At 34.7% G+C, this 144179-nt stretch overlaps 10 protein-coding genes across 12 annotated transcripts; 4 read left to right on the forward strand and 6 right to left on the reverse strand.

Moving 5' to 3' along the window:
* Positions 1–18172: 18172 nt before the first annotated feature.
* Positions 18173–19332, forward strand: LOC145629348 (uncharacterized). The gene has a single exon (XM_081681924.1). It carries the CDS (start codon positions 18217–18219, stop codon positions 19255–19257), a length of 1041 nt encoding a protein of 346 aa, XP_081538050.1. The 5' UTR covers positions 18173–18216; the 3' UTR covers positions 19258–19332.
* On the reverse strand, positions 19314–22515 carry LOC145629347 (putative galacturonosyltransferase 12). The gene is made up of 6 exons (XM_081681922.1): positions 22054–22515; positions 21589–21641; positions 21316–21474; positions 20617–21207; positions 19930–20232; positions 19314–19836 (listed from the first exon to the last, which is right to left on the reverse strand). The coding sequence occupies exons 1-6, from the start codon at positions 22262–22264 to the stop codon at positions 19552–19554; spliced, it is 1602 nt and encodes a 533-aa protein (XP_081538048.1). The 5' UTR covers positions 22265–22515; the 3' UTR covers positions 19314–19551.
* A 1579-nt stretch (positions 22516–24094) lies between these two features.
* On the reverse strand, positions 24095–32775 carry LOC145629349 (autophagy-related protein 18f-like). The gene is made up of 8 exons (XM_081681925.1): positions 31820–32775; positions 27519–27968; positions 27001–27441; positions 26482–26706; positions 25599–26390; positions 25353–25516; positions 24677–25023; positions 24095–24373 (listed from the first exon to the last, which is right to left on the reverse strand). Exons 1-7 carry the CDS (start codon positions 32027–32029, stop codon positions 24741–24743), a joined length of 2565 nt encoding a protein of 854 aa, XP_081538051.1. The 5' UTR covers positions 32030–32775; the 3' UTR covers positions 24095–24373; positions 24677–24740.
* Positions 32776–42158: 9383 nt separating this feature from the next.
* LOC145629350 (uncharacterized) lies at positions 42159–61668 on the forward strand. Of its 2 annotated transcripts, XM_081681926.1 has the most exons (20): positions 42159–42470; positions 42678–42766; positions 43015–43124; positions 43242–43296; positions 45296–45384; positions 45528–45594; positions 45676–45738; positions 48510–48671; positions 48762–48855; positions 48935–49014; positions 49091–49166; positions 49363–49406; positions 51457–51524; positions 53062–53147; positions 54255–54412; positions 54508–55846; positions 56028–56314; positions 57738–57947; positions 58058–58214; positions 61108–61668. In XM_081681926.1, the coding sequence occupies exons 1-20, from the start codon at positions 42359–42361 to the stop codon at positions 61401–61403; spliced, it is 3642 nt and encodes a 1213-aa protein (XP_081538052.1). In that variant the 5' UTR covers positions 42159–42358; the 3' UTR covers positions 61404–61668. The 2 variants fall into 2 exon arrangements, with proteins under 2 accessions (XP_081538052.1, XP_081538053.1); XM_081681927.1 differs by lacking the exons at positions 42159–42470; positions 42678–42766; positions 43015–43124; ... (2 more) ...; positions 45528–45594; positions 45676–45738 and adding an exon at positions 47633–48328.
* Positions 61669–64862: 3194 nt separating this feature from the next.
* Positions 64863–66055, forward strand: LOC145628166 (putative F-box protein At3g23950). Its single transcript, XM_081680476.1, has 2 exons — positions 64863–65218; positions 65359–66055. The coding sequence occupies exons 1-2, from the start codon at positions 64863–64865 to the stop codon at positions 66053–66055; spliced, it is 1053 nt and encodes a 350-aa protein (XP_081536602.1).
* A 12760-nt stretch (positions 66056–78815) lies between these two features.
* Positions 78816–82403, reverse strand: LOC145627295 (uncharacterized). The gene is made up of 6 exons (XM_081679689.1): positions 81856–82403; positions 81059–81607; positions 80470–80981; positions 79804–80316; positions 79454–79510; positions 78816–79031 (listed from the first exon to the last, which is right to left on the reverse strand). Exons 1-6 carry the CDS (start codon positions 81986–81988, stop codon positions 78978–78980), a joined length of 1818 nt encoding a protein of 605 aa, XP_081535815.1. The 5' UTR covers positions 81989–82403; the 3' UTR covers positions 78816–78977.
* LOC145628167 (uncharacterized) lies at positions 81996–84124 on the reverse strand. Its single transcript, XM_081680477.1, has 3 exons — positions 83485–84124; positions 82093–82416; positions 81996–82018 (listed from the first exon to the last, which is right to left on the reverse strand). Exons 1-3 carry the CDS (start codon positions 84122–84124, stop codon positions 81996–81998), a joined length of 987 nt encoding a protein of 328 aa, XP_081536603.1.
* Positions 84125–87530: 3406 nt separating this feature from the next.
* On the reverse strand, positions 87531–96726 carry LOC145627296 (polycomb group protein FIE1-like). Its single transcript, XM_081679690.1, has 14 exons — positions 96423–96726; positions 95503–95568; positions 95302–95424; positions 94744–94824; positions 94582–94674; positions 94374–94449; positions 92647–92726; positions 92410–92481; positions 91647–91706; positions 91371–91467; positions 89888–89951; positions 89730–89789; positions 89520–89634; positions 87531–87928 (listed from the first exon to the last, which is right to left on the reverse strand). Exons 1-13 carry the CDS (start codon positions 96597–96599, stop codon positions 89574–89576), a joined length of 1110 nt encoding a protein of 369 aa, XP_081535816.1. The 5' UTR covers positions 96600–96726; the 3' UTR covers positions 87531–87928; positions 89520–89573.
* A 2238-nt stretch (positions 96727–98964) lies between these two features.
* LOC145629352 (protein CHLORORESPIRATORY REDUCTION 41, chloroplastic-like) lies at positions 98965–99835 on the forward strand. The gene has a single exon (XM_081681929.1). It carries the CDS (start codon positions 99051–99053, stop codon positions 99738–99740), a length of 690 nt encoding a protein of 229 aa, XP_081538055.1. The 5' UTR covers positions 98965–99050; the 3' UTR covers positions 99741–99835.
* A 271-nt stretch (positions 99836–100106) lies between these two features.
* Positions 100107–116127, reverse strand: LOC145629351 (pentatricopeptide repeat-containing protein At4g21880, mitochondrial-like). 2 transcript variants are annotated; one of them, XR_014111653.1, is made up of 17 exons: positions 115795–116127; positions 114903–114950; positions 113002–113637; positions 112269–112448; positions 110086–110150; positions 106891–106998; positions 106609–106722; positions 106053–106148; positions 105856–105954; positions 104253–104372; positions 103296–103400; positions 102153–102317; positions 101929–102056; positions 101764–101842; positions 101400–101617; positions 100650–100881; positions 100107–100546 (listed from the first exon to the last, which is right to left on the reverse strand). XR_014111653.1 is itself a non-coding variant. In XM_081681928.1 (16 exons), exons 1-16 carry the CDS (start codon positions 116030–116032, stop codon positions 100713–100715), a joined length of 2568 nt encoding a protein of 855 aa, XP_081538054.1. In that variant the 5' UTR covers positions 116033–116127; the 3' UTR covers positions 100107–100712. The 2 variants fall into 2 exon arrangements, 1 of the variants encoding a protein (XP_081538054.1); XM_081681928.1 differs by having other exon boundaries at positions 100107–100881.
* Positions 116128–144179: the final 28052 nt, after the last annotated feature.

Below are 144179 nucleotides of genomic sequence, written 5' to 3' on the forward strand. Positions count from 1 at the left end.
TTAGGTCTAAACTTTCCCCTTGGATCTAAAACATTTTTCCTTAGTGCCTTTAATACCAAATCTCCTATTTTGATATTTCTTGTTTTGACCTTCTTATTAAAATGTCTAGCCATACGAGTTTGATAACACTGGGTGTGATGTAGAGCTTCTAGTCGTTTTTCGTCGAGTAGGATCAATTCTTCATATCGTGCCCTAGTCCATTCGACTTCATCGAGTTTACTTTCTAGCGCAATACGTAGAGATGGTATTTCTAGTTCAACAGGTTGTACGGCATCCATTCCATATACCAAAGAAAATGGTGTATTTCCTGTTGACGTACGGATTGACGTGCGATAACCCCACAATGCAAAGTGAAGCTTGTCAGGCCAATCCTTGTAATTTTCTGTCATTTTCTCGATGATAGTCTTTAAATTTTTATTAGCTGCCTCGACTGCTCCGTTTGCTTGAGGTCTATAAGGGGACAATTGATGATGTTGGATACCATATTTATGTAGCAATTCTTCACATTCGGCTTGAAAGTGAGTTCCATTGTCACTTATCATTTCATGTGGGACTCCATATCGACAAATGATATTTCTCTCGATAAAAAGTGCTACATGTTTTGCGGTGAGTTTAGCATATGATTGCGCTTCGACCCACTTCGTAAAGTAATCAATCGCTACGAGAATAAATTCATGGCCTCCTGTCCCTGGAGGAGCGATCTTTCCAATTATGTCAATTCCCCATGTAGAGAATGGCCATGGTGATGTGTAGGTGTAGAGCAAAGATGGTGGAACGTGTTGTAAATTGGCATAAATTTGACACTTAGGGCATCTTTTTACATATTGATGGAAATCCCTATTCATGATAGTCCAATAATACCCTTCTCGCATTATTTTCTGGACTAACATTTTGCCATTCATATGAGTTCCACAGATTCCTTCGTGGACTATTCTCATTATTCTTTGTGCATCTACCTTCCCCACGCATAGGAGAGCTCGACCTTTAGGTACCCTTTTATGTAGCTCGTTATCTATGAGTACATATTGAGAAACCAAAAGTCTCAAGGCTCGTTTTGCTCTTTTGTCAGCATGAGGAGGGTATTCTCCATTGGTGACATAGTTGAGAATGTCTGTGTACCATGGTTCTTCTTCTCGTTCTTCATCTTCGTCTTGGATTGGGTTGTCGTCTTCTATAGCCTGTATATATGCTGGTTTGTGCCTTTTTTCGATAGTTAGAGGCATTTGTTCGATATCCGTGGGAATCCTAACCATTGAGGCTAGTCTTGCCAAGGCATCACCGAATTGGTTTTCTTCTCTTGGTAGATATGTGTATTCTACCTTCTCTAACTGATCGGTAAGAGTTTCCAGATAAGTTTGGTAAGGAGCTAGGCTTTCGCTCCTAACTTTCCACCTTTTAGATATTTGATTGATGATTAGAGAGGAATCTCCGAATATCCTTAACTTCTTTACTCCCAATGCCAGGGCTGTTTCAAGGCCTACCACACATGCTTCATATTCAGCAGCATTGTTGGTAACGTCAAAATCAAGCTTTATTGAGATTGGGACGTGTTCTTCTTTAGGTGATACTAGTAGCACTCCGACACCACATCCCTTTTGGTTTGAGGCTCCGTCAAAGTACAAGGTCCAAGTATCATCTTCAGTGACCATCAAATCTTCATCTGGAAATTCACTGTCCTGTATTGGTGTCGAGTCTTCTATTATAAAGTCTGCCAGAAAGTCTGACACCACGGATCCTTTAATAGCTTTTTGTGGCATAAACCGTACATCGAACTGGGCTAAGTTGACTATCCATCTTGAAATACGTCCATTGAGCGTTGATTTCTCGAACAAGTATTTGAGTGGATCCGATCGAGATACCACGAAAACGGTATGCACCAACATGTAATGTCTCAACTTAGTTGTGGCCCACACCAAAGCGAGGCACAATTTCTCGAGTGGTGTATAGCGTGTTTCGTATTCGAGCATTTTCTTACTTAAGTAATAGATTGCATTCTCTTTGTTTTCTACCTCTTGTGCTAGCATGGCTCCCATTGTCTCTTTGGTAACCGTCAAATATAACCTGAGAGGTATTCCGGGAAGTGCTGGCGCTAATACGGGAGGATTTGCGAGGTAGGCTTTGATCCAGTCAAAGGATTTTTGACACTCGTCATCCCATATTACTGGTATATTCTTCTTGAGCTTTTTGAAGATTGGTTCACATATCGTTGTTAATTTTGATATGAACCTACTTATGTATTGTAACCAGCCAATGAATCATCGAATCTGTTTCTCGGTCTTGGGCGGTGGCATTGTCATGATCGCTTTAATCTTGGTTGGATCCATCTCTATTCCTCTAGAGCTTATGACGTATCCCAAGAGCTTGCCTGAGGTTACTCCAAAAACGCATTTTGAGGGATTTAACCTCATATTATATTTTCTTAGTCTTTCGAAAAATTTCCTTAAGGCTACTTGATGGCCTGAACGGTCTTTTGATTTTACAATCATGTCGTCTACATATACCTCGACTTCTTTGTGCATCATGTCATGGAGCAAGGCAGTTGCTGCACGTTGGTAAGTAGCACCTGCGTTTTTCAACCCAAATGGCATTACCGTGTAACAGTAAGTGCCCCATGGTGTGATAAAAGTTGTTTTCTCCATGTCTTCTTCCGCCATGAGAATCTGATTGTACCCTGCGTATCCATCCATGAATGAGAGGAGCGCGTGATTTGCTGTGTTGTCTACCAGAATATTGATGTGTGGCAAAGGGAAGTCGTCCTTTGGACTTGCCTTATTTAGATCTCGATAGTCGACACACATCCTTACCCTTCCATCTTTCTTTGGTACTGGGACGACGTTAGCGACCCATTCGGGGTATTTGGATACCTTGATGAAACCTGCAGTTATTTGTTTTTGAACTTCTTCTTTTATTTTAAGTGCTACGTCGGGTTTCATTCGACGTAGCTTTTGTTTTACAGGTTTCATTCCGGGAATTAATGGTATAGTGTGTTGAGCTATTTCTCTGTTAATGCCTGGCATATCTTCATATGAACAAGCAAATACATCGATAAATTCTTTAAGCAAGTTAATTAAATCGGTTATTTCTTGTTTATTTAATGTTAGTCCGATTTTAACTTCTCTTTTATGAGTTGAATCATTTGAGATGTCAACTGTTTCAGTCTCTTCAATTACTGGTGTTTTCTTTTCAAGTGTTTCCATTGCTTTAATAAATTCTTTATCTTTTTCATCGTTAGCTAAGCAATGTTCGTCATCTTGGGTTAGGGAAGAACACGAGAAGTAAGGAGAAAGAGCGATATTATTATACTCTGAGATCATTACATCAAAGAGTGATATGTCCTCAGGGACTGGATCACTAACTATCCTAGGAGAAGAAACAGGAAGGGAAGGCGTTATAACTAAAGACTTAGAAGATTCTAAAGGGAAAGACTCTGACTCAGACTCTGACTCTGACCCTGACGATTCTTCAAACATTGGCCCTTGTCCTGTCGTGATTGATATCTTCCTCCCACTTGGAGTAATCACCTTAATAGTTTTGCGCCACCCTTCCAGTAATCCTTCAGCTGGAGTAATTAGCTTCGAGGGATCGAAGTTTTCACTTTGTAGGACCGTTTGAATGAGTGAGGAGTTGTCTTCCTCATAAACTGGCTCATTCTTTTCTCGCCCAAACAGTAATCCCATGACGTTAAAGTCAAAGCATGGAGGTGTTTTCTCCTTATGGACGGGAATTGGGATTTCATCAGTGAAATAGCAATCCAAGAAAATCTCGAATCCTGGTTGTCGTATGCCATTTACAACAAATGGTTCAGGAAATTCATAGCATGGATAGTCCTCTCCTTCCTTTATAAACTGACCATTAAGCGTAAGAGGGTACTGATCCATGGGAATTGCTTTCTTTTGAATGCGAGCGTCCCTACGTGCTTTTAATTTGTCCTGGGCTCGCTTGAGATCTTTCCGAGTCGGTTCGAAACCAAGTCCGAAAGTATCTAGTTTAGGGAGGCCAGGTGACTCTATTGATTTTGCTATCCCCTTTTTCTTTCCTAAGGTCATCCCAGGGAAGTGTCCTTGTTTTTTCAGCATAGTGTTGATAATCATGTTGGAATGGGGGTCGTGGCAAAGAGATGTCCTTTCATCCTCTTGGATTAAGGAGACTTCTTCGTTAAAGCCCCATAGGTCTTCATCATCTTCGTCGTGCTCCACGTTGATGATTGGATTCTCTATTGACTTGATCCTCATTGGTGAAGCATCAATGGTGATGGGAATTCCTCCAACTATAGCTTTCACTTGTTGGTGGAGAGATGAAGGGACGGCCTTTAGATCATGGAGCCAAGGGCGTCCTAACAACAGATTGAATGAGGCTTTGATGTCTACCACTTGAAAAGTAGTAGCATGTTCTATTACTCCTGCCGTCACATTTAGGGTTATTTTGCCAAGAGCTTGACGTCGAGTATTATCGTAAGCTCTTATTCCTTGTGTAGACGGAGTTAAATCCTCATTCTTTATGCCGAGCATCCTCGCAGTCCTAAGTGGACAGACGTTAATAGCCGATCCATTGTCTACAAGTGTCATGGGAACATTCATTCTCTTGCAGACTACTGTGAGGTTTAACGCTTTGTAGTGCTTGTCACCTTCCGGGGGTAAATCTTTATCAGAGAAGGTGATTAGATTAATTGGACTAGGGAGATCACTCGTGAGGAAGTTAACTAGTCCCTCAGGAGTGGTGTCAGAATCGATCCCAATTTTATCCAAAGCATTCATCACAGCCAACCTATGTTCTCGAGATGTTGCTAGAAGCTTCCATACATTCATCTCAACTTTTGTCTTCTTGAATTGTTTAACAATGTCATTGTCCTCGATGATAGGTATGGGAACTTGTTGTACGGTAGGCATGGGTTGCGTTAAACAGGAGGTTGTATTCTCCCGGATCTTGTGAGGACGTCTATTGATGTATCTTCTTCAGCCCAAATGTCGTCTGTGGTGTATGATATGGAAGGTGAAGGTTCTAATATGTCTTTTAGATAGACATCTTCTTCATCACTGTCCCATACTCCATTAACATTTATATCCTCTTCTTGTTGAACTTGGACTAATTCCTTTCTATCAATCATTTTCTGCACCAAATCCTTGAATTTGAAGCAGTTTTCTATGGTGTGTCCTCCTGACTGATGGTATTGACAGTAATATCTATCTGTTCTTTTTAATGATTCAAATGGTCTCGGTTCGAGAGGTTTGACCTTGCCACTCTCGGAGAGCATTTTAAACATTTGTGCATACGGGATCCCAATTGGAGTATAAATTTTATTGCTCTTCTTGGGTCTTTCGGTGACTTGTAAGGGAAAGTATTTTGCCTCATAAGTCGTTTTTACTGGTGTGAATTCTCTCTTAGGTTCTTGATCATATTCCTTGCGAAGTTCATTCAGAATTTTGAGAGTTTCATGTAACAGTTGTGATGTCTCCCTCAGATATAGTGTGAGTATTCGTATCTCTACCTCATTTGCTAGTTCTGGAGGATTATCCTCGATATCGAAAAATATCTCTTCTTCTTCTTCTTCGGTCATTTTGACAGGCTTAATGAGAGATGAGGGGTCGACTTCGCTTTCTTCATCGGAGATAACCAATGTGTGAGCTAGAGGTGCATTATCAATACTCGGTTTCTTACTAGCAGGAGGCAACGACAGCTTATTACTGTCAATCAGGTCTTGGATAGCTTCCTTAAGTTTCCAACAGCTTTCAGTAGAATGGCCCCTACCTTGATGATACTTGCAATGTGCATTAGGGTTCCAATTAGGCGACCTTTTCTCGACTGGTGGATCTCCAAATGGTCCAATGGGAGTTATAAGACCTTTTGCATTTAGCCGATCAAATGCGGTGTCATAACTCATGCCAATAGGAGTGAAGTTTCTCTTAAACAGTTTCTTTTGTCCTTGGTTGTTCATGGCAAGGACTTCTCCTAGATTAAAGGTGCTAACATTATTTGAGTGGGCGGTTTTGGAAGAAGAAGGATTGTCGTTCTTCTTTCCTTTCCAGCCACTGTTGGAGTTATTGTTGGCAGCTTTAGATTTAGCTAAGTCATCTTCAATATTAATCCCAATATCATAAACAGCCTTAAAGGTATGAAGGTTATTTTGATATTTAAGATGTTTTGAATATTTTTCTTGGAGATTTTTAATAAACAATCTCACGGACTCTTTTTCATTTGGTACCTCAATCATTTTAGTTGAGGTTTCTCTCCATTTGTTAAAGAAAGATGTGAAGCCTTCATTCTCCTTCTGCTTGAGAATTTCAAGTTCTCTATGGTCAGTTTCGACTTGAACGTTGCACTTGTACCTATCAACGAAAGTGTTTGCTATGGATTCCCAGGTAGAGGTCTTTTCTTTTTCAAGAGAAAAGAACCATTGTTGGCAAACGGTCTCGAGAGATAGCGAGAACAGCGAAGGGAAAATTTTCTTATCGATACCCTTGATACTTATTATTGTTTCAAATGCTCTTAGATGGAAGTAGGGGTTGTCGATTGCCCTAAACTTTGGGATGTCGTTGCATTGGCACTGAACTTCTGCGAAAGAAGATCCTTATCCAGCGAGACCCCTTGGGATGTGAGTTCTTGAAACTTGTAGTCGCTGGACAACTTGCTTAGGCTTTCTTGCATGAGGTCCATTTGTTGTTGCTTCGCGGGATCCTCGATCTTAAGTGCGAGAAGCTTTAGTGTCTCAGTTACAGTGGCCAATTGGTTCTTGAGATCGTTAACTTCTTCCTGAGTTGCCATTATAACTCTTGCTTTCCTCTTGCGGGCTATAGGTTTGTCGAAAAGTTGGACTTGTACGAAGAGGTTATCTTTGATTAATCGTCCTTCCTTTCTTGACCACGCGCTGTAGATTAAGCCAGTTTGCGTTTTAATTACTTGACTCGAATCAGTTTGACTATATGGCTTTTGTTTAAATAAAAGAAAAAAGTATGCATATTTTTAGGGAGGAATAATGTACATGTGTTTAGGGAACTTAAGTACTATTATTTATTGGAGGATTAATATCCGACTTACCCCCCTAAAAAAAATGACGAAAAATAACGCGCGCACACAAGACTCCCTTAATCATGGTCAAGACATGTGTAATAGTGTGTGTATTGAGTGTAAGTGACATGTTTGGACTCTTGTGTAAGACCATGGGACTTAGTGCCTAAACTCGAATATTGATTCAATTAAGCAGAATTAACCGAATTAAACAGGAAACTAAATAATTAGACATTAGGTGATGACTCGACAAATAATCCGAACTGTCGGCCAAGCGACAGGACTGGCCTCACAATATGGTGGTTGGCGCCAGACTTTTTAGTAAATGTCTGGCGCTACACACCATACAGTGGCGCTACAGCCCAAATTTTGGCACCAACATTGGAGCCTCGGTCTGGGACTGTTTTCGATATTATTAGTCAACTTGGATATGCCTAAAGTCGTACTAGGTCAATTCCGATTAAAAGAAGAAAAAACGTTATGGACTCGAATTAATTAATTAATTAATTAATTAGGCAAAGTTCTTTAAGTCACTAATTATAATCTCAACACAAATCAACAAACGGTTAGGAGGAGCATGGAAAATATATGTACAACAAATAATGCACAATTAGTCAAGTAGGCACAATATGATGCAATGAGTTCGCAACCTAACCATGGCTCTAGTTCTCTAAAGTTCGGGATATGGTTTAGTCAAATAGGGTCCATGGTTAATTGTTCAGATGCACCGCGTAGAAGCCTAACCGTGAAGGGTTAACGCGTGTGGATAGAACACCGCGAGTTTTTAGAAAAAACTCACTTCCATGGTTTGGTGAATTCAACATCTCAGATGTACCCTTTGTTGCCAGGAGCGTTCAATCGGGTAGATAGAGCATGAATTCCCAGAGGGTTATGTCCATATGTAGAACACATATGGGTTTCAGAAAAATGAGAAAAAATTCAATCAGGAAGTAGGATTGAGCAAACAATACGAAAAACCGGTCGAAATTAGAACGCATATTTCTGGCTCGGTATTGGGGGAAATTGGCGCCAGCAAACAGAGACTGGCGCCAACTTTTAACTGTAGCGCCTGGCGCCAATACTGGCGTCTGGCGCTACGGCTAAAAGTATGGCGCCAAGCTCTGGCCCCTGACGCTACTTCCCACATGCCTCAGCAGCTTTCTGTGCTCAATAAAATCATCCAGTTTCGCGCGGTGTTATTTCAGTCCTAGTTGTGAAAGACATTTCTCAAATTTCCTACGTGTAAAATCCTTATGTTTTTTACTCATTACGGATGGTCTTTCCAATGAGAACCTTTTTATGCATATGCCACAATGTTAATCAAAATTACGCACATGAAATACTTAGAACTTTTCGAGTCTCATCCACTCATTCTAAATCATTGCCGAAACAAATTCAGGAATTAAAATAGAAATCCTCCCCAGTGGAGTCGCCAAAAACTGTAGGGAATAGTTTCAAGCCTTAAAAATCCCACTAGCTTGAACCCCACTGTAATCATACACTAAAGTACGGTGGCGTCCAAAAGGGAAGAAGATAGAGCAAAAGAGTCGCCAACAAGTTTTTAAGGAACTTGTAAACCGTTCACGAGGTGAAGGTTACACCCCTTAACGATCCAAGAGATCGTCAACTCCATAAGGTCATGAACCAAATAAGGGTTCGGGGATGATGGTACAAATCCAACTTAAAAGAGATTGAACCTGCCCTAATAATAGGCCTCTACTTTATTCTGCTCGTATTCATGTGCGCTTTCTGATTAACATACAATCAATAGGATTAACCCTAAACCTGTTTAATCTATGTTGGTTGAATTTAATGCACAAATAAACTATTATTGGCGATCACTTGAATTATAATCACAATTAACCTAACAAGATTATTAATTATCTTATTAAACGTGATTGCAAGTACCAATTCCCTTTAACCTGCAATAAAAGGTGATCAAGCAATAACAATATACAACAATATGCATATCAAGCAACATAATAAATAATCATCATCAATCATAATCATAAATATAATAATCATAATCATGTTAAAGCATAGCAAGATCCTAGGCATGATACTAACAAGATTAATAACAAACCCTAGCATGTCACTAAGCATTAAAAATCAAATCTTTAACCCTAACATGATACTAACATGAATTAATATTAGGAAGAGAATAGGAAGCATCGTAACAATCATATTTAATATTAAAAATACCCTAGACATGATACTAGGAATCATAACAACAATATAAACATGATTTCTACATCATAATATCAATAAATCAATTAAAGCACTTACTTGGATGCCTCGTACCTCTTTCTAATAACAAAATACACACGTTAGTAACTTCAAGGAAAATAATAATCAAAACAATTAAATTAAATAATTTAAATAGAGATTTGGGACCAAACCCTCAGAAATTAAAACCTTTCACGTCTAGGGCGAAGGCAACTTCGAATATGGCTAGGTGTTTCTAGATCTAATGAATGCGGAATTTTGTATGAAAAAGCAAGAAAGAAAGAAAGAATGCTAAAAGATTAATGCTATTGAGAATTGATGAAAGAAAGATGATGAATAAAGAGAATTAGGTGAATGAGATGAATGATGATAAAGAATAAGGAGAATTAGTGAATGTTGATGATTGTTGATTGTAGATTGTAGATTGATTCGTCCGTGAATCAAAACGGAATTTTTGATACGATATTTATAAAGAAAATCGGCCAAAAAAGATAATTTATCAAAACAGAGTCTGAAGATCACAGAACCAAATTGGCGCCAGCCCTGGCTCATTGGCGCCAGGACCAGTGGCTAGCGCCAGACGCCAATGGCTGGCGTCTGGCGCCAATCCTGGTTCCAGGCGCCAAGGCCTGGGGTTGGACGCCAAACCGGCTTTTAACGCGTTTTCGAAAATCTGATAATTTTATCGTGCTGGAAGATAAAATAATATAATTTCAGTCGAAAATGCTATTTGATCTAATTAAAACTCTAAAGAATCCTAATTGAATTAAGAATGATAAAACCTTCTAGAATGTTCTAGAAGACCAAAACCATTCCTAATTACATTAGGAATGATAAATCATATTAGGCCCTCCCCTAGATCATTGGGCCGTACTTAAAACTCAAACCGGGCCCAGTCTAGTAAATTGGCCATAACTTCCTCAATATTCATTGGAATTGGGCTTATAATATATCGTTGGAAAGGTCTTTGCAAGCCCCATCCAACTACACCACTATTGGACCCATATCATGGACCAACCAAACTGGATCGGTTGTTTTCCCTAAAATAAAGTTTTCAAAAACAGAGAGAAGAGAAAAGAAAAGAAAATAAACTTTCCGCAACACTAGACTTTTCCACACTTTCGTTTCATTCGATTATGATTCGACGTGAAAGGTACTCATCACTGGGTTTGGTTTTGGGGAGACACAAATGGGTGTCTACACCTAGTTACACACATAGCGGTCAAACACCTTAGCTTTGTCCCTAACGATGACGGTAAGGTAGCCGACCCAACTATTATGGACCTACCCTATTTAGGTGGCCTTAATTGGGTTAATGTCATGGGAGGGGAGACTTGGTGGGTGATTCAACGGGAATCGGGTAGGAGGGATAATGCTTTCACTTTACCCAACCCCACCTTGACCAAATTTGAGAAGGGGAAGCCTTCTTACACTTTCGAGATTCACGGTCAAGGTGAGGTTCAACCATCTCACCCTTCACCTTAACCCCACCAATCTCCCATAGACCACTGACCTCATCACCATTCACCACACTATCCACCACCTCCACCCTTTACATATGATATTCCCACTTCCTCAACCAACTACAACATTGACCCTAACGCCCCTTATGACTTCTCGGCTTTTAGGAGCCAATTAGATAGGATTGAGAGGGGGCAAGGGAGAGTTGAGGGTATGGTTAAGGACTTGGACGCTAGAGTAGGGTCTCTAGATAGAAGGGTGGGGTATGTGGAGAGGAACCTAGGGAGGGGTTTATACCCCATGTATGATGATTACGCCCGTCGGGGGGCTATTCCCCCCGATTCACTTGTCCCCGATTGGTTCCAATATCCGCAAGGTGGATATACGAACCCAAGTGCCTACGGTACCTATGTCGACTACTCATCGGTCCATGGTTATGGGACCGATGTACCTTTTGGTGGGCTTGGTGGGAATGTGGACCCTAACTACTTTGCAGGTGGTTCGGGTTATGGAGGTGGTGGCTCTAGCCATGGAGGAGCCGGTTCTAGCCATGGAGGGGGCTATTCGAGGATGGATGAGGATGAGGAGTAGACTACACTCCCAAGTCAATGAGGTAATTCTCTTCCTTTTCTCTTTTTATTTGCTTTCTAGTATAGTTTTTACTGTTTTCCTTGTGTAGTTTTTATTGCTTTCTTATATATGAAAAATACAAAAAAATTGAAAAATAAAAAAATTCAAAAATACATTCCAATGAATTGTAAATCATGCTTCCCTGTGCCCCATACTTGAGAAAATTTGTTTTGATTCTTGGTTATTGATAATGAGCATTGTGGATTTGTTGGTCATGATTTGAATTTTAATTGCTTGGATTCCTAAACATGAGTCAATTTTTCCAACTATTTGTGAATATAGTGTTTGACTAGTTGATTTGGTTAAGAAATGTGTGATAGTTCCATAATTCCTGGTATGTCAATGAATTTGAGTATTGATTTGCAACTATGAGTAGTGTTTCATGACTTATTATTATGCACATGAGGAGGACGAAGGCGTTCATTCTTTTAGGTAGCCTTCAGAGTATTTAGATACATTTGTTCCCTTCTTGTTACCCATGTTGTTGCTTGTGCCCTTTTATTGTTTATTTAGCCACATTAAAAGTCTATATGAGCCCCATTGGTTACTAGTCCCAAGCTTGGCTTGGGGGAGCTATTAGTTGGTGAGGTGAGGGAGTTGTGGTGTGCACATTATTTGCACAATGTGGGAATAAAAGAAGAGTGATTGTTCTTTGATTTTTTATTGGAAAATATTGATATTGTGTTTCAAAATTGAATTTTCCAATATGAGTTAAAAAGAAAAAAAAGAGCAAAAGAAAAAAATTTAATGCTCAAATGTTCTATTTGAAGGTTGTTCAAAAAAAAAAAAAAAAAAAAAAAAAAAAAAAAAAAAAAAAAAATTCAAGTTGAAAAAAGAAAAAAAAAAGAATGAGTTCAAAGTTTGTTTTTCACTCAAAGTTCTACATTATCATATTTTTATGAGTGATATTGTAAGTGTTGGGATTGTTTATGATGATTAGAGTTGTATTTGGTGATTTTTGTTAGAGTTGGTTGTGTTGGAGATGTATGATCATCATTTATTTTGATCATGGGTTTATTAGGATTTAGCTCCCTTAATGCATAGCTTTTCTCTCACATAATCCCAAATTTATCCTACCCTTTACCCTAGCCTTACATTACAAGCTTTAAAGACCTTCCGACCTTGTGCATAGAAGTTATGTAAATGTGAAAGTGTTGTTTATCAATGCAAGTTATGACTTGGCATATTTCGAGTCGACTAGTAGGATGAGCGTTCATTGTTTTTATACACACGAGAGTGTGAGTTGGGAAGGCATTGTTCACATTAAAGGGGTTGGTTGGAGAGCGATCGAGTACATCTTTTACTCGCCACATAAATGAGAGTTGAGTGTGTGAGCACTAGTCTTGAATTCTATATGCTCTTGTGGTCTGCTCTACTTGACAATTGTTGGGGAGGAAGGGTGATAAGATGAATAAGATTGATTGATGTTGAAGCGTGTTCATTAGATTTGTCTTGTATCGCTGGTACTTGATTTGATTATTGGGGTGAAGTATGTTTTATATGTTCATTGATGAGCTCTTTGCTTAGGGACAAGCAAAGGTTTGGCTTGGGGGAGTTTGATGTATCCATTTTATATAGTAATTTACCCCCGTCCCTTGGTCATAATTAGTAGTGTTTTTGGCTCTTTCGAGCCACTTTATTACTAATTTGTGTTTTCTAGTGTTTTCGTAGTCTTTGTTGAGTTTTGTAGGAAATTGCGCCTTTGGAGCATTTTCTCGGGTTTTTCATGGAGCGACTACGGGAATTAGAAGTGCACGACCATCTTTGAAGCCCAAGACCGGTTAGAGTCATCGAACCGGTGATTAAGGGCTCGGTAATTGGGATCCCGAGGTATTTGGACCGAGTATTCAAGACCCGAAGAGGAAATCCGGATTGGGCCGAGAAATCAAGCCCAATCGAAGTCCGAGCCTCAAAGTGAAGCAAGGGCCCGATCGGGCAACCTCTAGCACGATCGGGCGCGGCGCTGCTGGTGTTGTGCGTGGCTCATAGCGCGCCCGATCGTGCGAGCGTCTAGCACGATCGGGCGATGCTGCGGAGGAGGAACGCGAAGAAAAAGGCGGGCCCGATCGGGCGCGCGTTTTTATAGGACCTGTTTATTTTAGTCTTAATTTTTGTTTTAGAAAACGTTTAAGTAGGATTTTTGTACGGAATTTTGATTATCTTCTTTCTTAGACTTTCTCTCTTTACTTAGGATTTTTCTCTCTCTTAACTCTTCTCTCAACTCTTGTTCTTAATTATTTCCATTAATACAGATTAGTTTGGTAACGATTTCTCTTCTCTTAATCTTAGTTATTTATTTTACTCCTTTCATCATGACTTATTTTATTGCTTTGATTAGTTTAGTTTTTAATATGTGTGAGTAGTTTTATTTCTAGGGTTGATGGGGATCCATAAATAATATGAAGGGGTAATTTATTGTTGTTAATTATCAATGCTAGATTAATTTCCTATTGATTGATTTAATGCTCTGTGACTAGATTAGGCCTATCTTTTATGCATGAGTTTGACAACATTGATTCGAGATTCGACAGATGAGAATTAATGTTTAGGTCTAGTTTCAACAAGCAGATTAATTTATAAATGGTTAAGTCGAGATTCGAGATATGAGATTTAATACCGGTAAATTAATTGTGTGATTGTAATACGTAGCGAAAGCCCTTTACAATCTGGTTAATTGATGCATTGATGGTTGACTATTATTGATTATTGGTATTGCATGATAACTTCTTGTTGAATTGTTTTAACGTTTTACAATTGCGGCTTGTAAAAGTATAGCAATATTGAATTGATGAATCGAGCAGATGTTGATTTGATATTAAAGGCTATTTTCAATAAGAACTTAGATCTAGTAAATTGCGAGAGCCTGTTAGATCTATGTTGATTAATAAATTGATAGAGCCTGTTAATCATGTTATTTATGCAATGTCAATGATTGATTACTATGTTTTACCCTGGAGTATTATTTATTGGTGAACCTATGCCCTAGAGCCTTTTATATATTGTTTTTTTCCTATTCTCAATCTTAGTAGTCGAGTTTTACATTCAAATATAAATATTGGTTACTTCATAATCTAGATTATAATAGTTAATTAGGAATAGAAAGACTTGTTTCCCTGTGGAGATCGACCCTACTTCTCTATCTACATTAGTTAGAGGACTTAGGAATTACTTTTGATTAGGGGATACGACTTTACCCTGTCAACAACACACAAGTTCAAAACTTTTATATATATATATATATATATATATAACCAAATTAGATACAAATTGTTAGATTTGTTACTATATACTTTGTATGTCACACTGTGTAGGGTATTAGGGTTACGAGTTATGAGTTATGACCTCTCATCTAATGAAAAAAATAAGTACGAGAAAGTTAGTTATGTAAAATATTTAGATATTCGATATCACATCGCTTATATTTATATAATAGTGTACTTTTTGTAATTTTATTTGTAAATATACTAACTTGATAATTTTGTATTACACTTAACTTAAAACTAATGATCTAAAAGTATTTTTACTAGCTAATTAAAACTTATATTTACTGCTTTTCTAGTTCTTATTAAAATATATTATAAATGGATCCCATTTTAAAGAACTTTTTAAAACGAATTTTATGATGGAAATAGTAATAAGTTATAAGATATTTATTAAAAGTTATAATTAATTTTGTATATATGAAATATTAGAAGTATATCGATAATAAAACACTATACAACATTTTTATCACAAAAAATATATCCAAAATTCGCCTACTTAACATCCTACGTGTCACAATAATACCTATTTGTTGCTTACATGGCTCAACACTTGGCGAAAACTGAAATGTCAATTGTCGATGTCTCGCATCTCGTGGCCTGGCTGCGAGACCGGATTTATATATTAGTGATATAGGGTCTGTTCAGCAAAACTAGCTGTAGTTATTGGCTATTAGCTTTTGAGTAGTTATGAGTTGTAGAGATAGCTGTGAGCTGTCAAGTAGTAGTTGTTAGAGGTCTGTTGTTAAGGTAGCGATTCATACTATGAGTGTTCTGTAAATGTAGGGATTGAAACTATAAAATACAATCATTATTATTATTATTATTATTATTATTATTATTATTATTATTATTATTATTATTATTATTATTATTATTATTATTGTGACGTGTTATGTATCAAATGTTTGATAATCTAATATATATATCATATAACTAATATATAAAGCTAAAATTTTAGCCAGGCGACGAGATAGCGACACTTGACGTTCAAACTTTTCGCCAAGTGTCGCGCCACGTAGGATAGAGTTATATAGAATTCAATTTGTAGGATAAAAAAGTTAATTTAGAATTCTATTTTCAATCAAATTTGGATAGAATTTTAGGATAAAATTGTTAATTTAGAGTTTTATTTTCGATAAAGTACCAATATTTCATGTACAAATTAAATTATAATTTTATTAAAAAAAAATTATAACACTCATAAATTATCATATAAATTTATTTTTTGTATCATAGTATTTTTTGGAGCGAAGGAATTAACTCAAAATGCACCACATCCATTATTTATAATATATTCTAATCAATTAAAACAATATACTTTACAATCTAATATAATTTTATTACTGTGTGTAGACCTGTCAATCAGGTCGGGTCACGAGTCATTTCGGACATGGTCATTATTTCAGGTTACGGGTCAAAAAATGTTTTTCACTAATGTTATTATTATTAGTCATTACATGCCTATTATATAGTTTAAATCATAAAAAAAAAAAAAAAAACACATCAATTCCTAACTAATTTTGTATCAATGATATGTTTTAAAATTTGACATATAGATTAAAAATTATCTTAAAATTCAATAAACAACCCGGGCATCGCACGGGCACAAAACTAGTATATATATAAAGGGGAGTTTTTTCCCGAGTTTTTAGAGAGCCACGTAGGATTCAATTTTTTCAGCACGCCACGTAAGATAATAAATTTTAGTGGTAGCCAATTAAATACGAGATTATTAATTTCTTTTAAAATTAAATAATTTAAATGACATGTAAGCAAAATTGGCGAATGAAATATTCCAATTTAAATTAATTAAATATAAAATATTATCTTTTGATATCAGGAATTTTATCTAAATATATAACAAATTTTAGCACATAAATATATATATATAAAAAAATTATTTTAAAAAATTCAAACAACCGTGCATCGCACAGGTTTTAGAGATCCACGTAGGATTTAATTTTCTCAGCGCGCCATGTAGGATAATAAATTTTAGTGGTAGCCAATTAAATGCGAAATTATTAAGTTCTTTTAGAATTAAATAACTTAAATGACACGTAAGCAAAATTGTCGAATATTAATGAGATTTCCCAGTTTAAATTAATCAAATATAAAATATTATCTTTTGATATCAGTAATTTTATCTAAATATATAACAAAATTTGGCACATAAATATATATATATATAAAAATATTTTAAAAAATTCAAACAAACCGTGCATAAAATGAAAGGAAAAAAAAATAAGATAGAAAAAAATACTCCTCATAAAATGCTAATATTACACAGTATTAAAAAAAATAAGATAGAAAAAAATACTCCTCAAACAAACGGGCTTCATCTAGTTTTAAATATTACACAGTATAATATTTATTGCTAATAAATAACCAGTTTAAAAAATAAGATAGAAAAAAATACTCCTCATAAAATGAAAGGAAAAAAAAATATGAATAGAAAATTTTGATATTATGGTTGACTGAAACAAATAACACTAAGTCAAAAAGATAAAAACATAAAAAAAAATTAAAAAAAATGAAGAAGAAGAAGAGTTCATTATAAAAATAAAAAATAAAAAAACAAAAAAGGTTGAACGCTACTTTACAATTTCATAAGCTATCTTTTCTAGCTTTCAACAACAGCTACTTAAAAGTTACCTCTACCTCTAGCAGCTACTTAAAACACTAGTTCACCAAACACTAATATTATTTTAAGGTAGTGTTTTGACTAGGTCTAAAAGCTAACAGCTACGTTAAAAGCTAATGCCGAACAGACCCATAATATGTTAACTAACTTAATTTAAATTGTAAGGATGATACCTATAACTTATATACACATGTGTAAGACTTTGCGTGCGCACATACATGTAATCTTGTAATTGCAACAATTTGACCATCAATACCTATATTTTTATACTAGTAAAATCTATATATTTTAATTGAAAAATACAAGTTTAAAATCAATCAAATAGTAATAGAGGGAGTAGTCGAGTGTTTCATTTTTATTTACTACTTTGCTACTTTTTTTTGAGGGGTACTACTTTGCTACTTCATTATAATTAATATTATCTTTATATGAAGTATTGATGTTATTATTGAATATGAGAATTACCCAATATGAGCTGTAAAAATAATTTTTGTATACAAGTATGACATACCAAACACATGGACTTCTCATAATTAAGTGACGAGATGTTGTAACAACTATTTTCATATATGAAAAAAAAATGTTTAATTTTAGGGACTTTTTTTAAAAAAAAAAACGGAGAACATTATTATTAAAATTCCTACTACCTCCGGTCCAAATTACTCGCAACTTTAGAATATTTTATATCTCACAAATAATACCCCAAAGTTGCGAGTAATTTAGACCGGAGGTAGTATAAAAAATTTTAAACTACCAAGGGAATGAGCTTATTTTTCTCCTTAAAAAATGTACCATGGGCTAGAACTTTTCTTATAGTCCAAATTCAATAATGTATTAATAGGCACAAATTGTTATTAAAAAAAGGCCCAGAAAATCAAGGATAAAATGTGAGGCTAAGATTATCACTCCACCTTATCCTCTATATATATTTGCTGCACTTTCATATGATCATATTCATAATAACAAACCCTTGAATATCATAAATAATCTCCAATGGCTACCAATCTGCTCAAACTCCCTATTCAGACAACAAAGTTTACAGGCTCTCCTCTTCCATTTTCGCAATCGAAAATCGAATCTCATTCTCTTCCTTCCTTTTCAAACCGCCCTAATCATCTTTCCTTACAAACATTTTTGCCTAGGAAACCTCTTAACACACCAAAACACCAAAATTTGTCCATTCAATGTTCAATCTCTGATACTTCTTTCCCTTCACCTCCAATTACCAAAGAAGAAGCTATTCTTCAAGCCAAAAGTAGCCTTTCGACCGCCTTACAAAAGCCTCTTAACAGTCCCAAACTCACTGGCAAAATCAAAAAAGAAAAACAACCAAGATTCAGGGTGGAAATACCTTTGATTGATGACTCCCCTGAGTCACTCACCCAGCTCGCTTTCGACGTTTTTAAGGACCTTCCAATCAAGAAAAAAAGCTCACCGGTTCGAGTTTTGCTTGTTTGGCCTAATCCCACTTCAATGGCTAGTGGAATAACAGTTTTTCAAGGCCTTCCATTTGGTTTTTTTGAGCATATTGAAATTAGTTCTGCTATGACAGTTAATAACAGAATTTTGAATTCTGCTGATGTGGCAGTATTTTTGGCGCCAAATTCTTCACAGTTGGCAGTTATGAAGTTAGTTAGTGATAGTTTGTACCCAAGCCCTTTGGTGTTGTTTAACCCGAAATGGGCATTCGAGGAAGAGGAAAGCTTTGGTGATTTGAGCGCCTTTGTAGCTTCGTTTGATGTGCTTTATGCATTCCTAGGATTGGAAGTTAGAGGGCTTTTGAGTAAGAGAAAAGGAGTGGTTTTCAAGTGTGTTAGAGACGGCGTTGTGAGTGGGGAGAAATGGAATGTGTTGGTGGAAGAAGAAGGTGATGCAAGTCAATTGAAGGTGGTTTCAAGATTCAAATCCCGGCCTTCGATTACTGAAGTAGAGTATGTTTTGTACAATCTGATGGCAGTGAATTCACCCATCACTAAGACAGCTAAATACTTGAAGGATTTAGTTTCCAATGTAACAGGAAAAAAGACTAGTTGATTAGGCTAGATGTGTCTGATTATGATTGCAATTTCTACCATTTTTTTCTGAATAAATGCATCAAAATTATTAGTATATTATGAACTGAAAGAATATAAGATAAGAGAATACACAAAAAAGAAAACTCCTAATCTAAGGAGGCTTCTGTTAAAGTACATGATTATAGCTTCTTTCTTGTTCTGCCTCCACATTTTGCATTTTGCTCTATAAGGCCCCTTGAATTGGCGAAAATTCTGTGCGCGCCCCTAGCTCATGTACAAGAATATTCACCTCATTCTCCTCTGAAAGAAACTCTCATGAATCTCTGATATGACAGCCTTTGATAAATTTATCAGAAAAGTCGATATATTTAGCCCATAATGGCCTAAGCTGTGGAAAAGCTATATCAAGCCAGGGCTTTGCCCTCCCATTAAAATGAATAACACCAGCATTTTCAGCATCTGCCAGACTTGTATTTTCTTGATATCCAAGACCCAACATATGCCAGAAGGGATCGATTATTTGAACGTGACCATGGAATGCTATTAGTCCCGGTGGTAATGTTCCTAGCTGCCATAAACTTAGGTCTGATTTCAAGTTCTGTTTTCAAAAATAGTCATATTAGTAGATAATATTAGCAGATTATGTAGTAATACTGATGTTATTAACAAATCATATTTCTGAAATATATACCAGTTGGAGCCAGTGATAGTAGGTTTGAGTAATGTCAGACTTCCTCCAAGCCTCTAAATCAAAAATGTTCATGCCATAAGCCCAAGCACATTCCTCTGGATGAAAATTATTCGCTATCAAAGGATGAGAGAAGTTCAAGTAATTCTTTAGTTTCTTTGACATTACAAATCTATCATCCCCACTGCAAGTTTGTACTGCTCCATTGACCTTTCCATCCATATCAATGTCCCATAAGGGTGACAAATCAGTTTGTATCACGATATCATCATCGAGGAAGACAACCTTATTCAGGCTTGGAAACAACTGAAACCATGAAACAAAGAACAATTAACATAAATTTGGATGGTAAAATGAAGAAAGAAATGAATATTATCAATAGTTTAGGATCATATAAAGAAAGAAATGAAAAAGAGCATGTGGGCAGGATTTAGAGAGGTCTAAAATTCAGTCTTTCTCTTAATCAGTCTTACCAATAGAGATACTGTCTCTAACAGACCTACAGAAGAACATTTTTTTTTTTTTTTTTTACCTTATACAATAATCCGACTATCATATAATTATGCACCAATGGCTAATTTTTCAACTCTTTTATCAGGGAACAGTTTCTCTGGTAAGGATTATATTCCACATATCATCTGTAGTTTAGTATCATATAAAGCCGATTTCTATTAAACAAATTGACTATACCTCTGGGAGATGAATTCTGATGTGATTCATGATGGAGTTATATTTGGGACTCATAGCCTGAAGCTTAGCAGCAATAACATTAGGCCTTTCAGAATCACTAGCCACAATTGCTTGGGATCCGCCTCTAAATTGTGATCTAGCCATTTGATCCTTTTCCATGGCCTCCAAAACAGGCACTTTTCCTTTACTAATCCACTCAAACTGGTGCAATGCCTTGACCTCAATGACAGCAGGTGTCAGAGGATGTAAGGAAAACCAAGCCTGCATAGGTGCAAAGGTCTTTTTATCGGTGATGATGTGCAAAACAACCCTCTCAGGGTGGAGAGAATTACGAACAAGAGAGTTGGCCACAACTGATGCTGCTAAAACATTGTCAGAGGCCAGAACAAAGTGGAAGAACGAGTTGTCAACGAGGTAAGGGACTTGCTCAGGATTTGGAAGCTGCATACGAGCAGCTGAATTCATGCTGTGCTCATTGGCTAGCCTTAATGTCAGGCAGTAGAGTTGTTTTGGTATGCTACTAGATGCTACATGCCGGTATAGGTATTCTTGAATCTTAGCTGTTCGCGTCCTTTGTTCAAGATAATTCACCTGTAAAAGGAAATGCAGGCTTATTTATACTGTTTCCCCTGATAAATCAGAATGTTTTTGAAGGGAAATTATGCGCGTTTATTTGACTAGACATATGCTATGATCTACCATTGTTTTTAACTTCAGTGCAAACGTTCTGGCATCCGGTCTGCTCTCTCTTACTTCAGCCATAAAGTCTTCCAGTGACTGAGGAATATCAGGTCCCGGATTTTTTTCATTTATAAGACTACTTGGTTCTTCAAATACTTCATATAAGACTTCTGGGACCTGTAATAAGTATAAGATAAATATAATCGTTTAATGTTCAAAAGTTTAGGAAGAACTTCACCTACTGATTAGGATACAGTCATACAGAATTTCGAAAAAAGTCAAGGAATTTACACTTGAAGGAGAAGTTCCTAGAATTTTTGGTGCCAATCTTTTTCCCAAGCAACCTGAATCATTGAAACATGTTTAGTATTTGATCATACACCGTTTTTAAGACTAAAAATAGCTGAAAGAAGAGTGACTAAAATCTTCATCTAATAGCCTACAAGTACTCTGATATAAATTCATGTTTGTTCAGCTTGTTTTTTAGGACTTAAAGTGCATAAATGTATAAAACTTAGGTAGTTAGGTGCAAAGCAACCAAAATAATTGGTCTATACATGTTTCGAGCAATGGTAAAACGCTCATGTTTCGAGCAATGGTAAAACGCTCCCATTTGATATATGTTTCGAGCAATGTTTCCTTTGTAAGTATGCAAAGCAACATACACTCAACAAATTCTAAACTAAAGATATACACAAATGAATAAGACTTCTCTTAATAAAATACAATTTCAAGAAGGAAGAAAAGATGAATTACCTATAGAAGAACATTTTCTTTGGCCATCAATTGTTTCTACCGCGGTCATCACAAACACAAAACGCAACAAGAATGTAAAAAACAAGAGCGAGTACAACACCATCCTATACGAAAACCGCCTTGAACCAGCTTTTATTTTGATGAATTCTCTGACTCCTTTGCCCGGAAATACAGTTACATGCCTTAAACTCGGCGAAATATGAAGCTGCATTGTAATTGTAGTATTACCTTAACCAAAATGATACAAGATAGTTTATCCCAAAAATAGTTTAAACCAAGCTAATAAAAGCTTAACAAGCTAAACGCGCCGAAAAGACTTAATTTGATGTTTTCTACTTGCTAATAGTCATGTAGGAATGACTCAAAAATGGGAGTATGTAATGTAATGCAATGGAATGTAAAAACATAGGAATTGTGTAAAGGAAAGTTCATGGGGTTGTAGTTCAAAGTTCCTATCAATCACCTAACTTTGCTTAGCAAATAGGCATCTTATATAATTGTGCTTATAACATATAGTATAATATTTGAATATTTGACCATAGTTTATGAAGTTGACATAAGAGTTGTTTGAAAGATTAAGACATTGGACTTACATAAAATTATGTCACACATTTTTTTGGGTCTTAATATTATTATTATAAGGTGAAAAAAATGGTAAAACTAAAACAAGAAGCAGATGAGAAGGAGCTGTTTGGTTATTTGCTTTTCTTAAACTCTACATTTTCTTCAGAATATATGCTATGGGTTTATGTGGAAGCATGCTATTAAAGGATTCTTTTATATTTTCATCGTAAATTCGACTTCTTTGACAGAAACAGAGTTTCTACAAGGAAAATGACACTTAATTCTATGTGCTATTTTATTTTAATTACAATTTTGAGGAAAATATTATCTAAAATATGATGCAGTATTCCATGTATTAAAATATATGGTATTTTATTGTTAGGAAATTATAATTTTTTCTTAGCCTTTAAAAAGAAATGCTATGAATTGTTTGGTATTTTAATTATGCATATTTGGAAAAAAGTACATTTATTTTATTGAATTGATAGGAGAAAAAGTTACTTATTAATTAATATGTTTTCATGATTCAAAACTAGAAAAATACAAGTAATAATATTCTTGTTTGCTGCTTGTAATGTAACGTCATTATACATTGGTGACAGAGAATAAAATATGCCTACTCAAGAGTACAAGAGAATCATCTTCCATTTCTATTTCTAATACGGATCTTTCTATAGTTATGTTATAGTCTTAAACAAAGTTATGTTATGCACTATAATATACGGAATAGTAGTCATAGTATAATCTGTATATGCATCTGGAACTCTGGAAGTAGTTGCATCCTGCACAACTAATCCTTTTCCCAGAAGCAACTAAGACCGAGGCGCGTGTATATACTTCATACTTTCATAAAGAATATACTTCATTACTGCTAGAGATATGAGATATAACCAATATTTTTATTTATTTTTTTGAAAGCATGAGATATAACCAATATCGGAAAATAAATTGATTATATCTCATATCTCTAATAATTACTCCGTCCTTTAATGTGATTAAGAACATCCAAGAACCTACTTGTGTTTGCTCTGGGCTACATTACTCTGAACCTGTTCAAATACATACAAATTGAAACGACACCCAAAATTATCTACTGAATGACTAGACAGAAAAGCTTTTCAGTTTCTAAATATCAGCAAGAAGGAAAAAAAAAATAAAATAACACTTTTTTAAAATGTACTGTAGTAATATAGCAGAATATTTACAGTATTTTGTTTTTGAAAAAACTGCGTTCAACCAACACCACATGTTTCTAAAAAAAGTAACAGAGATTCGGTTGGAAATCCAAAAAGACCAAACATATCAATTCATCATATCAAGCAACAATAGAAGCATACAAAAATAAAGAAATGTTCCATCACAAACCAACCACAATAAGAGACTTCTCAATTTCATTATGGTGAGTTACTTTGCAACAAATTCTAATTTTTCTAACCATGGAAAATGACTGCTCTGATAAATCGGAGAAATATAAATAAAGAATATGACTGCTCCGAGAATCAGATCAGAATAAATAAATATAATGACGAAAATTGGAGACAGTGTTAAGTAGCTATTATGTACACAGTATAGATTATTGACAAGAACGACTATTATGTACAAATCCAATGTGAAGGAAACCGCCCAACACCACAATATTAACAAAGTTCCAGGCCCTGGAATAATCACAATGTCATGTCTTAGTCCTCTACAGATATCACGGTAAATATAAACACGAACTTATCACACACCTTGAGAATAAAAGAATAGCCGCATCCTGTAGAAGATTAAGGAAACTGGTTTAGTGTCGTCCAATATAAAACATAGCTGAAATACAGGAAAAGAAAAATAGAGACAATAATATTGCTAATTTCCTTTTACCCTCTCCCCACTCCCTAAAAAAAGAAAAAATCCTTTCACTGCTTCCAAACCATCATTGCACGGCCTTTAGCCCTTCACATCTCATAAGCTATTTATGTCATTTTGATTTCGACACTGGATGTTTCTATTCAGTAATTGTCAAAACTTGGAAAAATATGCAATCTCTTCACAAAAGTGTAACAACCACTAATATCCTTACCTCAATCAAACTCTCAAATCTTTGCCTTCAAACTGATTCTCCATTTTCAAGGCTTCGCTGTAATTTATTTACAAGCTTGGGATGAGTCATCCATTTTCAAGTGCTCTCTATCTCTATTATTTACAGACTGAAGCTCAGATGACTTTCGTTTAGGGCTGTCATTAGTATTTACATAGCCCATTGCTGCATCTGCAGGCTTCAATATACCATACTTGTTTTCTCCAACACCGCGATGGTTTTCAACACCATTTTCAGTCAACCCCAAAGCATAAGGCCTAACCCCATTTAGAATATTCCCATTTTGAGGCAGCTGCCCTGCTTCAATCTTGCTATCTGCAGCAGAAACTCTGAACAAAGAAGCGCTAATTAGAACATGTGAGAAAGATTATACCTAAAAGACACAAAGCAAGAAAATAAAAAATTATTATAACACGTGAGCAACATGAACATCAGATGCTTTCTCTCTTATATCATCAGGACATCAGGTATGGTAGTTCATTGGAATCTTAGTCTATACATTAGATTAATTCCCCCACCAGTCCATTAACAGACAGCATCACAGAATTGTAACATAGAAACTTGCAAAAATAGACATGCTAACGCAAAGTCAATAATACAATTAGCAACATTAAATTCCTGCCTTCCAATAGAGAAAATACAGAGACAGGGAGATTACCTTGCCAGTTGAGTTTTGGGATTATCCAGATAATCAAAAACAGGAATCAAATTCTTGGACCTAGATTCGATCGTGCGTAGAGGAATGTTTTCAATCTCCATTTCCCCTCCAGCATTTTCATTGTCTATCTTAATGGCATCATCCATCATTGATTGAAAGTAAATCTGTAACAATTAGATGAAATGCGTAAGACATCTCATCTGTACAAAATTCTCATTATGAGTATAGATAGATGCCATAAAATACCTGAGATTTTGCCCAAAGTGGGACCTGCTGATCATGCATCTGCAGTTCAGCTTCGGAAATGTAAAGTTGATTTCTTTCTTCAACACTTAGCTTTGATCTAGTACCATATTCATTTCTAGTCCCTTCGCTATGTATTTTAGAGGACTCTGATATACCATTTTCACCATAGATATCAAAGTTCTCTTCTCTTTCCCTTCGTTTCTGACAAATATTCCATTTCTGAGTAGGCTCGACCATTAATTTTGAATCATTGCCTGGAGCCGATCCATAGGCAAAATTAACTCCAGAAACAGCAGCTAATGCATCTTGCGCAAGAGGAACTCGAAGTGCATATTGTATCAAACTACCAGAAGGAGAGAAAACCAGCATGTGGTACTTAGACTTCATAGCAAATTCATTAAGATGCATGTCATTGCCTCGGCATAGATGGAAAGCAGCAGCAACAGCACCAGATAGAGAACTATTCTTGCCTGTTGCAACAGCTGCAGCACCATTAACAGTGCCTTTCCAACCATTATTTCCATTTCTTATCCTGCTAACAACAGACAGGGTTATAGGTGGACCAGATGCAAAAAGATTGTTCTGATTTAACATTAAACCAGCAGGTTGAGGTTGCCATGGAACAACTGTACTGCTTGCAACACTAAATCCATTACTTTCAACATTAGTATCTGCAAATTGAAGATCCACAGTACCACCAAAAGGGGAGATAGCAAAGAGATGGTTTGTGCCCCTAGATGAACTTATCATGATCCAGCGGCTGTCATCACTGAAAGTTATATCCTGTATAACCTACAAAAAAGGAGAAGTGGAGTATAATCATCAGCAAGGAAGACACTTTGGCAAGAAGGGCTAGTGAGCAATGATAGAATAGTAGCCTCACCGCATTGGTAAGGCCGCGCTGCAGTCTGTAAAGATGAACATAGGATCCATAGGCATCCGATGCAGGATGTCCAGGCATAATGCGGAAAACATTGATGTTATGGCCTTGAACTGAAGCTGTCACCAACAAAGTCCCACTGGGATCAAAACATAATGAAGCAATAGGGCTTTTGTGTGCTCTAAACTGAGTGATCACATTTTTACTGACGACATCTTTAACAATGACCTGAAGAAAAAATGGGTTTAAACTATTATATAGCACAATGATCCAAATGATTACAAACCAAACATGCCCATAAATATCAATGAAGAATGATGAAACATATGAGTCAGCCAGCCAAGAAACATTTTATAATTGGAATCAGATTGAAGAAACAAAACATAAATAAAAACAAAAACACAAAGACAAAGACTAGCAATCTCAATAACCAATCCCAATTTCAAGGAGATTTTAAAAGCAAATTTGCAATGCAGAAATATAAAATCAAGACAAGCAATTATGACGGTGAAATATACATACCATTCCAACACTATCTACGTCAGGCAGGTGACCATTATGCCCATTAACAGCGCCATTGACTTTGCTTCCAGTAACTCCAGATTGAACTGAGTGATTAGAATCAGGCAATAGCTCAGAGCAATAACGAGACAGCTTTTTATAACCCATATCCCCCAGTGTCACAATTCCTGCAGCCAGATGCTTACTGGAGTCCACTGCATATTGAGCCACACGATTACCATTTGATTCTGAACTGGAAAAAGTTGCTGAAGGTGTAAGATGCTGTGGACTGACACGACCTGCAGTTGAAACATCTATTGGATTACCACTGTACGCCAGCCACCTAGGACCCAATGCAAGTGGACCATATCCTATGCCACCAGAACCAGGGCAGCCAGTCACAACAGGATTTGTAAGGATGGTATATTCCCTCTCCAAGGTAGCAGCATTAAAACAGTGCACCTAAAATTATAGAATATTATCTTCTGCACTAACTTCTACAAAACTAAGAAAAATCTCAAAATATAAGACATAATTACCTGAGCTGCCTGCGAAACAGCTACGACCCGAGGACTGCACCTAACAGAATAAACAGCTGATCTAAACTTTAAACTATGTACATAAGACTGGGAAGTTAATGAATAAAATCGAATACTAGAAGGGCCATAGAGGCCATTCCCAGGAACACTGCCATTGGAAATGCTTCCATTGCACGGAGCAATTTTCCCATCCAGAAGACGAGATCCATCTGTATACACTACCAGCAGAGGACGACTGTCAGAAAATTTATCTTCAGATGCCATAGTTGGCAATGGTTTTGGCAGCATTTGCAAAAATGAAACAGGACCATCATGTTTGGACACCAAGTCATGAACATTGTGAGCTTCCTCCACATCCCATACCTGAAAACCAGATCGATAACCCAACAGCAGAACCTGCCGTACATTGTCTCCCTCAAATTCCAACTTGTCAAACCCAGCCCAAAGCACCTTCATTTGGGTAAACATTAATCAAGTTACTACAAGAATTCAGATAACAAACCACAAGCAGGTAGATGTAGTGATGTTTAAGAGATTCTTGATTGAAAGACACATTAGTATGATATACATTTACAATGGGGGAGGAAGAAATGAAGAAAACATCTTGATATCCTAAACCTCTTATATGAAATGTGTACAGCCATGTTGCGTAAAGAGACAACTAACAATGTTAGAATAATGGCTCAATTCATCCACTACCTCCATCCCATAATAATTAACACAGTCAAACTTGGTACATGCCAATGCACTAGTGTTTTTTTTTTTTTTTTTTTTTTTTTTTTTTTTTTTTGGAAATACATGCACTAGTTTGATTTAGATATATATAATTAAATACGAAGCATTAGAATTAAGAAAAAAAAATTAAAAGTTAATATTATCAAACATTATATTTTATGAAACTTTATACCTATTAAACAACACATTTTATGATAAAATTTGTTCTCATACGTTACTAAAAACTATTGTCAAAGTTAGTATATAAATAATGAAAAACATGTCAAATGTGTAAATTATTCTTGAACAGGGGAGTGTTCTCTAGCAATCAGGAAACATAATGAATGGTTAAAAAATATCTATTCTGCAGAAATTATGTTTAATACAGAAAGTGCAAGAGATAGAAGAAGGAAAAAAAAATAGTAAGCAAAACAATCACAAGATGATTACCACATGCACACAATGAAACAGCGCCCCATATGAAACCTAGTGACACAGATTTGAGGTCTAAAGGCCCAACAATAAAATTAGTTAAAGGAAAATTGTATGTATATGATATTGTGTAAAACACTCCAAAAAGTCCAAATAATGTCTCAACCGAAGAAAATGGATCCGGCTCATGTCATAACACATTTAGGAGATATACGCAGAAAGTCTGCCAATGCTTAATAGAGATAAAAAAAAAAAAAAAAGTGGGACTCAATTTCTAAAGTCAATTGCAAGACTTGCAAAAAGATAATAGGTGGATCTAAGGATTGATATGATGGACAAAGAGCGACCTTTAACTCAAAGTTAATGTCTAACAAAATAAGGGCAGCATAATAAAGAGAAAGAGAGAGTGCATGAATGAGTGAAAAATATACAAATAACAAAATTTAAACAAAATATCAGGGCAGCATAATAAAGAGAAAAGAGGGCGCATGAATTGAGTGAAAAATATACAAATAACAAAATTTAAAAGCCATCAGGTCCAGCATGTCCATCAACAACCCACTCATTTAAGCGTTCCAAGAAAAAAAAAATCATTAAACTCTTATTCAACCCCTTCAGAGTGATTCAATTCAAGCTAAAAGCACCTTTAAACTTTTGCTAAAAAAACACTAATCACTGCCTCCAGCTGCAAAGGGCTAAGCAGCTGATCAAGGGCCTTAGGGGTAGTGAATCTGGGGCAACGAAAAATGACAAGTCAATGGGAAAGGATAAGGGAAAGGGAAAAGAAAGAAGAGGTTTTTTTTTTTTTTTTTGGGTGGGGGGGGGGGGGGGGGATTCTTTCTTTCTTCATTATTTTATTTTAAAAAATGAAGTTTTTTTCATTTATAGAATTTTTATTATTGATTCTTAATTTCTGACAGAATATACGTGGAGACTCAATGAAGATGGAATATTTGCAATCCGCCTCCGGCAACACCATAATACCCATGTCATTATCTATAAATGACCCCGAGTTTGTATCTTGGATGGCAAACTCCCAAGGTTCATACGAAGTACTCCGTATCATATACCACACATAGTTGAAACTTCATACTCCCTAACATACAACGAAAAACATAGTCATCCGGGATCTTGATAAATGTTATCAATGATTTCAAAAACTTTAAATAAATTTTGATGATACGGAATAGGAGATATTGACAATTAAAGCAGTGCATTGAAAAGTGTGAAAAAGCAAATGGGTATATCAAAAGAAAACAGAGGGAGTATTATTATAGCAAATTTCCTCTTCCGTGAGATAAAGGGGCCCCATAATTGTTTCTACAAGAAAGTAGAAGAACAAGGAGTTAATTAAATTTTCAATAAATGAGAGGGATCTCGACCATCCCCGAGACAAAAATATAAGGAATTATGGAGCCGTTGGCTCCTTTACATGTATATATAATGTGTACAAGTCTTTAATAATCCATTATGTATTGAACTCTCGTAATACACATGTTCTTATCGCACACATCTCAACCCTAGCCCTAGCCCTAGCCCTAGCCCTAGCCCTAGCCATATGAAGAGTTTGAAACCCCAAAGGGCATTTTCACCACTTCATATAGGATAAGAATCTACATAAAAGAAAAGTGCGGAAACAAAACCCAGCAAAATATGATAATAATTCCCATGAACTAAGTAGAAATAGTTATTCGCCATCAAGCCTCTAGAGAGTCTAAGGGTATCAAGAACATACAAAGTCCATGAAGTCCTATTCTACACAAGTCAATCCTTCATTGCATACATTATTTCTTTAATGCATCTACCTAAATAACATAAGCAAAGATATTTTCATCAACCACCGTATTCATAATCATAGACAATTACTACGTAAACATAATGCCTATGTTTTTACACATCAGAGATCCACAATATAAGTCTCCAACGGAAAAATCTTTGGAGACAGCTCCACCAATTATTGTACCAACATTTCTCCCATTGAGGCATGAGTGATAACCAAATACCAGTAATTTAACAGAAATTATTTCAATCACCATGCTATGAACCAATAGTGTGGCAATTGCTTGCTAGAAAGGTTAGCGAGCAGAAATGACCTCAAGCATCACACAGAAAGTGAAAAGCTCTGCTCCAAATACTTGTCTTCAAAAGTAAAATAAAGGTACAAAAGACTAAAAGAGTATTGTAACATAAATCATTAAATAATCACTGACTGGTTTTACATTTGAAATCCAACTTAAAAGACTAAGTAAGCCTAACTAGTGTTACTGTTTTAAGAACTTATTCATACTCAACCACCATAGACTTTCAGTCAAGCAAATTAGCAACTATGCAACTCCAAATGCACCATCCCATTTATCAGCAGACTACATCACACAGTTAACAAAAAAGGCTAAAGTTTGGACAGTCCTCAAAAGTACTCCGAGTGACAGAATCTTGTATCCAACTATCCATTGCCACAAACCAACCATCCAATAATACAATCCCATAATATTATGTTGCTAAATTAGACCTATGGAACCTTGTTCTTCAACTTACGACAGCAGCCACCAAAAAGCACTAAATGGATCCATTTATATTACCATTAACCAAACGATTACTCACTTGACAAGCATGTAGTACCACCATGAATAACAGCCCCAATAAAATGGTTCCACTCAAAAACAACAAACCGTTGCATACCCTACAACCCATCAAATTGATATGCTGGCATGCTGCAAAACACAAAAGCAGCAGCAGATTGTGTAATCCAGTTATAGCTGTTAGTAAAGTATCTTTCACTCTTTCAGCCCCAAGTCTAGTCAAGTTGAAAATATGATTCTAAGTTTCTAACTCCAATTATCCAAGTCTGGCCTTATATCACTAAAATTAGACAAAAAACCTCGTCAATGCAACAAGAACACAGCTTTCAACCACAATTCATTACCATCTTCTTCTCATAATTCACAGAACATGAAGACTAACAGAAACATCCCGATTTATCATATACTCTTGTTTCAATTGCCCTATACACATTGATGATTGAACTAAATTCCAAAACACAACAGATATGCATTACTTTCAACTGATGGTATAATTTTCAAGCAATAACTATAAAATGAATCATAATTTCAAATTGCAAGTTACAGCATAAAACCCGGGCACACTGAAACATGTACCTGATCATGGCGAGCATCATCATCTCTATCCACCACAATCGACGAAGCCGCTGACCGGACAGTGGACGCAACGGTTGAAGCACCGGACGATACGATCCTCAGATAACTCGAAAGCGCCCGGAACGAGCTCGGGATGATCCCATTGGGCCGGCCCGATGAAGAAGCAGCAGCTGCCACTCCTCCACGAGCTTTTTTCCCTTCATTCCTCATCAACCAGCCCTCTCAGTAAAAGAGGAGACAGAGCAACGCCCAGAAGTAATATGATTATAAATTGGGGATGATTTCCTCCAGATTAATTCAAAAGTTCATGTTCTTGCCTAATTTTGAAGCCCAGAAAAATTCACAAATTCCCCATTTTTGGAAAACCCAGCAATTTTTGAAAAATTAACCAAACCCTAATCAATCAAACCAAGCACAATTTTCATAAAAACACTGAAATTGATGGATTGAAAAAGAAGTTATTATTTGACAAAAAAACAAAGAAATGAAGAGATTATTCGAAGTAATATGAACAAATTTACAATATTTACGATTGAAAAAAGAAAGAGACAAATCAATCAATTAAAACCTTTAAAAAAAAACTGAAAATTAAGAAAAATGAAGTAGTTTACAATCGAATCATACTAAAAACAAAGTTCGATCATAATTTAAGTAGAAAAGATAGATTAGGGTTCTTTGCCCCTTTGGTTGGAGAAGATGAGTTTCCGTACAGAAGAAGGTTCCAGAGAGAGAAAGTGAAAGTTGAATTAGTTTTAATTTTATGTGTGATGATCGGATAATAATGCAAAGAAAGAGGAAATTTAGGGAAAGTGGGGGAAATTAATTAGAGTTGAAATTAAAAGATGGAAGTTTTTTTTTTTTATTTGAGGATTTTTTTGAATTATAAGAGACTCAATGTTTACCGTTTACGTCTCTTGCTATACCTCATTACCACTAATCAAGTAATCAATGAATAGGGGATTAGGGGGAATATAAAATATGGTGTGTGGAGGGAGGAAAACTTGCCCGCACGCTCTTGGTCTCCAAGGTCAACGTGGCTACCGACCTACCGCCTCGGCTCTTCCTCGACATCCACCATCGTCGTCTGTCTTATGGAAGAAAATTAGGAACGGCATGAATTCTATTAAATTGGTTTTTGTATATACAATGTGCATGTTTGAACATTAATTAATATCTTCGACGATATATTTCATATCACTGACATTATGAAAAGTTGAAATTTCAAAAATTGATAATTTGATATTGATCGATACAAATCTAATAAGATTCTTCTTACCAAAGTATTAAATTTGATCAACTAAATACGATCAACGTTATTTCACATTAAGCAAATTAAGAGTAGGTGGGTCATACTTTTAGAAACGGGGATAATATGAAATTAATTAGCAAATTTTGGTCAAGGTTTTCAACTTGATTAAGTAAAGCAAGTTGTCTGCATTAATTAACCGGTAGAGTGGCATGGTCCTTATGAGCAAAAAAATAACTCATATGGAGTGGAACACTTTTTTTTGAGTGAAACACTTCATAATAAACATATAGCTCAAACGCTATGACCATACCTCGTGATTGTTATGTTTATATAATTATATTATTATTTTTGTACAATATTTATATATGTCCATGTTTTTACTGTTATTTTTAAATAATAAGAGTCATTAATCGTCTATTGTATATGGCAAAAGCTAATGAGCGCCCCTGGGGCGTAAGATAAGAAAATTAAAGTGCTAATATTAGAGTAAAATTAACATTATTTACACCGAATGACGCATGATCTTGTCATGAATTCCTAACTTAATACCATTTCAACAAATATAATTTATCCTTATCTAACGCCCCGGGACGCTCGTTAGCAAGATCCATTATATATATATATATGTCATATGGCTTTAATCAATGAAAATTAGTGTGTTATATATGATTAAAAAAAACAGTGAACAAGAGTTCAAAAATCTTTCTTTTCTCAAAAGCATGAGCCTAACTAGGTCAATCACCTGGATAAGTAAGTTAAAAGGGTCATTTATGCAATAAATAAAATGCATTTTAGTAAATAAGTCCTCCTTCCTTCATCTCCTTCTTATTCATTATAGATGGGTCTTGGCAGAAGCACACATGCAATACGACAGGGTTGGGTTGGAGTCTAGCGTTGGATGATGATGTTTTCCAGGAGGGTTGTGGGCACTATTGTCATTCATGCGGAAGTTCTAGCTCGTCTAATGGCAATTAGATGGGCTCGCACCAAGAACATGCAAAAGATCATTTTGTTCACATATTCTACTATTCTAGTTAACATTCTAAGCCAGCAGCAGGTTCCAAACATTGATATATAATGGACAATTCGGGACATCCACAGGAAGGCGAACTGGTTTACAGACTTACGTGGTTTGGAAGGTTTATAGGGACCAAGTTCCCAAGGCACACTTAATTGCTAATGGGTAAAGAACTAATTTAAATAGCTTTGTTATGTAGTTTATCTTTCTCTTTTGTTGTTGTCAAAAAAGAAAAGAAAAAAATACAATCCACCCACGTTCATCATAATCTCCTTCTTACTCCTCATTTCCTCATCTTCTTCATTCATCGTCATCTTCTTCCTCCTCCTTCCTTCACCAACTCACCCCACCTTCATCTTCATCTACTTCTTCCTTCAATCCCCACTCAGCATTGTCTCCTTCCTCAATTGAGATTTCACCAACAATGATGCTAACTCCGCTATCTAGTTCTCATTGAAGTAAACGAAAAACCCTAAGAAAAAACATAATTAAATAAAGGGCGAGATTAACACTAAAGGGTAGGTGACCTTTCCATTTTTCGTTGATTTCTCCATTGAAGTTATATATGATTTCTATTCTTGAGTTGCTTGTGAGCCTTCTCCATTAATGGTGAAGCAAGAAAGTCTGGATTTATCCATGTGTAGAGTAAGAAATTTATTATAATAGTTATACAGAAACTAATATTATTAAACATTTATATTTCTATAATGGATCTTGTTGCATATAACGAATGCTACCGGAGCGTTAGATAAGCATTTAAAATACTTCATAATATAAAGTGGTTTTTATTTGGGAATGCATGTCAAAATCATGTGTCGATCGATGTAACTAATGTTCATTTTATTTAAATATTTGTACTTTTAGTTATCTTATCCAATGCCCTGGGGCGTTCGTTAGCTTTTGTCATCTATTGTATAAAATAAATAAAACATAACACATACCTTTATAAATGATTTGAACGGAACAACAACAACTATTAATATGGAAAAAGAAATTAAGGACTTGTTTGGTTGGTAGGAAATAGTGGAGGCAATCAGAATTCCCAGGAATTAGTAGCATAGGTTGTTGTTTGGTTGGCATAAAACTGAGAAAATGGGGGAAGTCAGAATTCCCAGAAATTAGAAATTCCCATAGATTGTGGGAAGTTACTTACCACCACCCCCTTAGGTAAGTCAGAGTTCCTGTGATTTATAAGCTCCATTAATTAGCAATTAAAGTAAAGATATCTTTTTTTTGCTAAACCATTATCTCTCCTTAAGCTGTAGACTTGTAGATCTTTTTTTTTTTTGTGCAAACTTCAATTCAATCTTCGTTCTCGTACGTGGGTAATTAATTTTTGTTAACAGTCTTGAAAAGGTATTTATGTTCATCATTTCATGCGTTGAATCGTTGATATAGAGGTTAAAGAGTGTAGACACCTGATTATGTTTTCCCAAAAACCAAACCCAGTGATGAGTACCTTTCACGTCATTGATTAATCCAAAATAATTCATTTCATGTCCTTAAAATCATTCATTTTGTGTCCTTATAATAATTCATTTCGTGTCATTAAATCATTTATTCGTGTCATTAAATCATTTATTCGTGTCCAATTTATGAAAAACGTCCAATTCAGTTTATTTTGGTCCATAATCCGGAGTTTTAAACATTTGCTCGATTTCAAAAAAAAAAACGTAAAAAACGTTGCTCAGCTTCTTTTTTTTTTCCTTTTATTTTTTTTAATATATATTTTTTTATTGAGTTATTTACTTTTTAGATTTATTCAAACAAAAGAGAGTATAGTACAGTAGTTGATAATTACATTACATACTTAAATATTCTATGAAAAAAATTAGTTGATAATATTAAATTATAAGTTAACATCAATTTAATATAAAGCTATTGATATTATTACATGGGAAGTTCAAGTTCCTTAATGTCAATCAAATTAAACATCCCAAACTCAATTCCTAAGAATTTTACTACGTACAAGGTATGTAAGTGAATTCCCATAAATAATTGTAATTTCCCAAACTTCCTATGGCAACCAAACGAGCCCTAAACATGAATAAAAAGGGGCAAATACTGAAATAACACAACTATTCATTATGTCTAATGAAGAGTTGATAAAAATAACACAACTATCTCACATTATAATTACCAATGAAAAGTTACAGGTATCCAAACATACAATCCAAATATCCATACGACAATACTCTACATTATTATTGTGTGGATAAAATAACACTCGTATTTCATCAATACAACTACCCACATTAGAATTACCAATGAAAATAGTCATACAAATAGCCATACGACAATACTCTACATTGTTATTGTATATATAGATACATTATTCTTCATTAATATACAAAATATATTTAGGAAAATAAATATCCAACAAAATTTGCTTTTCATTTTTATTTTATTATGGTGGTATGAATATTAAAGTAATTAATTTACCTAATTGCCACTAAATAAAAATTGTAGGATAAACTTGTATTTCCTCCAAAAGTATAACCTAGCTCGACTACTTGAGCAACAAATGTTAGTACGTAGCATATCATGTAACTCTAATTTACCACCCACAGGCCACAGGGTCCTAAGTAACTCCCCCCCCCCCCCCCCCCCACACACACACAGACAAAAAAAAAAGAAGTAAGAATTATTATTATTATTTTATACCACATTATAAATTACTCCCTCCATTTTTTTTATAAGCTAAAGTTCTTATTTTCGTCCATGTTTTTTATAAGCTAAAGTTAGGTCTGCACAGAGTGCGATTTGCTGTTTGAAAATTGAGGTGCGGTTTTTGAAAATGACTCACGATTTAGACCGGTTTCCAAAAAAAATTAGACCAAACCGCATTGCAAACCACATTTTATGATTTTTATACTACAGTTTTATTTTAAAAAATATATAAAAAACAAGAATATATGAGCTAATCTTTGAGCATTAACTAATTAAAGGTTAAAAAAAAGAGTTTAATATTTTAATTATAAATTAATAACAACAAAATGAAAAAAGTTTTTTTTTAAAAAAAAAATAATTATAATTTTAAAAAATATGGTTAAATCGCAAACCGCATGTAATACCCTAAATTTTTCTATTTTAAGTTTCGAGGACGAAACTTGTTTTAAGGAGGGTAAATTGTAATACCCATATATTTTATGATTTAATAAAAGATAAAATTTGAGTTGTACTTTTTATTTGATAAATTTGTCAAACTATTAAATCCTACTTTTTCGTTGGAACCTTTATATGATAAATTAGATTTTTATATGTATAAATAAATATTTAACTTTATTAAAAAAAGGGGGGGGGGGGGGGGCTGCCGTTTTATTTTGATTTCTATGCGCAAGTTTGATAAAGCAAACCCATCTTTATCCTTATTCATATTTTTGTTATGCTTTGATTCATTTTATTCACCCATATGTTTGGAAAACATTTATTTTGCTAATACTTTCAATTTGGTTCACAAAGTTTGGTTGTGCAATCAACTACTTTGATCTACAAGGTAATCACACTCTATTAATTTGGAGATATTTGATTAATTTGATTGTATTATTTATTATGTGTAATCACCCTATCTTAATTAATTTTTTGATTTGTTTGATTATAAATTGTTATTATTAATTGTACTCCGTATTGTTATGTGTAAATTTTATAATTTGTGAATTATATATGATCATGATTTATTTGTATATGATTAGTGTGTGGTATTATATGATTTAATTGTCGGATTGATTGATTGTGTTATTGCTAGGATTTTTAATGTTGTTGTTATAGGGAGTATTGTTTTATCAAGGTTTTAGGGTTGTTAATGCAAAGTGTTATTTTTGGGTTGAGATTTGATTATATTTGGGTTATTAGTATTTTTTTTTAAGAGTTGAGATACTATGAATCGAATTGTCATGTTATTAGGGAACTCGTGCCATTATTGAGATACTATTTATTATCAAGTTTATGATTATTTGATCAAGTATGAGATCAAAAGGTTAAGAACTATTACTTTGTTCTTGGTTTGAGGCTCGGCGTTATATAACTTAGTCATTGCCTTGTTGGTAAGAGGGTAACAATCATGAGTTAAGAATAAGGTACAATCTTTATTTATATTTATTTTTTTATGGTCCCCTACAGTGGGAATTGGCCCGTATGTGGTCTGGTTTAAGGTGTTTTCTGGTTATTGGGAGTATTCAAGTTTTTATACTTGTTGGTTTTATTCGAATTACCCATGTCCAAGGCTAGATATAGAACAAAGAGCATGGCACACTTATGGGTTATATGAGTTGATTGAGTAAAGGTTTGAATTATTATTTGAGGTTGAGTTGATAAAGATTATTTTTAGAGTACAATGTGTTATGTAGTTTTAAACTACATTATTTAATTGAGCTAGTAATGTTGATTATCCTAATATACTCTGTATTCTGATATGTGGTTATGATTACTCAGTTTTTTTTTGCTGACGTGTGTGTTATTTTGTTTTGCTACTGTGTTTGCGGCCATGTCTTTTTCTTATGGTGGTCGTGCGACGATCTATTTTGGAATTTGTCATTAATGGTGAACAGTCAGGATTATAACAGGTTGATCCAGTGATGATCGTAGCTAAAGGAGCTCATGTGTTTCGATTAGTTTGTTATAAAAAGTTTAATTTATAAAGTTGTATAAATAGCTCACTTAGATTATCGGGTTATAATTATTGGGATTTGTAAGCCTTGACACTCGACATGTTGTTGAGTGTGGCAGTAATACCTCTGATTTAGGAGTATGCTTCCGCAGTTTTATTTAAAGGTTGTTTATTTTTCCTTTATTATTAGTTAGTTAATCGGGGGTGTTACACCGCACCACACCAAACCGCATTTTACAGTGCAGTTTGAAAAAAAATACAAACTTCAATTTTACAGTTTGGTGCGGTTCAAAATCCAAATCGTACCGCGAATATTCCTAGCTAGAGTTCCATTTTTTGAAATATATCTTACAATTTAATACTCCCTCCGTAGTGGGGTAGTTGAGAAAATAAAAAATTGTAAAAAACAAAAGTAGTGGAAGAATAGGAGGAGAGAGAGTATTATGTTGGGTCCACTAAGTGTGAAAAATGAATTAAATATTGTACTCCCTCCGTTTTTAAATACTTGCTCCATTTCTCTTGGACACGCATGCCGATGCTAATATTTGATCACTAATATCTTTAATTATCAATAAGTATAAATTCTAACAATTAAAAATTAGTAATCTATTCATTGAGATGATTCCAACAGGCAACAGGTACCCACAAGACTATATTTTTTCTTATGTATAAATCACAAACATTAGTCAACGTAAGATAAATGAATAGTGCAAAAAATAGAAATGGTGCAAGTATTTAAAAACGGAGGGAGTAAAAGCTTTCCAAAAAAGGAAATGGAGCAAGTATTTAAAAACGGTCGGAAAAGAAAAGTGGTGCAAGTATTTAAAAACGGAGGGGAGTAATATATTTTTACCCACTAGTGACCCCACTCTTTCTTACTTTATCATTTCTCACTTCTTCAATAGTCTCCACTCCCTCTTACACCACTTTACTTTTCAATAAATTTATAACCTAATTTATCTCCACTAACATCATATTTTATCAAAAATTTTAAAACTCTACGCAATCTCTTTTCTATTCTATTAAAAAAAAAAACAGAGGGAGCATACAAGTATAAGGTTTAATCATGGGAGAACTTATAAATGGAAGGATGTACTACTATTGGGTTATTAAGGTTTGAGTTATTGTTAATTACGATCTTACCACCTTTGAAAGTTAGGCTAGAAAGGAATCCAAAGTATCCCTTTTGTCTAGCCTCCGGTAAAATATTACCGGCAGCACAAGCTATGCTTATTCGTATGGTCCACACATAGCAAATTGGCAATTAGTCATGCAAAGATGTAATCGTAACCTTTTTTAAATCAATCAATAAAGAAATTACGTTATTAACAATTAATTCTCTTACTCGTATTAAATACAGATTACATTACCTCCATTATACTTATTCTTGTAATTTGGCATGACACTATCAGTTTTATCACCGGCAACCAAATTTGTTGTTACACTGTTAATTTACACTTGGCAACGCAACTTGACTTTATTCATGGACTCTCAAATGATAACTAACTAGTTTTTTAGCCCGTTTAATGCACGGGTTATTATTTGGGTTAATTATCTTTGTATATAGATATGCTTTTATACAAAGTATTGTTTTATTTACCAATTGACTGTTGGTGTAGTGGTGATTGGGACTACACTTGGTAGGGAGGACCCGTGTTCGATCCCCCGCAACAACAATTGAGAGGGGACTGGAACCTAATCACGGATATGAAATGACATATTAGTTTAAATTATATTTAAAAAATATGACATGAAAAGACAATTTTTATTATAATGCATATGTTTATGTAATGTGTACTAATTAATTGAACTTTATTTTATTATGATGGAAATGAAACACTTCATTTATTTTTTCCTTGAATTTGCAAGTTGGAGAATGCAAAAAGACTTAAACATAAATATTAATATGTTATTAAGGGTGACATGTGGCATATGGGGTAATGAGTGACTTGTGATGCCATGTGTCATATGAAAAATTTGTGGTTTGTGTTTTTAAATACTAAGTATAGATATAGATATAGATATAGATATAGAAGTATAGATATAGATATGAATTCATAATTATTTCATGGGCTTGTATATGTAAAATTCTATTTTGATCTTGATTAATTACCTTTATATTTTATCGAAGTCAAGCAACTTGTATGATGAAGTGCACTCAAAACATAGTTTGTTGCATAATTGATTAATTACCTTTATATTTTATTACAACATACCAAAAAACATAGTATACTTATTATTTTTTATACTTGTAACACATTATTAAAATCATTTTTTTTAGGTAAAAGTTACACTATTTCCTAACACTATATCTTAACCTCATTTAAATACGGTAAAAAAAAGTGTATATCGCAATTATTAAAAAACGAAGAAAGTGATACTGAACTATTTTAAATATCCATGAATCAACTCGTTCCAACTTCAAAACTTTGGAGGTGGCTTGAGGTCCTTGAGGATCGATCCCCTTAGAGCATCGACAACAATAAGCTATAAAGTTGTGGCTTTGTTTGTCCGCTCAAACTTCTAAAGCTACAAGCCTACAACTATTTTATTCCCTAATCAGTGAGCTACGACTTTATATACTTTGTAGTTTTGATGGGAAAGATGGATAAATGTTACAAAAAGCTTTCAAGTCGGAGTGAGGACACAAAAATTAGCCAAATTGTTTTGATTTTTGGAATCATCATCTTGCACAAACTGTTTAGGTTGTATTCTATTCACTTATCTATACTCTTATTACAACTTACTCTTACTTGAATGTACGTGAACTTATTAGACTCTATTAAAACTTATTTTAATTGTAATTTATACTTTGATAAGTAACCCTTATCAAAACTATATTTTTGATGAATTGAATTTATTTAAAATCAACTAAATTTATTGCATCTGAAATAAATTAAAATAAGATACTCCTTCCATCTCAAATTATTCGCAACAATTTGACTTTTTGCACTATTCACACATCTCACTTGACCATATTTTTTAACTATTATATAAAAGTCAATGTAATCATGTAAAATGTAGTTAGATCTATTTTAATGTATAATTTTTTAATATAAATTCTTTATAAATTATAATATACAATAAAAGATATCAATGGTCAAGTATGTAAATCAACAAACGCGTTCAGTCAAAATATTACTTTTTGATAACAGTCAAAATATTACTTAGTACAAAGTAAATTGGAAATGAGGGAGTAGCATATTCTCTACCGACTTTAACCGTGCATGCATGTTGTTAGAATTTAAAAAAGAAGAGTCCGACAAAACTTCTCACAACACTCCGACACTTAAAAAAGCCAACGTCGCTAGTTTTCTCTAAACCCCGTACCTCTCTGACATTTCCCCCTTAACCAAGATCCAACACCCTCTCTCCTCCCACACGTGTACACGTGCCACACACTTTCTCTCAAATCTCTCCACACGTGCCACCACCCTCATTACAATTTTCCCATTTTCTCTCTCCTCCCTTTTCCTCACCCGCACTTTATGTGTGCTGCAATAACCCAATAACTCTCCTCTCCATGCACACAACACAATCACAAAATCACAAATACCACCATTATTCCTCCTTTAAAACCGCTTCTGGTATTCCGGCCTCCTTTTCCGGTTTTCCGGCACCTATAATCCTCTCTAACAGCTTCTGGAACTTTCTAGAGAGTTGAAAATGGAGTCGATTCTTGCAAGAGCGTTGGAATACACGCTTAAATATTGGTTGAAATCTTTCACCAGAGATCAGTTCAAGCTTCAAGGCCGCACTGTTCAGCTCTCCAATTTAGGTTTACATTTTTGTTATTTTACTGTTGATTTGTTTATTTTAGCAAATGAATCGAATTTTGGTTTTGTGATTAGTTGAATTATGCTGTAGCATGATTTTCGAGGTAGAATTGCGATTTATTTTGGATTTAATTGCGTGATTTCGATGAAATTTGTGGAATTTTTGATTTGAATTTTGATGATTTTTTTTTTTCTTCCTAAAAATGTAGATATTGATGGAGATGCGCTACATTCGAGCCTCGGATTGCCCCCGGCGATTACTGTTACTACAGCCAAATTAGGGAAATTGGAAATCGTGGTACGTAATTCGGTCTCGGTTTTTGTTTGGTTGAATTGTTGATTTGATGGACATTTTGAATAGGAGGTAGTAATCTTATGCTTCATATATATATGTAAATGTGTAATAATTGTTGATTGGAAGGACATTTGATGGGAATGTAGTTATAGTAGTGGTTGATGCAGACAATAGTAAGGTTGTGTGATAAAGTGGAGATTTTCTTCGAATTATAATGATTAAGACTTGAGATTTCGTTGTTTTGAGTGTAGCTACCATCGGTAAGCAATGTGCAAGTAGAGCCAATTGTTGTGCAAATAGATAGACTTGACTTGGTTCTTGAAGAGAATGCGGATGCTGATACGAGTCAGAGTTCCAGCAGGTATGATCATTGCTTTATCGATTTTGAACTGAAAGGAGTCTGGTTTTGTAATGGACTATGTATATAGGTTGTTTTTGTAAATTATCCGGGAGTATGATTTGGGAAGTGTTTTTGCAGTTCTCAATCCGCTAGTAGTACAGGAAGAGGGAGCGGTTATGGATTCGCTGATAAGGTGAACTTGATTATTTTTCCCCCCTTTCTGTTTCGGCCTTGCCATTATCATTTCAAAAGACTTTTTTGCAAAATATGAGTTCAAATAAGGGCTATAGAGTTAAAATGACAACTTTAAATATATTTAAATAAATTTAGGTAAATTCAATGAAGTTCAAATGAGGGTTTACTGGTAAAAAGATAAAGTATAACATGTGTTGTGGACTTGTGGAGATAAGATAAAACCATAGTTTGTTTTATCTTATGTTGGAAATGAACATAGCTTAGACTCTTAGAGTTCTTATATGTGAGTTTTGTTATTATTGCTTTTCTCTTGATTCTAGCTGTTACGTTTTTGACTTTTGTCCCATCCTGTCACATGTTATTGAGAGAGCATTTTAAGCTTAAGCTATTATTTGAGTTTTTTTTTTTTTTTTTTTTTTTTTTTTTTTTTTTTTTTTTTTTTTTTGGGTTGGAGTCCAGTTGCGTTGAGGCATCTTTGATTAATATTAAGAATCTTTTGTTCTTCATTCCGTGTTATGGCAAGTTGGCAACCTGACTATCCTTAACATAAGTTTAATTACTGTGTATATTCTGCAAATCTGCATTCATCAATTAAATGTAGCTACTTTGATGTAAAAACGTTAAGTTAAAGTTAGCCATGCTTTTAGTATTGTAACATATAATAGTGATCCATTTTTTTTAAAAAAATGGTGGAACTATAAGTGATGGTTTCCCGTTCAGTATTCAGACTTCCATATTGATGTTGACAAGGTTGTTATATTTTTTATATAATTTAGTCCCTACTATTTAGTATTTACATTAATGGACAGGGATACTTCCATCTGGCAATTTTTCCTTTTCTTCTTCAATTGAATTTTAGTGCTTGTTTTAGTTAGTGAACTTAGCTGCAGGCCTGCAGGCTGCAGCCAAGTAAACTAAGGTACTACTTTGGTGAGCTTAATAGCTCAAGAAACATATGAAACTAGATAGAAACCTTCATCGCCTAATCCACTGTCACCTGTCTTTTTTTTTTTTGACACTGTCACCTGTCTTTAAACTTTGCAAGAATATATCAGGGATCAACAGGAATGCAGAGTGATGGAATGTCCTGATAAAAAATGACTCCGTAGCTTTTATTATTTATTCCTAATATCAAATAGGTGCCTAAGGTAAAATAAATAGTTAGGGTTGTCAATGTCTTTTGGGCTCAGGCCCTTTCCTTCTTAATGTTTTTCAATTATCCTTTCTTTTCTCTCTGAGGCCGTGTGACGGTTGTCTGAGAAGGGATTGAAATGGGTAAACAGGAAAATTTGTATTCCGAATTTTAGATATTCTTGTCTCTGCATTTTTTGGTTCTTTTCCTTCAACTGTCTCTATCATCATGCTTTGTTGTGCATGCTTCTGGTGGACCAAGATTTATGTGTCATAAATTAATTGTTTAAGGGACTCAATTTCTACATTGAGTCATTGTGGCATAGTGAATATATTGACTATGGTCCCTTGTTGCCAAAACGGATACAAGCAAGATAAAGCGAAAATAATAAACAAAAAGACACAAATTGTAAGCAGTTGATTAATGATGCTTTAGCTCTATGTTACTTGGATTCGGGTACCCATGTCCGACTCGGCTATTTTGTGAAAAAATTCCATGATTTTGAACTAAATGTTAAGTGTCCGGGTGTCATACCCATGTCCGAATGTCGAGGGTCCGACACGGGTACGTAAGGTGAAATGAAGAGTCCGAGTAACATAGTTTAGCTACATCCATGTAGAGTAGAGGAAGTTTTATTGATCTTGAGGATAAGCTGATTACAAATTATGCTGAGTTATGAATTAGGGTGTTTATATATTACTTTTGAAACTGAAAAGTGAAAATAAAAGGCCCTTAAAAAATGCCTAAACGGAAAACATATTCCATAATAATGATAGACTGAGTTAAGGCATATTCCAATACCTATTAGCCATACCAACAAGTACAATGCTGTTTATATTGTATCTGACTATCTTTGCTGCATCAGATTGCAGATGGGATGACAATAGAAGTACAGACTGTAAATCTTCTACTTGAAACTCGAGGAGGTGGTCGTCGCCAAGGTGGAGCAACATGGTAACATCAACCTTTTGACTGTAGTACAATCATCAATTACTTTTCTTTAGTATGATTGGATATTAAAGATCAAGCTGCATTAAACTTTTACCTTCTAGCTGATTGCTGTATATTGTTGTCATTGTCATTATTATGTTTTGTAGGACACCTCCTATGGCATCTATTACTATGCGTAACCTTGTACTTTACACCACCAATGAAAACTGGGAGGTTCGTATACTAGTAATGGTTTCCTCTGTTGATTTTCTTGCCTAAAGCAAATGTTCAAGTAAAACGTTATTTTTCTGGCAGGTTGTAAATCTTAAAGAAGCAAGGGATTTCTCGAGCAACAAGGATTACATCTATGTTTTCAAAGTAATTGTGTTGCTGTTTTTTATTTTTAGGTTTAGGACTTCTTGTTATATTCATTATAATAGTCCTGAATTGTCTTTTTAGTGGTAACTATCAAAGTGTCCTTGTTTTATTTTAATTCATAAATCACCTGTCCTTGAATGCTATGTTAATCGGACACGGCTAATATCGCAAAGTGTCTGTGTCGACACTTCATGGACACGGACACATGACATGTGTCCGATCCTTCACTGTGCACTCGGACACTTCCATTAGGAGAGGAGAGGAAAAAATAGAAGAAACATGAAAGAAAAATATGTCTTGTTCGAAAACCACCATTAATATATAGAAAATGGAGATTAGAAGATTGCCATTTATTTGATGAATTTACCGAGGAAAGAATTAAGATAAAAAAATAGGGGTAGACATAACGAAAAATTTAAAGCTTTTGTAATATATAATTTATTTATATAAATTTAAGTGTCATATTGACGTGTCCCCATACCCGTGTCCTAAAATTTTGGAACTTGCTGAATCGGACACTTCGACATGTATCTGTGTCCAATGTTATTAGGATCGGGATTCTACTTTGGATCGGAAGATGGAAGTAGGATCGAATCGTAAAATCGGATCGTAAGATCGACCGATCCTACAAAAATTGCAAAAAAAATAAAATTTTACTAAACTGTTTCAAATATTTATTCATATTTAAACTAAATTAAGTATATAATAATAATATTTCAATTTTTTTAAAAGTTATTTCCTTAAATACATTACATGACGATAGTGTATACATACGCAATCTAAATTTATAATACTCTTTGTTAATTTTACATTCTAATTCAAATAAAAAAAATTAACCTCTAAAAAAAAAAGAGAAAAAATGGTGCTAGTTGTGGTAGACCTAGTAACATAATTCATACTTGGCTATCATTTTAATTTTTTGTGCTAGAGCTTTACATGTTTATAAAATCCAAAAAAATTAGCTTCCACTCACTAAAGATTATTAAAAGGTTTATATTACATACTTGCACTCAATCAATCAATCAATCAATCAATCAAAGCCTTAATCCCAAAAGTGGGGTCGGCTAACATGAACCAAATTTGATTATTCCGTGTAGTCATCAACATAAATCTTTCTCCTCCATCCCTTACGATCCAAAACTTCATCCTCACGTAAATCCATGCACTTCATATCCTTCCTCACTCCTTCCAACCAAGTCATCTTTGGTCTCCCTCTTCCTCGTTTAACCCCTCCATGGTCCCACTCTTCCACTCTTCGCACCGGTGCACCCTCGGGTCTCCGTCTTACATGCACTTCATATTACATACTTGCACTGAAATTAGATAATTAAATTCATTGTAACATAATCAGCTACATCGATCAAGTGAAATTCGAGTGAAATCAGGCAGGGTTGGATCCACAGTATCTACCAACCAAGAACAATAGTAGGCCCACAGATTTAGCTTATTTTAAACAAAAATAAACAAAATAAATAAAAATTAAGGGGAAAAAATAAAGAAAAAAAATAAATTGGAAAGAAACCAGATGAGCAAGTCTATACTAAGTCCACTAAGATAAAAATGTTCCTTTTAAGCTTATTTTGTAGAATCGGTAGAATCGCCCATAGGATCGTAGAATCGTTATCGATCCTACCGATCCTGTACGATTCTACCGATCCTATGGCCGATCCTACCACAGATCGATTCTATGGACGATCCAGATCGACTGGGTGTATTAGGATCGTAGAATCGCACGATTCCACGATCCGGATCGCGATTTTGATAACTATGTCTGTGTCCGACACCTGTTCCCGAGTCCATGTAACGTAGCTTGAATGTATAAATACTTCCTCATTTCCAAATTAGTTGACGTGTATTCCTTTTTGGGTAGTTTCTTTTTAATTTACGCGCTTCTATTTTATTAGGAAATTTTTATATGTTAAAATGTCAATTTTACCCTTATTATTTTCTCTAACTCATCTTCTCTCTCCTACCTTTACCATAAGAGGCCCTCTGAATTTTCACTCTTACATTATCATCTTCCCCACTCCATCGCCGCCGCCACCACCACCACCACTTCATCTCTCTCCTCTCTTTCTGGTACACACCCAATTTTCTGGCGAAACACTTTACCTGAACATCTCCTCCACCCACTACTTCCAAGCTCTCACGGTCTTACCTTTGGCTGTTTAATGGTTGACAACAAGAGCTCTGCCATTGTTGCAGTGGTCAAATATGAGAACGGAGGAAAACTTGGAAGAAAATGAAGTGATAAACCTTAGTTTTAATAGCCAATACCCCTTTCTCTTCATTGAGCGAAATGGGACATGCTTTCCACAACATTTGAACCTGAAGACACTAAAACTTCTAATACCCAAAATTTTTGTATCCAACCGCGCTGGAGTTAGGTGGTTTTAGGTAGATTAGTTGGTGTCTTCTTAGATGGTTGTAGCGGGGAGACTTAAGTAAGGAGGGAAGATGAGAGAAGATTAGTGGTGAGAAGGTGGATGGAGGTGAGGTGTCTGATGAGTAATGGAGGTGGTAATGCAGTCCCTGCAGTGGGCTCAAGAGGCTGCTTGTTTATTGTCAACTGGGCGTGCACCATGTCAAGGTAAGGTCCTTAGGTGGGTTAGGTTGGATAAGGGGTAGGGATTGGTAAGGGCATTTATTTTTCTTTCTCACTTTTCCTTAATATTTGTGCCAAAATTAAATGTTTCAACTAATTTGGAACGGAGGAAGTATCAATATGTCATGCATGATTTTATCTCAATATCTCTTTACTTTTCTGCCAGAAACTTGAATGGGGATCTCTGTCCATCGATCTTCTTCCTCATCCTGACATGTTTATGGATGGCCGTGTTCAAGAGGGGGCAAACAAGAGAGATGATGATGGAGCAAAACGTTTATTCTTTGGCGGCGAGCGCTTTCTTGAGGGGATATCGGGACAGGCTTATGTATGGTTTCATGTTTCATTTGACTTGGCATGTATCTGCAAATGGTGTTTCTACAATGTTAATTCATCAATTACTTTGTTTTCCCATCAGATAACAGTACAGAGGACACAGCTTAACGACCCTTTGGGGCTTGAGGCCAGGTTGCATATAACTGAAGCTGTTTGTCCTGCTTTGAGTGAACCAGGTTAGGGATACACATACACACACAGATGTTATTCCATCCTGATATGTTCTCTGTAGTTACCTACTGTTCTGTTTACCAGGACTCCGAGCTCTTCTTCGCTTCTTAACGGGACTGTATGTATGCCTTAATAGAGGAGATGTGGATCCAAGGGCACAACAGGTTTGGCCTGACCTCTTATTTTAGATAGAATTTATTGGTGTCTAGCTGATATTAAGGCTATTTTGTGTATCTTCAGCGATCTACAGAAGCAGCTGGCCGTTCATTAGTCTCGATTGTTGTTGACCATGTTTTTCTCTGCATTAGAGACACGGGTCAGTCCCATTCAGAATTTTCTAACCTTTTTCTTTCCCTTTATTTTCTACTTTCAATTCTGGTGTAACTGTAGAATAATGGTTGTTGTGGCGTTTTAGTAATACAAAGCCTTGACCCCCCCCCCCCCCCCCCAAAAAAAAAAAAAAAAAAAAAAGATCTTATCTGACATTTGCTGACTATATAGTTTTCTTGCAGAATTCAGGCTTGAACTTCTGATGCAGTCTCTCTGCTTTTCTCGGGTATGGTCTTGTCTTAGTCTGTAGTCTGTATCCTTGTGGAATACTATATTTAGTCTAATGGCTCAAATCTTCAATTCTTGCAAAATATATTCAAGTGATTGCAAGTTTCAGATCTCCAAATTGATTTGCTTTTTTTCTTTTTCTTTTTCTTTTTGTGCGACTTTCTGTATATTATGTGGTTTGTATTGTTTCCATAATAAGATTATACTTGTGCCAATTCAAGGAATGAATGGGAAGCAAATATAGATTGTGCAACTGAAGTCATATCAATTATTTCCATAGTTCACAAGCCTGCTCCCTCCCTTGTTTGGCTAAAAGATTTAATATCTGATTTCTTTATAGAGTGACAACATATTTTGTTGGCTTTACCCATGTTTGATTCAAAGTTTGTCATCCGGAAATCCTTTACCTATAGGGATTAATGCTTTTTATTGCACATGCGAATTCAGAAGGGGACATCAAAGTCGCATATGCTTAGTACTGGCATACCTAGCCACCTCTGCTCTATGTGGGAATTCCTGACTTTCTTATACATGTTTGTCTTTAATTGTGAATCTACCGGAATTAGGGAGTTAGGGACTACTCCCTCCGTCCCATAATACTTGGGACGTTGGGGTGGATACGTAGTTTAAGAAAACTACAAGTGGGTCCATTTAAAACATTTGTTTATTATATAAAAGATTTTCTTTTGTATTTTTATATTTAAAGAAAACAACAAGTGAGGGTTAGGTGGGGGTAGTGAGGAGAGAGAAAATGTGAGAAAAATATTATTTTATTAGTAGTCCCATACCATATTTAGTAACGTGTCAAGTATTGTGGGACAGACGAAAATGGGAACCGTGTCAAGTATTGTGGGACGGAGGTAGTATTAGTTTATGTGAGTTGGGTAAGTTGGTTGTGAAAAGAATTTGTGACCCTTACGTTGAAGCTAGTTCTGGTGAAAAAGGGAGAAGCCAACTGCCATGTGAAACTACTTTTGATTTGCAGTAGCATTGTTGTGATATTGGGTACACTGAGTCTTGGAGACGTTACACTTCGTTAAATATTGCGCATTGATTAGACATTTCTAAATTATGCTTCTAAATCATAGGATTGGGGATTTGAACATATTTATAATTTTATATCAACATCTCATAACCATATTAAAAACCCTAGAAGACTTAGGGCCTGTTCTCTCAGATTTTTTTTTCAGTTTAGTTTAGTTCAGTTCAGCTGAGCTCTAATAAGTTCAGTTCAATTCTTATCTTATCTTATCTTAATTTCCTTCTCTCATAAAATATTAAGTTCAGCTGAGCTCTAATAAGTTAAGTTAGCTGAGCTCAGTCCAATCAATTAGAACAGGCCCTTAGTAAACACTTCCTATGTTCTTTTATTACTATAACTATGAAACTTTTGCACTATTCACACACTCTCCTTGACAGTTTGACAATTAACCTTGATTTATATGCAAGGAAAATAGTCACGTGGGATATTTTTAGATTCGTCTTGGTCTGTATTTCTCCGAATATCAATTAACGATATTCATAGATATTTAAAGATATTTAAGGTTAGGTTTATGCTTTGGGAAGCGTTATCCCCATGTGTTGCACTAATAAAAGAATGGAGGAAGAATATGCTTCAGCTTAGTCTGTTAAGGATCAACTTTTTTAAAAAAAATTCTCCATCTAAATTTCTGCAATTTCTATTCTGTCTCCTGCTTCATCACTCAGCCAGTTGGATTTTTCTTTATTCTTTGCTTCTTTCTCTGCCGCGTTTTTTGATGCCTTGCATATATTACCTGCCATTCAAGTGTCTTCTCCATTTTATACCCTGACTGAGCGTTCGTTGGAAAAATGACATTAGAAGCAGACTTACAGCTTGAATGGATTCTTGCACTCTGTTTGTAGTAGTTCTAAATCAAGAGTAGCTTAGTATAATAAGTCCGTAGTAGATTTTCTTTCTTATTAATCCCCGTTTACTGGCCTGTTTATTTTACATTGCAAATTGTATCCAGGAAATATTTGCTATACTTTCTTGTGGCTTCTGCTAATTTTGTTCCTATTTATGTCAGGCAAGTGTATCTGATGGAGAAAAAGCCAAAAACTTGACACAAGTTATGATTGGTGGACTTTTTCTGAGGTGAACTTTATATCTAACCTATCATTAGTCTACCTTCCTCTGTCATCCCTGGTTTTGCATAATCTTCATATGTATGTATCTGGACTTGTGCGTCACACAATAACTCGTAGTAAATTTGGTCTCTGAATTATTTAATTTGGATTTCAGGTTGGTTAAATATTAGCTTGGGTGCCTGTTGCCTAATCCATTCATTGCCTACGTTTTTTTGTGCTAAGCTAACTTCATGTGAATTATCTCCCGTTTATTAATTAGCGGGAACCAAGCAGCAGTGGCATATCAAATCAATTTTAGCTAAAATTTCTAGTTTTTGCACCTTTCTGATTGCTTTGACTATTTCATTAGGCTTCCAAGTCTTTTGAACTTGATAAAATAAAAATAAAGTTACTAGGGCTAGGTATGTGAGGGTGTGTGGTGTAGCATAGGGTATAGGGAGGGACCTTTATTTAATTATCGTGGGGGGGGGGGGGGTGAGGGTGTTTGGAATTGAGAAATGGGCCTGGGGCAGTCCCCCTGTTATGAACTCTTTTGAGTTTGCTATTTCTCATTCTCTCTCTCTCTCTCTCTTTTTAAATGCTACTATTACTATTGTCTACTTTTCTATTGCATGGTAAACTGTTTATCGTACTTAATTATGATGTTTTCAATCACTTCCCCCCCTTTCTTTTCAACAACTCTATTAGGAGTGCTTCTTTAGTAATCACTTTACTTTCAGTTGATTGAATCATTATATCTCTCTCAAAATGGGGGTCAATTATTTGACTTTTAACATTGTGTGTGTATGTGCGCTCGTGTGTGTGTGTGTGCGTGCGTGTGTGTGTTTGTGAGATTCACCGGTAGCTTGTCAAGCAGAAAATATTTTTGTTCATTGGAAAACTATTGATGCTCATACCCATTTCATACACAAGTCTGGGTACACTGCTATCATTCCTAGTCTTGCGCTCCGGCCTGTTAGATAAATAAATCTCATTTATTTCCGATGAACATAAAGTCACAGTCTTTTTGATACGACCTCTAAGATTTATTATACATTGGGTGGTTATTTAAACAATTATACTTTGCTAAACGTAGATGATCTTTAAATTGTTGTAGGAGCAAAGGACATTGAATTTTCTTACTGGTAATTGACGTTAGAGACAGAGGGCAGCATTAGGGTTTTGCTTTTACGGTTTTAGTATAATGGTTATTTAAAAAGAGAGATTTGTCATTAATTGTAAAATTGGCCGTTGAAGTCTAGTGTCTATGTAGATATTCTTTTGTTTAGCACCTGTATTAATTTGCTATTGCTCACGCCTCACCTAAGGTTGAAGGTTTGGTTCCATAATTCTTTGTAATTTTTTTTTTTTTTTATTTTTTTATTTTTTTTAATACAAACTAGTCTATTATGATATTAAACCTTTCAATTTCATGTTGGACAGTGGACATACATTATATTGCTTTGGTAGTTTGCATCAAAGTGGCAATTTTAGTCATAATTTTTAATATGAGTAATTGTTTTATTTGCACTGAATAATATCTGATGTTCTTGTTCATCATGCAGGGATACATTTTCTCAACCTCCATGCACTTTAATCCAACCATCAATGCAGGCGTTAGCAAATGATTATCAGCATATTCCTAATTTTGGTACAGCTGTTCTGTTTCTTTTTCCTTATAACAATTATTAGCTAAATGATCTGAGTTATGTATTTTGAACTTTAGAATAGCTTTTAATGCTTACACAGTTACACTTATGTGCTAACTTACTTCTATATATATATGTATAGGAAATTTTGCAATATACCACCTTTTATAACCAATTTTTTGCAAGAAACCACCTTATATTTGTTTTTTCTTTTTTTTTTTTTTGTTTTTTTTGCAAAGACACACCTTAATTAAATTTTTTTTTGCAACGCCACACCTTTGGCCGGAAAATAGGGTTTGACCCTGTATTCCAGTGTTGATCCGAACACGTTCATGTCACGTGACATCTTTAAGTCAAAGCCTATGGCTGATAAGCAATTCTGGAATATTATGTCTGGAAAAGAAAAAAAAAAAAAATTTGTATAACAAATGCTCAGTATTTATAAAAATAAAGCACTCTCAAAAAAGAAAATTTTTGGAAACTCCCTTACCCCTTAGTTTTGCTTCAGCCTGCACCTCATCCTTGTACTCTCATTGATTATACTTAACACTGGATATGCTATGGATGGATGATGAACCTCTTGTCAAGAGTTGGCTGCTAGCAAGCTCTGGTGGCCCTTCCTGATGGGTTATGCAGTAGTGAAGGTTTGGAGGTTGGCCATAGGGGGAGCTTTCTAGATTCTTTTACCTTGATTTGAATGAGAAAAACTTTCTACCAGTAAATTCTATTTTGTATTTTTAATATTTTTTATAGTGAGTGTTACAATAAAGTTTTACTAGTTGCACACTTGCAGCCTTTGCACTGTGGATCTAAATTTAACTAGTCAATGGAAGTGTTTTGGCAGTTTCTAGATTCTTTTACCTTGATTTGAATGAGAAAAACTTTCTACCAGTAGTTCTATTTTGTCTTTTTAATATTTTTTATGAGTGTTACAATAAAGTTTCACTAGTTGCAGACATGCAGCCTTTGAACTGTAGATCTAAATTTAACTAGTCAATGGAAGTGTTTTGGCAGTTTCTTGACTTGGTTTGTCTGAAGAATCTGTATTTTGGTGGAAATTAAATCTCATTAGTCATTAAAGTCTATTTTTTTCTCTACTTTTTGGACAGCAAAGGACTTCTCTCCCCCAATATACCCGCTGGGAGATAAATATTGGCAAGCAAATGAGGCTGCCTCTTTTATAAGTATCCATTCTCTGCAGGTGACGCCCTCGCCAGCTCCTCCACTGTTTGCTTCACAGACAGTAATATCTTGTCTGCCTCTTCTGGTATGTTGCGATTTTTATTACATATTTACATCTCTAGGCTTTTTGGAGTTGATTATTTTTCTGATTTCTAAACTCTAAGTTTGCACCTTGTTCAGATCCATCTTCAGGAGGAGTCTTGTTTGAGAATATGTTCCTTTTTAGCTGATGGAATTGTAGTCAATTCCGGCTCCATCTTGCCAGATTATTCCATCAATTCTGTTATGTTCACTCTAAAAGAACTAGATCTTACAGTTCCATTGGACTTTGCAAAGGCAGGTAATAATGCCTGCAGTGGTGATACTGCTTTCCAGGATTTGTTTGCTGAAGCTAAGCTTCACATTGAAAATCTGTTTTTTTCTGAATCACCTGCACTAAGTATGAGCGTGCTTGATTTGGAGAAGGATCCTGCTTGTTTTTGCCTCTGGAGTGATCAACCTATTGATGCTAGCCAGAAAAAGTTGTCTGCTGGAGCTTCTTACGCAAGTTTGTCTCTTGAAACATCTGAAGATGCAGATGGTCAGCAAAATTCTTCTAATTCATCTTTGGTATCGTGGAGGTGTGTTGAGGTGAAAGAGGCTTGTGTTGAGGTAGCTATGGCGACTCTAGATGGCAGTGTGTTGGTTCAAGTTCCTCCTCCCGGGGGTATTGCGAGATTTGGTATTGCCTGTAAGCAATATTGCTCTAATGCTTCTGTTGAGCAGTTGTTTTTCATCCTGGATCTCTATGCATATTTTGGAAAAGTAAGTGAAAGGATAGCATTAGTAGGAAAGAGTAATAAATCGGCAATTCAGAGAACTGAATCATGGAATGATGAGCTGATTTCTAAGGCTCCCAGTGATACTGCTGTGAGCTTTGCCATAAAGGACCTTCAATTGAAGTTTCTGGAGGATTCATGCAAGACTACACAGGGGAAGACTTTGGTTCAATTTATCGGGGAAGATCTGATTGTTAAAGTAGGTCATAGAACCCTTGGCGGAGTCATTGCTATATCATCAACTATACGCTGGGAAACTGTGGAAGTGGATTGTTTAGACGTGGAGGGTAATTCTATGCTTGGCAACAGCACACTGTCAACTCCCTGTGCAAATGGCTCTCTGATTACTGCAAATGGATGTCCGCAGCTCAAAGCTGTGTTATGGGTAGAGCATAAAGGTCAGAGTCAGTTAAGTGGAAGAGCAAAGCATGCTCCTTTCCTCGATGTAAGTATTGTGCATGTTATACCTTCCCAAGCTCAGGATGCTGGTTGTCATAGCTTGAATGTGTCAGCTTGTATTAATGGTGTTCGTTTGGGTGGAGGAATGAACTATACTGAAGCCTTATTGCATCGATTTGGAATTCTTGGTCCTGATGGGGGCCCTAGTGAAGGGCTTTTGAAAGGGTTGGAGAACTTGTCTAGTGGTCCACTGTCAAAAATCTTCAAGGCACCGTCTCATACTGTGGATCATGTGAAAGAAAGTATGATATTTGTCTTGCTTCTATTTGTAGTGTGTGCATCACAAAGCATGAGTGACTTCTTGTCATACGTTATGTACTGGCACTTGCATATGCTTAATCTCAATGCTGTCCTGCTTGAATCCTTGGCATTAACTATAATGAACATGAAAATATTAATTAAAAATATACATTCATTTTGCAGATGGAACATGTGACAGTAGCCATGATAGTTTATTTTCTCACCTGGGAAAGCCAAATGAAGTGGATGTGCTGGTTGATCTGAGAAATTGGTTGTTTGCTCTTGAAGGCGCACAGGAGATGGAAGACAGATCATGGTTTGATAACCATGTAAATACTAATAGGGAAGATAAGTGTTGGCATACTACTTTCAAGAGCTTGAAGATTAAGGCAAAGAATACTCCAAAGGACCTATTGAATTGCAGTGTAAAGTCCAATGGTGATCATAGATATCCTGTGGAACTGATAATGGTGAGGATTCATTCTCTTAATTTCCCTCAAACTCAAAAATTAGCCCTTGGTGCTCTTATCTACACAAACACTAATTTCTAACTAACTGAGATTAAATTTGTGACCAGTTGGTGTAATTGGTGCTCTAGCTCAGTTTTCTTCTGATCCATATTTTATTTTTGCTGGATTTGAGTGACTACTCTCACATCAATTAGCTATTTTTCCGAAAAATGTTGAGAGCGAGTTTAAGAATAGGGGATTATCATTTAGACTTCTTGAAAGAACACTTATTGGAAGTTGTGCTTTCACGAGGAGGACGGCGTAAAACTACAGCAATGTAATTATTTTGCTTAAAAATATTGTAAAATTTTACTTACTGAAGAATTCTGTCAAGAGCATCAAAGTCAAGAACAGTATCACGATACTTGGTTTTTTTAACAGGTCACTTAACCCTTAGATCAGATGATGGCATTGTCATGACACTCTGACTGATATAATCCTATATGCTTGGGATACACCCTCAAGGGTTAAATCTTTGTAGGGATTGATGGAGAAGAGAGAAGTCTTTAATTAGTATTACCAACTTTACTTATCTTCAATGTTTTCTTTTGCACAATTGCGCATTAAGTGGTTGGTATATATAGCCATGAAAGGTGCTACAATAGTGCCATAATATTATTCAAATTTAGGGTCTAAATGATAAATAGATCAAGATTCAAAGCTTAAAGAGATTTGATGGGGAGTGTGCAATTTTTTTGGTCATGTTACTCACCTGTCATTGCTCTCTGGTGTATTCTCAGATGACATCCAATTCAATCTGTTAGTCTTTACTGGTCAAGATTTTAGGTTTTTGTCTGCATGAAGGACGTGCTCATTCCATTTTGATTTTCTTGTAATTCTGGGCGAGGATGTGGGGCTTCTCTGAGAAAGTCATATGAAGCTTACTAAATCCTAATCCCCCCTAACCTACTACTCCGTACCTTTTAGCGCTTTATCTTTCTCTGCAACTTATATGCTTTATATATATGTACTCTTGGATTGAAGAAACAGTTGTACTCCTATCAAGATTAATGGAGCTGGATTATCTGTAGTTGATTTCTCTCTTTATAAGCTGTTTGTCTAATAGGGCATTAAATTTATGTATTTTCGATGAAGTTCTAGGGGAATTTAGGTAATTATATCCAAGTTTTTTTTTTCCTTATTTTATATATAAACTCTAATTTCTGGACAATTAAGACAAGTCATTCCAGTCAAGAGGATAGCTCAAGAAACCTTTTTAGGCCATATTAAAAATTTGAAAAGTAAGTGTTTAATCCTTTAATCCTTACTGATGTGACTGTACCCAATGTTCTTTGAAAAGTATAATTGTCTGAGCAGCATAGACTAGTATACCCTGCTGGTCATTCTCAACTTATGTAAAATAACTAATGTATAATGTGTGCAGATTGGCGTTGAAGGTTTGCAGATGGTGAAACCTCAAGTCCAAACAAGCATCCATACAGTGGAGTTTCCTGTCATTGCTATTAAAGAAGCAGATATGAAGAAATTCGGAGGGGTAAATGTTGAGGTTCATATGGTTGTCTCGGAAGATGGTTTTGATGATATAACAGACAACTGGATGGTTGAAAACCTTAAATTTTCTGTTGAGCAACCGGTATGAGTTTAACTTTTTCAATTTCTGTGTATGGACATTTATTCGACTTTTTGAGTCCGTCTCTAGCCATTTTCAATTCGTCATTGCTTGTGGGGTGCATTTTTCTGTAGATTGAGGCTGTTGTTACCAAGAATGAGCTGCAGCATCTTGCCTTTCTTTGCAAATCTGAAGTTGACTCTTTTGGAAGAGTGGCTGCCAGTGTTTTGCGACTTTTGAAACTGGAGGGTTCAATTGGTCAAGCAGCTATCAATCAGTTGAGCAACCTCGGTAAATTCTTAATACTACAATCCTACATATTAACACAAGTTTCTGTCCTAAACTAATGCAAGTTTAGGGTAACTTGGCAAGTTGAGTTCTAGTGTCCATGTCTTATTTACTGGTTGCTATTCCCTCTGATTCAAAATAAGCTCCTTCTAGCATGTTCTACATGTTAAGAAGTTGGCTGTATTTTGTCAAAGCTACGCTTGTTGTGTAAAATGGCATTTAATATTGCATTGATTAAATACAATAAATGCAAATATCTTGGAAATATTATCAACTAGTAAACCCAACACAGTAAAAATTACAAACCGTGGGAAAGAGGTTCGCCTACTAGTCATCTATGAAAAAAGTTACATTTTTTTTTTTAAAGTGAAGTAGTTGCATATTTATACTCAAAAGTTAAACAAAAGGTGAAAAGCTAACTAGTATGACCAAAAAAAAAAAAAAAAAAAATGGGAAACTAGCTTAACAAATACGGAGTAATCTATAAAACATTAGTCTTTATTCTAATAGATAGGGCCGGCTACATGAACCTAGTTTTATTCTCTGACAAAATTTCTCTCTCCATTCCCTCCTGTCAAATACTATATGTTCATGTAAACCCAAATTCTATCATTCATAACTCCTTCCATACTAGTGAAACTGGTTCTCCCTTTCCCTATCCTCATATCTGCAATTCTTACCCGCTTCATTTCTCATTCTAATCTTTACGGTGTTCCCACACATCAATCTCAATGTATGCATCTCTTCTTCATCCATCTTTCTAATATGATCCTTCATTCCTTCCTAAATGGCCTAACATTCTAACCCATGTAATCGCACTGGTCTTATAGCTGTCCTATATAATCCAGCGTTAACTTTAGAGGTATGCTACGGCCACACACTCACACATACTTCTATCAGTGCCACCCAGACTTAATCTTGTGCTCTATAAATCACATCTAGGTCAATGCCTCCTTTTGTTTTCGATCCAAGTTACTTAAAACACTTATTCTTGGGAAACTCTTTGCTATCCTGCTACTACATCCTTGTTTGACTCCCTTCAAGTAAGTGATAGCTAATGTTGTACTGATATTGTAGAATGACTCATATCTTGTGTCAGGAGTATGATTGTGCTCTACCATTCCAATGGTGGCTACACCCACCCTGAAGGACTTCAGAGAAAGTCTAGAGAGATGGACATAAAATTGAGGGATGGAAAATAGGAGAGATTTATTGGTTGGGAAAGGAGGAAAGGAATGGCAGTGATGAAGAATAAAGACAAGAGAACTTGTTCCATTGAACTGTCATTTTCCGCTTGAAATGCCAGTAAACAGATGCTTTAAATGCCACTTTTACTTGCTGAATTATGCAAATGTGTCGATTTATTCTCATTACACTGAAGCAGAAACTTAAGACACCTCAAGGATGTTTTGCATCTGTAGGTCCTGTAGGGTTCCTAGGGTGTATGCTAAGCTATAAACAATAATGATAAAAATTATTGATAAAGATTAAAAGGTTTTGGCATTTTCTGGAAAAGTGACAGAATGGTATTAATGGCTCTTATATTGGAACCTGTTGCATAAGAACTGCTGCTGATGGGAACTTAGTGAGAGGTTGAAGGTGAAAGTAGGATTGGGAGAGAAGAAATTTGTTAAGCAGTAAAAGCTAATTACCCTTAGTCTGTGTGAGAGGAGGACTGTTGGATTTCCGATCATCAATTATGATTGCCTTGGGCTGATCTGTGAAAATAACGACGGAAGAAGTTTATCCTCTTATTTATACCTACCTCTGGGTTACCATTAAGTCAGAAATGCATAAAATAGACTTGATTATAGCTTTTATATTATCATTTGAAGGTTAGTGAGAGGAAGGAGTGAAAATGAAATTTGTACTGGAACAGAAATGGCTACTTTGGCTAGAAGCTGATTTTGATAATGTCAGTAATGCTTAGAACCTTAGAGCTTAAGAATTGCCGGTGGTAGTGGGAGTTTGAAGGTATGATTGGTGGTGATGGTGGTATGAATAACTCGGTTGTGCATAATTAGACCCGGGCCTGAATGGACAGGATTGGACTGGACCAATAAATTCAGTTCTGGTTTCCAGTCTTTGAAAAAGCACATTTTCGGGTTTATTTATTTATTTGTAGACCATATGAGAGCGTAGAAAAATAAGGAGGGGGTTGTTATGATGGGGGATTGCTTATTTATTTGCTTGTATTTAGTTGGAGGGGGGCCGGGGAATAGGGAGGCTTCCTCTTTATATAGGAGCCCAAATTCTGTGTCCTAATACTAATAATTTTTTCCAATATCAATATTGATGCATGTCATTTTGTTCAATCCAACATTTGCTTACTATTCTCTGAATTTAGTATCTCTTCCGACTTCTACCTCTTGTTTGCACTACAGCTGGTGAAATCTTGAAATGCCTTTTGAAACATCGTTAAGTCTGGTGATTCATAACCTCAAAGCATAATTTTTTGTGTTGTCGGATGTTGAGAAGATCTTTTTCATTATGCGAGTACCTGGAATTCATGGTGTTTGGTGGTTGGATATATAGTTCATGATGAAAGTCTGCTCCCTGGATATCATTTTATTTGCATTCTGTAACGATTGGCTTGGTTTTTATTTGCATTCTGGATATCATTTTTTTTTTGGTGGGGGGTGGGTGGGTGGGTGGGTGAGGGGGTTTGAGGGCGGAGAAATAAAGTGTGCACCCAATCGCACATCTCTGATGGTTTAAAAGGTTGGCAGTGATGGTAATTGGTTAGCACTAAATATATTTTGTATTCATATTCATATGGTAATTGGTTAGCACTGACATCATATTATTTTCTTTTGTTGACTTGACATGCTTAAACTCACGGAGCATTTTAATCTCATCTTCTCTTTCATTTACTTTGGAACTCTGTGGCATGCAGGAAGTGAAGGCATAGATAAATTTTTTAGCTCAAAGCAGCTGACTCGGGGTGACAATGATGTCTTTGAACATAGCCCTTCTTCAAATGGACATGTAAATAGCTCACATCCATCTGTGAAAACCATCGTAACCTTGCTTGAGAAGGAAGTTGAGGATACAGAATCCAAATGTGCTGCTCTGATTTCTGATATCGGTGAATCAGAGACTTCCTCACAACACCTTGATCGTGTCAAGGAACTTGGTCAGCAAATTGAAAGTGTTCGTATGTTATTGAAGCAGTTGAAGAATCAAGGTTAGCCTATTTTGCATTTAAATATATTTTTTTGTCATTCTTTTTTGTACAAGTTACTAAGCCCAGGGAGGAAAATCCGACCCTGTTTGGTATAATATTAGTGATTCTTTTTTGTACATAGTCATATATATATAGATATCTATATACTTCATACGAGTGTTAGACAAAAGGCAAATAAGGAGCATTCATTTGACACAATAATTTTGTAACTTGAATGTAAAATTTTGTATCTGCAAGCGCGATAATGCACTGAATTTTTTTTCGTATTAATTCTGTATCAATTTTCTAGAGTTCTAATTTTGTATAATTTTCATTCAATTTTTAAAGTTTTATGTTAGGTTTGCACACCTAATATATCATAACTAATACTCCGTATATAAAACTAAATTTTTAATCAGGTCACAAAAGACATTCTAATATTATGCCAAGTGTTGCATTAATTATTATTTATTAGTACGACACATTAGGAAAAACTTGTGTGAGTCTGGTTCACAATAATATTATGATGGACCCGAAGTTCTACATGACTACACGTGCGCAACTGGCTTTGTATAGAACACAGACTACACACACAGTGACCTAATATTAAATATAGTAACCTTAATTTAACATAGTAACCTTTAATAAATTTTGTGTGATTTTTACTATTGTTGCAAATCTGAAGTATGACGTTATGACCTTAATTTTAACTTAGTGACCTATATTATTCATATTGACTAGTATTTCAAAATTTTCATTAAACAAATTAATCTCTCGTGACATTTATAAAAACACAATCACTTTTATTTTAACACAATAACCATTATTTTAACATATTGACCTTTTTTTTTTATTAATAAAACGACCATAGTAACACTACTCTTAGTGGTTCACAATAACTTAATGTGAACCCGATTTATTTAAGAGTTTGTAATGACACATAGGATACTAATTTAATGTTGGATAGATTTAGATAGAGTTGGGATAAAAATTTAATGTTGGATAGATTTAATCATTTTGATAGAGTTTGCAAGATAAAAAGTTTGTTTCTCAATAAAATTTAGATAGATTTTTAAGGATAAAATTGTTGGGTAAAGTTTTATTTTCAATAATATTTTATAATGTTTAATAAATCTATTTTTAGCCCATAAGTTTCCTACATTATGACAAAAGTGAGTATATGACCCGATCTACAATAACTTATTGTAGACCCAATCTTGAGGCAAACCCAGACAATCAGCCTGATTGATGAATTTTGTCAATCAGTTGCTTTTTGTGGGCCCCCCTTGCCAAATAAATTAATTTTATACTACTATTCGGTTTTGAAGACGTTAGTAACTCTAACGTGTGTTTCTTTTTTTTTAAAAAATTTTTTTATTAACATCTTCTCCAATCTTCCACCCCAACACCGTCATAGTCACCATCACTCCGACCACCATCCGAAACCCATCACAGCCACCACCATCTTTACGCCTTCTGCCGAACGAACCCAAATAGCCTAAGATCTTCGTCCTCTTCTTCAGTTCTTCCCGTCGTCCTCTTCTTCCCAACAATGGCAGCTTCGCGACGAAACTAAAAGACACCCTACTTGAATAGAGTGTAAATTAGGGCCATATCAACCCTTTAGGGAAAGCATTTCATTTGCGGCGACATTTTAAACTGCCATATAAGGTGGGTTTTTGCGGAATTTCAGAATTGGGTGATGGGTTTTGGAGCTTGAGTTCCATTGCATAGAAATGGAGGTTGAGAGAAATTGGGGGTTGAATTGAGTGGTAATTGTGGTAATTGAGGGAGTGAGAATGAAGATGATGATGATGATGAGGTTAATCAAGCTTTCATGGTGGTTGTTACTTGTTAGGATTGGAAGCTGAAATTCTGGGTTTTGAGTGACCGATTACTCCCATTCGCATTTTTATTTAATTTTTTGGGTTGTTGTTGGAGTGCTTGTTGATTGATTTTAATGGAAGGAGGAGGAGGTGGATTTGCAGGGAGTGGGGTGGATTTGCAGGGAGTAAGAGTGAGAGAGAGAGAGAGTGAGGTGGATTTGTGGTAACGGCAATGAATATCAACGTTTGCACAAGCTGACCAAACTACCCTTACTAATATGACTGAAAAGACGAAATTGACCCCTGATTTACACAAACTGTAAATCAGCCTGATTGACTTGTATTTCCTCCCCAACCTTCTACTATACCATACGAATGTGATTATATCATACGAAATGTGATTATATCATACGAAATGTGATTATATTACTACAAAAGTGATTATATCATCCTGAAACTGTTATGTATATGTATCACTCAAAAAGTGAATTTATCATTATAAAAAGTATCAAATAGTAAATTACATATGAGATTATATAATTCAAAATATGACTAACAAAAAGATAATTATATCATCTAAAAATGTGATTATATCATCTAGAATGTGGTTATATTATTTGAAAGTGTCAAATTTTGGGTCTACAATAATTTAATGTAGACCGGGTCCATACAAGACCAAATATATAAACCTGAACTTTTAGTCAGGTGACGAAATGGTGACGCTTGGCATTCTAACTTATCGCCAAGTGTCGCGCCACCTTGGATAGATTTAAATAGATTCATAAAATAAAAAAGTTAGTTAAAAATAGGGTTAGTTTAGAGTTTTATTTTCGATAAAATACCAAATAATAAACTTATAATTAGGTCACAAGACAACATCGTATAGTATTTTAACTTTTCACTAAGTGTGGTACCACGTTGGATAAATATAGATAGACTTTGTAGAAAAAAAATTAATTTAGAATTCTATTTTCAATCAATTAAATTGAATTATAATATAATTTTATCTTAAAATTCCATAAACAACTCGGGCATCGCACGGGCACAAAACTAGTTAAAATTAAAAAAAAATGTTTAATTTTGGATTAAATTGAAAAAAAAATAATAACATAATTGATTATAGTAAAATATATATTAAAAAAAATAATAATAATAAAAAAAAAACTATTTAACTTAAAAAAAAAAAACACTTTTAAATTCATCATATTCAACCATATATTTATCACACTCTAACTCCAGCAATTTCATGTACGAAGTATATATTGTCACTTGCCATGTCACCGGATGTATTTTTTTTAAGTCCCAAAAAATATTATGGAGTACTACGTAATCACGTATTACAGAGTAATAATCAACAATTACTAAAAATAAATAAATAAATAAAGTTCAAGCTAAAATTAAATACTGGGTAAAGATTAAGAAAACATGTCAATAATATTTACTATTGGTTTAAGATATATGTACATATTGGTATTTTGTATGATATCAAAAACGATCTAAGTTGTTAATGTATAGGAAACTAGTTAGATTGTTGACTAACATTGGTTAGGAGTTTTCTTATTATAAATAAGGTACTGAATTTTATTTAATTTGAGAAGTCAGTAATTTCATATATATTTATTTTCCTCCGATCCAAATTAAATAGCATCACTAAGCTACATGGAAGATCTAAGTGATGATTTGATGATCGAAATCTTGATTCGATTGCCGCTGCGAGCAGCTCATCAATGTAAGGCCGTCTCGAAGCATTGGCTTTCTTTGATTTCTAAGGATCACTTCAAGGAACGTTATTGTAGGCATCGTGGTGACGGTAAAAACAACTACTCGTATATACTAATTGGCGCTCTTATACATCATCGTGGTGTTAAAACAGATTTAAAACCATATGAAGAGCGATGTATAACAAAATTTATGCCTAACGAAGATGTTAACAACAAGGTCCTTGGAATTAGTTTGGGTTTCGAAAATCTGCAATGTTCGTTACATGGTGTGTTACAAGTGTCCAAAGACTTGCTGTTGATGAACATTGACGAAACTGGTTTTGAACAAAAACTGATGATATATAACGCCTTAACAGAAGAAAAATTCATTCTTCCTCGTATCCGTTACAACATGATAGAAAAAGCGTTAATCTTTTTAGTGGGTTCTTGTGTAGGGAGGATGAATACAAAGTGGTGGTTGCTTCTCAACCTCCGGTCCCGTTGTTTGAATATCATCTGTATCAACCTTTAGATGTATCAGTCTTCTCTTCAAGAAGCGGCAAGTGGACACACTATGAAGTAAATGCCCCTTTCGATCAGGTTTTGAGGAGTCCTATTTGGGGTGTTAGAAGTCACCACGCCGTGGATTGCAATGGGAAGCTCCATTGGGTCAGCAAGAAAATCATTATTGTACATGATCCCTTCAAAACTCCTGAACGATTTGACTACATCGACTTTCCTGATCAATTAAAGTTGTTAAAGAAAAATAATTTATACTGGATAAGCAATGTTCGGGGCTACATCCGGCTTTACGAGGCCACTAAACCAACTTATAATTCAACAATTTCATACTGGGATCTAAACGACTACGCCAACGGTGTTTGGAGCTGGAGCGTCAACCAACAGATTGATCTTACTGCTATTAACTGGCCAACTACTACACAACGACTTCTGATTTTTGGTTTCAATCATTTTGGAGATGTTGTGTATCTTTACTTGGATAATACTCGTTCTTTTTTCGCATTGAACCTAAAGACTAATTCTCTCGCTATTCTTACCCAATTCAAAACTCCTGGCATTATGTACCGCTTGAAATATTTCCCTCTTACTCCACCCTGTTGGCCAACAACCTTTCTCACTGCCAAAAACTAGCTAACTTGGATTCATTCCTTTAGTGTTAGTTTTATGTATTGCAAATGCTATACTTCGTCTTTAAATCGTCTACTCGTAATGTTTTGCTTCAGTATTTTACATTCTTCCTTTGTTATATTTAATTTTAAGATTTGCAAATTAGTCATATATATATTGTGTAAAAACGATGCATAACATATTAAAAATTTACGCCTAGGTTTGTCTACAATCCACTACGTTAACAAAATAGATCTTGATAATTGATATGCGAGTATAAGTTCATTGATCTTGCGTGCTAAATAACTTCTAGGAACTGAAACTTTTTAAAAAACTTATACTGCCTCCGTGTTTTAATAAGTGTTATACTTTGATTTTTTTCACTATTCACACAATGAATTTGACTTGATTAATTTACTAATATGTAAAAAATCAATGTTATTGTATAATACATTGTTAGATTCGTTATAACAAATACTTTCATAATATCAATTTTTCGTATAATTTTATGGGAAATTCTCATTGGTACACCCGTCGTTTTGACTTTTCCCATTGATACACTCTTAAATTTTTGCCTTCCCAACGGTACACCCGTGGTTTGGTCTTTTTCCCAACCGTGACTAACACTGTTAAAAAGTATTTCACTAAGTTAAAATCATTAAGGAAAAGATTATAATACCCCTTTTAAACATTTAATGTTTCGATTTGCGTGTCGAAAATTATTCGGTTAAAGTTTTGGAAGTCATGTAGTCCTTAAGGATCCAAATTAACCTCGGTTTGCGCGTCAAAAAATGACTCGGTTTGCGTGTCATTACTTTTTTGTGATAGTAATTGTTCGGTTAAGGTTTCAGGAGTCATTTTGACCCTTTTAGGGTCTAAATCGAACTCGAAATTGTCAAAACATTAACGAAAATGTCTCGTTTTGCGTGTCATGACAAAAAAAATAAGAAATATCATAACGTGCAAAATGAGATATTTTCGTTGATTTTTTTAGACAATTTCGAGTTCGATTTAGACCCATAAAGGGCCAAAATGACCCCTAAAACCTTAACCGAATAATTATTATCACAAAAAAGTAAGGAAAAATTGCCCGGAACAATCCCACCTTTGGGCCGTCCGCTAAAATTAATCCCACCTTTGGATTATTTTTAAATAATCCCACCTTTACCCCCGATCTTCTCCCAATGGTCCCAAGTTACCGGTTACCTGTTACAAAGGTAATATTTTTTTTTGGATTTAAAAGACACGTGTCACCATACAATTTGTCTAAAATTTTAAATTAAAAAAATGATTTTTTTTTTAAAAATAAAGGAGCAGCCACCCATCCACCTCCTCCGATCCACCATACCACCAGCCCCAGCCACCACAATACTCCACCAGACCATCAGAACGGAGCTCGTGTGACGGGGGAAGGAGAGCAGTGGGCTGAGCGGCAGAAATCGAGGCAAGGGGGACCGAAGTCGTGGTTTCGTGACGGAGGAAGGAGATTCAGCGGCGCCTGATTTCACAGGGGGAGGAGGTTCAGCGGATTTCGTGACGGAGGGAGGAGGTTCGAGGGTAGTTGAGGAGAAGGGGGTTCAGACGCGCCTAGTTCGTGAGGGAGGTAGGGGGTTCGACGGTGGTTCAAAGGGAGGCAATCCTGGTTTCGTGAGGGTTTGAGGATGGTTCAAGGGGGAGATTTCGTGAAGGAGGAAGGCGTTCGAAGGTGGTTCAGGGGAGGGGGTTCGACGGTGGTTCAAGGGAGGGTGACAGGTAAGGTCGGCGCGCCAGGAACAGTGGCAAGGGGGTCAGCGCGCCGGGATCGGTGGCAGAGATGGTGGTTTGGCTGGTGGGTGGTTTATAAAATTAATTAATTGTTTTTTTTGTTTTTTTTTTTTAATTTTTAGACTAATCCGGTGTCGACACGTGTCAAGTAACTTGCTATAACAAGTTAATTGACCGGTTGGGACCAATAAAAAAGATGGGGGGGGGGGGTAAAGGTGGGATTATTTAAAAATAATCCATAGGTGAGATTATTTTCAGTGGACGGCCAAAAGGTCGGATTATTGCGGGCAATTTTTCCAAAAAGTAATGGCACGCAATCAAGACATTTTTTGACACGCATATGAGACATTTGCGTTATTTTTTTTGCTAGTTTCGAGGTTAACTTGGATCCTTACAAATTAACAAGACTCCCAAACCTTTAATCGAACAATTTTCGACACGCAAATCGAGACATTAGATGTTTAAAAGGGGTATTATAGTCTTTTCCTTAATTATTTTAACTTAATGAAATACTTTTTCACGGTGTTAGTCACGGTTGGAAAAAGACCAAACCATGGGTGTACGATGTACCGATGGGAAGACAAAAATTTATGAATATATCAATGGGAAAAGTCAAAACCACGGGTGTACCGATGGGAATTTCCCTAATTTTATTAACATATAATTAGATAAATCAATGGTCAAAGTTGTGTCTCGGCATGCGTGTTTGGTCAAACTGTAACACTTATTAAAACACAGAGTGAGTAGGTAAAATGTCGTGGGTGCTATGTTTTTTGAATATTCCTATTGCATCAAAGTATTATGTGCTACAATCATACATTCAATAATATAATTTTGGCTAGCAAACTATTAGTTAGCTGGACCCTTCAACAAAAAGAAGATTATAACTAATAATGAATGTTCAATTCCTTTGACATGTTTGCAAAGAAGAATAGTTGTCACCTAGAAGATGCAGTGTAAGCCATGACCAACAGCATCTGATCACCATGAGGTCACACACTTCCTAACATCACTATCATCAGAGTATTTTGTTGAAAACAGGCTCGTTGTGTTGCAGTGAGGTGCTTAAAAAGTTAAAAGAGATTTCTTCGCTCATCAGTAGAAAGGTTGGATTGAGAGAGTGTTAATGTTTCTAGCAATGGTGCACTAGTTAAAAAGCTCCTTAACCAACAAACAAAGGTAGAGTGTGATCCCTTGTTTAAATACAAGGTCAGATATTTGAGATTTGTCATTTTGTGCAGTTTCTCTTCTAGCATTACATCTTTACTCATGTGTAGGATTTTCATAGTAAGAGTATGAATTTGTAAGAAGTTAATCTAGCTAATGAGTAGTTTAGAAATAATGTCTAAAATAAGGTAGAAAATTCGAGAGAAGGTTTATATCTAGATGTAGGGAATATTTCAAGCATTACCCCTAGCTTGAACCCCACTGTGATCATACACTAAAGTACGGTGGCGTCAAAAGGGAAAGTAGATAGAGCAAAAGAGTCGCCAACAAGTTTTAGGAACTTGTAAACCGTTCACGAGGTGAAGGTTACACCCTTTAACGATAAAAGAGATCGTCAACTCCAATAGATCTGGAACCATGACTGATAGTTCGGGGATGAAGGTACAAATCCAACCTAAAAGAGATTGAACCTGCCCTAATTATACGCCTCTACTTTATTCTGATCGTATTCATGTGCGCTTTCTGACTAACATGTAACCAATAGGTATAACCCTAAACCTGTTTATCTATGTTGGTTAAATATTAATGCACAAACAAATCTATTATTGGTGATCACTTGAATTATAATCAAATTAACCCTAAACAAGATTATTAATTATATTATTAAACGTGCTTACAAGTACCAATTCCCTTTAAACATGCATTAAAGGTGTGGTCAAACAATAACAATAAATATATCAAACAACATAATAATAATCAAATTATATATAAGTTATCCGTCAATTAACAAATAACATGAAATAATTCGTAAATTAACAAATTACGTAAAACAATTCGTAAATTGACAAATTACGTGAAACAATTCATATATAAATTAACAAATTACGTGAAATTATATAATTCGACACAACAATAATCATAATCATAATTATCATAACCATGTTAAAGCATAATATTAATAGCAAGATCCTAGACATGATACTAACACAATTAATAATAAACTTAGCATGTCACTAAATAATAAAGATCAAAGCTTTGACCCTAACATGAATATTAGAAAGAAAATAGGAAGTATCATAACAATCATACTTGATTTGAGGAACTTATTCTTTATCATGATACTAGAAAGCAATAAAACATCCTAACATGATATTAGGAATCAAAATAACAATCTAAGCATGATTTCTATATCATAATATCAATTAAACCAATTAAAGCACTTACTTGAATTGGATGCCTCGTATCTCTTTCTAATAACAAAATACACACGTTAGTAACTTCAAGGAAAATATAAAATCAAACAATTAAATTAAATAATTGAAAGAAAGAATTAAGAAAATTTAGACTAGATTTGGAACCAAACCCCCAGAAATCAAACCTTTCACGTTTAGGGCGAAGGCAACTTCGAACAATGCTAGGTGTATCTAGTGCTAATGTATGTGGAATTGTGTTTGTAAAAGGGTTGGTTTAGAAAGAGAGAGAGAATCAAGAAATTCTTGATGAGAGTTGATGATTGAAAACGGAGGTTTTAGGAGGCTATTTATAGAGAAAATCAGCCGGACGGATAGAAAAACAAATCATAGTTTCGACGAGAATAAAACAGATTAGCGTCAGACGCTGGACATTAGCGCTAGGCGCCAAGCATTAGGCGCTCGTATTTAATTTCACGCGTTTTCTTAGTTTTGATAAAATTTAGCCGTACAGAAGGGCAAAATCGTATTTTCCTTAAAAACACTCTTTTATTCTGATTAAAACTCCAAAAAGTCAACCAAAGTCAATTTATCAATGCTAATTGAATTAGGAATGAAAAGAACCTTCTAGAAGAATCTAGAAGACTAAAATCAATTCTAATTGCATTAGGAATGATAAATCAATATTAGGCCCTCCTCTAGATCATTGGGTCGCATATAAATATCAAACCGGGCCCAGTTTAGTAATTTGGCCATAACTTCCTCATCATTCATCGGAATTGGGCTTATAATATATCGTTGGAAAGCTCTTTTCAAGCCCCATCCAACTACACTATTATTGGACCCTTGCCATGGATCAAACCAAACTGGATTGACTGTTTTCTTAAAATAGGTTTTCAAAAACAGAGAGAAAGAACAGAATTAAAACTATCCGCAAAACTAGACTTTCCACACTTTCACTTCATTCGATTATGATTCGACGTGAAAGGTACTCATCACCGGGTTTGGTTTTGGGGAGATACAAATGGGTGTACACACTAGAAAAATCAAGAGAAGTTTGTATCTAGAAAAATCTTGTAAAATATCTAAAAGATTTGATGTAGAAGATCTAGATTCATGTCATATGAGATAAGTGTAGAAGAATCTAGAAAATGGGAAAACACTACTATAAATATGTGTGTATGAGTAAGAAGTGAACAAATTAAGATAGCTTTCTATTGATGTGGTGAGGAAAGTAGTCACCAAGATAGTGAGAGATATGAGCTCTCACAAATTAGAAATGAGTTGTGTATGTGTGGAGTAAGTCTCCACCAAAAATATAATATTTGAAATTATTATATAATATTTGAGTTCATTAAACAATTCTATGGATAAATTGGGAAATATCAGAAGAAGATGAGGTGATAATTTTTATAAAAGTAAAGCTTGCTTTTAAGACTCAACCTTAATATAAGAAAAATATGCCAATTTTTCATTAATATAAGTAAAGGATGTGAGATTAGTACAATCAATATACTTAGGAAGTAGAAAATAAGATGAAAAATCAAAACTCAACTGAATTATGGAGGAGGAATGAATGAACAAAATTGTGTTGTTTGTCCACTTATTATTATTTTTTTTCCCTGTAGAGAACCAAGGACAGACAAGAAAAAATTTGGTAACGGATTTATGATTAAAAAAAAAAACACATTTGTGAAGTGAGCAGTTTTTAGGAAATATAGGAAGAAGATCAGATTTTACATTAGTATAGTAGAAGCTGGTGAATAGGATAGGTAATTCGCTCCATCTTGTTGAAAGCACAGAGGTTAACACAAACCTGTGATAGCTCAGAGATGATGGGTGCAAGTAAATTGTCATGAAACCCAGTAGAGTTAACCAACCAATTAAATATTGAAAATAAGAGTTGCATTTTTATCAAAATAGGAAAATAGAAAAACATTGAGGCTAAAATTATCTCATTCTCATCAAATCAATTTTCAATAGAGGGAGATTAGGATGTCGAGGTGTTAATTTATGTTTTATATACCCTATTTATGTTCTTATGACCTCTATATATATTAGGAAGAATAATTTTAAATTAGTCCAAATTAACTATTTTCAAGCTCACATTCATGATTAATTGAAGAGTACAATAGGTAAAGGGTTTAAAAAGCTTGATTATCAACTTATCTATGTACGCCATTTTACCTTTTTATAGCTATAAAAATCTTACATCACATACATAAATTTTCCTTTTTATATCTATAAAAATCTTACATCACATACATAATTTTTCACAAACATCTCATCAATAAATCTTGATTTGATAAATAATTATTAACAGCCCAATAATGAAATTTTCAAAAACCTTTGCATATGTTACATGCATCATTGTCATAACACTAGCCCTCGCTCAAAGATGGAGTTAAGCCTTTTACAAGGGACTAACTTTCAAGAAATTTAAAAGGAGGGGACTGTAGTTACGAAATGTAAATGTAGGGGACTGAAATCGGTTGTTCAAGTAAACACCGGTGTGGTAACCTGTTGTAGGGAGTTTGCACTTATTTTAAAAAAAAAAAAAATTAAAAGCCTCTGATAATTGCAGACCTCGAGCTGTGTGAGTATTTACAGCCGTAGGAGGAACGCGGGAAACAAAGGGGGTCTTGAAGCTTCTATTGGAAGCTACCTCCTTTTCCTATAAAAGTAGTACTTTCATCTTCTTTAATGTCCACACTACCATTTTCAGAAAGCTCCAACTAAAAAAAAAAATTCCTTTATTCTCTGTTCAGCTTATGTATTGACCTACTGGTCCCAGCTTTGAGGAAACTGTTGGGAAAAAAGTCGCACGTTTGAGTTCTATTGAAGGTATATTCCCTTCCATTTTGGCTTTTTTGTGGTCCTGTACACATGGTGTTTGTTGTTTTTTGGGGTACTCTTGTTTTTTCTTAATAAATAAGTTGTTAGAAAGTTATTTTTTGTACTATTTGGTGTTGTCATCTGAATTTGTGTTGTTTAAACAAGTATTTTTGGCATGCTTTTCAAGTAAAACATGTGAATATGTTGGTTGATGATGGAAAATTGTTTAAAAATTCAAGTTGATGTTGAATCTGTTGTAATGTTAGGATTTGTAGTTGACTTTGTCCATTGAAATATTTATTTTATTATGTTTGCTTTTAATTTAATTTTTGTGTGATTAATTATTAAACATGTTGTTAGGGTTTTCATAGTTTTGTGTGTGTGTGTGCTTGAGACCTTAGTCACTAGTGTCTTACACTCCCTGTATGAAATGGCCTAGATATGGATGCGCTTGCAGATGCCCACCCACTTTTTAGCCAGCATGACTTGTTGGTGACCCATGTGTTCCCGAAGGTGGACTGGCAAGGGAGGGATGCCGTTGAACAGACCTGCAAGAAATGGAGGATGTGGTGGAGGCTCAGGCACTTGGTGTTCACCTACCCTTTCAACGGTCCCATGGCTGCCATCCAGGAGTGGGTCCACAAGGATGTCCTGTTCAACAATGGGAGGGATCTTCATGCCTGGCTCAACAAAGACATGACCGTGTACTTCGACGACTTCTCATTGTTGTTCAAGGAGGAGGAAGCCTAGGGGATATGGGTATTTTGGTTCAGCTGTTGGTTTTTGGGTTGGGTAGCTGCTGGGTTTAAGCTCTTTTTAGTTAATTTTGTACAAATTTATGGGTAGTTCTAATCCTTTCTTTGTCATGGCAACTAGTAGTAGGGACTTGTGACAAGCAATGGTATTTCTTTTTGTGCTTGTCACTGCCATGACAATGTTTAAGTTGTTTTAGTTGTTGTCTCTAAATCTTTTGAACTAATGATGACGATGATGGATGTAATTGTTAAATATTTTGGATGCAATGAATGGTTTAATGGACTTAGTTCCATGTTATTATGAAATGAAGTTGGTTCAAGTACACATTGTTGTTTGATATGCACATATGCTTGTTTAAGAGATTGTTCATACTTTTGATTGTTTGACATTGCCATTACTATCATTAGTAGAGTATGAAATGATAAATTAGATTAATTGCAATTCCTCTATGACACAGATAACATGAATCTAAAACCATGTATGATTGTTCATCATGGTGGGGAATGGGTACAAAGCACAGGACACCTAATCTACAATGGCGGTAGAGTTAACCTCTTTGATGACATTCCTGATAATGTTGATGCAAAGTACTTGAAAGAAGTTGTTGATTCTTTGGGGTACACTGATATTGTGAAATTGCACTTCTTGGACCCTAGGAAGGATATGCAGACTGGTATTAGGTACTTGGGGTTTGATAGCAGTAGTTGTGATCCTTTCTTGTCACTTTTGCTTGAGTTCAGACTTATTCATGTATATATAAAGAGCATGAGTTAGCTAATATCAGTACTGGTCAGAACAATGACTTAGGGAGAGGTTCTTTAGTTCAGTTATTAACTACAATGGAGGGCCTAGGTAGCTTCTCATCCATACTTAGAGATATGGATCCTGAAATTGATTATGATACAGAATGATCAGATGAGGATGATATTGAGTTATTTAATGCAAGGAATAGAGTAAATGAGGAAAAAGTGAAACAAAAGTCATATGAAGATGAGATAGAGATGCTGAAGAGAGTAGATGAGTCTAAAGACCAGAATAAGAACATATATAACAGTGACTCAGATGAAGGGAGTGACAATGAAATGCATACTGATTATTCAGCAGATGAAAAATCAAATGAAGATGATTTTGGGTATCTTTTGCAACCTAAATCAAGTCATAAAAAGACACAAACTAGGAAAGAGTTTCACAAAAGTTCTCCCTTTTATGTTGGAAAAAGATTTGAAAGTGTTGTTGCCTTTAGAGAAGCTATCACCTCTCACTCAATTGAATTTGGCAGAGAAATTAAGTACTCAAAGAATGTGACACAAAGGATTGGTTGTCACTGTGCAAATAAGGATAAAGGGTGCCCTTGGAAGATTTGGGGGTCATGGGATCAAAGCAGCAAATCATTCATGGTTAAAACTCATATCAGTGACCATACATGTGGTAGAACCTCAAAAAATAAAAGAGTGACAACATAATGGATTGCAAAAACCTTCCAGGACAAATTTAAGGTCAATCCATATATGAAACTTCATGACATTATGAAGACCATTTGGTTGGAGAAAGTTCTAAAAGTGAGCAGGTATAAGGCTTTCAAGGCTAGGCAGATTGGTCAGAGCTTGATAGTTGGAGAGTATGAAGAACATTATGCTTTACTTTATAGGTATGCTGCTGAGATCAAGAGAAGTAACAGAGAAAATACCATCAAATTGAAGCTGAATGGTTGTGTTTTTGAGAGAATTTACATATGTTTTGACTCCTTGAAAAAGGGTTTCCTAGCTCGGTGCAGACCCTTCATATCCTTAGATGGTTGTTTCTTAAAAGGACCATTTGGAGGGAAACTTTTAATTGCTGTGGGCAGAGATGGGAACAATAAAATGTTCCCAGTTGCTTGGTCAGTGGTTGAAGTTGAGAGTACTCAGACATGGACTTGGTTTCTGGAACTACTTGCTGATGACCTTGGGACTAGTGAGGGTGTTGGGTATACAATGATGTCAAATAAACAAAAGGGACTCCTTGCAGCAGTAGCAAATTTGTTGCCTTCAGTAGAGACAAGGGTCTGTGCTAGGCATGTTTATTGCAATTTTAGAGGTGTGATGGGGGGTGGGTTAGAACTCATAAAACAGTTTTGGAAAATAGCCAAAAGTAGTACTAAAAATGAGTTTTTTTTAAAAACATTGAAACTCTTAGGGCAATCTCAAATGATGCAGCCGATGATTTGATGGCTAGAAATTACAAGAAATGGTGCAGGGCTTTTTATAGTTCAAGTTCATGCTGTGACAGTGTGGATAATAACATGAGTGAGGTGTTCAATAATGCATATATCCTCAACTCTAGACACAAACCAATAATTACAATGCTTGAAGACATTAGAGAAGGTTTGATGGAGAGACTTCATAAGAAAAGGGATCAAATTCAGAAAAAGCAGCTCCTGTTATGCCCTAGAATTCAGCAAAAATTGGAATGGAATAAGATTTGGGTTAGGGGATGGAATGGTTACTGGGATGGAAGGTGTTGTTATGGAGTTAGACAAGGAGAAACTTAGGAAAGATTTGTGGTGAACTTAGACAACAAAACATGCACTTGTAGGGCTTGGGAACTTAGTGGAATTCCCTGTAAGCATGCCATTGTAGCAATGTGGAACAAAGGCGATAATCCCGAGCCATATGTAAATCAATATTTCACCAAGACAACATATTTAATGGCTTATCAGTACTTGTTAGAGCCTTTGAATGGGCCTCAGTGTTGTGGTTCTCCCTAAATTGAAGAAAGTGCAGCACAGGCCAAAGAAGAAAAGAAGGCTGCAAGTAGGAGAGGTTGCAGCATTTGGGAAGCTAAGAAAGACAGGTGTAAGGATGACTTGCAGTGTTTGTGGTGTACAAGGTCACAACAAAAAATGATGCAAGATAAACAAGTCAAGCAACCAACAAGTGAACAGGCAACAGCAGGAACAGGAAACCACAACCAGTCACATACCAATGCACATGAGGGGAGTAGGAATTTACACCTACCCAAATGACTTTCAAAGAGTTGCAACTGTAAATTTAAAACTCTTTTTCTAATATTACAATCTTGCAGAAAATATATTGTGTAACAAATATTTTGCTCTTTATCACTTGCACAGGATGGAGTACATACTTCAAGTCCAAGAACCGAGTCAAACCCTGTGCATAATATGCAACAAAGGGTGCAAGGGGCTTATTACTCAGATTTTGCTGGTGAGCAAACTGTCTACTCATTTCAGGATGATGATTACCCTCAATTAAGCCAACAAAGCCAGCAAACAACAACAATTACAACACAGCAACTACAGGTAGTTTATTATTGCAAATTAATTTAGTACATTCAGTTCAGATTTTATATTTTGATACAAAATGCTGCTTCTACAACATATTTCAGAAGCTAGCGCAAGGGCAAAACAAACACAGCAGAAGCAATAAGGTAACCTACACCTATTTTTTTTTAAGTTCATTCATTGCCTAACATATAACCATAGGCAAATTACAACAATTACAATAACATTGAAACAAACTTGAAATTTAGTCCCAAACTTAGCAGCCCTTTTCATCTTGAGTAGAGTGTAATCAGCATACATTAACCTTCCTGGAGTAATTGTTTGCTTCATACAAATCCTTCCTCATTGAAATCAGCTCTTGTTTCAAATGCTGCTTCTCCTCCATCAACCCTAAAATAACATCAGTCTGCCAATATGTGGGAGGTTCTGTATCAACCCACTTAAAAAATTTGCATCCCCTTCGATCAGTGTCTGCATCATAGTCTGGACAGGCAAGAAACCTTCTTCCACGGTTGTCTTTTGTCCATGCCCTGGTGCGTGACACTAGTAGCCCACAATTACACCTCCTTGGATTTGCACTACTACTTGACATTATTTTGGAATCAATTAGGAAAGATAAATCACATAATTAATCTTCTCATAAATCACTACATGTATGGAAACAATAATTTACTTACTGCAACTCAACCTTTTCAGCAGGATCAAATTCAGAGGCACACAAAGGCTCCCTTGGTTGTTTGACAAACCTAGATTTTAGATGCTTGTTTGAAGAAAAAAAAAAACAACAAATTTTTTGAGAACTCGGTGCTTATTGTTCTTCAAATTAAGTTTCTATCCTAGAAAATCCTCTGTGTTAAATACTAGTATAACGGCTACTTTTGTTTGCAAAACTTTTTCTGTTTCCAATGCACTTAAAAGCTTGTTAGTGATTAAAAAAAAAAATTAATCTTAAAATACATGGAAACCGGTTGTAGGAGGTTACCTTGGCCGGAGTTATAGGCATAGTCCCCTGCTTTTAACTTCCAAAACTGCAGTCCCCTCCTTTTAAATTTCGTGAAAGTTCAGTCCCTTGTAAGAGGCTTAACTCCTCAAAGATGCCGTGCAAAAAGTTTTCGGTTTTTTACAAGACTACGTCAATTCCCACAATTCTGCTAGGACCGCGGTGGGTGTTGGAAACATACAATGGAATACAACATTGGTGACCTATGCCCAAACTATGCCAACCAAAGGATCGCCGGTTGTGCTATGCAGCACTCAGGGTCTCAGGTGGAGAATTATCGCTGCAGGCAGTAGTGCATCCTTAACTGGCACGGCCACACAGCTTCCATACAAGTATGGGTGAATGAGAAGGCCAATATAATTATGACTAATACTTAAATACTTGTGCCCCTAACAAGGTCTGTGGACATATACTCAAGTAGTTTGGAGTAAGTCGGTTCAGCTTGAATGTGCTAGGGTTCAATGTAATAGCGATTGGTATTTTATCACATGTTGTTGGCCGGAAACCTTACAAAACTATCCATGGTGATGGTTCTACTAATATTGTTGTGTACTAGAGTATGTGGTATTAATTAGCTCGATCACTGGATCATTATATTATTTTATATAGTCGATTTGTCGTAATTATTTATTCCACTGTTAATAATCATGCTCAACTTTTTTAATGTTGTGATGGGCAAGGTCATTGTGATCATATGCGAATCACAGCTCAAGTTAAATATCTTTCAATAAAATCATTGGCTACGATATCATGTTAATTAAGTGTGAAAAAATAATGATTGAGCTTGTAAAATCCAGTAGAAACATTTACAATATACAAAGTATACAGCAAGTCAGCAACAAGGTAAGTTTGAAGGCCAAGCTTTAGGAAAATAAACCTAATAACACAACACAATGAGCAAAAGGAAACAACTATCTTACCTAAATGGTCGGATTCATACATAATCCTAACGATTTACACATTTTCAAGAGGGTCGCCTCTGGTTGAGTTCTCTGCCCTAACGGTTCCCTGGAAAGAAAATAAGTTTGAAATAATTAAACAGTATGTGGGAGAGAACAATTTCTCAAGTAATTCAGCATGCTACAAACACAATAAAAACATGTATAGCACTTATACGCGAACTGTGAAAGCTCAAAACAACAATGAACATAGCAGGTTGCTACTGATTGTCACGATTTTGGTATAGAACATTGATCCTAGAACATTAGTTATAACATGAATCAAATTGTATAGTTTGAGAACATTAATACAAATTCATTACATCGATATGGATGCAAGTTTATTTTTAATCTAGTAAGCGACATAATTAAGCAAATGACCAAATATAGCATGCATTATCGGGTCATGGTCACAAGATACAAGCCATTACAATCAAAGATAAGTAAGTAATAGTCTGAACCACAAAGAAAGGCGATATACATAATGCATACCCTTGTAAAGAAAATTCCTTTTCGTCTTGTGAGCTTGACCTTCTTTTGTTCCCAAATCTGAATAAGCACATTCAAAAAATTATATTAATTCAAAATCACACTGACCCTGATTCAATGTCTAAGACAGAAGGTAATTTTTCACGAATCTTAAATAACAGGCCACATTTTTATTCACACCATTATACAGTAATGTCACACTTTTAATTTACTAAGTTGAATCTCTAACTTAACCCCATGAAACCCTTGACTATATATGTATTCCTATAGTGAAATAAAGTTGTATTTAAACCCGATTCCTTAAAGAGACTCAAAATAGTTGAATAATAGGTAAGTTTCAATGGAAAACCTGCCTTGTTCTTTGATCGTGCTTCATCTTTTCTGTCCAACTTATCTAAAACTCTGAACAAAATACTCCTGTTAGTTGAAATTCCTACGAGCGAGCACATGACACAGATAAGAATAGCAGCCCACAAGGACTTGTGGTGCACGACAGTGTAGACTCCAGTCATAAACGCCACCAACGTGCCATAAAAAGACTGGATGAGTACTAGCACACTTCGATCAATTAGTAGTTGGGATTCATCTTGATCACAAACCATAGACCATATGAGGCAGAACAATACGAACATGGCACAACACATTGCATATGTGTCTGCGAGTATGAACACTGAAAACGATACCTTCCTTACTAAGATGATTTCTCCTGTGCTTTGGTCAAAGCCTCCAGGGACAGTGAATGCTGCAGCAAATGTAAGGGTTGCTAGAAGGGCTGCCACAACGGACAAGGTAGTTCGCATTTCTCCTGCTGATGACCCCAAATTCCTAAGCCGAGGATTGATCCCCACTCGTTGAGCCATCTCTTCCTATAGTGAAAAAACATTGTAACACATGTAAATTTTTATGTGTATATTGAGGCAGGGGATTACAATACACAATAAAATGAGAGCTAAACAAGTGAGATTGAAGTGTATTAGTTAGAGAAGTAAATAAAAAAAGAAGTAGATAACTAGGTGTACCCATTCATAATATTGGTCGCATAGCTCTGCCAGCAATTTTGTAGCAGTTTTATGCCTTCTGTCTCTAATGCTGCGATTGACGCCTTTATGGAGTAGTAATTCTGCAAATAGTATATCTTCACGTTCAAGTGCTTTATGCAAAGGTGTTTTTCCATCGTAATCACGTCTATTTTTCATCTCCCAAAGCAATGGGATAGCTAGAAATTTCTCATACTCTTGGTAAGTGGTCAGCCTGATGTTGTGCAAGGGCGAGTCTTCTTGTTCTATACAGAGCTGCCTAAAATCGTCGTAATGCATTACAAAGGCTTCAATAGCTTCTAAGTGGCCTCTCCTGCATAGTTCTATCCAAACATTGGGAGAAATTGCGATTGATGAAGGGTCTTTTATAATCAACAATTTGGTAAGCCATCCAGCACCAAATTCTGATGCTATGTCAATAGGCCTTTTGCCATTTTGGTCAGGTTTGTACATCAGCTGCGGAAATGTCTTCAATAACAACTTCGCAGTTACTTCTGCACAGAAAACATAGATGTTAATATATAAACATAATACAAAAAAACATTATGGTACTCTCAATTCGGATTCTTACCTGTGCAATTAGACAGGACATACATGATTGTCCGGCCATCATGGTTTTCAGTGGGAACGGTATTTAACTGTGTAGAGTCTGCAGCAACATAATCACAAATCTTTTGCACAACTCGATCCATTCCTTTTTCAGTGGCGATGAAGAGCCGGCTTTCACCTCTATTGCTACGCTCATTACATATCCAAGAATCCCTTGATATGATATGCAACACAAGATTTTCTAAATTCTGATACAGTGCCAAGTCAAGAGGTATAATTCCATCTTTATTCTCATATCGCCATTGTGGAGAATCTCGGATTGTACATTTTTCCAGCAGGCTCAATGCAAACTCTTCGTTATCATGTTCAATTGCAATATGTAGAGGAATATCACCATCATCGTTTGCTAAACAGCTTAATTGGTGGAAAGAGTCAATGTCAACCTCTTCCAGCAACAGAATCGGCCACAATTCACCTCTTTTTGCCCACTCATGGAGCATTGAGGTTCCATTCTCACCAGTAACATGAACAATGTCTGGATGTTTCCTGTACAACAACCTCCAAATTTCTTCTGGTATCACAAACAAATAATACTTCATATTACTATTAGAAAATAAACCTGGTTCAGGAATCAGGATTACTTATATTGTTTAGATGTGTAGCTATTAAAATTTTCAAGGGTAACTTATAATCTACAATTCTACGTATGTGTTGGTTTTTTCCATTTTAATTTACAAAAACACCTGTACTAGCTTAGCCTAGCATAGTAGCATAGTCAATTCTTGCATAAGATATACTGTATGCAATTCTAAATCTCACCTGTGCAATGTGACACGATGTAGAAGACAGTCCGGCCATCATAATTTTCAGTAGAAGTACTAAACTGCGAAAAGTTTTCATCACCAATCAACTCTAAAGCAGCGTTGCAAATTTTGTTCACAACTTCACCCATTTGCTTTTCAGCAGCTATTAAGAGCCGCCTCTGCCATCGACCAATAGGCTCTTTATAAGTCCAAGAATCCTTGGAAATGAAATGCAACACTAGATTCTCCCAACCCTTATCCAGTGCCAAATCAAGAGCTGTAACTTCACATCTATTCTCATATCGCCATAGTGTGGCATCTGAAGCCCTACATTTGTCCACCAGACATAATGCAAATTCTTCATTATCATGTTTAACCGCAACAAGCAGAGGGATATCACCATCAGCGTTTCTTAACAAGCTTAGTTTCTCAAGACTACTAGTGTCAACCTGTTGCAGCAACAGGAGCAGCCGCAGTTTGCCTTCTTTCGCCCACTCATGGAGCACTGAGGTCCCGTCTTCACCAACTAGGAGTAGGAGTTCGGGGTGCTTCCTGTATAGCAACCTCCAGACTTCTTCTGTAATCACATGTATTACATTGTATGATACACTCAAGGAGTCTCAATCCACCAGACAGATAATAATAAGTTACTTCATATGCAAGTAGAAAATTAGGAACAGAATGTAAGTTTGTCTTTTACATGTGCAAGTGTTCACTCTATGTTCAACATTTTACTCAACATAAATAACAAAAATATTTTACAATGATACTCACTTAAATAGATTTACAAATCAAAATCTATGAATGAAAAAAGCTCAGCTTTAACTATCTTACGATTCTTACCCTTCAATACAAAAAAGAAAACCAAGTAATTTAGGACAGGAGTAACCTTAGACAGAGTGTGGAAGCTGATTTTTATTTATTTATTTATTTTTATAAAAATGAAAGTTATTAAGAGCGTTGTCAACTATGGGCAAAAAAAAAAAGCCCATGACTATGATGGTGAGCAAAAAAAAAAAAAAATTTAAAACTCCGTAGACACTTTGTTTCACAATATTCACAACGTGCACAAATTGACAATTATAATGGTGAGAAAGTTGACAATTACAATATACATGGACTAATCTAAAAATAAATTTAAAATATCTTACATGTCATTTTTTTAAATAAGTAATTTTAGTTGGTGAAGAATATTGACAAGTATAATGGTGAGAAAGTTTTATATTTTGCCCATAAATAGGGTGAAAAATTTGTTCACCAAAAATGAATCTAGGGAAAATGACGGTGAGGAATTAGAATATGAATAGAGATTTGAGTGTCGGCCATTTTTTTTGGCATTGCTCTAATAATTCAAATAAAAAAGAAGCGTTCATACTATACAGTTAACACCATACAATGATATGAAAATGACAAGTTAAAAAATCGGCAAAATTCAAGTTAATAAGACTTAATACTTCCTCTGTTAATGGTTAATTGAAACAAAAGGGTATTATTTGTGAGATATAAAATATTCCTTTGTTGCAATTAACCATGGAGGAAATATATTTTTTTGACACATAATTTTCCCATGTTTTTGAAAGCTGATATACGAGTTTGTATATCAGCATCTTATTAACCGGGGCTGCCTCCAAGAAAACTCACTAACCTGAGCATTTAGAAGCAACATGGAAGGGGTTGAAACCATGGCGGCCGCTAAGACTATAACAGCAGTCAGATCTCAAGATATTCAGAGCGACATTGTTGAACCCATATGATATCGCGAGGAAGAGGGGACTGTTCCCATAATTATCAACTATACTACACAGCAAATTCAAATCCATTAGCAATATCTCTAATCCACATTTCTCTTCATTAAATTCAAGGAACATGTGCAATGGAGTTCTCCCATCTTTACCGCGTGCTAACCATGGTTTTCCACCAGGAGGATATTGTACCACAACATGATGAAGACCAGATGATGACGAGGATGAAGGTTTTTTATAAACGCTAAGCATTAGCTGGAGCAACTCAAAATTGCCCCATATTGCTGCTAAATGAAGAGGGTTCCACTTCCTATAGTTTTCTTGTTGAGAGAGGAGGTTATGCAACTCTCGAGTCGACAGTATCTGAATTGCTTCTCTGATGAACGGTGTACTCATAATGCCACGAGTGGCTAAGTGGAAGATGTTATTACCGTTATGATCTGAGGCGAGGATGAAGTGGGTGGGTTTGGCTGATACATATTTTCCAAGGAACTTCACATCACCTCTACTAGCTGCTTCCTTCAACTCCCGGTCTAAAATCATGAAGGACGACGAAGTTCCCAGCTAGATAGACAACTGCAACTGGTGTGCTGATCAACAGAGTTCAGCAATCAGCAGTATCTTAGTGTGTTAGAACATTGACAGTTTTTTGCAGTCGTTATTGACTTCAGAAGCTCACGAAGTTGCTGGGAAATATTATATATGTGGGGTCATCCATGTCAAAAAATTCTAGAATAAATATAAAATCTAAAAACATTCTCAGTATAATCTAGATATTTTTGCTGATTTGAATATTTTGAACACTCCTAATCCTGATATTTACTGAGAATTGCCAAAAATAACTTCACTATATCAACCTAAGCAATCGACTTGAGAAAGTCCATATCCCCACTTCAGGATTCAGGCACTAAGCAAGGCTCAACCTCATGACTTAAAGAACACGAGTTCAAACCCATTACGGCCTTAGAGAGACTTTCAGGGTAGGGACTCCCTCATCTTTTTCCTTCACTCTTAATGAATTTAACTAGCAATTTTAAATTGAATTGAATCGAAGGAGGTGTTGGCTTAGTATCGTCCTCCTTTTAATATACTTCATCCTTTCCAAATTAGATGATACTTTTGACTTTGATACTATGCATAAACATTGTTTTGACTAACATTTGTGATTTATAGATTTCAAAAAAAAAAAAAAAAAAAAAAAAAAAAAAAACCTCATGTAATTCATGTAGGATCTTGTTAGATTCATTTCAATGTGCACTTAAATAAAATTCAAGTTTCATTATTTTTTTAAATAGGATAATTAAAGTTACTTTGGATTAAATTTATGCATTGACAAATGTGATACAGAAACATGTTTTAGAACAGAGGCACTATGAAGGATTAAGAAATTGGGTAGAAGTTCACTAAAAAGTGCTGCAAAAGGATGTATAGTATAGCTTAATTAATAACAAGTTGTGTCTCCTGTTCCCACCTGGGAAAAAATGAGTTTGATATTTTTTTTTCTTGATTATAACAAATATTACGAGTATTAATGAACAAAGAGTCACTTAATGATGACAAATAAAGACATTATAACGATGCAAAGCAGTGAAAGATTACAGTGATAGAAGCATACCTTTTCTATTGACTGGATTTGATTTCGCCTCTCCCTATTTACTGAAGGTAATAGCTTAACCAGAAGTTTATACATCTTACAAAATAGTCTCCTTGGCAGAAACAGCTGCAACACTTACTAGTTACAAGAAGCCAGCAGCGTCCCGCTATTGCACATGTATCAGCACACTTCAATCAACCAAAATGGATGATCTATCTTAATCACAGATCATTCATTAATCACATGAGGTAGAACAAACCAGCATGGACAACACATTTGCATTGAAGTATCTATCCACTATCTTGGTTAAAGCATCCAGGAATAGTAAGTCTAGCAGCAAATGTATGTAAGAGCTGCAGCAATAGCTCAGTTGCACGTGTTATACTTCAACTCTCATGTTATAAGGCATTAATAGGCCTTTTTTAGTTGTAAATTATACAAATTTGTCTGCCTCCTACAATTTTCAATTCGAAATAACTAAGGTATAAAACAACAAATGGTAGATCACTAAAGCCAGTAAAAACATACAATGAATGGTGAAAAGCTCTTTGTAAGGTGTTGGTTCTTTTGGCTGGAAAAAAAAAATCTTAGACCATGTTCTGAGCATTTTCTAAGAATAAATTGACTAGCAAAACTCTTTGGCAACAACATTCTTATAGAGACCAATATAATTCAAACATTCCTATTCTTACCACTCACCAAGTCACCAACCATCTTCCCTCAGTCCCCAGTCCCCACCCCTCACCCCACACCCCATCCACCCATATTAAACATGTATTTATAACTACCCTACAGGTGGGGCACACCTAACACATAATTTGTTTAAATAAGACAATAATTAGTCAGTTAAATGATCCCTTAGGAGCATAATTTGATATGATCTAATGACACACAAGAAATAACCTTAGTTGATAACAATAAGATATAACCTTGACAAAATGAATCACTCAGAAAATTTTGTCTTGTTAGCATCCATGAACAGATTACTGATACATTAGATAGTTTTTAGCCTTTCAATAACCATACCAAAAGAAAACCTTCTGATCCTCATTACTAACCATGCAATACAAAGAATATCTAATAGCATTCCTTTGAACAAGGACTAACCACATGATTATTTTTGTAGAAAAAAGATGAGCACATAATTTTGAGAAGATGAATGATGACTTCTTTGCTGTTGGTGGATTACTCTATTTAATGCTAATGGTTTAATGGAATGTCACTTGACATACTTGGGCTTAATTGGTCAAATTTCTCATTCTGAAGGAGCTTGTTTAAAATCGTAGATATATGTTGGAAGGGTCAAAAACCCAAGCTTAACAATGGTTCAAGATCAGACTTTTCAAGATGCCCCTACTCAACTGTTAGTGAGGATGAAAATAAATAGTCCAACTACTAAAAAATGCTCTTCAAATAAAACTATGATATATACTTACACTATAAGAAAGTAATACAATTTGCAAAGCATTTCCATATAAAGGCAGTACTATCTTATATAGAAATGACCATCAATTAATCTGATAAGAGATAAGCTTATAGCAAAATTTGCACAAAAATTAACCAAAAAAGAAGAAAAGGGCAGCTTATCAGGTTTTCCCTACTGTGAGGACTTTGATTAAGAAAATATAGAATTATCACTGATCAATAGAATTAGAATGGAAGCATAAACCAGTTACTGTTCACCTTGTTTTATAGGTACACAGTTACCATCTAGGTAAGAGACACGTCCGTGTATACCAAGAAGGATGCGCTAGTTGTCATATTACAACATGTCTGATTCACAGGAAAAATAGATGGTGAGCAGTCATTTTATTAACAGTACGCGCCAATTCTCCTAGAAGAACTGGAAAATAATAATGGGTGTAATGGCAGAAAAGCATACCTGTGTTGTGCAAGGAAAGAGATCCTCGATCGATTCCTTTTCGCCAAATAAAGAAGTCCAGCAAGGTTAATGATTCCATTTAGGTAAGAGATCCTCGATCGATTCCTGTGCTGTGCAAGGAAAGAGATCCTTGATCGATTCCTTTTCGCCAAATAAAGAAGTCCAGCAAGGTTAATGATTCAAGAGATGGTTATGCAAATAAGCATATAAGTAAAAAGTGACGACCGGCATTATTTAGGATTGCAGAACCTATAAAATCCTACAAGTGAAAACTTGGCTATAAGCAAGCACCATATTTTACAGTCATCGTTGAGGAATCACAATTTTGAAAGCATTTAGTTATCACAAGAGGAAATTCACAGATGAGGGAGGAGGGCGAACTAAGGATGGAACCCCTTTGGTCACCAAAGTTAGAAGGTATACCATTGTGAAATACATATAATATACTTTGTATAAGTTGGGAGAAGTTAAGAAAAACAAGAGAACAATTCCATGATGAGAAATTATAAAACTCTTTCTGAGTTCCTGGTATAATGAACAGGTCAGCTAGCTCTCTAATATCTATTACAATCACCTGATTCAAATCTACAGTCTTCCTAGCACTGACCCCAAACTGACCCAGAACCCCACACTAAAATAGCAGACAAAAGAAGTATCCTAATACACGGTACAACATTGCTGCGCTGACACAAATAAGATTCAGAACATCCTCCGATTGAGCTACCTATTCATGACAGAATCACAATAATATCTGCTCATACATTTTGCCTCCACAATTGTTGATCTACCGTCACAGCTCTGCTAGCCTTTGGTGCTGCTAATGGCTCTCTTCATTTCACAGAAGTGGACATATCAGACTTCGTTCAGAATCCTTCACGTAAACAGAAAATATAAGTTTTAGTCATACGTGCAATGTTCTCTAAGAACATAGAGAAAATAATTTATCAGAAGTGAATAAAATAAGGTTTGCTATGTTGAAAACCACCTTATAAAATATTATAATGATTTTAAAATAGAAACAATATATATATGCCCCCTCTAGCAGCTGTTTCTAAAATAACATAACATATATATTATCATGAAAACCATAATTTATGAAGGAAAACTTTTACTAAAAAATTAACAAACAAATCCCAATTAACAGTATAGAAAAGAACTCCCATCATTAAATCTCAGACTCCTGTTGATAACTTCATGTAGAATGGGAAATAGTTTCTGCTTTAATACAAGTATAAACTTTAAAGACTATTGATTATCTCCAGCTCCAATACAACACAAAACACCCACCCCGCTCAAAGATGAGGTTGTTAACTGTTTGCAGATGCCCGTTGCCTGTCCTATAAAAATAGCACCATAACCTCATTTCCCCTTCATATCGTTGCTTTATTACATATTAACAGTTCAACTCTAAATCAACAGTAATGAATAATCATTCTCGCAAAAACACTTTAGCACCCACCTAGGTATATATCACATTCGGATCCTTCCCGAAATTCAAGCCACAAATCCCAAGTCTTGAACCATGATGTCAATTCCTTCATGTAGACTTTTGTAGATGACTCTCAGATTACACATGCATGAATTCATTTCAGACAGTGATGTGTCCATATACTACCAGACATTGCAGATACTCCTAACCAGTGTTACCTAATTCGTAATACACTCTAGTACGTGGAGCAAATATGAATATGCAATACGCTAGGTGGGAGTATTATAATGGTTTCACGGTTTTTTGTAATATGATATTTTGGGGTCATAATACGCTAAATAATAATACTAATTCGCTAATTAGTTTTTTAAATAAAATTTTTATAATTCCAAAACTTTTAAAATGTACCCAACAACATTCATAGCCTTAATCCCAAAAGATGGGATCGGCCAACTTCATGTTTTTCTCAACTTTTCCCATCTAATTCAATTTTGATCTTCCTCGGCCTCTTTTAAGATCCCTTGCTCCCAACTCTTACTGGTGCGTCTTCCAACTATGAAATATCCCTAAATCATCAAAAATTAGATTTCTCTCTAAGTCATTTGTTTCATCTCCACTGTAAAATGAACATAGTTCAACAATGGATTATGTAAAACCCTTGCTATATCCTCCATTCCTTATTTCAGGATGTAACAAGTCAATCAAGGCAAGTGTATTACTTAGGACTAGGAGTATAGTTGCATACATTTGACATCCACATCCAATTCAACTCTCAACGTAAGCCTAGTGACTGAATTAAACGCCAATTATGATAATGGAAATAATACTTACCCGTTGTGCTACTTTTATATTCAGCATGCATCCTGATAAAAATACTCTATATTGCCACATTTTTAGGATATTTAGGTCTGAGTACCATAACCGAATTATTGAATGTACACTTCTAATCACAACCATAAACAGTACAATCTTATAGCACATGAGCAAGTAATACAAAGGTCATATGCACTGGAAACTTGGAAAGTGGGCTAACCTTTTAACTTTTATGGTAGATTGGAAATATTTTGACAAACAGCTCGCTTCAAATCTAAGAAGATACTGCATCCCATCGCCAGATTGTTCCATCTTCACAGCAAGCTAGAATAGTGCTGCAGATGAAAGATCATTTTCAGCATATTTCATACACAAAATATATCAGGAAGTCAATTTTTATCAAAGATTTTGACTACGAAGTCTTCATTACCTTCCATCAAATGACATGGCAGTTTGTCTAATAGGTGATTTTGATTGGAGATGTGAGAGCCTAATAGAAAAAGAGAATGTTGATGATGATGAAGACCCAATAACTAGCACGATAAATTCATCCTAGAAAAACCAACGTCAAATCTACAAAAAACATACTTTGCAATCAGAACAGGGGGGCAGGATTGCAGCTCCCAGATGTAGATCCTCCCTTCCCTATTGCCTGGGAAAAAATAGTATTAATGACCTAGAAAAACAGAATATTGATACATAAAGAACATTATATAAATAAAATAAATATCAAATCAGCAAAACTGTACAATCTATCAACAGTAAGCACTTGAGTTATCATCTGTTAATTTGTAACTATTATCCTACGCATCCCCCTCCACTTCTACCTCTCCCCACCCCCACCCCCCGGCGGCAGGACAGGGAGAGGGGAGGAGGTGAATTCAATAGGAAGAGAGGACAAGACAAAAACTTGTTAGATTTGATAGGTAAGGAGAACGGTTCAAGGCATAAGGATGCAAAGATTTGAAGTTAAGCTATGGGTTGATTGCTTGGTGCTAAGCAATGATGGATAGGGCAAAGGGCTGACTAACTGACTTCAATTAGCATATCTCAAAATCTAGAAATGATGTTGAGAAGATTCAAGTTAGAGGTGATAGCTTGTCTCAAGAGCTTTCCAACAATTGGTCATAAACTCGATTTGAACAAGAAACAAGAAAGTATGGCCATTTTATGAAGAGTTGTCTGCCTGCCAAAAAGTTCGGCCCAACATGTGGGAGGTTCGCCCAAACTGTAAGAGAAAAGCGAGTATAAGTCACTAGGGACCCGTTCTTTAGAGCTGCTCCGCTATGCTGAAATCTGTTCTGCTCTGCTGTGCCCTGCCTTGTTGCCTGCGCTGCTCTTGATGATTAATATTAAATAATAAATAATAATTAATATTTAGAATTAATAATATTATTAAAAATTAATATTTAATAATAATATTATTAAAAATTAATATTTAATAATAACAATTAATATTTAATAATAATAATAATAATAACAACTTTACAAGTTCAAAGAATTCCCAAAAAAAAAAAAAAAAAAATAAATAATAATATAATAATAATGATTTGCCCGAACCTCTTGGTGGTTTGCCCAAACTAAGCCAGGTTCGCCCGAACCCAACTGCCCCTGTTTTACCTAGTTTGCAATTTCGTTCTTTGCGATTAAAGGATGTAGATGCTTTACGACCGTAGGGATGTTTATTATGCCTTGCACTATATATGCTCATGTTATATCATTAATTAGGTCATGATGTTACATTGATTAAGAGAAAAAAAAGCCTCTTGCATTTATTCGTACTTTTAGGGTTTAAAAGAGGTAATAGAGAGAGATGTGAGCTTTCATGGTTGTTTGGGAGCTTGTAATCATCTTCATCATCGAATTACTTCATACTGGATTGGTGGGTTTTCTCCCGGCGCTTGGGTTCCCACGGTAAACTCTTTCATGTTTCATTGCTTACTTTTATTCGCTCTTCGTTATTCTTGATTGTCATTAATCAAATTCATGTTAGCGCAAACATTAATCCTTTCAAAATTATGCTCCAACACCACTAAAAATAAACGATCGATGAAAAGAGAGCTGAAAGTACCTGCTGCTACAGCATTGTAATGAAAATCACATGAGAACTTTATGAACCAAATATCACAGTCAGGAACAGGATATTTCTGAAGAATGTCAACTGAACCCTACAAAATATTGAAAATCAATCATTAACAATTTTCATCAAAAGTCAAAATCAGGGTCCAGTCAAAGAACATCAAGCTATTTTAAAAACCAAAGAATGTCTTGCAATAATGATAGATAATAAATGGTAGACAAATCAGCCTTCTGCAAATATCACATTACAAAGAACATCAGCACTGACCTCGCCGGGAGATTGCTCCTTCATAATTGGCTCCCACAATATAATCTCATTGTCAACACTCTGATCAACAAATAAACAACATAATCAGCAGAAGATTCACATTACGATATTACATGCCTATCCAGCCAAGATAACATTAAAGTTGAACTTCTCACATCATGTATGATTGGCATATTTTAGAGAAGTTTGTCAGATCCCTTCATCCAAAAAGTCCAATCTCTTTTTGTTTGTTTTTTTAAGAATGCAAAGGCTAATTAGAGAAGAGAGGGGAAAACACTAAAATAAATTAACAGAATGTACATCTACAGTGTCAGACTGTCAGCAATACATAATTTCAGGACAACACTATTCATTCATCCCTGTAGAAGTTTTTTTAAAAATAAATAAATAAATAAATAAATAATTACAGTCAAAAGAGACTAATCAATATTCATAAAATTTACGATTAACTTGGTACTTGACAGTTGACAGAAAGGAGAGGGAACTGCTAAAAAAAGAGAGGAAAATATGGGAAGACTCCTAAAACTCGTAAGTTATTTCTTTCCAATTATAGGGGGAAAAAACCTTCATTTTCCTCCGATTTCTTTACAATTAAAAACCAAACAACGCAACCCTTTCAGTTCCTAGTCCTTCTAACTATACTAAACAATTCACTTTCTTTCCTTCACTTCACTTTTATATATCCTATCCAACATCCAATTAAATCTAAACAAACACAAATTGTTAGAAAGATGAAAATTTATGACATATACAAAACATTTACCTTAGAAAGGACGAAATCACCAAGCCACCTTGTACAGTCAACATAGTTTGTATGAACTGAAGCAATAAAGATCTGAGAAAAAAAAAATGTGATCATGTTAGGTCAAGATGGAAACATTCAGAGATGATGGGGAATAAAGCAAGGGAGGACACATATAAATAACAGCAGGTAGATGAAAGACAACAGGGATTGACTGGGTATATAGCAATGATGGGAGGTAGGGAATCATCCACTTACAGGGAATTGCACATATTTTGTAGGGAATTTTGATGGAAGATCTGTCCATGTGAAAGATTTTTCCACATATGTCCAAAACTCTGCAACAAAATCAAAGGAAAAGGGGGTAAATGAACTAAAAAATAACAGTTGTGAAACAGCAAAAAATATATGCAACAATTAACAGACAGAAAACACCACACACACTTATGTTCTGGTTCCTTCTATTTTGGAGAAGCACAAAAGACTGTGAAAGTAGATTACTATCATTATTTTGAGCAGGTTCTAGCTCTAAATTTCCTTGTCCTTCCTTCTTCACCTAATAGTCTTTTATTTTATCACCCAAAAGTACAAAACACATGCCCAGCAGACAAAACTAAAACTAACACCAGGCCAAGCTGGCCCAAGGTATGGCATGGCACGTTACTGGGCATGTTGGGCTGTGGGCCAAACATAGGCCACTTTTTGTTGAAAAGTTCAACATGTCACAACTATGCATGGAAAAATAAGAACAGCGCATGTGCTAAACCTAAAATTAAGCATCCAAGCCCAGCATAATGGCATATGCCTTTAAATGTAATTTATCTGTAAATATATCACACACATACTAGGGCTTGTTCTGATTGACTGAACTGAGCTGAACTGAATACTTTATGAGAGAAGGAAATTAAGAACTGAACTGAAAATAATCTGAAGAGAACAGGCCCTTTAAGTTAACTTGATATCCCATAATTTTCTATTCACCCTCCTAATCCTTTTACATTATTTTTTTTTTAACCAATAAATGGTTCAAAATAATGACATACCCATCAAAATCTCACACCCTTGTCCATGTGTCAAATGTCACACGTATATTTAAGAGTTGGGAAACCTTATCACATTTTATAACTTATTCGCCTATAGGGGGAAGGGGGAAGGGAAGGGAAGAGACACATAATAAGACTATATCCATGCTATAGATTACAGGAGATGCACGTGCTTGCATATTACATAGCGTCAAGAACATAACTGAAAGGAACTGTAAATGAAGAAATAAAATGGATTATCAAAGTAAGGATGAATTAAAGAATGCAGTCCATGTTTTGCAGAAGGAGGTATTGAAACTGGTACAATGTAATATGCATCATTTGCTTAAAACATAAAAGTTGGATGAAATAGAGAAAAAACGTGGTTCTTTTCTAAGGTCAACAACCGTAAATGACCAAAGAGCAAGCAAGCAGGCTACAAGTGTGCTCACTAAAGCAAATCTACAGTGGTAGGTCAGCAATTGTTTGTCTCAAATACATCATCAAAATATCCTTGGTCAGCACAACTTCATCTACCACAATCCACTAAATACCAAGGACCTGCTTCAAACAAACAGATTCTGAGAATGCCGATGCTCTAGAGGAAAAGTATGCCCTAAACCAGCTCTAACTATATCATAACAGAAGAAATAAACACAACCACAGTGCTCCTACAGTCCTACCACAGAGAACAAACAGTAAGATACAATGTGAAAGAGTATGCGATTTTTCTCTATTATTGACTCCTCTCTTCTTTCCTTCCCCCTTTTTATATCATTTTTTATCATAAACTTTGATTTCTTTTCTTCAAATTTCAACTATCATTACAGGTGGAGTGCGAGAGATGAGGAAAAGCTCCATTACCATTCAAGAAAATTGGTTCAACAGTTATACACTTATACTACTTAAAATTATTACCATAATAATGTCATGAAGAGATAATATCAGAGAAAATTCCATTACCCTTCATTGACCAGATCTTAATAGTGTTGTCCATTCCACAACTTGCAATCCGATAAATATCAGAAGGGTGGAAATCCTAAGCAAAAAACAAAAGAAAAAAATCACTACGAGAATCATTTGTTTCATCATCACAACAGAAACTGCAAGCAAATGAAAGGGGGAAACATGTGCAAAGAGAACGGTCCAGATCATCACACCAAAAACTCACCACACTCAAGACTTCATTACGATGACCCCCAGCTCCGGCAAATACCAAAATGCATATTCCAGTATGAACATTCCACAGACGAACTGATTCATCCTGATTCAATTTTATAATTAATTATTAACTCTAACCAAGTCAAAAATTTCAACTTTCCAAAGTACTCACTTTGCTGGCTGACAGTATAAGCGATGGTTTCAGGGATTGAGTCTTGATTTCATTAATGGAGTCTCCATGACCAACGTAACTCTGTAAACATTCAAGATCATTGAAAAAATTAGCTTGTGAAGAATACCTGAATGAGAATGTCTAGTGGGATAAACCTAAACTACAAACATACCACCCTAACACAAATAACAGCAAAAATTAGATATATAAAGGGAAAATTTACAGATAATAAGGAAAATTACAAAGAAATCGGCATCACTCATTCCAAGCAGGCAAATTTTCACAGTTGAAACTGTAGAGAAAAAACAATGCCCAGCATGTAACAGATCATGATCACTAATCCTTATAAAGATATCTTTCTCCAACTCCTAGTACAAATCATAAATTATGACCAATATCAAAAGCAGCACTTCATGAAATCGAGTTAATCAACCCACAGCATTTAAGGTTAATTATTGTTGCACAAGGTCAGGTTCAAGTACTAGTGTACTACTCCAAATATAAAAAATAAAAATAAATAAATTAAAAATAAAAAGCCTCACATTCAGTACATAGTACCTTATGTATCTTCTCATGTGCAACATCAATTACACGAATTACGCCATTGCTACCACCAGCCACTAACAGTGGAGCACGATCAACATCACAAGCCCAGCTGACAGTATAGAAAGACTCCTCCTTCTGATCAATATGGAATATTAGTTGAGAGTTAAAATGGATAAATATTCAAGTTAGGTGCAAAAGAGTGTTTGTTCTTACATCATCGTCAACATAGGATTGGAGAACAGCAATTGTACCACCTTCAAGGCATCTATAAATAGTTACCTGGAGAAGTATATGGATTTAACACTCACTGTTAATAAAGAATAAACTACAACCTGCAATTGTGAAGTGTATAAACACGGAGTTTATGCTCCAAATTTGACTAATACAATAAATATAAAAGACCAACTACAAAGATTCTCACAGTGGTCAGTCAAAAGTAAATCTTGTATAACATTTTAAAAACTAAGAGTAGTTAAAATTACATCAAAAAAAAAAAAAAAAAAAAAAAAAAAAAAAAACTTCCTATTTATTTTCCATACTCTTCCTTTATGCTGAAATCACCTAAAAATATAAATTAACAACCAACAGATTAGAATTTGGCAAATGTGTATTCCTATGACAAAGACTAAAACTTTATGATCAAACTCATAACAAAATATCCTAAATGGAATTTTCATCATGAATCACACCATAATTAAAGCTTTACAAATGACTTAATATTAACTTTAGAGTAGAGGCCTCTCTCCATTATTACAATTTATTATCACCTACCAAACAGGCGGTCCTCGAGTTGATTAGGCCATCGATAATTTCAACCCAAGTGAGTAAAAATAATCTCCCTTCCTTACCACCATTTATTACCGCTTACCAAACACTCAAACCGCAAATAAATCATAATTTAAGCTAAAAATAAATCAAAACAACCAATTGTACCTTACATTACCACCATATAATACTGCCTACGAAAAGGGTCAGTTAAATTATCAATAATTAAAGGTCACAAATATCAACCAACTCAATAATTCAATCAAATCAATCAAAATTGGGTAAAGGGGTCTAATTAATTACAAGAAAATACAATTACACAAAAATCAAAATCAAACATTAACAAATCAAAAAAAGTAAAGGGTTACCCTATTGCCACCAACAGTGGCGAAGACATTGTAGAAGCGGGAATCGATGAAGTTGAAAACGACGGCGTATAAAGGGCGTTTGCCTTCTTGAAGTCTGTTAGTGACTTTGTAATCTTTCTTCTTGGGAGTGTTGAGAGAACCCACCACTGGTTCACACCCTACTGGAATTTTAGCCATCTCCAAATGCAATAATTATGATTATTACCTTTAATTTTATTTGATTTTTTTGTTAAACCCTTTTTGCAATTTGTTTTTATGAAATTGCAATTGGGAAGAACAGGGAGGAAGGAGAGAGAGGGAACAAGGAGACGGAAAAAAAACACACACTTTGAAGAGCATGTATTTTCACTTAATAGTCAATAAAGTGACAATTCGGGTAATTAAGTAATTGCCGGCGCGGATTTTAGTTCTAGAAAATGGGTCAAATCAATTACTTGTCGTACTCCCTCCGGTTTTTTTTTTTTTTTTTTTTTTTTTTTTTTTAAGAGAAAATACAATTTTATCTTCATGATAAACAGAAAAACGTTTATCTAGTGGCATTATCTATAGTAATATACTACATATAAAGTGAAAGGGGGTTTTGGGATATAAATTTCACTTTCATAAAATACCCCTTTCATCTTTTATAATTTTCAAAAGAAAATTACCATAATTTTAAAAATATAACTACCAAAAAAAAAAAAAAAACCTACCACCCTTTAATTTATTTATTTTATTAATTTTTTTTAAGGGAAATCATATTTTGCACGAACATTATAATGTATTCATATCTTACTTTTAACCTCTATGATTTCAACAATTTATAAACCGAGTCATGCATAGTAATTTCTTATGTTGCACACGCAATTTGCGTGTGTCTCACAACTTGTTGTAAATAAATCAAAAATTTTTGTCAAATGTGGACCCTAATAATGTTGATTTATTTACAGAAACGCCATGAAGACTGGGATTTTATATTGATTTATTTACGAAATTGCCGTAAAATAAACGTTTTTTTTTTATCATGAAGATGAACTGGGGCTTCCTCGTTTTTTATTAGAGTTTCATTTTTCACAGGAATTCTTAAACCATGTGATTGGAAGTATTAAATTATATTATGGAGAAAATAAAAATAAAAATAAAAAAGGTTAATAAATGTTCAAAAGAAAAAATACCTAAGAAGAAGAAAATTGAGGAGAGAGAACATATGGTTAAAAAAAAAAAAAGGAGAACATATGTTGGTGGATTCATAAATGCCAAAAATATTTAGAATAAATTTTGTATACATCCGGTGTACAGTAATTTCCTGCACATCGTGGGTCACCACTTTTTATCAAATTTAGGGTCTCTTTTATAATTTTTGGGTAACTTTTATCAATAAAACATAAATGTTTCGTAACTTTATTTATGTTAGAGTAACTTTAATTCATATTAGGGTAACTTTTGCTCATTTTAGGGGTAACTTTATAATGAATGCACAATATTTATTGTACATCCAATTTTTTTTAAATGTTATAAAAAAAAAATCAATAAAAAATGAGAATAATTTGGGGATTAAATTAGGAGAATGAGATTAAAATTGTAAAACACACTTACTATAAAGGAAAAAAATTCTAACAATCAGACTTTAATTTTGATTTGCCAAAAAAGAAATAGTGGACTATAATAAAAGGACGGGGGGAGTATTACTTTTTTTGTTCCAATTTTTAGGTTTTTAATAATGTTTCCTTTTTCTGAGAGGAATTTTTCTCCCTCGAAAGAAAGGGATTCCAATTTCCTTCGAAAGATAAGGGTTTTTTTTTACCTCATTCGAAAGACAAGGTTTATCTCTTGTATTTGAGGGAGAAATTTCTTAATTTTTTTTAATCCATGAATTAGATCTAATGGATTGTCATAAAATTATTTCGTTGGTGAAAAAGTTATTAAGTTTTCAAATACATATAGATGAATCAGAAAGAAATCATCCTCACGGCTACAAAAAATCGTTACATTATTCTCTCTCCAATAAGGTTGTATTTTCCAGCGATATAAGCGGGAGATGTTTTACAATGTAAGATCTACTCGACGATCGTAGTTTTTAGGAAGGAAAATTATTTGATTCAATATCTTATGTACTCAGTATTTTTTAACATCGAATCTCTATAGTAAATGTCGTACGACTTTTAATTAATGAAATATTTTTGCTATTAAAAATAGAGATTTAGTCACGTTTGCCAATGCACAAATTCAATCATTAATATCTTTAATTACCAATAAGCAAAAATTATAAAAAGTTGATATTTTGAAAATATACATTGTGACAAATCTAACGAGATTCCAATTGACTATATTTTTATTTACATATAAATCACAAAACATGATCAAAGGGAGGTGTGTGAATAGTGCTAAAGTTAAAACGTGTCAAGTCTGTCAACTAATAAAAAACGGAGGTAGTATATATTTAGAAGAATGAATATACACCCAGTTAATGCATCTTCTACCGATTGCATCATGATACTACTACAATAGTATTCTGTATGTATTGGTTAATTTGAAAACATATCAGTTTGCAATTAACCCTTGGCCCACAAATAAAAGCATTGGAGATATACAAATAAACCTTATCTTAGCCAATTACTATTATGTTTTGGTGCATTTCAACAACAAACAATGGCTTCCTCCATTCTCCAATTTATCTCCCAAGCATCTACCCTTCATATAAACCTCTTTCACCACCCAAATCAAATTTCCCATAAATTTTCACACTTATCACCTTCATTCCCAATAACACATCAGAAACTTCATTCATTCTCAATAAAATGCACTGCAAACTCCTCACCATCACCACCTGAACAGGTAGCAGCCGACAACTTTCCAACACCAAGCCCAGAGAATGAGGCCACAACTCCTGCAGACAAGTTTCCCATTGAGAAGAGAAGACGGTCCGAGATAATCCGTGATCGAAAGGCTCGAAAAGAGCTCGTAAAACCGGAACCTCCCAACTTTGAGATAGGGTGGAAGAGGACCAAACCCATCAACCTAGAGAAGCCTACAGGATATGTGATCATGGATTTTTTGGACAAGTTTGAAGGGTTGTTGAGTCGAGAATTCGGGTCGACAGAGCTGCTGGCTAAGGCAGGAGAGATAGTAGCAGAAAGAGCAAGAGAAGAAGCAGAAGACTTGAGAGATGAAGGCAAAGTTGAAGATAGGATGGTCACTGAACTTTTCAGAGTGTTGAAGTTAATGGAGATGGATTTGGCAATGGTTAAAGCTGCTGTTAAAGAAGAAACTCTTAATGAGAGGCTTGAACAAGCTAAGGCTAGGTGTAGGCAAGCTATTCTGGTTGCCAAATCTTTTTGATAATTGTTTCAATAGCTAGGAGAAATGTTGTAAATTGACAATTATAAAATACAGTTTGTCAGTTAAGTTACAGGAAATTGTTGCTCCTATTTTAATTTCCTTTGTTTTGACAGTAGGTAATCTAAGGGAGTATATTGCATCTCGACATTTTAAGTCAGAATATGAATTAGGCAAATATAGTAAGATGGAGATTTGAAGAGTTACATACTTACATGCCTGTTTCATACCCAAAAGGGGTGAGGACCTTTGAGGTGGTAGAACAGCGACATTGCTCTTCCCACGTGGTCCCTTGACCGGCAATGGAACCTCGTAGAATCACTCACCACGGGGGAGGGGGTGGATGCTTGTACAGATTTATGCGAAGAATGTAACAAATGATAATTTTTACTGATCTCAATATGATGTTCCACTTGCCAAATTGGCTTCAAGGTTACAAGACAGGAACGTTAGCTTGGTGACCAACTAAAGACCTATTTGGCTATTTCTGTATTTCATCATATGTTCATGATGATACCCCAAATAATGAATTTGCACAAGTCGAAAACACTTCAATTATCCTATGTGTACCTTCTTCAGGATACTTGGACAGAAGCCAAGTTCACATTTTTGGGGCTTCAACAGAAAATAGTCCCAATCTACAAAATTACTGTAAGGATTAGTATGTATCATTTTCTGTGTGCAAGTGTGACACCATTTGGATGATGAATAATAGTATTAGTTCTCCACACAATTGAGGCAGCCTCAAGCTGGAGCTAACTCAAAATCTGGAACAGAGCTCTTCTCAATCAAATCAAGCCATGGAACCTCTGTAATAGCAAACAGGACAATAAACGGCCTCGTGTTATGATGACCAATCACTGAAATTTTGGTAACTTGAAATGAGATATTAACAAGCAAACAGAGCTTGACCTCATGCTGTATTATTTCAATTGGAAATTTTTTTATGATCCAATTCATCCCTCTATTCTTCCTCTATGTTTTCTTTTTCTTTTTCTTCTTTTTCTTCTCCTCTTTGGGCTTTCCATAAGTTATACGGCATGCATGGAGCACAGACCGAACATGGGGATCATCTTTTGGTATATTACTCAGAAATGCGGTGGCTGCTTCCATATCTCCTGCAGCTAGATATGCCTGGTACATCCTGTGTCAGTCAAACCATTCATTAGATGCATGATAAGCATAAAAACGTGTATAAAGCTAGTAAAACTGGGAACTCTACGTAAATAGTCTGTTAAGAATGGGGCAGGAAACTGTTCTACATAATTTTGCATGGCATCAGAAGGAATTATGTTGGGGCAGTTTGATCACTAATTGCCTTCTTAATACATGATAGTTCTGACACAAACACTGCTCAGCGATCATCACCATTTGCCTGTCTTTCTCACCTTCTTGAACTCATACCACCCTAAATGCGGCATATAGAACATTTGGAATGGATCAATTCCATATTTTGAGTGCAAAATGGGTTACACACTTGTACATTCTTCAAATAATCATTGGTGGAACTACACAAACATAATGCTCTTTATCTTATTTTATTTTTCTCAAAGTTGGACATTTGATGCATCTGATCCAAATTCAATTGGTTTAAATATTACTGACAAATCAATACATAAATTGACAGAGCTCAGCAGTTCTCAGCAAAGTGGACAATGTTACCTTAAGTAACTTAAAATGTTGTAAGGTAGGCCAGTTATCTCATACTCCTTCCAAACCAAATGAGCTTTCAGTAAATCCTTTCCCTTGACACAAGCACTAAGGAGAAAATCCAGACATTTCCGTGAAGGGCGCAATTTCAGATCTTCCTTGATAGCTTTAAGCAAGCCTAGGCCAATCTTCAAATTGGGACTTTCCATGTCAGCAATTTGTGAAAATACCTGAATAAACATAAACAAGATTAATAACATCAGATAAACCCTAGGCTCTGGTGTTTATGTGATTGGTTTCGCACTCTTTTCTAACAAAATTTCTATAGGGCTAGACATTTTATTTTCACCAAGATGATTATGGAGGAAGAAAAGACCTCATCGAATATAACTTCTCTAGCAATATCATCATCCCGGAAATCATTTGAGAGTTTCTTTAGCAAATCAACAGCGGGCCTACGCAAGAGAAAAGGAATTTGGCCATTAATCACAAGTTTCCATGAGCTTGATCAGAGGAAGATAGTAATTCGGCATCAACTGACCTTAAAGCCTTGTTCCTAATACAGTATAAAATAACTCTGCAGCAACCATCAGTCCAATAGTATGGATCATTCAATTCCTCAAGTAGCTGTAGCAATAAATCCAATTTTCCTTTAGAATGCTGGCGTTCCTGCGATAGCATGCAAACAGTAAATTTTTAGATATATTCAACACTTCAGAGGCCTTAAAACATCGTAACAAGAACCAAATAAATCTAAGAACTTACAATGAGGGCTATAACAGCCTTTGGCTCCAAAGAACAACCATTTTGTTTCATTTCCTTGTAAATATCTAGGGCATCAGATATTTGGCCACGTAATGCGAGGGCCGAGATAAGAGAACTTTTGATTTCATTTAAGTACTTTACAGGTATTCCTTTGTCTAAAATAACCTGACACAATTAAGACACGAGGAGTCAGCAAGTATAGTTAGTAAGAAGTTCAAGTCGCAGGAGAAAGTGATACAAAAGTGCTGAAATCCTTATCATTTGCTTGACAAGCAACAAGAAGACTTCATAACTCAAGTTTACATTTGAAAATCACAGAGAGAGAAACTAATAGAATGAGATAAGAGTCACAAGAATCAAACCCTGCACACCCACAGGGATGATGAAAGAACACCATCCTTTTGCTCCTGAATATCAGCAGTGATTACCTATTGCCCAATATGAGACTGTCTAAACAACAATGGAATCCTATTCTTTCTTTAATTTTTGGGTCTCCAATCCTAAATTAGTTTCACCTATTGCAGAATTTTAGATAACCATTAATATAACAAACATGCCCTCAAATCCAAGAGCATCATGAAGACATGAATGACAATATATACAGTGACATCTGACATGAACCAAATTATTACATAATCTGACACGTTCTGATACCTGCTCAAGGAACCTTGCAGTATACTCTGGGAAGCCAGCCACTGTAAAAAAATTACCAGCATAACGTATATTTCATATTCATTTTTCTTCCAAATTACCCCAATGAGAAAAAAAAAACATATATCCCACCCTCAAGCAGTAGTTTCTATGTGCAAAAAAAATTATAAGCTAGCACCATAGCCGACTGCTAACATTTAATACTTAGATGTTCCGATGTTCCTAGGAGCACTCATACTAAATGTCCATATGTTGCAGAGATCTCTCTAAAACAAACAGTAAAAAACTAATATTTAATAATATGTAAGAACTAATATTCAAATACGTATCACTGCAAATAACATGCATTGACATTATTCTTAAGTTTACAGAGCAATAGTCAGTTAATTAAAGTTTGACAACTACGTCAGGGTGTTCATGATTGCATATAACCAAAGTATATTACTTTGTATAAAATTAACAATAGAAGATCAAATTAAAATATAAGTTTACCTCCTTGGCCTTCTGATATTGACCAGATGCAGCATATGCATTTATTAGTGCCATAAAAATATGCTTTGTAGCTTGAACACCAGTGCCCTTTAGCTGTTCATAATACTGTAGACAGAATAAATAGATAATGGTGAGCAAAATCAAAGTTCAGGCATACACAATAAGACAGGATAAGATTAATCTCTAGGCAAATGTTTTAAATTATCCCTCCCCCGCTCCTGCCTGGAAGACTTGAATGTAGCAAATGCCCGTAAAATGGACAAGGACAGCAGATGAAAATATCACATTAGATTGTGAACTGTTACCATTACACAGATTACACACCTAGATCTAGATGCTCTTAATTGACAACTGTTTTTACTGAAGCTCCATAAGGCCTCCCTGTTAGGTTTGACTAACGTAGATTTATATCAGACTAAATAAGTTAAGATAAATACAGATATATTCAGATAAATGTAGTCTAATATTTTTTTTTTTTATGAAAGATAAGCTTTTATAGACAAAATAAGTTCACACAAGATAAGTTAGGACAATATAAGTTGAACATGTAGAGCCTAAGACTTAAGTATATGTCAAAACAGATTAAACTTAAAATCTATGCTCACATATACAGCTATTTTAAATATTAAAAGACGAAAACACGAATAAATAACATTATATGGGACAGAGAGAGAAAAATACAAACACACACATATATAGGAGGAACATTGTGGGAGAATAGTTTGCCATCTCATCATGTCATATCTACAAATTCATGATAATAAAATTACATCGATTGAGGGAAAGATAATAATTTAACACAACATTCACATTTTAAACTATACAACACATAAGGCAACACTAAATCTTTATCCACCCGTCAAGCCAGATAGATCACAAAGCATAAAATAGCACTAAGCGGCCAAATTCTTTATGGTGATATGTGAGAAAAATAAATTTTGTACATAATGAGACAACCTTCATAATATCTTCTTCACTTGAGCAGTTGCTTATCAGATAGCCAAAAGTCTGAGAATCTGGTTTGACATCTGCATTTTTCATTTCTTTGAGGACCCTCAGCACACCATCCATGTTTTTCTGCAGAGACATAAAAGAGGGTTATTGGCTTATTGCTGACATCCTTCTGTAGTAGATGGATATCCATCATAAAAGTTGTAGCTCAACAACCAAAGAGAGTTAGAAATTTTAAGGAAAGAAGGTGAATTTGTTCAAGTGATGCATACAAAGAAATTACCATTCGGGAGAAGGGGGCTGGAAGATAAGTCCCTTAAAAGTCAAAGACAAATCAGATAATAGAGCACAAGCATCATTATTTCTACCTGCCCACAATACACTTATAGCCAAGACAACTTAAATTATTTCACTATTAGACCCTGGTATCTTCACTTTATTATTATTGAATAGATTTTTTTTTAAAAAGAAAAACAAATCAAATGTTATCAAGTAAATGTTGTTGGATTCATCTCATATTTTATAATATTAACTACTTTCTCCACTTCTTTTTAGTTGTTATGTTTGACTTTTGGCACTATTCACATATGTTAATTTGACTTCTTTTTCATGAGGAGGGGGGGGGGGTCCTGTTAGATTCATCTCAAAGTCATGATTTACAAGAAAAACAGAAAAACAAATTAGAAGATCGACTCGGCCTCCCTTAACTATGTAATGCATCTAATTCTATATGGATTATTCATAAAACCCTATTACTTGTGTCAAACACTTGGGCATTCACACTTCATTTCATATGTATGTTACATTAATTCTTCTATTTACCGTAAACACTTATGTAAGACACTCTAAAAAGGGTACAAATTTCGCCAAATGGTTCAATTTTCACCCAAATACCTCAATATTATCTACATCCACACATTCTCGAAAGAAAGACTATCAAAGTAGAAGGAAAGTGAAAAGTAACATATGTATTCACTGTTGGCCTAGAAATAAAAATAACTAGGTGTAGCAATCAGGTCAGCCTATATCATACACTACGTGTCCTTTAAATGCAAAGTGACATATAGGTCTTTTTATCAAGATTGGAAATATGCTCCATCAGATGTCATGTTCTTACAAGTTACAGCCATGTCCAATATTGGGAAAAGGTCAACATGTCTGAAAAATCTGAGCCTTGGCTTGTTTTACATTAGATATCTACCCATATCCAACACTTGTAAGTATACCTACCTGCATACCTAGCAGACAGCAGTCTGGAACGTAGGCAACTAAAAAGGTCACAGAAACAACTTGAAATAAAGGAATTTTGAGAAAATATAAAGATATAAAATAGGTAAAATGAACTCTGCCTAGATTGAAAGAATTCGGGTGTAATGAAACTAAGCTGAGACATCAACATAATAATCAAACTCGTGCCCAAGCTACATATGCAGATAGAGCAAAAACAAACATTACTTTCTCCCATAATATTTTTCATGCCCACATTACATTACCTATGCACCAATTGCCAATCAGAGTATAGTGGGAAAGCAAGCATGTAAGGGAGAAACGAGAGAGGAGGAGGGGGGGGGGGGGGGGGGGGGGGGGGACCAAAGACTGGAAAATTCACCTCTCTGTAATAACCAGCCAATATAGCATTGTACATACTTGCTGAAGGAACTATCTTAATCTTTTCCAAATCCTTCAACACGGCATATGCATTATCAAACTGCAGAGAGCAGCAAAAGAGGAACTGGTAAATGAAGCAAAAGTAGACTGAAACAGAGAAATAAAAAATGGAGAATGGAGTGAATTTTAAAAACTCACATCTTTCATTCTAACATTCATGTTGATAATGCTTCTGATTGTCTCATTATTTGGCTTCATCTCATGACTACTGAGCATTGAATAGATCCGACGAACCTATTACAGAAACATTGACAGGAAAAAATGCTTTCACATTCATGTACAAGATCAGAAATTAAAACCAGACGAAGTTATGCAGCATGTCAAATCCCGATAAGGCAATAAAATCTTTGGTGCAGCAACCACCCCATGGCCCATGCAAATGGCTCTGACTATCATGCATCAACAATTGCAGAGAATTGTACCCATTATACCTTTAATGATAAGACTTCATTACTGCTAAACGAATAAATAAAGCAATGGCTTTTAAGATACAATCATAGCAGTGCTTGAAATTACCAAAAACAGTCTCTAAAACCTACAGATGATCCTCCAAAAATTATAATGTTCTTCCACACAATTCACCATAAGGGTCAACAATCAAAATGATAAGGTCAGCAGCACAGAAACCACTCTGTACTACAACAACATCATTACCATAGCTGGCATAAAAACTACAGCTTGAAAGAAAGCATACCAATATAAATTCACAGCTCTCCTCACAAGCATGACATATGGCATTGAGTGCTCCCGTGGATAAAGATAAACCTGCTTCACACATCTCATCAACTAAATCCAAAGCCAAATGGACCTATAATTAATTTTCAGGGAAGAAAGGCAGGAAATCAGACAAGCTGATTTTATAATACAATGCTCAATGGAGATAAACAAGGGATTGAGAAAGGCAAAAGTATACAATTGCAGCAGGACAAAATTACTATAAGAAGTACCATCTCAGTAATCTATGGTTTGCGCATACCTTAGTGGAGTCAAGACAATATTTAATGAGATTCTCATATGATCCAGGCAAAAGTGCAAGATCCATTTTTCCATGCATCTCTTTGAATTTCTGAATAATATCCTCAACCTTTAAAGAGAAACATTAGGCATCTTAGAAAGAAGTCAAATCAGTATATATTCAATCTTAGCATTTAAGGATCAATAACAGCAATCACTTTAAGGTTAAAAGCCATGAGTTTTCATCTTTATGGAGGAATTTAAGAGCACAGATATCACCATCAAAGATTAGGACTCATATTCTCTACATTGTATATGAGGATAAGTTGTCAAAACACAGCAGAATAAAGCTGCGCCTGCACAATACATTAAGTCTCTCAATTAAGGATGATATTTTAATGTCAAAGTAGTTTTCATGCCACATAGGCTAAGATAATGAAAAAAGTAAGCAGCCTTTGCCCATACAGAGACTGTAGAGAGCATGATCTTCTAGATGAAGTGTTTGTCTATATGAAGTTAAAAAAAGTCCTGGCATTACTCTCCATCTAAAAGCCCCTCACTCCCACATATGACCAGTAATATATTCGGCATTCACAGCTCTTTTATCATTGATCCTTGTTATATGTGAATAGAACATTACGTAGGGGACAAGCAGAGGGAAAAGGTGAAAGCATTGGGCTGGAGAAATATAAAAAGTTTACTTGATGTATAAGTAAGAAATTCATTTTGGGGCAGCCCAAAAAGAAACATGTGAAATACAAATTTAGGAACAGATGGAGAATTCAAAAGCACACAGTGCATGCAAGATACAATGCAAGCCTCCTACCCTACGATGTGTGTGTGTGTGTGTGTGTGTGTGAGAGAGAGAGAGAGAGAGAGAGAGAATAAACTTCTAGCTATCTCAAAGGCCCAATTGTACCCAACTAGCACAGCTTGTATCTCCAGCCTTGCCACCAACCTTCAAAGGAAACTTTATCTTCGTCCTATGTGCAGCCCACATATCTCACTGGGGCATGATCAATAAAGCTCCAAGTAGAGCAAGCTTTTTCCTGAATTACCAACCAATATCCTCCATAAAAACTTAGCAACATCCAACTGAAGGAAGAGAATATTTCCACGATATTTCTATCAAGAATAGATAAGCAAATAACCAGTAATTTTTCATGCCAACAAGCAGCCTATAAAACTGGATTTTGAAGAACATCCACCCAAAACAATGGCTTTCACCTTTTGCAGAACTATTACTTCCAAACTTGAAACAATTTGGGTAAGAAGTAAAAAGTGGGAAATAGAAAATTCTAGAGGAAAAAGCACAAGATGAATAAGGAATTTTAGAATGAAGAATATCAAGCTCATCTCAAAGGAAAACAGTATCTTCTCAAGCTACACTCTAAAAAAAAACTTGAATAAGGTGCCCATGTGTGTAGTATGAAAAGAAAAAAGTGTGAACAGCTTCTTCTAATCAAAGGGATAAGAATCATATGACCACATACATCTTTATTTCCATGCAGAACAAACCCCCTCCCCCCCTCCCTCCCCCCAAATTCCAAAACCCTTAAAACAGATGAGAGCCTCATGAAAACAGAGTTGGGCAATGGTGTGGTATGCACAAAAGCACAGACATAGACATTCTAAGGAAAGGGCATAATAGGGAAAGTTCTGTAACAATTTGGGTTTCACCTTGATCTGTGTGTGCCAATTAAAAGTACTGGCAATTCCCATATTAAAGTTTGAACATTCAAAAGTAGTTGATCTCCTCACCATCAGGTAATAGTGAGGTCAGGTGTAAAACACAAGTTATCTTCAAATAATCAACAATCTCAAATGGATGACTGTTGCAAAAGAGATACTTCAGCCCAGTGGACAACTGAAAATATAATTAAGGTTTATTTTTAATATGACAGGTCAGGAGGTTTTAAGGTAGAAGCTCAAGTTTAAAACTTGAAAGCCAAAAAGCCAAAATGACCTACTAATACAGAAGCAGATTTTAGCCTCAAAATTTAATAGGGAACATTGACAAAAACACACAAAATTCCTATGATAACACACATGAAATAAAGCCTGAATAAATCAAAACCTAGTAGTGGCAGATAGCCACCAAACCCGTTTTGTAGTTGGCCCAAGGCTCTAGACAATAGGTGGCCTTTTTATTTAACAACAAGGATTTAATAATGCAAATTAAAGTTAAGGATGGACAACATTGATGATGGAAGCTAACATTGAAAATCCACAGAGCTAATGGCAGGTAGCCACTTTAATGTTGGTTGGCCCGAGGCCCCAAACAAGCAAAATTTAGATCTACACCCTGACACGTGATGTGCTCCCAAAAGCACATACCGTGTAAAATAAAAAAGCATATCCCATGTTCACTCATCAACTTAAGATAAAAAATAACATATAGTAAAAAGCATGGAAGTATTAGATATAGGACAATAGGAGAGCCATCCCCAAAAGCTACCTCAATAAATCCTTTCTTTCTCTCAGGCCTTTCAACAAACAGGTTGAAGGCACTCGAGCTTCAAGAACTTGCTTTAATGATGGGCAAGATAGAATTAAGCAAAAGGTGGTTATGGCTCTAATACCAAGGACTCAAGTCCCATACCTTGCAATGGACAGTCCTATAACAGTATTATGAAACAAAATTAACAAGGGAGCATCATGCATATCACACAGATAGATGTTAGAGGTAGACTCCAAGAATGATGGGAGGCAGCACTAAAATCCAAAAAAGTAATCACAAGAGATGCTCAAAATCTAAAAGGAAGTTTTTCTTCAGTAATCACTAAACACCATCAGCAAATAGCAAGAAAATCAAAGCTTTCTATTTGAAAGTAATGAAAAACTGTTACTTCGACACCCTCATTTACCTCAAAAATTGAGTGTCATATCGTGTCGTGTCCGACACGACACTCTACTTGTATACTTCATTTTTAACTAAAAACTAGATTTTTTTTTTCTACAAAATGGCCGAGTCCAATTTGGACACTCGTATCCAAGTAGACACTTAATGTATCCGAATTGAAAAGAAAAGAACAAAAAAAAACTTTAGAAAAAAAGTGGTTTAACTATGCTTTTTCTACCTGTGAAAATAGTAAAAAGTCGTCCTTGACTATCAGTATCAGAATAGAAGAGGTCACTAAATACACAAAATTTTACAAAATTGCCCAACGAACGGACCCAAAGGAAATTACCAGTAAATTCATGAGAAGTTCCTCACCGCTGTATTTTTTAAGCTAGACGCATAGGAGAAGATCAAATTTGAAATACTTTGGGCCTTATGACCTGCAAGGAAAAAAAATTATATAAAGATGACAAAACAGAAAACACTCTTCAGAGTCTACACAAAATAAACAGCTCTAGCAGTGATTTTTTATTAATTAGACAAGTATTTAACTGATAAAAGATGAAAGGAAGACACAACTTAATAGTCAGGAAAGCTAGCATCTGAATAAAATTCCAAAAGTTGTGAAGTTGAACAACAATAAAGTGCCATAAACCACAATATCAGCAGATTTTCTACGATACTAATACATATGTAATCAAGCATACATAGTTCTCTAAATTCACAGATGCAATATCAACAGTCCATAATTTGTTGGTACTATGGCATAACTAGTTCACAAAATGTTGCAAAGGAACTGCCAGAACTCATAGCATAAAAGCAAGAAAAATGTCACTACCAACATAACTCATTTCTATCTATACTTGGTAAAATCACAAACCTTGAGGGACAGTCATCATTTTTTACTTAAATTTCATCTTTTGTAACTACTGCTTCCTCCGTTTTTTTAAACTCGCAATACTTTCCTAAAATAGAAATGTCACGACACTTGCAACATACTATAATTGGAAAGTTTTTTAAGGTAAAAGTTGTACTATTACACCTTATTTAAAGCTCATGGCCCACTTAATTATACTCCTAACAATCTCTCAACCACATCTTAAGTGTGTTAAATCATGTGATACCCACTTTTCTTAAGTACTGTAAAATATCAAATTCATCCAAAAACCCTTCATCATTCCATTCATGAGCTATCCTCCAACCTTTCTAATATCAATTCCCTTATGACCTTACTTTCCACTTTATTTCACAAAAACACTTTTTTTTCTCCCCTCTTCATTTAACCTTGAATTCTAATTCAACCCTAAAAGCTTCTCCCCTTCTCCTGTAGCCTTATATTATCCTCAGTTGATAGATTTCCTTTCTCTTTCTAAATTCACATTAAAGGACAATAAACAATCAGACAATTTGATTGAGGGAGCAAATTGAGCAATAATGAAAAAAATATATGGACAGGAATCTCAATAGGTAAGATTACAAAATAAAATTTTAATTCCTTGGTAATTATGAAGTTATGCTCCTGATTCTCTGTATAAATTTAGTGTTCAAATATCCATCAAGTCATTAAATTCTAAAACCAAAGAAATTGAGCAGCTAAATTCTTTTTGTTCTTTCAGCGCAAACAAAGCTGCTTTCTTAATCAACATCCCTGCAAATATAACTCCACGTAAAGTTGCTTTTACAAGTGCAACAAGGAACATACAGAGGTATTTATGTGCTTAGCATGCTTAATTTTTCACCCCAGAAAATATATCTATGTTGTTTAATCTGTTTATAAATTTCAAAGACTAAATGAGAGAAAAGAAGGAAGGAACCAGTAGAGCATGACATGATGATTAAGGATAAGCAAGTGAAGGTAATGACTACGGACCATTGCATTTTATTACCCATTATTATCCTTGAGGCTTGAATATGGTATATGTGCACCTTTTGGATAACAAAATTACATTGCAGGAGCCTTAAGACAACATAAGATAAAGGTACAAGCTTGCGACAGATTTGAGGTTGCAAAAAAAAAAAAACAGAGGCAAATTATATTGATCTACACTTTCATTTGTTCTATCACGGGAAAAAAATTAATGTCGCTTGACCTTTTGTAATTATTTATATCCCAAACGATGTTAAGAAAAAAAAATCAATGTATCATGGAATTCAAACTCAGCTGTAATGAAACAAATTTTGGATTCGCCATTCCGTAAAATCCTTTTACATAAAGCAGCGACAAAAAAAACACCGCCTTCTCCCCACATCATTTGTTATGTAACAGTGACTCGACATATTAAAAATTGACCAAGCAATGATTCCATGATACAGGAAGCCATTGGACCAAACAGTAATAGAAAAATCACTCTGAGTTCTTGCTGAAAGCAGGCAGCCATTATCCCAAACAGTAATAAAAAAACAACTCAGTTTTAATTCAATGATTGAAACTTAATCCCCCTTCCCCCCTAAACACACAACAAACCTACATGAAGACTATACTAGAGAGTTCTTAAGTAAATGAATAACAGAACAAACGAAAGACCAATAAATCATTGCACTAGGAGTCTAGAACATACCACAATCTTTCAATACCAAGACAAACAATTCCGCAAAAGATTCCAATGATAATCGCCCCAGAGATCTGAAAATACAAGCTACATTATCCAATGATGAAACTCTGGTTATGTCTATGACATCTAGCAAGTGAAGAAGCTCCTCCTTCTTATCTCTTTCACACAGTGCCAACAAATAATTTTCTGCAGCACAAGACAATTTAATACAATTAGAACCACAGAGAAAGTCTAGATATCTTGTTAGTAAAAAGAGTTTCACAATGAAATAGTCATCACTCTGAGTTCTTGCTAAAAACAGGCAGCCATTGGCACAAACAGTAATAGATTAATCATTAAGACCAAATCACTGAAGACGATAGTACATCCTTTCAATCAGCAAACAAAAATTAAACATAAACTACAATCATGTAACTTCATATGTCAAATAACAAAAAGATCCTCTCCATTAGGTGACAAGTAAGAATAACTTGCATAATTCTATAATACAACTTCCTACAGTAAAGGCAATAAATAGACCTCATAGAGGGTGTATTAGGAATTTATGATTCAATTCAACAAAGTCAAGCAAGAAAGTTGACGGCTGTCACATCCAAATGCAGGTAGGCAGTAGGGTTTTTTTTTTTTTTTAAATATATATATATATATAATAAAAATCAGATTGGAGATAAATGAAAGAAGCCAAAACCAGTGAAAGGAATAAACAATGCCATGAAATATTTGAAGGAAAGATGCTCACCATGCAATTCAGACCCCATTTCACTCTCACCAGAACCAATTTGCTGGCAAAACTCAAGAATCTTTTCTTCATTATTCATCTCAATCCAAAAAAGCATCTCATAGTAGCCTAATCGTGGATGTAAACTAGGATCTTCATCTTTGATGATCTCAAGAAGAATTAAAAATTGGTCATCCATATGCATGTCAATCAGAAACATTAAGAATGGGCCAAATGCATCCTCTTCTATCGGAAAACCCCGTTCCTTCATTAATTGAAGCAGCCGGTATGCCTCCAAAATCTGTTCTATCTGGAGTTTCTCATCTTTGAGACTTCTAGCTGTCTCTATGCAACCTTTAATGAAAGCATTATACTCTTTCAAACCTGTCCCTCGGCCTAATTTATATAACACGTGAAAAGTTGAACCTGATCCCACTTTATCCAAGCACATACTAACCAACTTATCAAATCGCAGTTTTTGAGTGTTCTTAAAGACCCATTTATTCTTTCGATCGCGAGATAACTCTTTACGACGTAGTGGCGTGCTGCTATTAAACAATTCGGAAAACCAACGCACATCAGAATCATCCTCCAATGATGTGTCATCATTAGCCGCTTCAGAATCAGATGGATCATCAAACTCCCAATCATCGATACCTAATAAATGAGGCATCACAAAAGATGTCTTTATAAAAGTAAACCAAAATCCACTTTTTTCTCTTAAGTTAGATGGTGAGACTGAGGAAGGGTTACAATAATCATTATTAAGGCCATTGGGTACACGAGATGGAGGGGTCCACATTAGACAAGGGTCACAAATTCACAATTAAGATTTAGAGACCATACATTTCTCAAATCAAAAGAAAGCCACTTCTGCCACTATCACTAAGCACAGTACATGCTGATATTGGGCAGACGATCAATCTTTAACACAAAATCTCTCTAAGATTTATGGTAGAGTTTCGGGCTTTCAGCATAAAAAGAGCAATAAAAAAAATAAATAAAAAAAAAAAAAAGCATAGTTGTAGACTTGTGGTTTCCATTGCAGTGACAGTAAATAGTGTTGCAGTAGCGCCATATAAGCTAATTCACATTAAAGGATATCATGGCATTTATATTCTAAGAATTTGAACAATTCCGCTTAATAAGTATAATTCAAGAAATTTGAATGTATTAAATATAGATTATATTTGAAGTCTTGAACATGTAGAGTTAGCATCTTTTTTATTTTGTAACACGCAAGTAATAAATCTGTTAGGACTCAACATGAATAGCTTTAATTATAAAGGAATCTGAATATTATCAACGATTCAATGCACATAACAGCTCTATGAATTACAGCAATGCTGCAACTTAGGGTCTAAAGAATATGGCGGTATATCTTGTAAAACACATGTTACAGAATGGCTGATCACGAGAAGGGTTTTCCTTACCATTACAAAAATAATAGTAAACCACAAAAAATAATTGTAGAGTGAAAGACGCATAGGTGAGCAACCAAACTTCACAACACTTGTAGAAAAACAATAAGTAGAAATATTAAAGTACTAGCTCTTGATCAACTTTAAACCTAGATGTGATATATAATGTAATGGTACTAACTAGTCTATTTCTTTAAGGGATCAATTTTTTGCATATATTTATGGCAAAATTGACTGATTCACAATTAACTTTAAAAAAAAATTGGCAAATCGGTCAAACCATGATATAAATCAACATATGGGCATCACATATTCACATCAATTCTAAACCCATGAAACTGGAATAATTTCTGAAAGTAACAATTCTGTAATATGCTAAAATCGCTAATAAACTGGACGGTTGGTCGGCTGCTAATAGCCACATTGAAGACCTAGTAGACAGTAACTCAATAACAAAAGAGCACTAATTATATCATAATCGGGCATTGAGTAAAAACATACCACACAATATAGAAGAAATGTCCTGTGTTACTTCCTTAGCTGAATCCCCTGAACAATACAAAACAAGACCTGGATTAATACAAACAAGATACGAACCTCATTTGAAAGCAGTCTAGACTAACTCATCATAGCTTCTGCCATGAATAACTTGACCAAATTACAACTTCATAAAAGAAAGCCATCCATTGCATGTTTCAATCTTTCATACGACCATTAATCATCGCACAAATAAACCAAGCAGACTTAATTCCACACTCGGATTCTTTATTCTCGCCTCAAACACCCATGCCAGATACAACAATAACAAATGCATATGGCTACTCGAACACTAATTTCCACCCAAACAAGCAAAACTTCCACAAATTAATTAAGTCCAACACATGTATACATATCCACGACATTCACTAGTTTGGCAAGGAGGCCGAAACAATGCTTGCAGGTTTCTAAGCTAAGTCGAGTTACCAATTGTACAAGCCTTTCGACGAATCATAATTTAGAAATAACAATGCCTAAACAACAAAGCCTTGTCGCCGCATTATACTTCCCACCTCATGTCCAATACATTATTAACCTTGTTACCATTTTATCAATCCTAGTTCATCATATAAAAATATTATGAACTGGCAGCAACATTAAACAGTATTAAGCATTTCATTACACTCATAATCCATAAATTTCATTAAACCTAAAATAAAAAATATTACATAACATCACATTTAGAAATGCATAATAAAATTACAACACATTTACATAATATTCAAATTTTAAACATCAACAACTCAATTAAACTTACAATAATAACATAAATTACCATATAAAATGACATAAACTTCACAAAAATAAGTTAAATTTCTTTTCAATTTCTAACAAGTAGAGGAGAGAGAAAGAGAACCAGTATCTTCGACGACGGTGGCCGGAATATTCTGGAGGCGAGGCTGCTTGCTCAAAGACGATTTTGCCCCCGAAGAAGAAGAAGGAGGAGTAAGAGTAGGAGGAGAAGAGCGTAATTTCTTCTTGGAGGAAGAAACGACGGCGTTTCCGACGGTGACAGCGGCGGAGGAGGGAGAAGACTCGACTTTAGCGACGGAGCGAAAGAGGGAGCTGAGATTCTTTACTTTGATGCGGGGCATTTCCGACCTTTCACCACCTTCTTTGGTGGTGGTGGACTGGTGCTGTTGTTGGTTTCAGGCACACTAAAATGGTGGCCGTTTTTATTTATTTTGAAAGGGGGTTTTAAGGAGGTTTTTATTTTTTAAATTATTTTTTTGTGGTTTTGTTATTGTTATGTTTATTTTGGGATAGTTTGAGATTGAACTATAGAAGACGATGGTATTGGGCATTTGGGCGAGGCTTGGTTAATTTGGGTAAAAGGTTTGGTATTGGATGGGCTTAGGAAACCATCTTTTAAGACAACAAAACTTGAAAAAGAAATGATGGATGATCAAGTTATATACTTCCTCCAGTTCTTTTTTTATTGCAGCATAAGGGATTTCACGCTTACCAATGCATTATTTTAGCTATCAATATCTTCAATTATACTTTTGTAAAAATTATAAAAATTTGATATTTAAAAAGTAGAGTTCGATACGAATCTAAATAGATCTCACATGACTATATTTTCCCTAATGTATAAATCACAAATGATGGTCAAAGAAGATTAAGTGAATAGTGTAAAAGTCCTAATGGTACAATAAAATAAAAACAAAGGAAGTACTCCCTTTCTGTTCTATTTTATGTGATGAATAATACTCATGTGGCATAAAATATACAATAGGGATTCGGTAAAATAAATGGATTGTTTATGACACAATAAAACACAAACATCAATATGAGGTATAATTACGATTTTATGGTTTTAATGCGAGGCATTTCCGACCTTTCACCACCTTCTTTGATGATGGTGGTGTTGTTGGTTTCAGGCACACTGAAAGCCTGAAATGGTGGCCGTTTTTATTTCTTTTAAAGGGGGTTTTAAGTAGGTTTTTATTTTCTCAAGTACTAAAGGGTTGTTTGGTTCATTAGGAAAGTGAAAATTCCCATGAAATTACATGGGAATTCATGAAATTTATTTGGTTAAAATGGAGGAAGTAGATTCCCATAGGAATAGTAACTTACCAAGAGGGGATTGGGTAAGTTAATTCCCATGTTTTGAGGAAAGTCAAAATTTCCAAGAATTGGCATTGCCGCCATTTTTACTTTGTTATGTCAACCAAACAACAAGTCCAAAATGAAATTAATGGGAATTTTGAATGCCCATAAAAAATTAAGCCAACCAAACAACACCTAAGGACTAAGGGTTTGTTCTCTTTAGCTTACACTAGTAGAAAAATACAAAAAGGCAACCCCCAAAAGGCACCATTTCAGACCAAACCGGTGCCAAATACCTGCCTAAAAATGGGCGGAATTTCAGACCAAGAGCAATGGCACCGGTTCAGCTCAAACCAGTGCCAAAAATACAAAGGGCACCGGTTTGAACCGGTGCCACTAAACCGGTTCATCTATATAATTAAAAAAAAAAACCCGCCCCATATAAACCCAAATAAAACCCTAACTCTCCCTCACTTCCTCAGCCGCTCCTTCTCTTTCTCTCTCCTCCTTCTATCTCTCTTCTCTGTTCGCCTTCTATCTCTCTTCTCTGTTCGCCTTCTTTCTCCTTCGATCTCATCTCATTCTCTCTCTCTTTCTCCTCTTTCGTTCTTCCCAGATTATCCTCCCCTTCTCACTCGTTTCCACCACCAAAGGCCACCACCGAAGAGGCGAAGACCACCACCAAGACCAACACCCAAGACCACCAAGAACACCGATTCTAGGTACATGCATGTGTTTTTTGGGTTTTTTTATTTTATTTTTCTTTATTTTGAGATTTCTGGGTTTAATTAATCGAGTTTTGGGTTTAATTGGATTTTTCTGGGTTTAATTAATCGATTTAAATCGATTTTTGGATTTTAATTCTATTGATCTGGGTTTCATTATTCGATTTAAATCTATTTTCGAATTTTATTTCGATTTTTCTTGGGTTAATTTTCGATTAAAATAATCGTTTTTTGGGCTAATTAATCGAGTTCTAGGTTAATTTTCGATTTTATTTTCGATTTTTGTTGGTTAATTAATCGAGTTCTAGGTTATGGCTAGCATTTCAATTTTTCTTGGTTAATTTTCGATTAAAATAATCGTTTTTTTGGGTTCATGCATGCGTTTTTGGGGTTGTTTTCTGGGTTTTGTTTTTAGATTTTGAATTTTTTTTCGATTTCAAGTTTTTTTTTTCTGTGTTTTTTCGATTTTAATTTTTTCTGGGTTTGAATTTTTTTTTCAATTTTTGGGATTATTATTTGTTTTTCGATTTCGATTCATTTTTCGATTATTATTTGTTTTTCGATTTCTGGGTATTTTTTCGTTTTTTTTTTTAATTTTCTGGGTTTTTAACTAATTTTCGATTTTAATTTTCTTTGATTTTTTTTCAATTTTCTGGGTTTTAATTTTTTTCGATTTCTGGGTTTTAATTTAATTTTTTCTTCATTTTCTGGATTTTCTCGATTTTCTGGATTTTAACTATTTTTCGATTTTATTTTTTTCGATTTTCGGGGTTTTATTTATTTTTTTATTTTTATTTTTTCGATTTTTTTTTAATTTTCTGGGTTTTTAACTAATTTTCGCAGCTAATACATTTTAATTGATTTTGTTGGATGAACTAATTGGCGCAGGTATACTATTTGCTTTGCAAGCCCAAAATATTGCACATAATCGAAGAATCAAGAATATTGATTTAGATGTTTGGGTTTTTTTTTATTGTGATGTTGTAATATTTTTTTTTTTTTTATATTGTAGTTCTTTTTTATTTATTTATATGTTGTAATTGTTTAATTTTATAATTCGTATATTGTAATTTTTTCTTGATTATATACTGTAAATTTCGGTTATATTCAATGATATTCAATTAATATGTTGTTGTTCTTATTTATTTTAGTCAATTTGATTTTTAAGTGAAAAATGACAACAACAACAAAAAAAAAAAAAAAAAAAAAAAAAAAAAAAAGATTTTGGGGGGTTTTTGGCACCGGGTAACCGGTGCCAAAAACTTTGAAATAATTTTCTGTGGGCCTTTTTGGCACCGGTTAACCGGTGCCAATTTCGATTTTTGGCACCGGTTTGAACTGGTGCCTTTTTACACCCCTTTTTGGCACACCCCCCCCACATAGGCACCGGTTCAAACCGGGAACCGGTGCCTTAGGCCGGGTTTGAACCGGTGCCAAATTCATTTTTTCACGTAGTGTAATTTTCAGTTCAATTCGGTTTAGTTCAGTTTAATTTAGTTCAGCTTAGTTCCTCATTTCTCTGTTCAATTCAATAAATTAGAACAACCCTAAGAGCTTTTTCACTTGTTCAGTTCAATTCCAAACAGTTTAGTTCAGTTAAGTTCATTTAAGTTCAGTCCTAATTTCCTTCTCTCATAAAATATTCATTTCAGCACTATTCAGTACAGTTCAGTTTAGTTCCAATCAGTTCAGTTCGGTAAATGTGAATAGCCAACAGGCCCTAAATACAGTACAAAATAACTTAAATGCATAAATTAATTAATGATACGAAAATAATAAAAAGATTGAAATACCCTTTTCCAAATTGAAAAACTGATTAGCCAGGCCATTTCACCAAGCTTTCATTTTTTACATTTTTCCTTTTGCAATTCAATTCATTCGCTATTTTTTTCCATTTCATTCACCATTTTAGTCGCCATTTTTTTTAAAAAAAATCATTTCATTTCACCATTTCCCTCAAAATTCTTCAAATCTGAGTTCTAGAGACGAATAAGGGTCTGTTCTGATTAACTGAACTGAGTTGAACTGAACTAAATTGAACTTATTGGAGCTGAACTGAACTGAAGTGAATTGAATATTTTATAAGAGAAGGGAATTAAGAACTGAACTGAACTTATTGGAACTAAACTGAACTTATTGAAACTGAACTAATCTGACCTAAATTGAAAATAAGCTGAAGAGAACAGGCCCTAAGTCGATCACCGCCGGCTATGATTTCTGAGGGATACTATTTACCCCTGACTATGATTTTAGGGGGGGTATCGTTTACCCCCAAAAATCTTATTTGGGGGATAATGGAGACCCCCGGAAATCGTATCCGTCGGGGGGTACTATTGACCCCCGACAACACGTACAACCGGCACCGTGATACGTGCCCCTAGATAAAAATTTCTGTTTAAGAAGGAAATTTTATTCTGTTTGATTGTTCATCTATAACTTAGATTTCGCCGAAAAAAAAAATTACATCACATAATTTTCATATCTAAAAAAATCGTTGTAGTACTATTGATCAGAATTTTCAACAGCCCATACTTGTTTTTTTTTTCCTTCTCTTTTTTCTTGGCCGGTTGCTCAGATCAAACCTCCTGCCTCTTCTCTGTCTTATCATTCATGGTTAACGAGCATTTCTCAATTGAATGGATGTAGGCCTTCGCCTCACGGAAGACTTCTTGAATTGTACTCACCCCCTTCCTTACAGTATAAAACTTAAACAGGGTGCTCCATAATCCTTTGATGAAATTATCAAAGGTCACTTCATCTAAGATGTCGCCCGGTATCTGGAGCTTTCCCAGGTTGAACCTTTGAACATAAGACCTCAAGCTCTTGTCTTTGCCTTGTTATATTTTGCCGAGGTGCATGCTTGTTTTTCTGGCCAGCTTATTCGTGAGAAAATTATGGGAAAACAACACGCTTAACTCAGTGAAATTCTTAATGCAATGAGCCGACAATCCATCAAACCAAGTTTGGGATATGCCCTTTAAAGTGACCGAGAAGTATTTGTACTAGGTGGCATCATTTACCCCTTATAGGTACATCAGATGTTTGTAGGACATCAAATGCTCATTTGGGCATCCGGTCCCATCATAGGCTCCCACCAGAAAGTTCTTTACCATCCCTACTTGTGGGGGGTTCAAAATTTCTCTCTTCTCAAGGTGCATGTAGTTGAATTGACGAGTTAGGGGTTGTACTTGTAATGGCCTAACCTTATTGGTCGCCTAAACATGTGAGATGTATGCTTCCTAAACTGGTACGTGAGGTGTCATGAAAAGTGGGATTTGTTTTATCGGTTGCCTTGGCACCTGGCTAAATAACGGCTTTGGTGTGGGAGTTGGATACCGACTGGACTGATTGTCCACTTTAGATTGACGTTGGGAGCTATGTTGAAATCGTTGATCCTACGTAGTTGGAGTGGAGGCGGTTTTTGAAAGTTCTTGTACTTGGGAATCCCTCTTGGCCTTTAGCCAATCTCGAGCATCCATGAAAGCCTGAGCTAGCTATCTAGGTAGAGGGATGTTCCGCCTTGTGGTGTAGGTGCACTGAGCGTCTTGGACTTCTCGAGTAACCTCCTCCACTACATACCAGGTGACTTGTCGAGCATCACCTTCGACTTCGTCTTTTGGGCACTTGATTTCTTAGCTTGTCCAGCTTCCTTAGCTAGCTGGGTTTCTAGCTCCTTTTGCTTATCCTTTTGGCTGACTCTCTCCCTTTCCTTGGTGGGCTCAAGCTTAGCGGGGGCATAATTGCCTATCATTTCCTTAACCCGATCGATCATATCAGTGATTCTTGAAAATCCTTAAAGAGGGAATTCAATTGGCCGACTAATAGAGGAACAAGCACCTCATCATTCAATCCAGCTAAGGGGTTAGATCGCCTCGCGTGAGGGTCGTTTCTCCCTCTAGGGGGCGGTCCTCACTGCATCCATTACAACCCAAGTGTGTTTCGTCTTGAACGTTCCCGTCAAGTGAATTAGGAATGTTGGTTGCTATTGTAACGTGTCTCCCAACAAACAGCGCCAAATGTTTCAGGGTTTTTGGATATCCCTTAGGAGACTGCGCGTCCAATGACGCAACAACTGTCCAAGACTTGCGAAAACAAAGAATATTCCGGTATTGGAAGATTCTCCTTTGACAATCAATTCAATTACCGAAAATAAGAGTTTTAGAGATAGAAAATAGAGAGAAGTGAGAGCAAATTTGGGCAAAACTTGCTATCAGTTGTATAAAAATGAATATGTCGCATCGATCAGTAAATGAATGGGGTATTTATACTATTATGGGAGAATGTACTCCGTCCTAGGTTTTGTAACAAAAAATGACGCGATGTGATTGGCTGACCAATGCGAAGATGACACATTTCTTCGAGTAGTTTTCGTTTTGACGTTAGGTCTCTTTCGTGGGCTTTCTTATCCTTTTCTCTTTCTGATTGCAATTGAGTCATCAAAGCAAGACACGTGGCAGGCTCGTATTGGGCAGTGTCACCTTATAATTCGCTTGCATGGAAGGGGTATTATTACCCTAATCAGTTTCAACGTATAGTTTCCAAATATCAACCTTTTATAATTTATATTTATCATCTTATCGATAATTAAAAATATTATTGGTCAAAATTTTACATTGGCATGCGTGCTAGTTAAAGTGGGGCACTTAAAAAAAGTAGAGGGAGTATATAAGTACAAAGTACGGAGTATATTTTTTTCAAAAAAAAAAAAAGTATGGAATATATAAATTTGAATTGGATTTGGATCGTTGATATTTGGATTGAAATCTACACAGTCCAGCCCAATCCCCTAATTCACATCCCTATATCGAATCGAATGAACTGGGTGATCGTTACCTTATACAGAAATATCTTCACTTTGGCTTTGTGATTAGGGTTTGTTTTCGGGAGAGAGAGAAAGAAAGAATGAAGGTTAAAATCCAGGGGTAAGGAACACCTCGAATCGAGATTGAAGTCAACCCTGACGACAAGGTCTGCCTATATGGTGGAATTAATTTTCATGTTTATTTGTTTGTGGATGAAATTAGTGTTTTTTGTTTGATGAATCTGTTGTTTTTATGCAAATTGGTGCAACTTTGAATTTGATGAATGGATAGTTTATTTGAATTTGGAATTTGTAGTTGTTGTAGAATCTAAACCCCCAAAAAAACAAAATAGAATCGTATTGATAATCCTAATTTCAAGTTAGAATAATAAAACCATCTAATTAATTCTAATACAAGTATGATATAACTATTGCATTGTATATGAATGAATGTAAAAGGCATATATCATTATATTGTCTTTGTGCCTCTTTCAATCTCAAGAAAAACCATATATCAACTTGTTTCAGATTTCTGATCTCAAGAAAAAAATTGAAGGTGTGTTTGGAGCGAATGACTTCCCTGCTGCAACTCAAATTCTTGTTAACCGGGGACGGTATTTAAAGTGTGAACATAGCACTCTGCGGGAACTAAACGTTGTGGAAGATGGAAAAATTGGTGTTATTGCCGCTCCGATAATGGTGGGTATTCACCAATTAATCTGATAGAGTAGTAACGTTTAATTGGTAGTAATTGCACTTCACCTCAGAAATCTTATACTATGAAATATGTGCAGCAATTGTTACTTGTAAAACATTCTCATTTAGAATAAAAATCTTATACTATGAAATATGTGCAGCAATTGTTACTTGTAAAACATTCTCATTTAGAATAAAAATCTTATACTATGAAATATGTGCAGCAAATTCTCATTTAGAATAAGTTAAAATGAAATAGTGATATGGCAATGTTTGATACAGCCTTAATGCAGTGCACGAGTCCTTTAAACCTTGATTACACTTCAAATAGACTGCCCGAGCTATGTATTGACAATCAACCTCACGTCCCTCTTTCCCATAGCTTACTGATACAATGTTGTTTTTATATTTTGCTGTTTTTGTAACGCGGTTGTATGTTTTGGCTTGTAGCGCAATTTGATGCCCAAACCAGTATGGGCTAGTGCAGCAGGGTGAGTTATACTCTTGTATGTTGGCTAGTTGTTGAAAATATGCATGTAAAAGCTTGCTTATGGTTATGGCTGTGTGTGATTTTTTAATTTGCAGTTCTTTATCTCCGGCTCAAGTTGCTCCAGTCATCTCGTCTGCTGTGTGAGTGTCAGTCTACCCTCTTGTTTTTTCTATTCCAGCTGAAATTCTGGTAGTACTTAACTGGGGTTGGATTGGTGTGTAATTGTGCAGGCCAAAACCGCCAAAACTAAATGCGCAAGAGGTAGCCTCTCTTCGTGCAAGGACCCAAGACTTGGCATTAAATGATTAAAGTCTACACTCGGAAGAAGAATTTGAATGGGAGGCTTGTGAATACGAAATCCATTGTCAAGTAAAGAGATTGTTTGTTTTAGGTGCATATGCTTGTTTTTGGTTATGATCTTGCTTATAGGACATCCAGGTTACGTGGATTGGGTTAGTACGAAACTGAGGGCAACTGTTTGTGGATGCTGAGCTTTTTGTAAATGAATGCTGTGTAGACTTGGTTTTTTGCTTGGCCAGGCCAAAATCTGTTCTATCTGGGGTTTCTCATCTTTGAGACTTCTAAGTATAATACATGAAAACTTGAACCTGATTCCAGTTTATCTAAGTACATATTAACCAACTTATCAAAGATTTTAAGTTTATATTGAGTAATTCGATGTACATGTCATACTGTCTTTTGTATTGTCATTTTCCAACCTCTTATAGTAGTTTTATGGCCTTCATAGTTCATACTCTAGAGGGACTGAAGGTGAAAAAATATACAGTATGAGAAATACAAGTGTCATGTATGTACTAATATTGAATAAACTTTTCTACTTCAAAGACCACTATTTTTTGTGTTTCAATGTTTTGCCGCATTCCAATTAACATTTCCACATTTGAATTCAAAAAATAATTTCAAACCAAATTCAAGTTACCAAACACTACCTTGATTGAACTAAACAAATTCCAAATTAATATGGGGTTGAAGTTGAATTGAGTCCATGTCTCCCAGCATATTTCATGGTATGTATTTCTAAACTTTTCATTCGATTTTAGTGACCAAACAACCCTACAATACAACACTATAATACAACGACTATATATATTCAAGTATTTCGTTACAAGTTTGATTCATAAGTATATTCAATAAAAAGCAATACGGAGTATGAAAATTTGTCTTAAGATCATAATCCGACAATAATTGACTTTTTTCTCTGACGTTGACCTCTCATGTGACTTAAAAAATGACACCTTTTCTTTTTTTGAACTAAATGTGTATAAAAAATTTTGACTCAAATTTTATGTGCATATATTTTTAGACGTAATGCGCACAATTTCTTTTTTCCAAGAATACTCAAAAAAAAAAAAAAATTATTATAAAAATCAATTATGCATGTTTAGTAAAAAACTTATGAATCTTTCATCCTTCTCATTTTAAGAAAATTCTTATTGGATCCCTACCCTATATAATATAAGAATTAAAACTACCGAGAAAGAATGAAGATCAAAATACCCAAAATACCCATAAGCTCAAAACGAACATTACTATTTCTTCCCGCTTTAGACTTAAGTTTAACTCCCTTATTATTTACCAAACTACCCTCATTATTAACTTCCAAATCAGCTCCTGCCAACAAATGGTATCGACCAGACGTCCACAATAGTCTCTTGTACCTATACTTTGTTAGCAACTCCACCCTAAAAACCACCTGAGACGACACCACGGTATCATTTTCCCATTTTACCCCTCTAACATCAATACTCCCCGTACGATGAGTACTCATAAAATGACTCTTAGAATTACGTAAGAAGAAGGGACGAAAATTAGCATCTCCGATTTCAATAGGGAAGCTATGGAGGTTACGTTTATAAAAGAACGAAAGTTTAAGAGCATCGTAGTAAATTCCTAAGAGGATAGATTTTTTGTTTTTGACCTTAAGATCAAAATGGATAGTGTTGTTGGTTTGAAGGGTGGAATTTGTGGGTTTTTCTTGGAGGGCGAAAACGGTAAATTCTTCTATGGAGCAGATGGGTATTATACGTCGATTAAAATAAAAGTAGAGTACAACTATAATGCTAATGAAGATGAAGCTGCCAATACTTCCTCTACCTATTTCCATTGGTTTTCAAGTCGGTAATATTTTGAATTAAGCAAAGCAAGATTAATTTAGAGGACGAATAGCGTTATAAGCTTATAACTTTGACTTGAAAAAAGAGAATTTTCTATGAAAATTGTAATGGCATGTATGTATTTCTAGCCTTTTGTTCTTCTGACTTTATAGTATGATGAATTGATGATACCACCCTTTTCGTAATTAGAAAATAAGTTAAATAAAACAATAGTATATAAGTATGAGCAAGAGTAAAGTTAGAGAAAGACTTTTTAATTCCTCTTTTCAAGATCCAAGTAAAAATGATACTCCTTATTATAAAATATGAGTGTATTTAATCATTATTTTTTTTAAGAAATTAATTTATAACTATGTACATCGATTGATAACTCATTTTATTACTCACCATAGTTTATTACTCTTGTGTAATACCTAGCTTTGGTTCATTGATTTTTTTTTTTTTGAATAGTGGTTCATTGATTAATAGTGACAATATGACAAATAATTTTGCATTGACTCTATTCGTCTTGTCAAAATGTCAACTGTGCAATATTTTGTGTAAGAAGTGTATAAAAATAAGGGAATTTTGACTTTTACCACCTTCAAATAACCACTTAATTGAATTTACCACCTCCAAAAAAAAAAGATTTACTTTACCACCTCATAAAAAAATTAAACATCAGTTTTACCACCAATCACCTCCAACTAATGGATTCCGTCCATAAATCCGTTAGTGGGGCCTACCTTGCACACGTGTCGCCGTATTATTGGGTAAGCTTTAGAAAAAAATTAAAAAAAACAAAAAAAAAAATTAAAAAACCCCATCCATCAACCGGTGGTTGCTGCCACCGTCGAGACCCCACCACCGGACCGACTACGACCAGCCCCACCACCTGACTGCTACGACCAACCCCCCCACCTAACCGCTACCAGCCCCCACCACCTAACCGTTATGACCAACCCCACCACCTAATAACTACCACCGCACCGCACAGCCACAACCACCGCACCGCACAGCACAACCACCACACCGATTTCGACCCCCTTTCCACCAATTTCCGACCTCAAAACCCTAGCCACCACCTAATCACTACGACCAACGACCCCACCACCTAACCGCTAACACCGCATCGCACCGCACAGCCACAACCCCCACACCGGATTTCGACCCCCTTTTCACCAACTTCCGACCTCAAAACCCTAGCCACCAAATTCCGACCACCCATATAGCCCCCCTAATTCCGACAACTCTTAAAACCCTAGCCACCACCAAATTCCGCACTCCTAAAACCCTAACCACCACCTAATTCCGATCACCTCCCTAGGTTACACCAAATTCCGACCCCTCCCTTGCCCCCACACGAAATTCCGACCAACCATGGTGTGTTAATTTCGTTGCCGGCTGGGTTGATATGGAAATCGGGGAAGATGAAGAAGAACCGTCAAAAAGGTGGGCCCTACTAACGGATTCATGGACGGAATCCGTTAGTTGGTGGTAAAATCGAATTTTTGGAAATTTTGGTGGTGGTAAAGTAAATCTTTATTTTTTGGAGGTGGTAAATTCAATTAAGTGGTTATTTGAAGGTGGTAAAAGTCAAAATTCCCTAAATATAATGGTTATAGCTTATAGAACATAGATAGTTGTGTGCTTAAAAATTTTAAATAATGCAATTTGTAAATATGGAGTAGTCAATGACTTAAAGGTCACATTGTCGCACATATGGAGATTACCAATCCGTCTAGAAACAGTGTTATTTTTTAAATAAAAAACTTTTGGATATAGGGCATGTTTTGATTTACTGAAGTGAACTGAATATTTTATGAGAGAAGGAAAATAGGAACTGAAGTGAAAATAAGCCAAAGAGAACAGACCCATAGTTTTAGGGATGGGATAATGGCATAACGTTCAACGTTACTTGAAATCTTTAAACCCAATAAGGTTTTACACAAATTCTTAATCAAGGCGGACTTTCACTAGTAGAAAAATGTACATTTGCGTCGCCATATTTGCGTCACTCATTCTAAGGAGCGAAGCAAATGTTTATTTTTACCTTCCTTTTAAATTATTTGCGTCGCATATTATTTAAGAAGCGACGCAAAACTCAAGTGCATTTCAGCTTTCTATCATTTGCGTCGCTCCTATTTATTAAAGCGACGCAATTAATAAACTTATTTGCGTCACTCATTAGTTAGCAAGCGACACAAATAAGTGATTAAGTAAATTGCGTCACTCTTTTACTAATGAGCGACGCATATGTACATTGTACAACATTATAAACAAGGTTATTTGCGTCGCTTTTTTATAATAAAGTGACGCAAATAACTCTTTTGGCTTTAGGTTTTTCTGCGTTTTTTACCTTAGTTTTTCATCAGGTACCTACATTCACTATACAAAAAGAAAAAAAAAACAAGAGTTCTTAAATTCCAGCGAATTTCTACAGCAAAACACCCACAAATTTGTCTCTGAAATCCAACAAATTCGGCCAAAAACTTGCGTTTCCCCAGCAAATTTAACATCTAAAATCGCAGTGAAGTCGAAGACCCATAATCGGCTGCAAATCCGAGCAATTTCGAGCAAAAATTTAGACCAAAAACCCTAAGAAATTCGAAGCCTTAAACCCAGAAAAATTGATTGTTTCCGACCAAAAATCCCCCATTTCGAGCAAAAAATCAACTCAAAAGCATACAAATTCGAACCCTAAAAACCCCAAAAAATTCAATTTCGGTCTTCAAGTTCGATTGGGGGATTTCGTGGGGGGATTTCTAGGGTTTTTGGCAGCGACGCAATATACCCTAAGAAATTCGTCCCATTTCAGTCATAAATAATTTTTGTTCGAATTTCAGTCAAGAAATTACAGCAACAATAGGTTAAGTCAAGAAATTACAGCAACAATAATTGTTTGAATTACGTCTTTTTCTGGGTTCAAGTCAAGAAATTACAGCAACAAAAATTCGAGCAATAACTGAAATTTTCGAGTGGAAAAATCGCTTAATTTCGCCCCAAAAAACCCGAGGAAGTTCAAGCAAATTACAGCAACAACAATTGAAGTTCGATTTCGGCTCGACATTGTTGAATTTTTGAAGTCAATTCCACCTATGGTAAGATTGCTTCTATTTATGTTCAATCTTTTCTTGGTTTAAGGCTTCGAATTCGGGGAAGATTAATGAGTGTGCTGAGTAAGCTTAATTTGCAAACTTTGGCTATTCTTACATGATTCATAATTATCGTGTCTCTGCTTGGTGATTTTGCAAACTTTGATTTAAGTTATTACTGCCTTAATCTATTCTAGTCTAGTACAAATGTACATTACTTGATGATTTAAGTTATTACTGCCTTAATTGCAATTAAAAAGTCCATTATGATCTCGGGTTTAGTCATTGAAGCATGCTGAACGAGCACTTCAGTCGAGTGATACATTGTTATGTCTATCTTAGTTGTAATTAGCCTAACAGATGATTAAGGTTTACGTGCTCGCATTTGTAAGCATCAAAAAGTCGATATCCATCATACATACTGTCATGCAGCTTGATTATTGCTGGCATGCTGTTCAACATACCTTAAGAGCATGGTTCAACCCCTGGCCTAAGATCTGCCTTTTGGTCCAAACTTAACTTTTCCGGCAGTTGGAAATTGAACCTTTTCTGAACTTGGACCACAACAAGCAATTCAAGAATTAACATGAAAATATAAATATAAATATAAATATAAATGGAAGTATAAAATGTCAGTGTAATCATTGAAGTGTAGCAAACTTAAAATTTACTGTAATGAAGCTTTAGGTGTCGGCTCCTGTAATGGTCTTCACATATTCATCAGTTTTGTAAGACCTTTTTGTTTTGCTGGTATTAGAAATTTAGTTTAAACCTTTATTGAAAAGGAGGCAATGTCAGTATTTCTTACTCAACTAATGTTATGACTATTTGGCTAATAATGAAAAATAGTGTAAATGTACTTTTTTAACTAGTGGTTTTTAGTGATGATGGTTTTTAACTTGTTTTTAAACCTAGTATCAAGTTTTCTTATCTGTTAAGCTACTTTTGAAGGCCTAAATCTGGAGGAAAAAACCCAGAATTATTATTATTATTATATTATTATTATTATTATTATTATTATTATTATTATTATTATTATTATTATTATTATTATTATTATTATTATTATTATTATTATTATTATTATTATTATTATTATTATTATTATTATTATTATTATTATTATTATTATTATTATTATTATTATTATTATTATTATTATTATTATTATTATTATTATTATTATTATTATTATTATTATTATTATTATTATTATTATTATTATTATTATTATTATTATTATTATTATTATTATTATTATTATTATTATTATTATTATTATTATTATTATTATTATTATTATTATTATTATTATTATTATTATTATTATTATTATTATTATTATTATTATTATTATTATTATTATTATTATTATTATTATTATTATTATTATTATTATTATTATTATTATTATTATTATTATTATTATTATTATTATTATTATTATTATTATTATTATTATTATTATTATTATTATTATTATTATTATTATTATTATTATTATTATTATTATTATTATTATTATTATTATTATTATTATTATTATTATTATTATTATTATTATTATTATTATTATTATTATTATTATTATTATTATTATTATTATTATTATTATTATTATTATTATTATTATTATTATTATTTTCAATTTTTTTTTTGTAAGTCTCAAGCATGAACAACTGTCATCTCCGATTCATTAAAATGGAGAATCCGTATGTTCCCTTGTAAATGGTTGAATAAAAGGAAGTTATTGTGAATCAAATGATCATTGATAAAACAATTAATACATATGAAATTATATAAGGGAATGGTGTTGTATGCATTGCTTTTTATCTTAGTCTAGGGCTACCGGGGTAGATTCTAAAACATTGCTAATTGCAGATCATTTGATCCTTACGCTTAAGTAAAAATTGATATGTACTGTAATACACTTTGGTTATGCATGACATATTCATCCTTTGTTACATTAATTCACTTATGATTCTAGTCTATTAGCCGCTTCATCTATATATACTGCTTGGTTAGTTCTCATCTGGAAATATTTTTTTCTTATTGATTTCTAAATTTTGGTTGGTTTAAATCTTGACAGTACTTGGATGAAAACAAGTCTTTGATTCTGAAGATTGTGGAAAGCCAGAATTCGGGGAAGATTAATGAGTGTGCTGAGTAAGCTTTATTTGCAAACTTTGGCTATTCTTACATGATTCATAATTGTGTCTCTGCTTGGTAATTTTGCAAACTTTGGCTATTTCTCTCGTGCTCGCTCTTGTTCTATGAGATTTAGGATCACGAGCACACACGCAACTATGTTGGTTTAATATATGTAATTTTTTATGGCAGATTCTTAATTATGCGGAAGTGAATTCCACAAGTTGCTCGAGGTTCTGGTTGTGGACAAACGATTAAGGCGGTAGTATGCATACGAGATTGTCTTCACTTGTGGTATATATATCTGAACCATTCTTTGCAATATTAACTTATTTGTTCTGGTTGGTATAATGATTGTGAATTGTATGAGATTTTTAATTGTGATATAATTGATTAGAATTGCAATAATACTTGCATCATTGCCTTAGATACCCGTTCAGGGCTTACTCATTAGGAGTAAGTCTTGAATAGTCCCCGGTTTGGGACTGTTCTTGAATGTTTTTTTTATCTCATTTAGGTGATAACTACTTGAATTGTTTTGGATCTAAGAAGATCATGGCTCACTATTTAGCAATTAAGTTTGCAATGACAAAGTAAGTCTAGTTTGTTATTAATGTCATGATTTTATGTGTGTAAGGGTAATATATATGTTATTTGTTTCAAATGTGTAGTGCTTTTCGAAGTTTTAAGGCATTAAGTGGACAATCTAGGGGAAGTAAATTGACATGGCATTTGGGACAGGTTACCTTAATTTCTTACCCTAACTTTTAGTTTCTTAATAATTGAAGTATAGCAATTTAATTCAACTTACAAATATATTACATGTAGTGTCCTCAACAATTGGGTGGACGTGAGTGTGGCTACTACGTCATGCGTTATATGTACGAAATACTTGAACATCACCATAGCAGTGAAGATCTTATTCAGGTATGAGTTGTCAAATATTTCATTTTTGTTTGATAAATACAATTTGATGTTAGCTACAATCTTGAATTAAAACTTTCCTCTTGTATATTTGTTGTGTTGATAGGATTTTTCAAGAACTACACCGTACACCGAGGAGGAGATAAATGAGATCCGAGATATTTGGGCAGAGTATTTTATATGTAATGTTGAACTTTAGATTTACCACTTAGCGCATGTTTGACTCTTGTTTTGGATTATAGGCTTGAAATGAAGTAATTTGGTTAATTGGTGTTGGGATGATGAGTATAATGTCTATGATATTGAGATGTAAATTATTGGACAGGTTGTTAATATAATGCCGTCATTCCCAATTTTATGGGTAGGCCAAATTACAAAGGAGACTCTGCCGAAATTTACATTTGCATTATTCAATAATATTGCATTTTAATTTCAATTATATTAGCGTTAGCATATTACTTTATACCTAGGAAAACAGGTACTACAAACATATACAAGGCAATTATATTATTATAATTAAAAAAAAAAAATTCACCTCATTTGCGTCACTCATTAAACAAACAAGTGACGCAAATACAGCAGTTTTGTATATTGTCTACTCAGTCATTTGCGTCACTCCTATATAAACAAGTGACGCAAATAACAAAAAATAAGTTTATTGGAAGAGTCATTTGCGTCGCTTGTTTATAAAGGAGCGACGCAAATAACAAAAAAAGTTTATCTGAAGAGTCATTTGCGTCGCTTGTTTATAAAGGGGCGACGCAAATGACTAAAAATAAGTTTATTAGTAAAGTCATTTGCGTCGCTCTTTTATAAAGGAGTGACGCAAATAACAAAAAATAAGTTTATCTGAAGAGTTATTTGCGTCGCTCCTTTATAAAAGAATGACGCAAATAACAAAAAATAAGTTTGTCAGAAGAGTCATTTGCGTCGCTTATTTATAAAGGAGCGACGCAAATGACAAAAAATAAGTTTATCAAAAAAGTCATTTGCGTCGCGCCTTTATAAAGGAGCGACGCAAATGACTCTTATTTGCGTCGCGAGCAGTTGCGTCGCTCATAGAAGCGACGCAAATACACTATAAATGAGCGACGCAAATAAGCCTTTTTCTACTAGTGTTTCATAAAGTTATTGTAAGACATGTTAAAGTTTGTAAATGTATTTAAAGTTACCATTATATACTACAAAAGTTTACAAATTTTAGAACATAAATGTTACCCTTAAATGCACTTATTGTATTAGCCTCCATAGCATGTATCCATTAGAAATTACTTGTTAAAATATACTCAAACTCATTACAAATTAAAAATTACACTATAATGAATTAAAGTTTTCACAAAAATTGTTAAAATTACCCTAAGATTGATTGTCTTACGTACAATAAATTAACGTAAGTCCCCTTTATACAAGACTTCTTGATAATTATTAATTTAAAGAGGTAAAAAAGAAACTTTTAACAAAACCTTGAATTTAAAGAAACCTTCCTTATCGAAGGAGGCAGGAAAGGAACGCCCTCATCCCATTTCCTACCAGAAATGGTAAGAGCGGATAGCAACATTAACCACATTAGCTACAGTAAGAAGGAACGTGACCCTCCAACCCCACGAGGGAGAAGTTTACAAAAAATATATTTAGTAGACTTCATTTCAAAAAGACAGAAGAATTTTGTCAATAAAGCATAACTAACTATTATCTACATCATGATATATCAGGTAGCTTTTATTAAATTTGGAATAACTTTTGATCATTTTAGGATAATTTTACAATGAAGATTAATTATTGTAGTACACCTGAATATTTTAAAAAGTGTGTGCTATAAAATTAGTATTGCTTCTTAGTAATATTTTATCTTAAAGCTCTCAGCATCTTTACAAGGTAGTTTTTTATAAAATTTGAAGTATGTAAGATACTTTTTAACAGATTTGTTGACAATTTTATTCGCCATAAAAAAAAAGTAACAGAAAGGAAGTAAAGAACAAACAATCACAAGTGTAAACAAAAAATAATTAATTAATAAATTTGGCAAAAAATAAATTAGAAAAAAGGGTGTAAAACATTAAAAACAATCTAGAAAATTGTACTCATATATAAAATTAAACGTATAAAATTAGAAATTCATGACAAAAATATACGAATTACACTAATCTACTCGAGTTTTTGTCCGTAGAAACACTAAAAAACATATCACCAAGTACTACTCGTAGATAAAAGGTGAGCTTTAGGCATCCTGCTTGCAAAACAACAAACGGATGCGCAAGCTAGCCCACTGATGAAGTCACGTAACAATTGCATCAATGAGACGAAATTCACCAAAACACTGTGATTCAGAATCTTCTACATCATATTTGGAGCAGATAGAAACGTGGAGTTTGATTTGACCATGATTAATGAAAGGATGAAGTTCAAGTTGAAGAAAATGAAATGTTGAATCTTTCTTCCAAATAAGAAGGAATAGATGACCTTGTATATGAAGAAATTGTACATTATTGGACTCAATCAGAGGAGCATACTCTGCACCAATCAAACCCATACTAGCACAAGATTTTCTCGAAATTTTCTTAAGAGTCAAGTCAGAAATGTATATACAACCTTTATCCCACCATACAAAACTCTCATCAACTACAAACGCCTTTGGTTTCGAACAAATTAGTTTTTTCACCTCTATTGAAGAACCTCTATTGAAGAAGTCCCAACTTTTTTCTTTGAAATCATATGAAAACATAAAAGTTGAAGTCTTATAAGGCACATAAATAAGCTTATTTTTTTCTATGTGTGCTGCACATAAACTAAACTCTTTCGAGTTCACACCCGGTGGACAAGGCATAGACTCCCATTCTTGCCAATTCTCCACCGATGCATCCTCAACAACGTCGCCTAATGGCAAGGAAGAGTAGGGAGATGTCATATACAGAGGCGAGACAGAACCAATAAAAATTAAACGATTGCCAACAACAAAGGGAAATGGGTTGCATCTTTCTATAGTCAAGTCGGGACAACGTTCCCAATTACTACCTCTTATTCGAGTATTGATCCGCCACACAAGTTTACTCCCACGGGCAGGGGAACCACACAAGTAAATATAGGGTGAAACCGCAGCACATGTCAAACATTCATTAAATAGCATTATAGGATCGCCTGATTCACCCTCAATAAACTTATAGAGCTCAATCGACATCTTTTGTTTCTTATAGTTATCATCACTAGAGGAATTTAACAAAGTGCGATACCATATGAAATTCTCCTTAACAGGATTATTAAAACGTAAAAATACCTCCTTAGATGAAGGAATATTACTAGAACAGGACGCCATATTTGTTGTTGAACAATATACGAAGTAGCACACTGATGCCCTGCAACAACAAAAGTTACTGTATGTTAAAATCACTTTACTGTCAAATAATCATTTTACTGTCAACAATCAATTAAAATCACGAGTAATTAAAAATTGGATTAGAAGATTCTAAAGAGGAGCAGTAGAAACCCTAGCATCACTGAAATTTGGCCCCAAATTAAAAAAAATTTGTAAATATAACTACTAGAGCAATATGGAAAAAAAAAATGTAAAAATCACCAAGTAACAAGCAATTTGGGGGAAAAAAGTGCAAAAAGGAAAGAATGAGAGAGGAGTCACAAATACGCACCAGTCGGCACTTTTGAATGGCAGTAAATGTCTACCGCAGGACGGAAACAAGAGGAGTCAGTACAGAGGCTGAGAGTGGCAGTGGTTGGAATATATTTCTAGGGATTGAGTAGGGAAACCGGAATATATTTCCGAGGGTTGATTAGGGGTACCGGACTACCGGGGGTGATGGAAGGTGCCAAAATATATTTTCGGTGGTTCATTATTAGAGGTACGAATGAATTAGGGGGGGTCAAAAAATAGAGCTGTTCATGGGCGGGATGGCCCGCCCAACCCGGCCTGCAAAAAGTGCGGGCTTGGGCAACCTTTTTGAAAAAAATGAACATTTGGGCGGGCTTAGCCCGCCTCGTTAATATAAATGGGCGGGTATGGACGAGAAATTATGTATCGCGGGCTAGCCCGACCGGCCCGTTTAGTAAAATAATAATAATATTTTAATAATTTTATTTAGTTAGTTACAATTATAACATACTTTGTGTATTTTAGAAAATAAATACAAATTAGAGACTATATTGATTTATAAGCTTTTATTAGTTATAAATATTTATTTTACTTTTATATTTTATAATTAACATTGTACTAAATAAGTTTTTTCTTTCATATATTTATAAGATACGAAGTATGTCATAATTTCAAAATTTCTATTATTATTTGTGAACAAAATTTTTTAAAGACAACTCTACCAAATAATTTTAGCACTAGAAAATAATAAAAATAATAATTAGCATTATAAAAAATATAACAAAAATTTAAGGCCCGTTAGCCCACGGACAAGCCTGACCCGTTTAGTGAGCAAGCATGGACAAAGTATCAAGCCCGCATAAAAGGGTTCGGGTTTGCTACATAAAGCCCGTTGGAGAAAAAAATAAGCATAAGCCCGGCCCGCTACCCGCCAAAGCCCGCAAATGATCACCTCTATCAAAAAAGCATACCAACGTGGATCCGCCTAAAATTTTCGGATCTTCCTAGGTGGATCCGAAAATTTTAAGTGGATCCTAATTTTGACCTTTAATTGGTCCTAAAGAACTAAAATGTCCCCCAAATCCCCTAAAGACCATGTGTTTGACACGAAAATCAAAGAATTTAAAAAATTTCATTAGGGTTTTGATTACAGGTAGTAAAAACAATTTTAATTTTTTTTTAATTTTTTTTTTTTGTGGTAAAATAAAACTTTTTATATTTTCGGGGTAAAAAACAATTACCCGATTGATTAGTTTTATTCATTTGAGTTTTATTCATTTGAGTTTCATATGTAGGTTGGGAATATGTTTTCTATCTTTTTAATACGTAGTATAATACTTTTATTGTGTAGGCTTTCTTCTATCTTTCCCCCTCCAATTCTGTATTTGGGTTTATAATGTTTTTATTGTTCTGTTTTACTAGATTTTCTAGTAGATGTTTTAGGATTTTGGACTTTTTTTTTTTTTTTTTTTTTTTTTTTTTTTTTTTTTTTTTGAGGAATTCAAACTTTTTTTTTTGTTCTATAATGTTTTTGGGTTTGGAATGTTGGTTTATTGTGGGTTTTTATTAATTTTGGTGTCCAAATTTGATGCAGGTTTTACACTCCACACAAAATAAGGATTCAAGATGCTGATTTTGGAATATAGATTTTCGTGTTTTAATTCGATGTTGTAGTTTTTTTTTTTTTTTTTTTTTTTTTTTTTTTTTTTTTTTTGAAATTGTAAAATAATAATTTATTTGATGAATATATATATATGTGATTATTGTATACTTGTATTATGTTTTTAATATCATTTTTTGCTAAAAGTGAAAAAAGACAAAAAAAAAATTATTTTTTGATTTTTTGGGTATTTTTGGCACCGGCAAAAGTAATGAATTATATATATATATATTTTTAAATGGGTGCCTATTATTAGCACCGGTTAACCAGAGCCAATAACAAGTATTCCCACCGGTTTTGAACTGGTGCTAATGTTTTAATTTTTTGGCATCCCTCAAATGAACACTGGTTCAAAACCAGTGCTATAAGGCGGTTTTAAACCAGTGCACTTTTATATTTTTCTACTAGTGTTTGCTAGGAAATTTCTTCTTCAACAATATAGAAAGGTGAAAAAAAAGGAAATTAATCTTCAACTAGTAAATAATTAGCCGATTAGTTTTTATTTTTCAATTCCCAACTTTTATGCATCTGAATAATTTGTTCTTCCTTTGATGTAGTATAATGCCTCTTGTTAAAGGATCAACTCAATCAAAAGCTTAAGCTGGTGGTTGAGACCCAGGAATATGTTTTATACTCTATAACTCCCCCTCACATGAAAGGCCCTTGGGCTTGAAATGTGGATGCAACACAAGCCCACCCATACCTGGTGCGAATTAATTCCACTTTGAAGGAGAGGCGGATGAGATTCGAACCCGTGACCTTTGTGTTACAATGGCTCCGATACCATGTTAAACGCGGGCCTGGGCTACACCCGCAAACCAAGAGAGAGAGTCCACTTCACAAGATCAAAGGAGGTTCCATCCCAAAACCATATGGCAATAGGAGGAGTAACCCTTTAGTCTTATAAAGTGTTTAACTAACTCTCTCTTCTTTAATCAATGTGGGACTCTTACATGTGTTACTTGGTGGGATATACTTCAACACTCCACCTCACATGTAAGGTCCCTTTAACTCAAGGATCACTTGATCCAATTTAATTTGGCCCATAATACTTAATGTCATTAAAGGTCCCAAACTTGGGCCTGACAATATACTCAAGCCATTAGAGGTCCCAAACAGTGGGTCTGGCTCTGATACCATGTTAAAGGACCAACTCAACCAAAAGCTTAAGCTGATGGTTGAGCCCCAAGAATATGTTTTATACTCTATCACCTCTTCTTGGGGTCGGTTGGCTTCCGTTTGGGGGGCATATACAAATACGAGAGTGACTTTCCATTATTCAATTTATGGATAAGATACCTAATAAATACAAAAACACAAATCCACCCTTTGAGATTAAATAGTTTTTGAGTAATTTGACTCTTTGGTTCGAGTGCACGAATTACGAGAGCAATTGCGTTAAACTTAGGGGTCGTGCATGCGCCACTAAGATACTTGTACCGATGATACGTATTGAGGAAAGTATTTCCTTGGCAGGACTGTAAGTTTTAGAGGTTTGAGATCCACAATTGAGGAAAGTTCTAATTATTTATTTATTATTGATTTTTTTTTAAAACATTTATTTATTATTGATTTCAACGGTTATTTCTATATTTTACCAATAAAATTTGCATGAAAAATAAACATAAAATTAATATACTACCTAAAAAAGTTGAATAAGGGTGAAAATGCCAATTATATAAAAATTACAATTACTATTTCTTCCCGCTTTAGACTTAAGTTTAACTCCCTTATTTACCAAACTACCCTCATCATTGACTTCCAAATCAGCTCCTACCAACAAACTGTACCGATTATTCCTCCATATTGGTTTCTTGTACCTCAAATTTGCTAGCACCACCACCCTAAAAACCACCGGTGACGACGCCACGGTATCATTTTCCAATTGTACCCCTCCAACATCAATACTCCCCGTACGGTGAGTACTCCTATAATTACGCAAATAGAAGGGGCCAAATTTAGCATCTCCAATTTCAATAGGAAAGCTATGGAGGTTGCGTTTGTAAAAGAACGTGACATTAAGGGTATCGTAGTAAATTCCTGTTACGCTTGATCTTCTATTTTTGACCTTAAGATCATAATGGATAGTGTTGTTGTTTTGAAGGGTGGAATTGGTGGTTTTTTCTTGGAGGGCGAAAACCGTAAATTCTTCTATAGAGCATATGGGTGTTTTAGGCCTAATAGCTAGCTAGATGGTTAAAGCTATTATGCCAAGGACGATGAAGCAGCCAATACTTTCTTTAACCCTTGCCATTAATTGGTTTTCAGGTAATTTTTTTTACCAAGCAAGATTAATTTAACTAATCTTGTTTTGATGACAAATAATGTTGACTTGAAAAAAGAAAATTTTCTATGAAAGTTGTTATGTATTTCTAGCGTTTTGTTTTTCTGAATTTATAGTAGACAATCAATTGATACCATCTTCAATTCAATTAAGTTTTAAATAAAAATAAAAATTAAAAACTAAATAAATTAAAAACAGCAATATAGGCGTTACCAACTGTATGTGTGAAAATGATTAGATCATTAGATAGTAACATAGAACATAAAAGAAAAAGACTTTTGACGAGACTTCTGATCTTGAGTTAGAGAAAGTCTTTTTTTTTTTTTTTTCTCCTTTTTTTCAAGAGCCCAAAGAAGAAACTAAATGATACGGAGTAATGTAAATTGATTATAATTAATTACATTGATTGACATGTCATTTAATCATGCATTTTTCGATTATAATTTTATCAATAAGTACTCCATACAAAGTGTTAGGAATGTATTAAGGAGTTTTATAGATATGTATAGTGTATTGCTTTTCAAAAAAAAGATATGTATAGTGTGTTAGTGTGTATATATATACTCCGTAGTATATTCACAAAGTATATAGTTAACTGGACAATAATAGAAGTACGACCAAGTAATGTTTCAAAAAAAAAAGTACGACCAAGTAAACTTGGTGGCCAGGGTTGATGTTGTTTGAGCCAATTTTGTCTAAATATAGATCATTATTATACACTTACACGTACTGATCATTATCAAAACCCTACGACCATGCATGTACTGATCATGTTATGTGTTAGTTTTACAATGCGTCTACTAGCTAGCGATGAGGAAATTTTATAGGATTGATTGAATTTGAATTTGGGTTATAGATTTGGAATCACAAGGTATCAAAAGTAATAGTAGCATTAATATACCAAAAAAAAAAAAAAAAGAGTAGCATTAAGAACCTGTTCTCATTGACTGAACTCAGCTGAACTGAATATTTTATAAGAGAAGGAAATTAGGAGCTGAATTGAACTAAACTTAACTGAATTTCAACGTAAGAGATAGGCCCTAAGATGGAGGTAGCTTGTTTAGAAGGCCAGGTAGGGAAATAATTAATTTTGTTCATTTAAAATTCAACAACTAATTTTAGAACACTTAATATAATTGTCATGACTCATGTGCATGACAACTAAGTTATGTATCTAACAATTAACAACAACTAACATGAGCGACTTCTACTATAACAACAATGTCAACAAACAACTTGCATACATGTCAAATATTATGTTCTTTTTAAAACATTAATAAAGTTCGTTTAACAAATACTTCGTACATAAAAACAAATCAAACAAAGGCTTCCTTCGTTGAAGCCATCCATGATCATATCATCAGGGCCGGCAACTAGGCTACTAGGGGGAGCTCGTTGAGCGATCGCTCAGGGCCTCCCTTTTGTGGGACCCACATTTTTTTTTATATCTTATGAAAAAAACAAAAAAAAAACACTATTCTTTGATAAATTTATGAAATGTAGTACTAATGACAAGTATAACTGCTTCTTTTTAGGAAAAATTGTAAATAACCACCCCTTAAATCACCAAAAATTGATTTTACCACCTATTTTTTTTCTTTATTTTAAATAACCACCTCTAAAAGTGAAAAATATTAGAAATCAACACCTTTTAGCATTGGTCCGATCATGTTTTCAACTATTTATAAGCTAACTTTTGAAGGTTTTTCTTCCTTCTTTAGTATACTTTCTCTACTTTTTGTCCTAGTTGAATTAAAATTTGGCTAAAAATGGTGATTTTTAATGTTTTTCAATTTTAGAGGTGGTTATTTATAATAAAGAAAAAAGGGGTGGTAAAATCAATTTTGAGTGATTTTAGGGGTGGTTATTTATAATTTTTCCTTCTTTTTAATCTAAAAATGAATCAAAAAATTAACTTACTTAGCTTAAGTGATTTTTTTTGGGTTCAAATGGAGGAAATGAAGAAACACTAAAGCAGGGGTTTGGTTTATTTGCTTAATTATCTTTTTGTTTGGTATTTTTAGATTTTTTTGGTGACCTATAATCAATAATTTTGGTGAACTTTATAATATAAAAATTTATGAAATACATTCTTATAATTTATGGGCCTTTTTTAAGATTTCGCTCCAGGCCCCTAAAATGTCCAAGACGACACTGCATATCATTGAATAAAATGTCGGGCTGGGCTGGGCTGGGCTGGGCCAAAGGTAAAAAAAAATCAATTCGCTTGGTCAAGCTAAGGTTTGGGTCTGAAATGCATGTTCAAAACCCGTAAAATTGGATCGGACTTGGCAATTGTCAAAAATAAAACTTAAAAGCGCAGATAAGGTCTATTAGAAAATTTAAAAATTTCAAGGCTAGCCTGACATGATTAGCTCTAGGTACATCCATCGCACACGTCGCTTGTAGCTAATTGGTCTGGATGACATCTTGATTCATTTGAATAATTTGAAAATTTGAAACTTTTGTGATCCCGCATAATTCTTTACTAATAACGAATCAATTAAAGAACAGAAGATGAATTTATTGATAAACCCTAATATAAGCTACAATAATTCTGATCCCTATAGGAAATGAACAATTACACCAACTATAGTGTAGAGAGACTAATGTACGTCTACACCACTCATGTATGTATGTATGTTTATTGAAATAAACAACTACTTTAAAGAGATTCAAAAAGAATAAGTCGATCTAAAATAGTCTAATTTCTAAAGTAATTATTTGATTATTTCCAGCCTAATGGCAAATTAATACCCTAGAGGCCGGAGAAGGGGGGTAGAGGGAGAAAGCTAAGAGAGAACAATAAGGGTACGTATCAATTAATTATTATCTCTTTTTGAAACATCAATATACTTTATGTATTTTTCACTTTTAAATTTATCAATTCATAACTTTAATTAAACATTTTCTATAATTAATTTTTCAATAGACAAAAATAATTTAAAAAATAAATTATATGTTGAGTGCATAAAAATTAAGGCAAATGTCACAATTATAACATAATCTCTAGTAAATAAGTTCGCGAGTATAAATCATTAAAAATAATTAAAATAGAATATGTAAATAATGTAATAATCAACTATTGAATTTATAACACAATAGAAAAAGTAAATTTCAACGACTATTCAAGTGAATATTGTGCTTTAATTATACCATAACAGTTTTTGTTTTTTTTCACTCAACTAAAATAAATTCAAAAGATTGTCTTCAAATTTGTTTTGTAAACATACCAATTACTTTGTACAATTTAGCATGAAAAATAAACAAACAATAACATTTTTTATATATACGAGTAACAAACAAAAAAAATGAATAAGGGGAGAAATTGCTAGTAAAAAAATTACAACGGAATATTATTACAAAGAAAGAATGAATACCAAAATCCCCAAAATACCCATCAACTGTAAACGAACTTTACCGTTCCTTTTAGCATTTGACTTAAGTTTAACTTCCTTATTGATCATGGTACCTTGATCGTTGACTTCAAAGTCAGCCCCTACCTTCATACGGTGTCGTTTGGTCTTCAACAACGGTTTCCTATACCTCACGGCCGTTGACAATTCCACCCGAAAAATCACCGGAGACGCGGTATCATTTTCCAATTTTACCCCTCGAGTAACGAAACTCCCGGCGCGATGCGTACTCCTAGACCGATGTATGTAGAACGGGCTAAAAGTAGCATCACCAATCTTAATAGGGAAGCTGTTGACGTCTGGTTTGTAATAAAACGTTACGTTGAGGGCATCGTAGTAAATTCCCAAATCATCGTTATGAATATAATTATTTCTGATCCATAAATCATATTGAATCGTGTAATTATTATTGTGGGAGTTCGTAGTTTCTTGGCGGGAGAAAACGGAAAACTGATCAAGGTAGAACCTTGGGTTGTATAGTTTGACAAGAAACCATATTAATACACCGGCTATGGCTAGTACGATTATAACGCTGATACCGCGACAAACCCGTGATCCAGCCTTACCCGTGCCCGTTGCTTGTCTAGCTAGATAATACTTGTCAAGATTAATTAATCTTGTTTACAAGAAATAATAATGTAATATTTATTTGCAAGAAAAAATTGTGTGGAAATGTATTGTATGTTATGAATTTAATTAGTCAAGGTGCTTTGATATCGAGGATTTATACTTTCGTTGATCGTAGGTGATGTCGTCCTCCTTAGAAATTTATAATGGACTAATTAGAACAAATTATAATAAAAAACAAAATAATTAGTAGGTGTTACCAACTAGCTTAAACATTGATTAGGATATAAAAAAAAGACTTTTTTAGACCAAATCAAAAAACGACTATGTTTGAAAGTTGAAACCCAGCTGAAGAAAGAAAAGTTTTCTCAAAATAAATACTCGTAATAAATAGATAAAAAGAAACTAAAAGATTAGGGTCAACTATTACTTGGGGCCTTCAGGTAGCTAGTTGAAAAGAGTTTCAACTTGCAACTTTAAGAGATATAAGAGAGAACTAAAAGTGAAAATACTAATGTAAAATAAACATTAATTATGTCAATCAATGCGTGATTTTGATAATAACGTTTTAGATTATATATTTAGTTAGTTATCTAACACCCTAAAGGTGCTTGTTAGCAAAATCCTATTATTTAACTTAATAACGCACATATTAATTAAGGCTAGTT

Source organism: Chenopodium album, chromosome 4, assembly GCF_948465745.1.
Source record: "Chenopodium album chromosome 4, dcCheAlbu1.1, whole genome shotgun sequence".
In the NCBI taxonomy this organism is placed as follows: domain Eukaryota; kingdom Viridiplantae; phylum Streptophyta; class Magnoliopsida; order Caryophyllales; family Amaranthaceae; genus Chenopodium; species Chenopodium album.

What these genes read in the sequence shown, in the direction of transcription:
- LOC145629348 (XM_081681924.1), top strand. Translation starts at nt 18,217, where the DNA reads ATGGCTACCAATCTGCTCAAACTCCCTATTCAGACAACAAAGTTTACA.
- LOC145629347 (XM_081681922.1), bottom strand. Translation starts at nt 22,264, where the DNA reads ATGCAGCTTCATATTTCGCCGAGTTTAAGGCATGTAACTGTATTTCCG. An exon ending in TAGGAACTTCTCCTTCAAGT is followed by an intron (nt 21,475 to 21,588) that starts GTAAATTCCTTG and finishes TACTTATTACAG; the next exon opens with GTCCCAGAAGTCTTATATGA. An exon ending in TCAGAATTCATCTCCCAGAG is followed by an intron (nt 20,233 to 20,616) that starts GTATAGTCAATT and finishes TCATGGTTTCAG; the next exon opens with TTGTTTCCAAGCCTGAATAA.
- LOC145629349 (XM_081681925.1), bottom strand. Translation starts at nt 32,029, where the DNA reads ATGAGGAATGAAGGGAAAAAAGCTCGTGGAGGAGTGGCAGCTGCTGCT. An exon ending in CTGTTTCGCAGGCAGCTCAG is followed by an intron (nt 27,442 to 27,518) that starts GTAATTATGTCT and finishes CTATAATTTTAG; the next exon opens with GTGCACTGTTTTAATGCTGC. An exon ending in CACTTTGGGCAAAATCTCAG is followed by an intron (nt 25,517 to 25,598) that starts GTATTTTATGGC and finishes TAATTGTTACAG; the next exon opens with ATTTACTTTCAATCAATGAT.
- LOC145629350 (XM_081681926.1), top strand. Translation starts at nt 42,359, where the DNA reads ATGGAGTCGATTCTTGCAAGAGCGTTGGAATACACGCTTAAATATTGG. An exon ending in TCCTGCTTTGAGTGAACCAG is followed by an intron (nt 48,856 to 48,934) that starts GTTAGGGATACA and finishes TCTGTTTACCAG; the next exon opens with GACTCCGAGCTCTTCTTCGC. An exon ending in TCTCTGCATTAGAGACACGG is followed by an intron (nt 49,167 to 49,362) that starts GTCAGTCCCATT and finishes GTTTTCTTGCAG; the next exon opens with AATTCAGGCTTGAACTTCTG.
- LOC145628166 (XM_081680476.1), top strand. Translation starts at nt 64,863, where the DNA reads ATGGAAGATCTAAGTGATGATTTGATGATCGAAATCTTGATTCGATTG. An exon ending in CAAGTGTCCAAAGACTTGCT is followed by an intron (nt 65,219 to 65,358) that starts GTTGATGAACAT and finishes GTTCTTGTGTAG; the next exon opens with GGAGGATGAATACAAAGTGG.
- LOC145627295 (XM_081679689.1), bottom strand. Translation starts at nt 81,988, where the DNA reads ATGGGTGAAGTTGTGAACAAAATTTGCAACGCTGCTTTAGAGTTGATT. An exon ending in AAGCACGATCAAAGAACAAG is followed by an intron (nt 79,511 to 79,803) that starts GCAGGTTTTCCA and finishes GTGCTTATTCAG; the next exon opens with ATTTGGGAACAAAAGAAGGT. An exon ending in AAGGAATTTTCTTTACAAGG is followed by an intron (nt 79,032 to 79,453) that starts GTATGCATTATG and finishes TTTTCTTTCCAG; the next exon opens with GGAACCGTTAGGGCAGAGAA.
- LOC145628167 (XM_081680477.1), bottom strand. Translation starts at nt 84,124, where the DNA reads ATGATTTTAGACCGGGAGTTGAAGGAAGCAGCTAGTAGAGGTGATGTG. An exon ending in TGTTGCTTCTAAATGCTCAG is followed by an intron (nt 82,417 to 83,484) that starts GTTAGTGAGTTT and finishes ATGTGATTACAG; the next exon opens with AAGAAGTCTGGAGGTTGCTA. An exon ending in TGATTTGGCACTGGATAAGG is followed by an intron (nt 82,019 to 82,092) that starts GTTGGGAGAATC and finishes GGTCGATGGCAG; the next exon opens with AGGCGGCTCTTAATAGCTGC.
- LOC145627296 (XM_081679690.1), bottom strand. Translation starts at nt 96,599, where the DNA reads ATGGCTAAAATTCCAGTAGGGTGTGAACCAGTGGTGGGTTCTCTCAAC. An exon ending in TAAGATCTGGTCAATGAAGG is followed by an intron (nt 92,727 to 94,373) that starts GTAATGGAATTT and finishes ATTTTGTTGCAG; the next exon opens with AGTTTTGGACATATGTGGAA. An exon ending in CAAAATATGTGCAATTCCCT is followed by an intron (nt 92,482 to 92,646) that starts GTAAGTGGATGA and finishes TTTTTTTCTCAG; the next exon opens with ATCTTTATTGCTTCAGTTCA.
- LOC145629352 (XM_081681929.1), top strand. Translation starts at nt 99,051, where the DNA reads ATGGCTTCCTCCATTCTCCAATTTATCTCCCAAGCATCTACCCTTCAT.
- LOC145629351 (XM_081681928.1), bottom strand. Translation starts at nt 116,032, where the DNA reads ATGCCCCGCATCAAAGTAAAGAATCTCAGCTCCCTCTTTCGCTCCGTC. An exon ending in CACCGTCGTCGAAGATACTG is followed by an intron (nt 114,951 to 115,794) that starts GTTCTCTTTCTC and finishes TGTATTGTTCAG; the next exon opens with GGGATTCAGCTAAGGAAGTA. An exon ending in AACATTTTAAGTTACTTAAG is followed by an intron (nt 100,882 to 101,399) that starts GTAACATTGTCC and finishes TGACTGACACAG; the next exon opens with GATGTACCAGGCATATCTAG.